Raw genomic sequence first — 122,262 nt, 5'->3', positions numbered from 1 at the left:
GCTTTTCTTTAGTATATTTAATTTGCTAGTTATCTGCTGGCATAAATTATACAACGGTGCAATCTAGTGTTTTATGTCTCGTAGATGATGTTATAACACAGTATAGTGCTTCCTCTTTTGTTTTCCCATGTACATTATCTCCTCCAAAGTTCATTTTTCTCAGGCTTTGTGTTTGCTATGTCACAGTAAATCCTTCCTTCTGTTGAAATTTCAGTGACTGTTGCAATGTTCGTAGGAATGTTCTGTTTACCAAAACCAAAAGGTGTCTTGTTCTGTTCTTGCTATCTGCTGCAATTATACAGTTTCAACTGGACAAACCATAAATTATAAGATTATTTCAGACTTAGTTCCAAAATATAGTGCCCATTTCTGCTATAAAGGAGCCAAGTGTTTATAGCTTTAAAAGTCAAAGACAAATAATAATAAAAAATGGTATGTGAAGGCTGGGAAGCCCTTGAGAGAGCCAGGTATCCCATTCCTCTTTTTCTACCCAGCTTTCCTGTCATGTACACACTGGCTATCACTTATAGCAAAAACTGTATTGAAGCTATTTTGGTCTTTCCTCTTGGGTACTGTCACTGTCTCTTTTATGTTTCCTAAATCAAACCATTTAAACCTCCATTTTGAGGAGTCGACTTCCCGCCGTGTCTCCAGCAGGTTTCTCTTGTCTCAGATGTCTTCCTGCGCCTGCTCTTGTAGTCCACACACATAGATTGCGTTTTGAATGTGAGAAGATAAAAGCTGAAATGGTGAGTGGCGTCAAACGCGTGTAGACATTGGGCCACTTCATCGGCACTATATTCTGTCAGCAAGATCTGAGCCTCAGGTTTAAAATTTCACTTGAAAAGTTGCTCAGTATTTTCTGTCTTGCATATGGTTTTCCCCAGTCTATAGTCGGCTTTCTCAATACAGAAAATTCCTCTTCTATTTATTCTTTTCTCTGATAAGTTGGTATTTTTGTACTTTTCCCCATGGTCTAGAACAGCTTTCTTGACTATTCACATCTGGCTGACTCTATCTACAGCTGGTTTCCCTGCCTACAAACACAGCAAAGAGCCACACAAGAATAAGAACCAAGGCATCACGGCTTCTCACAGCTCATTTGTGCTACTAAGCAGCAAAGCATTTGAACGCAAAGGCAGCGCTGCTGTACTGATTCCAGTATTTGAGTCACACGAGGACCTGGGTGTGCAGCCTGACCACAGACATCCCAGCAGGGTCAGCGCCTGTGCAGGGACCTGAGGAGATCTCGGAAGTTCAACAGCACCAAATTGAGAAGATGACCTGAGTAAGTCATTGCAGAACTACTCCGTGGACACCTTTACAGCAGTTTACATCACTTATCTAGCGATTTAGCTTGCATCAGCGAATCTCAAAGGTTTTACAGCTGAATCCTATGGAGAGGTCCTGAAAAAGGAAATGAATTCTTACGATGCAGTATCACAACATAAAAGTTGCATTAAACGCTTCCATTGATTTTTTCTTCCATTTTCCTGATTGCATAATAGAAGAATCCCTATTTCTATGTCCTATTGTCTTTGTGAAAATCAATGTATTTATAAAACGTAGCCTTGAAAGACAGCTTTTCCTCAGATCTAACAAAATTACTACCGAGGAGCCATTTTTCTTGCCACAGAGATGTCTTAAGACATTTTACAGCTGCAGATTTGGTGTCTCCTTGTAGCCTCTTCATGGGCTTAGCAGGGTGCAGGCAACTACTGCACCATAACAGATAACTGAGGCTTCACAGATCACCTCCTTTCTCTAGTGTCTGCTGTGTTCTATTCCCTAACATAACCACTTTTTTTTCCCAGTTTCTTTATACTTAGAAAAAACAAAACAAGCAATAACAACAAATAAAATAAAACAAAAAAAAACCCACAAGAGATTGCCAATTTATCCTTAATTATTGTGATTTTTACCTTGTTTGAATGTAGCACAAGTATTTTTTTTCTGAGATGAGAATGTTCTCCCTCTGACCTAAGCACTGATTCTGAAGTTTTAATTACAGATCAGGTGGAAACATCATTCTTCGTTTGCTTGTTTGTTTGCAGATGGAGAGAGTGTTTGAGAAAAGAGAGGCAGTAACTTGATGATGTTTCCCCCTGCAGAACATAAAGTGAGAAGGACAGTTCCCATTACAATCTGCCAGAGTTACTGTGCCCTGTTGCTCAGAGCAGGTTATGGCTCTTGCTTCCTTCTGGTGTAAAATGGGAAAATACTACAACCTTTTCCTAAGTTTGACCCCAATGCGACCTGGACAGCCTGGGTTCCTCGGTTTTATTTTCCTCCTCTGTGCCGCGCTACAAACAGGGTGAGGAGCAGCAAAGCTGGGAGCGGGAGGCAGGCGGTGCTTCCCCCTCCCGCAGGGCTCGCTCTGTGTCTTTAAGGGGCCGCCCCCCCGCGGGGAGCCGGTATAAAGCAGGTGAGCAGCAGCGCTCTCGCACAGGGCTGAGCGGAGCGGGCGCAGCTCTCGGTAATGACCGGCCAGCGCAGTTGGGGCTATGGGCGGGATGACGGTAGGTTATGGCATTTCTGCGCTGCATCTCTCGGTCCTCCCCCACTCATTTTCTTTCTAGAATTGTTTCCTGAGCCCTGCAGAGCTGCCTGCAAGCATCAAGTATACACAGCAGGTAATTAATTACTTTATTGATAATAAGTAGCACCCAGAAAGTGGCACAAACCTATGCCTGCTGCCTTTCATTGTTGTAATCAACGTTCCAAAACTGAGAGAAGCAATACTGAGGTTGTTTTTTTCCCCCCAGGCTGCAGATATTACAGATAGGTCCTGTTCCAAAAAGCTGTTATGAAAAGGGTTAATTCTTTTAAGTAAAGATTCAGCAGAGCAGTAATAGGTCTTCTGATCCCGTGCAGTTGCTAAAATGTGATATCTAGGCTTCCACAGAAGTGAATAAAATAAGGTACGTGTTGTATATTCCCACAACATCAATAAATTGTACAGATCAGTATCAGAAATCTCTTAAAGAACAAGTTATGCTTTCTGATTTGACAGCTTTTAATTTAGTCATCCTCCTTTGCTTCCCACCTCCAAGAATCTGTGTCACAGAGTGAGAGGATTTGTGATGCTACTGAAAGATTCCTACAACAATGTTTTATAGCACCTATATGCTTTACAGAGGAGGATGGATGAGTGACTGGTGTTGTCCAACAAGACAATGTTTTGCATAACCTTCAGGAGTCTCTCTCTTTTGGCAGCAACTATTCTAGCTGCTGAGTGTCCAACAAGAGTCTTTTGTATAACCTTCAGAAGCCAGTCTCCCTCTCTCAACAGCGGTTGTGTGAGGTTCACCAAGTCAAAAAGCACATTTAAATGCTAAGTGAAGCTGGTTAGTGCAAGTAGCTTGTGTTATGTGTTTGGCATATAGGTAGCAATAGCAAAGCCATGTTTCTTGCAGAGCTCGTAAGAAACAAATTATATTGCTTAGGCTTGTGTAACAGTGTTGAAATCCTAAATCTGCTTTACAGGCAAGCTGAGAAAATATGCTATTTTATAAGCTTAGCTTTTCAGAAAATGCTAAAGACAAATAAGAGTATAATGGATTGCTGTTTTTGTTACATAAACTCAAGGAGGGTAAATACCTGTGGTTGATTTAAAAAAGAAGAAAAGGTTTCTACTTGTGAAAGTATGTGAGAATGCTACAATTGAAAATGTGCTTATTGCGAACCTTAAAGTTGTTACTGTTAATGCTTTCTGAACATAAGCAGTAGAAGAATTTAATTGCTTCTTGCACTACCATACCAAAGTAGAGAAAGTAGTGTTAAGAGTAAGTAATTCTTTGATATAGATACAGTTGTGTTATCTCAAATAGCAGATGAATGTTCCGGCTCTGGCAGTAGAGCGCTGTGTTATTAAATTGCTCTTTCTCCCCACTTTATTGCAGTCAGAAAGTCCAAAAATACTAATCATCATACTGTACCCTTCACTCAGGGTAGAGAGATACCATAATGGGCATGAGTGAAGAATGGAGCTGCCTCAAAGATTTACTGCAGTCATAAAATGGTTTTAAAAATAACTGCATAGTCAGTAGCTAAGAGATTGAGTCATCTGCATCTAATTTGAATCACTGGAGCTTTTACACTGTCTTTCCTAGGAAGAATTAAATGCTGTTTCTTTGGGGGAGTGTGTATGTGCATATGCATGTGTTCACACCTGCACCCACCTTGGAAGGTCTTCAGATTCCTTAGCAATGAAATTACACACTCTGCAGAAAATTACTGTCACAAGTAACTGAAGATACAGCACTCTGATGTGCTATGATTTTCCAAGTGTCTTTTGTACAAGACATTTGACTTCCCCATCTTGTTGCAGTCTGTTTGTGCTCATAAAAATACACCAGCTTAGAATTGAAGTGAACCTCTTGGATACAAAATTTTCAAGTCACTCCTGCTCAGCAAGCTGTACTTCAAGGCTCATGAAAACCTGTAATGATTATTTTGTGTATAATAGGAAGAAAATAACGGTGCTTTCCTTTCTTTCCTTTTGAAGGACCTTCAGAGTGGCACAAGTCTTATCCTATTGCCCAAGGGAACCGCCAGTCACCTATTGATATAGTTTCTGCAAGAGCAGTTTATGACCCTAATCTGAAGCCACTTATTATCTCCTATGAATCATGTACATCTCTCAGCATCTCCAACAATGGCCATTCAGTTATGGTTGAGTTTGAAGATACTGATGACAAGACAGGTGAGACTAACACACAGCCAACTAACTCAGAATACAATTTGTTAGTGAGGGAAACAAGTACATCCTGTATAGTGTATTTCTTATGATTTATAATTTCAGTTTAGAACAAGGTGTATAACCAGGGCCCTTTATATTTTGTCTTCCTGAGCCCCACATTTGTCTTCACTTGAATCTCTCTAGCAATACATTTGTTAGTGGAATAGTGTTTCTACATTAGGAAAAGCTCTTGCATCAGGAGAATCAGAAGTTTGTTTGCAGGACATCCCTTTCAAATGGGAATTGTCAGTTTGCTAGCCAGGGAATCCTTGCATCTTTCCAGCAGTTCTAGACACACAGAGTAGGTATGTACACTCCTCACTGCCCCGTGTCCATGACCATCCAAATCAAAGGTACCAACACGCGTGCCAGCTCTGTGTGGCTCACTGCCCAGTTTCCATCACCAGGGGAAGGGAAGAGAAGAGGATTAGCAGAGATCAGGTGATACAGCGTAGTCATCATCACCATAATCCACTACATTTTTGTATCTGGACCAGTCACTAACTGTGACCCTGCACTATTTTCTTCTTTCCTCCCTGCATCATAGCAGTTCAGTTTCTTCAGAAATTATAAAATCTTCAGGTAATTCTGAGTTGGTAGCTGCTTGTGGATATTGGGCTATCTGCAGTTGCATGTTATATTCTCTGCCAAGAGCTAAGAGACAAGAATAAATGCTTTAAGTGATTGATTACTTCTGTTAATTCTACTGCCATGGTAAACCTTGCTTTTATATCTGAGGGGGGAGGGAAGAGTATCCAAATGGAGATGATGAAATAGCTGAGTGCATTTTAAAAAATTATAAACAATTTTTAAACATGTCAAACAGCTGATTTAATCTTCCATTTGGATGTGTTGTGTGGTTCTAGCTAAATAGGATACCTTGGATACTCAGAACAAGTTACTTTTTCTGTGGAGTTACTTGTCTGTGCTGGTAACCCTTTGAAATAGGGGCTGGGGGTTACAAGTCCAGCCATCTTGTTTTAGAACTTCCCTTCTGAAATGAAGCTAAGGAACTGCCCAGCTGAATGGTGAGGTTTTCAAGTGTCTTTACTGAATTTGAAGAGAAGACTGGACATGCGTTTACCAAAATCTTACTACACAGATGCATTAAGCATGTCACCCTACAAAGAGAATTTGTAAAATATATCTGATAGTGTTATCTTATCTTGCTAACTACGCTTGTGCTGTTCTAAGCTGAACTGCATATAACAGATAATGTTATCCAGCTTTAGAAGTTTAAAAGCATTGTCTATTACTCTGCATTTAGAAATACAGACTCAGAGCACGTAGAGGAATGAACACCTCTGCCCTTTCTACACTAAGCACAAGCCTTGCCTTAATAACATTTTCAAGGAAGAAGACTGTGAGGGGTGGAAGGCATGGTTTAAAGTGTTTTAGTTGTGTTGAAATAGATCTGGTGACTCATAATTCTGCATAAAGGGCACAACAGAATTTTGACAGTAAGCCATAATAGCTAGATTTGTTAAAATAATGGTTGAGACAGGTGATGCATTCCATTGCTAAGTTCAGAAAAACACACTAGGAGATAATTACACTCTTAATACTGAAACCTTTGCTCTGGTAAAGCCAGTTTCCTGCATAAAGGCCAGCTGGAACTATGCACATGTGGTAGCACTGTGAAAGTCCCAGCGTTATTTTTTTAGACAAAATGTTATGGACTACACTGAGGATGAGTGACTTACAGATACTAAACGTAATTTTAATTTTCTTCATATAAGACTTTGATCAAGTTTTCATGTCTGTTTGGCAAAATTTATTTGATTTAGTGCCATATAAAAGAACAGGAGGACTACTGATGCAGTTGATAAAGTATCTTCTATAGGTGGCAGCTTACACATTCACCTGCTCTTAAGTGTTATTTCTAAATGATGTATGAAGTTTCTCTGTAGCACTACCTCACATTTTTAAGGTGACTTGAGATTCTGAATGGTGTCATGTAAAGAACAAGCTATTGTATTACCTCGTTTTGTGGGATCAGGTATTCAAAGGAAACAGAACATAGATAACCCCCAGAGGAAGGGAAGACACTCTGAACAGGAAATTGTCTACCTGATGCTCAAGGTATCTACACTCTTTTGCATGAAATGTCAAGTAGCGCTGTCAAAAATATTTTAGATACATGAGTTTAAATTCTTATTTATTTTTTAACATTCAATTTGGATTTATTGTGTTGAATAAGAAAGGCATAATTATAAAGCTATCCCCTCTTTGGATGTCAAATATACTCTTTCAAAGAAGCCACAAAATTCCATACAAATAGCCACTCAAAGTTTTTAAATTTTTGTTTTTACATAAATTCAGGTGCTTCCTGTTAAGAAACCCAAGTCTTCTAAATATCAGGATGATGCATATATTTGATATTGGCAACTGGGAGATGCTGCTGGCTTTTATCCACTACATTAGTTTTTACTAACAGGAAGCTAAGAAGCTGGAATGCTTAAGCTTTTTCTCTCTTGTTTTTTTTCTGCTCAGCAATCAGTGGTGGTCCCTTTGAGAATCCATTTCGGCTAAAGCAGTTTCACTTTCACTGGGGGACAAAGCATGACCAAGGATCGGAGCACACAATTGATGGCAAACCTTTTCCATGTGAGGTAACATGTGTTTTTACAGATGGGATTAATCCATGCAAATGCTGTTGACAAATGACTTTGTGTGCAGTGGGGACTAGGTGTCCCTTAGGATTCCGATTGCTTACTCACCATGCTTAGGTCAGCACAAACTTTAATGAGAACTTTATTCCTTACACTGAAGTTATCTATTGATTACTCTGGTTTTTAGAGTGCAAACTTATCTCCCCCCGGTCCAGCCCTTTTCCCAAGATTCTCAGTCATCTTATTCTATTTAACAGGTCACAGCCCCACAGTTTAGTTGCTGTGCTCACACAGCATCTCTGAGAGTCCTTTGCTGTCTAGTTTAGCCTGCTGCACACCATTGATTGCATAGTTTCATTTACACAGGTGGAAGGCTATACTGACAAACATGACGCTGAGAAGCCATGTGTAGCTCCCCTACCTGGCACAGTTATCTTAGGCTTCAGCTGATGGTCACCACCTGTGAAATGCTGGTGCTGTCCATAGCTTAGAAGTGGCTTCATGTGGGGGCTTGAGACAGTTCTGCAAAGCCTAGGACAAGCACAGGCCTTCCCCAGTACAATCTTTCCCAAACACTACAGTAACATAGAATTCTGGAGTCTCCTAGTAAGTACCGGAGCATACTGCTTTGTGGGATGAGAGCCCATACCAGGGAAGTTAGGTCACAGGTTAATGCTTACTTTGTTTCAAATTAAAGCTGATCTATAGAAACTTTTAGTGTTTGTCCATGCTTATGGACTGGTCCAAAAGGCTGAACTTGCTCATATTTCCAAAGATGCTTTCAGACCAAAACCTACATTCTTTTATGAACAACCATTCATTAGTGCCTGTTAACACGAGACAACCTATGTTCACAGCTTCTATCACCAATTTGTTTAATTATTATTTATTTTTCTTTAAAGCTCCACTTGGTTCACTGGAATGCCAGAAAATATGCAACATTTGGAGAAGCAGCAGCAGCTCCAGATGGCTTGGCAGTAGTTGGTGTTTTCTTGGAGGTAAGAATAACAAAAATAGCACGTTTACATGATAAAAAGTATTATGCTGTCAAGTGTTTGAGAACCAAACCACATATTTCAGAAGTGCTTAAGGAAAACAGATGACTTATTGGAAGCAGTAACTCAATGCAAATTGCTGTTAAACTTACTTTAGTAGGAATGTTGAGATTCAGAGAAAAAAACACCACCTATTCAAAGCATAATTATAGTCATTCTTATTTAACCTGTCTATTCTGTTATTTTAGATTGGGAGAGAACATGCCAATATGAACAGACTCACTGATGCTTTGTACATGGTAAAATTTAAAGTAAGTTTTAATCTCTTTAAATTTTACTATTTCTGGAATATCCTTTACAAATCAAGCTCATGTACATGTTTAAGACAAAAACAGAAAATCACCCACCACAAATCCTCCCATCAATAGAACATCACTGTAGTTGTATTCTCCTCTTCCTCTCCAAAGCTCATCTTATTTGCTCAGTCTGAGATGCCTCCCAAGGCTATGCTGACCCCACCGGTCATTCAGAAGTTCTGCTTTTCCCAGAGTATCTAAAATCAAAAGCTCCGTGACCCTTCAGGCTCAGCTCTTACACTCAGCAAAATAAGACTTTTCCATTGTGCCTAGCCTTGAACAAGTCAAAGCTGGGTATCTGTCTTCTGCTGCAAAGCTCTGTTGGCAGCCAATCTTCATGAGGTCCTGAACTAGTCTGTTCTTACAGTGATACTTCAAGGTGGTCTTCACCCAGTTGTATTGTATCTGAGAGCTTTGAAGGTTGATACCTGCTGCACTTTCTCAGATGTGAACTGATTAGGCCACTACAAGTGTTTACCTTTCTGGATTTACATGAGGTTAATGCATTCTATAGCATGCATAAGTCCTAATACGCAAAATAAACTTGAGTAGGCATATTATTCTTGCTCCTCTATATAAGCTTGTGAAAGACAAGAAATGAAGGCAGTTATGCAGCAATATGTAGTCGGTAGACATGCTAAATGATATTTTTATGTTTAAGTAATTTCTTCCACTTGCAGCAAAGAAATAATTATCCCTCAGTAGTAGTGACTGAAGGTCTGCAGGTTTGCCACTGGGGGTAAACTACTCATTCTGTTCCTTATGAGCAATTTTACAGACAATTGAATGGTGCTTTTTGAGTGACTAAGTACCTTTCAATATTCCTACAAGCCCTAGACTGTGTTAGTTAAGGCAATCACTAGTTTAAATAGCACCTCCTGTTTCTACTGGTCTTTTGGCTGATCCATCTTAGTCTAAAATTAGACTTGAACATTTGATTTAAGTCAATATTTGTCTTAGCAGATGATGACTCTTTGGGGCCAAGTTTTTGAAGGTTTCAAATTTCCTACTGAAGTAGATGGGGAGCATAGAAAATAGCAAGTAATGAGACAAGGAATTCTGCCATTATCTGTAGCTCACACTGAACACTATATACAGAATATACTTCCTGCATTATTCTTGGACCTTCTGTGACAAGAGCTGAACTTTGGCAGAGGCAATGAGGCAAGAACTCAAAGTCCAGTAAACCAGCAGCAGGTGTCACTCTTGCCATGCTGCTCTTAGATAACAGTTGTTACAAAGGAGCCAAACCTTCATAGATTATTCCTTTCCCCTAATCTTTAATATTACTTCAGCATTTCTTTATCCTTCAAAAGGACTTCTTTAACCTGCACTTAAAAGTAAAAAGCTATACTTCAAGTATCAATTTTATTTTTTCCAGGGAACAAAAGCTCAATTTAGAAGCTTCAACCCCAAATGTCTCTTGCCTTTGAGTCTAGATTATTGGACGTACCTTGGTTCTTTGACAACACCACCCCTTAATGAGAGTGTAACATGGATAGTGCTGAAGGAACCCATCAGGATTTCTGAGAAGCAGGTAAGCTGTTGGTACTCTCACAGGTCTTGTAGGATTCAACACAGACAGTGACTGTTTTGATTTACAACAGGGCTAGGTTAAAAGACCATTACCCTGTTCAATAATTAGGGCTTCTGTTTATTCTGCTAATACTCTTTAAGAACTTTGCTTGAACCTCTTCCATTAACAGATTGTAATGTACTGTATACTTTGCTTTGGTCCTTTTAATAAAAGCTTTGATACTGGTTGCCATTTTAAGCAGTAAATTTTCACTGAATTTACAGCTGGAGAAGTTCCGCATGCTCCTCTTCACCTCTGAGGAAGACCAGAGGATCCAAATGGTGAATAATTTTCGACCCCCTCAGCCTCTTAAAGGGAGAGTAGTTCGAGCTTCCTTCAAGGCCTGAAGAAAACTGATAGTGGCCCTGAGAGAACAAAGAGCTTCCACATCTGAGCTACTATAGATAGAAACCCTGGTCTTCAGATCACTTGTGGAACACACCAGATACCCACTACTGTGAACACCCTACTTGGAGGGGAACAATCTTTTGATTTTATTTTATTTGAATTGCTCATTCTTTTGAGAAATAGGATCTTTTTAACTGGTACTTTTTAATGTAAGGGATAGCTGAGTAATCTAGAGTGTTCTTCAAGACCTGACACTCTAACACTTAAGATGAAATGAAAACCCTACTTAATATAAAATGGGAAATTATGTAGTGATGTACTAGTACTGGTGGCTACAATTTCTAGTTGTCTCATAATACATGATGAAACAGTAGTCAAAAATTTTGAACACATTGGACTTAAATTTTCTTTACCAATCTCTTGTTAGCATTTGCTGAGCTCTGTTTGATTTAAAGATTGCTTTCACTGTATTCTTGCTGTCTGTCGCATACCATGCACATGACTAGCACTAGGAAAGAGTTCTTATATCAGGTAGGCACTGGTATGAAAACTACATCTATATTAAATTACTGTTCTAAAATGCTGTTTTGTAATAAGTTGAAATAACAATGTAAATGCTGTGTTTAAAAGCTGGCCATTTTATTGCCCAGTGTTGTTCAGACACTAGTTCTTTTAGCCCATGTGGCATATATAACTGTAATGCCCTTGTCAATTTTGTTGAAAAGAACATCTGTAGCAACTCAGGTATGTGTTTTGTGATTCTCAGTTGTTCAAATTCTACCTCAGCTAAGCGATTTGCTCTGCAATACAACCTCTTTCATTGCTGCCCTATGTAAAGTAGCTATTTTGTTTATTTTGGGGAACTAATATGGGTAGACGTGGATTGCACTGAATGTGCACTGCTGCACGAATCATGCCTTCTCTCTGGCAGTCTATTAGGATACTCCCTGCAGATGAGAGGCTCATCAGTCCTGAGCCCTTTCACCTCTTCAAAAGAAAGCTGCTTTAGAAAAGCCATGTGGTAGTATTACTGCTTCTGCAGCTTGGTGACAAAATGCAGACTTGTGTCTTTGGCACCAAATTCAGTGATGCTATCTGTAAATACCCACAGTCTATTTTCAATTGCTTTAATTCTGGGCTTCAAATGTTCTACTTCATCTGTATAGTTCAGATAAAAGTTGCTGATGTTTATCAATTTTAATCAGCTTAGTTGAAGAAATCATCAAATATGTACAATGTAAAGGAAAGCAGGGGGAAAGGAGGATAACAGCTAGTATGGGCTGTTCTCAATTTTCAGAAAGGGCGAAAGGCACTAGATGTGAAGCCATGGAACACTAGAATTCTAGACCTAACTCTTCTACAGTTTTTCTGGTACATTGACCTGGAACTTCTACTTTCCCCTTACATAAAATGAGGGTAACGCTAACCTACCTCACAGGGATGTTGTGAGGGCTAATTCAGCATTGGTTTAGATGTGACATTCTTAATATAGCAGATGCTAAAGGAAGCAGAAAATCATTACAGAATACAATGTTTTTAGCTATTATGAATGCTAGTAATGCAAACTAGTATTGCAGAAAATCTATTTAATGTATATTTCTTTAACAAATTAAATGAGACTTTAAAATCAAGTGTGCACCTCTTTGTCCTTTGTTTGGAATAGACCTACCTCTCCCTACTTACAGCACTGTTTTTCTTGGACTTTTGTTAACAGAAATGCTGTTTGATACCTTTAACTGATGCATTTATTTTAGATCAAAGAATTATTTGATTATTTACCTTCAGCTTCATAGAAACCTTGATTGTTATAGTAGAATCTAAATGCAGGTAAGTTATCCCTTTGAAGTTTCTGGGCTGCTTCTTTTTAGAGGAAAAAAAATCTAGAAAGCTTACTCATGTTCAAGAGCTATTTTTAGCCTATACCACAATTCTTCCCATCAGTTTCTATTTCTTTTTAACCCTTCCACTCAAGAAAATTCTGATATTTTGTGCATTTTGGATGACTTTTTGCTCAGAGTTAAATTCTTATTGTCATGGATCTTATGTTCCTGTTAAAATGAGTCTCTTAATGTAGGTTTTAATCTTAAAATATTCAAAGTCTTTCAAAAGAACCTAATTTGCTAGCCCAAATACATTTTATTGGGGTAAATTAAAATACCTTCCTGATTTAAAATTTAATCTTTACTTACCATATGTATCTTAATTAAGCAACCAAAGTACTGCTGCCTTAGTACCAGCACGCACCTTCACAGAGAAGGTCATTGGTCAATATTTTCAGTGTTTTCTCTCATTCTAGGCATACAAGTTGGTTTCTGATCACTCAGTCTCTCATAAAAGGTAAGGATTGTATATCAAACTTTCTCCAGTTTTTTCCCCACCTACAACCACCCAGTCTAATAAAATCAATCTTATTGATCTACTGAATGTGTCCATTCTGTGACCTTGAACACAGTATTTAAGCTTCTTTAAGGGTGGTTTACTTGTGAACAGCACAGGGATAATGTTTAGGTTGTTGTAAAAGCTTAGCTACTCTAAAGAGCTTTAAATGCTGAATCCCCCAGGTGTTCAGTTTCCAGGAGAAACTGAATGTACACCTTCCTTCAAGAATAAATTTTGTCTAATTTTACAATTTCTTTCAGTTGCTGGATTAAAGAACATTATATCTTTTTACCACAGTGAAGCAAAACAGAAAAGGAAGCCTTTTATATTTGTTGTTGTTTCTTGAAACTCTGGTCATCCAATAAAAAAACATATTTCATTTTGTATGGTTTTAAAGCTATAAACTACATTCTACAGCTTAATGCACTTCATTTTGATATTATGAAAGCAAAGTGCAAGAAGAAATATCAAATATATTACATAAAGAATTTTATTGTATACTCAATGAACAATGCAATCAGAATGATGAAGGTATGGTATTTCATTAGATTAAGCTTTGCTGTACTGTCTTTTCCCTGTAACTGAAAATATAGTCTACCAGGAAAACGTAGCAAAACTAATAGCAATAAAACTTATTCCATGCTGAAAGACTTAAAATCAGCAATCTAAGTTACTTTTCAGAAGGGGTAGCATGAAGAGCTTCACTGATGATTCTTTCTCATTTAGCAAAGTTTCCCTAGTAAGACTATTCAGGGGTATAAGGGACCATATTAATTTGTTTTGTTTATATGGATTCTTGACTTGTTAATATGCTGGTTGAAATATAGTTAACAAGATAAAATAGTGTTGATAAAAGAAATAAAGTTTTTCTTGCTCTAAGGCTCTCAAGTCATCCATGAGATGAGGATAATGAAACAGAAGGACTGCGTACTGTATTTATAATGTGCTTTGAGACTTTCAGAGCTATGTTTTGGTGCTTGTATATATAGGCATGACCATCAATTTATGGAAGTGCTACATTTTGTCAGACCATGGGAATCAAGCCCCTGTTACTTATTTGCTTGTCTCAGCTCCTAGTGGTATTCTAGCTAGTGCCTCTAGAACAAATGTGCCCCTCAAAGGCAATTCATAGGGCCAAATACCAGCAGTACTTTTTAAGGATTTGCAGAAACTTCATTTTTTGTCTTCCTTCTAATTGGTCTTCTTCTGCATACAAACATTACTCAGCAAAACTCCTCAATCAGGGTCATTCAAATTCTAGAACATGTGCTATCCTTATCTCCTACCAACTATGTTGGAGGAAAAATAGCAGTTTAATATAACTAGTCCAGCAAGAATTAATAGGATCACAGTTCTCATAACTGAGAGAACATGAGGCCTTCTGTTTAGGACAGTGACTGACACAGCACAGCTACAGAAACTAGACTAAAAATGCCATCTACTGGCTGGCTGTTCCCACTTCTTAACACAACGCCTAAAACAACTGAACACTTAAACAACACTTTTTTTTTTTAAGGCAAATTCAGTCAAAATACAACACATGAAAGAATTTAACTTTAAGGATAATTATTTTCTTAAGGTATAGGTGAGCATAATTGGTATCCCTGTGCTGGTTCTACTTACACAGTCCTTGAAAATCCTTTATCAGATAAAAATCAATTTTACAAAACAAAGTCATTAAATCAGTTAGAATTTTTTGTTTCTCCTTTCACTAACAGAGTGGAGAGATCCTCCACCTGGTAAACTGCACACTGTGTTAACTTGAACTTTTTAGCTTTGATAGCTATAGTTAAGGTTCAGCTTAATTTTTTTTGTCCCATCCTCTGCAAACAGAAATATTTTTTAGGCAGTTTCAGGGATATAGTTGATATGATCTAGCAGTGATTTGTAATGATACATTTTTGTGATGACTGCAAATGAACTCAAATACAAGCATCATGGAAAAAGCATTGCAAGGTACCTTGTCACCAGATGGTGCTTTTGGTGGTGTTCAAAGGTCAAAAAGATAAAGAAGGGAGCATTTCGGGACAAAAAAAAAAAAAAAAAAAAAAAAAAGCAGAAATAAGCCTGAAAAAATGAGATATCTTATACCTCAGATTAGCTGTTTTCCTCTCTGAATTCCTTCTGTGTGCAAGACTGGCCATTTAGTAAAGACACCAAGTATTGAAACATGTTGCTCTATACTGCCTGTAAGAAGGGGAGTGTCAAGTTTTTCTCATCCTGAGAACTACAGCATACTGATGAAACCTGGCTGACTTTAACAGAACTATTTCCCATTTACATGGCTGTAAGGCAGAGAATGCTTATACCTCTGGTGTGCCATTTATAGTGCTACTTGCATTATATTTGAATTTTAGTAAAATTTAACCCGTCGCCTCAAGTTGTGAACAGCAACAAACTAATGCAAACCATCATTTAATTTCATTTTGCACTAATATAGTGGAATATTAAATGCATCAATTCAGGAGTAAACTCAGACCATTCATCTGTTGGAGGAGAAGAAGGTGGAAGGAGGAGAGAAGAAATGTGTATAATTACTTTTCTACACATGAGCACTTGATACTGAGCAAAAAGCCTACCTTGCACTTGTAAGGTGTCTGCAATAAATTCACTTTAACAGTGGTGCAGAATCTTAACTGAATAAGCATTTCAGTTTAACTTGAACCAGTTTTGTCAGCAACAACTGGTAAAACTTCTATTTGTGGAGTCTAGATCCAATTGCAGCAACTAGGCAGGCCTTTGCACCAGCCCAATTACATTAACCTAAACTGAATTTTCAGTTTAAGCCTGCATCTTCATATACAGAGACACTCTTAGAATGCTGTAACACCAGAGGTTAAATGAAGTTGGAGAACTGGAATGGCCTTTTTCCTACAGTTCATGGTGTTTACCTCTGTTCATTGACATTTATTGCAGCTTGTTTGCTTTCCTAGCATTTGAGTATTTGTTTTAGATTATATAGGAAGATCAAAGACTGGAATTTTCTGTAAACAAACTAGGAAAATGCAGTTGCTCTAACAGACCTAGAGGAAATTTATTTTTCCTAGTCTCATTCCTCTTTTCTGTTTGTTTGATCTCTGCATCCAATGTACTAATTTGCCTTTTGCGAAAATTCAAAATATGATATATGAGAACTGAAATGTATTTCACTATTTGCAGGCAAAATACATAGAGTAAACAGCTGACATTTTTAAGGGTCTGAGCAAGAAGGTATCCAAATATTTTTGTGAACTGGTGTTGTTCTTGTTTCCTTTGAAAAGCTGGTTAGCTTGATTGTTGTGCCTTTTTTTTTTTTTTTTGGTAAGAGAAGTCAGATAGAAATCTATTAAATTTCCTGTCCCGTTAGTCACAGTATTAGCCTTCTTTTCTAAAAGGACATGAAAGATTAGAAATGGCTGTTCTTTCACCTTTTAGGTACATTCTGCCTGTTTTTTAACTTCAGCTAAAAAGCTCATCATCCCAAACTGTCAGAGTTATACCAAGTATACCTTCATATGCCATTTCCAAGTCACACATATATATGACCTCTTTTGCCTCCTAAAATTTTCAGTTCTTCTAGACAGTCTCGGGTTGTCAGAGAGAAAGTGATACAGTGCAGTTAGGAGTCCAGTGTCTGTGGAATCACAATTACCTGAACTTCAGTTAACTAGAATTCTTTTAGCAACATAGAAGCTTTCGGAGTTGGGTTGGCTGCTGCGCTTTTCAGAGGAGAATACTAAGTGATAAAACCCTCAAGCAAGGTTTACGACTGGGGAGATGCCTCCCTGCACTCTCTGCCAATAACTCAGTTTTTCTTATCTTGTTTCATGCAATGGCCTTTCTCAAACCGACCTTATAGGCTCAAATAAACATTCCACTTTATCTGAAATCTATCAAAGCTTGTTGAAACTGTCATTGACTTTAACGGGAGCTGGATCATGGCCCAAACAAGCAACAGAACACAAAAATTCATTTGCAAAGAAAATAAAGAGTTGCTGACTGTACAAGTCAACAGATAAAATTATACCTTGAAAAAAATCTAAATATAGCATTTGCTATATTTTTAACCTGTCACTGCACCTTAGTACAATGCCCCTGGAATTACACTTGTTTTCTTCTAAATACTGATAAGAACTTTCTCCTGGCACATGACAATTGATACCGAGCTTTAGTTCACATATGAACAGGAGAGTCAAAAACAAATCTTAGTTTTATTTAAAGAAACCTGAACTAAATTTTTTTAAGACAGAGCACTATGGCAACCAAGCCACTGTTGCTGCAGAAATTTGCCATTTTAATTAGATATTCCTGAAGGCAAAAATACTGCGAGCCTGAGCAGTACTCCTTCTTTTCTCAAATCATAACAAGGAGTAGCATTTCTACTTCTTTAAACTTTAATTGTATATCACTCTGGTTCATCAGCATAGCCGAATACTCCAAAGCAGAATCTAAATTGCAATTCAACTTATTAACACTGAGAACTATTAAGTTTCTTGGAAGCCTTCATATGGTATTCATTCTTGTGTTTAGAAAATATGGAATGAAAGCAACACCTTCTTCTGCAGGTCAATTGTTTCACCTCCATTTTCATGCTTCCTAAATCACTTCAGCTTTTGCGTATGAGTTTATGAAATTACTACCTGTACATTTGAGCAATAAATACTAGCTTTCCATTGAAGAGAAGCATTTAAACATGCCAGGAGTACAGGAAAACCAGAACAGTCAAGTTAGCTTTCAGGCTGCTGGGTGAGGTTTCACCACTGTTGTAAATGGCACCGAGGATGAAAAAATTGGTAGGTCAGAACGAGGAGCACCTTGAGATCCAGAAGCTCCTGTCAGTATACCCCAGCAGCAGAGCAAAGCAGAGAGGTACAGGTAAGGTCTACTGTGGGGGATCTCTTTCTGTTCAGTAGATTTGTCAGACAAATAATTATGTGAAACTTAAAATAATCGTTTTCATGTGGGCTAAAATAATGTCCTGACATTTTTCTTTAAGGTGACGTTTTTCCCCCCGTGGCTCGGTCTTCCATTTAACATGAAACTATGTTTCATTGTATTAGCAAAAACAGGAAACAAATGAAAGCTCGGACTCACGAAGATGATCACAGATCCTTCCACTGGAGATAATCTGGGGAAACCTTTCTCTCATCTAGGATACCTGCAACACATTATTTAAATGAAAAAATGCTTCAGTACAAGAAGCCAGGAGAATAAAAAATGCTCTGCATTATCCTCTTGTGACTTGTGAGCCTCTGCTTTTACAAAATCACCATTACAGGTTAAAGCAAGGACTACTTAGTAACCAATCCATAATACACAATAACTACTTATTAACCACCATGCACTTTGGGCTCATTCCTTGTATTGATATGTGGTGTAAAACCACTCAGTAGAAATTTTAACTAAGGCAAGCAGACATGTGAAGCAAAAGAAATAAAAAAGGGAAGCCAGCAAAATAACTTTTAATATTTGCTCTCCATAATTTATATGGCCTAAAACTTTCAAAAGGACCTTGCAGTTTTGAGCCTCATCAGCTGGCAGCCTCAGCACTGAAGAGTGTAAAATTGTATTTAGAAAACAAAGAAAAATCCTAATGGCCCTCCGCAAAGAGAATAATGTTTTTTTTAACTTCATTAATGTGGAAAAGAAGATCTGCTGATGCTTTATTTTCTAACGCCATCACATTCTTCTTGCTTTTATTGTCTCACGTTACTTTCCTGTTTAAAAACGCGCAGGGCCGCACTCCCTGGCGGTCCCTCAGCCCCTCCCCAGCTGCGGGGCAGCCGCGGCTCTGGGGCCGGAGCGCGGGCAGCTGAGGTGACGGGAGGCTCTGAGGCCTTGCCCTCGGGGATCTCCCCTCAACGCCGGGCCTGGCGGCAGCACGCAGCGCGCTTCGCCTCGCCCGTCCGCAGCTGTGGCCGAGCGGAGCAGCTGCTGCGGTAAACCGGGCGCTGAGGAGAACATGGCGGGGGACCGGCTCGGCTCCGCGCGCTCCGCCCGTCCCGCCGTGTCCTGACAGGAACCCGCGCGCAGTTGCTCGGGGCGGGGCGCGGGGGGCGGTGCCGGCGTCGGAGGCGCGGATTGGGTGGCGGCGCTGTCAGTCAGCGCCCACCTCCCGCGCCGCGCCGGCGAGCTCGGAACCTGCGGGCGGCGGGGGTCGCGTGGCGGCTGCGGTGGGCGCGGCCGGGAGCGTCGCGCGGCGGGGGGAGGGCAATCGCCTCAGCGGGGCGGGCGGGAGGAACCGCGGCTGCCAGAGGCGCCTCAGCCGCTCTGGGTGAGTCGTGCGGGCGGCGCCGCGGGGGCTCGCCTGGGCGGTGGCCGTCGGCCCTTCCGCTGTGGCACCGGCTGAGGTGGGCTGGGGGCGATGCCGTGGGGCAGAGAGAACGCAGCTGGGCCTTGACGGGAGGACGGAGCCGTGGGGGCCGGAAGGCCGCGGGACTGCTCTGCGGGAAAGGCCCGCGGGGTGTGCGGGGTAGGGGCTGTGTGTGCGGTAGGGGCTGTGCGCGCTGGGGTGCGGGGTCAGTGAGGGGCGGGGCGGGGCGGGGGAGCTTGCGGGGTGTCGGCCGGTGTGTGCGGGTGAAGGGCTGGGGGTGCGAAGGGTGTGTGGGCAGTGCCGGGAGCGAGCGTGAGGGGAAAATGGGGTATGGGGGGGGGGGCTGTAAAACAAAATGTAACGGGTATCTGTTTTACTGGGCGTTCCTTTTCTGTGAGCTCCCAGTGAGCTCTGGCTGCCCAGCAGCGAGCAGCTGGGTTGTGGGGCAGTTTGTGTTTCAGTGATCACGCTGGTTCACCTGACAAGGAAGTGCCATGTTCAGTGCTGAAGTGATAGGTGTGCCGAGCAGGGCGCGTAAGATTTATGTAATTGGCTCTTACATAAAGATCTTTAGCGCACATTGCTTTTATTAGTACTGGTACTGTGTTCTAAGGAGCAGCTCATGGATGTGGGTGGCTACCCTGGGCAGAGCAGTGGAGTCTGCACTCTACAGCTAGGGGGGACCTGAGGATGTGAAAATCATATAGTTATGGACAGTGAGTAGGACTGGTTCAGAAATATGCTCTAGGATTGTTCAATGCTACCTGACCTTAGGCAAACACATCTAAATGGTATTTGGCCGTTCTGCTTCTAAAAATAAAAAAGAAATAAAAATCACCTTGCTGTGTCCTGTTAGCTAGCTGATGTGAACGGGTAAGTTTGTTTAAAATACCATTTCTGTTGAGTTTTGAGTCAATGACATTAAAGTTGTCATTGTTTTAATCTTATGTGGCTTAGAGAGATGAGAAGTGGAAAAAGAAATAACAGGATGGAGAATTGCCTGGGAAAGGCTGGCAAACATGATGCGTTGTCTTGCAGTGTTGGTGCTTTTTGGGTTTAACGGGAGCTGGAGTTAGCAGTATCAGCTGTCTTCCTATTAGCTTTATTTTGCTTGTATTCTCTCTGCAGTACAATAAAAGGTGTTGATTGTGTTGCCTGTGTCCCAGGAGACTGCAGGCCAGCCTTCAGCAATGAACTGGTATCGCCCTTTCCATCTGCTCTCCTATCATCAGCAGGAAAATTAATGCTGTGTCTTTGCCTGTCTTCACAGGACCCTCAGAATTACAGTAGTGGGGTCCTTGTTGGTGGGGGCTTGTCTACTCTTTTCTGTTGTTAAGCATGAGTGGTGCCCTTCAGAAATGTTTTGTGACACATTGCTTCTCTTTTCCAAATGGGATTTTGGTAAAGTCCTTGGGTTTTATCAGTAGGCCTTTTGTTTATAATAGTTCAAGTTTGGTTTTACCTCCTGCTGATTTCTTAAAACTATGTTTGTACAACTGGCTGGCTTCTTGTTATTTCTCACGAAGTGCCTTGCTAAAAAGACAATATTGCAGTATCATGCAGTGTCTTTGGCTTGAGACCTAGAGCATGTAGTTCAGAGCTCACATAAAACTGTATTGTTCTAACTGGCTGCTGGTATGATATTTTGGGAGTAATTGTACTTACAATGCTACTACACAGTTAGCTTTGAAATCCTGAAATACTGTTGTGGAGTAGGCATCTGGTAGTATGTAGCAATTACCCACAGCTCGAATGCCTTATTTAAAGTAGGAGACAATATGAGGGACCACCCCCATGGCACCTGAAGAACATCAGCTGTTCGGGTGCCCTAGGTTTTAGTGCTGTTGGCCGCAGAGCTCTTCACAGCTGCTTATTCTAATTGTCTAGATATAAACCTGTAAAAGTTGTCAATGCAACTGTGCTATAACTTTCACTTCATCAAAGTGCACAATGCTGTGATAAATGCATTAATTAAGCAGCAGTAGAATCTGTCTTCAACTGTGCAAAAAAATCCTGCCTGTGTGAAGGTTGGTTAAGACCTTGAAGATTAAAAAACAAACAAAAAAAAAAAAAACAAATAAAACCCAACAACCCCCCCAACAACAAAACCCAAACCCACTGACCTTATAAGCTTGAACAGAGTTGGAAAGGTAGGCTAACTTGTTCTAGATGTGAGGGTCATGGCAATTCACACAAATCATTAATTTGCCGTATCTTTCATATTTTCTATAGGGTTTGAGTAGTGATCTTCTCTTGTTTTTGCTATTTAGAGTGCATTAATAGAGTTTTACTCTAGCAGGCTTTTAGAAGTTGTGCATTGTCACTTAAACTATTTTCTAGCTTGTTGGATCTGTTTGTTGTGTGTCATGTTAGATGAGGCTTTTCACTGAACAGCTGATGATTACATTTCTTGTAATGTTGGAATTTCTTCTTAGCCTTGCCACAATGAAGGAAAACATGCTTAGAAAGTAAAATTTATGTTTTCTGATTAGTTAACTGAAGAATGGCAGTCATATCCTAAGCCAAATTCACCCGGGTTATAATTAAGTGATGGAAATTTTACCATTTTTAAGATGCCTGTATTTATAGTAGTCTTTTTTGGAGAAAGGTTCTGGATATTTCTGTAGGCTCTAGACTTCCTTTTGTATTACCGTCTATAAAGCTTCTTGTGAACCTTCTAAATTTTGTACCTTTCCTACTTTTATATTCCAGGCTGCAAGGACATCCTGTGTTACTGAAGGAAGGTGCTACTCTTTGTGGTGTGACTTATCATGTCAAGAACTGTATCATCCTGGATCTTAAGCTCAGCAAGAAACAGCATTGTTTTACAAGGAAAAGGACGTCTGTACTCCATCTGTGTCCCAAACAGAAACACGATAAAATGGAAGCTTGTTTTCTCCAAAACATATCTCTACCCTGCTGGGAACTGCAGTTTAGACAATACTTTCTCCTTAAAAAAAGCATTTCGACACACTTCCACTGAAGAAGAACAATTCTCTTTCCAGTTGTCTCCATCACAAATCAACGATATACTCAGAGCAGGTGAATTATCCCATAGAATACTGGATTTGAATGGTAAAAATGCAAATTCTGTATTGAGGTTTGAAAGTAACCAGTTGGCATCCAACACCCCTGTTGAAGACCGCAGAAGTGCAGCCACCTGCTTGCAGACCAAAGGGATGATGTTTGGAGTCTTCGATGGTCATGCAGGTTCTGCGTGTGCCCAGGCAGTGAGTGAGAGACTGCTTCATTATATAGCAGTTTCTCTCATGTCTCGGCAAACCTTGGAAGAGATGGAGCTTGCTGCGGAGTGCTTGAAACCAGTTCCACCTATTCTGCAGTGGCACAAGCATCTAAATGATACAGAATATCAAGAAATAACTTCACAGTATTTTGAAAACCTCCGCGTTTACTGGCAACATTTGCTGGACCTAGATGCTGAGCCAGCATTTAGTTTAGAAGAAGCCATGATATGTGCATTCAAAAGGTTAGACTCAGACATATCGTTGGAAGTTCAGGCTCCTCAGGAAAAGGAACTGATGAGAAATATTGCCCTTCAAGTAGCTTTTTCTGGTGCAACAGCCTGTGTAGCTCACATTGATGGTGTTCACTTACATGTTGCAAATACTGGTGATTGCAGAGCAATTTTAGGGGTTCATGAAGAAGATGGAACATGGTCTACTCTCCCTCTAACTCGAGACCACAATGCCTTCAATGAATTTGAAATCAGAAGACTGAAGAGAGAGCATCCTAGATCTGAGGAGAAAACACTATTTGTGAATGACAGATTACTTGGAATTCTCATACCATCTAGAGCTTTTGGAGATGTGCAATTAAAATGGAGTAAAGAGTTGCAACACAGCATTCTGGAGAATAGCTGTGATGTTGAGGCTTTAAATATTTATCAGTATGTTCCTCCAAGCTACTATACACCTCCTTATTTAACTGCAGAGCCTGAAGTCACATACCACAAATTAAGAGGCAAGGATAAATTTCTAGTTATTGCTTCGGATGGTCTATGGGAGATGCTAAGTAATGAGAAGGTTGTAGAACTTGTTGCTGGACACCTTACAGAGCTTAATGTGCAGAAACCACAACTGGCTTTTGAGAAACCAGTTAATTTGGGTTATATGCACAGCTTGTTACTTCAGAGGAAAAATAGAGGCGTTACCTCACTTGACCAAAATGTAGCTACTCATTTAATACGGCATGCAATTGGAAGTAACGAGTATGGGGAGGTGGATCAAGAGAAACTTACTGCGATGCTGACACTGCCTGAAGACCTTGCAAGAATGTACAGAGATGATATCACAGTTACTGTGATCTATTTTAATTCAGAAACAATTGAAAATTACCACAGAAACAATGAATAGAGACTTGCACTGCTGCTATTCTGTACCACTAGCCAGCTTTGATACTGAAACCATTATTGTTTTTTCTCTGATAGTCAAGCTGTTCCTAGTGTTATGGTCTGGAAGTTCCTAAATCGTTTGATTACTTACTAGTCTTGAAAATAACTTTATATAAGCAAGTTTGGTGAAAGTTGTCTGAGTTTCCAGGTCTGTACGCAACGAAGAATAATGTCTTGATAAATGTTCACTGAAATGTAACTGAACTAATGAACGCTGACCCAGTTCTGATTCTATGGGAACTACTGGTAAAACTTTCCAAATGAACAAACAGGACAAATTTCTCTGAGACTGGTGCAATTTAATAGAGAGATGGATAATACCTGTAGCTGCATGGAGTGTAGGAAAGGCTCCGCTCTTATGGAAAGTGAGTAGCACCCTATTGAAGCACTGGAATTGAATTAAATAAACAAACTACCAAACCTTTATTTGATGTAACAGTGTCAAATACTTTAACAAATTGCCTTGTATATGTGAAGATAGCACTTTAGAAAGCTGTTCAAACCCCTCTGGGGTTGTCAGATGTTTTTTTCTCAATACTTTTTTTTTAAGCTAGGAATCAAAGTAATATTTTCTTCTGAAATTATTTTCAAATGTGACTGCATGTTCTCTTAACTATGTGTGGGCTTGAGTGACAGCTTTCAGTTCAAACACACATGAGGGACTTCATGGTTCTCTATGCAGGAATTAACAATGCTATTAAGTATTTAAGCATCTAATTTGCTTAGAAATTATACCCTTTTATTAAGTATTTTTCTGTGAAGTGCTGTGCATCAAATCCACCAACAATAATTTAATGGAAGTTTGACAGATCCAGAAGTTCAAAAATTCATCTAAATGTAAATACAGGAAAAGAGGGCACATTTCAGATTTGACTTAGTAGAGAGAAATAACAGTGCTGATATTTCACCAAAATATGTTTAATCTTTATTTTACTCTTATTGTTGCCTATGGATGTCAGGTTTTACATTTATTAGAGAAAATAACTCCCCACCTATAAGTATGTTCTCATCTCTGAACATATACTTTTGTGTGTTTTAGAGTGGTTTTCCTTTATACTCTCTAAAGTGCCAATCTAAGCTTGCAAATTAGCTCTATTTTCTTAAATTTCACATATGGTGTTTTCTAGTGATTCTTTTCCTTGTTTAAGTACAGCAGTAACTGTTGCTTACATGAATGTGCGTACTGGGAATATAGGACTGTTTACTGCTGTTGCTACGAAGAACTTGTGTGGGTACAGCAGAGCAGATAAAAATATTGCTTTTCCTGAATTTCATTATCCATCTGCAGTTTAGTAGATGAAAAAGTATTTAATTTTTTTCTCAAGATCTTAAGTAGATGAGATCTTGAGGCATGAACCGATAGCAATTGTGGATTTGGGGCTTTTTTAAAATACTTTTCCTCCAGATAAAAATTCTCAGTGCTTTTTTCAGGCATTTAAATAACATGTCTTGAAGACTGATTAGAAGGAAATTGTTAATAGATATGTTAAAAAAATATTAATGCTTTTGAATATTCAGAATTGGCCTGTAATTCAGTGCTACAGTTGCAGTCACCAAATGCATCGTTAAGAACCCTCTGTTCTGGAAGACCACTTTACCCTGTAAGTTGTTTCATCTGGTACATAGTGCAGCACATCCAGCAACTCAACCTGGAGGCTGCTCGCCCTGTTTTTCAGATAAAATTAGTAGGTCTATTCCCCTTGATATCAACAAAATGGGATTAGCTCAGGAAATCTGACACTTAGATCTTGGTGACAGGGACTGCAGGAAGACTTCAGGTACATGCAAGATGTCACAGAGGTTGCTGCAGTCCTTGTTGCCTGGGTCCAATTTAAAGTGTGCCCTCATCCATGAGGCTGGTCCTGTGCAAACTGAGATTCCATCTGCCAGAAAAAGGCCGATGATGAAGGCTTGGCCCCTGTTAACGGCAGGAGGGGTGTGCTCTGCCTCCAAGGGTGAGGAGGGGAGAGCTCTTCAGCAGTGTTCCTGAGCCCTTTTGCCTTTGAGTGGGCTTTTACAAATCCTTTTGTGTGATTAGTTACATGCATCATTGCTTGAAATTTAGACATTTAGCAGTAAAAGAATGCATTTCTAGACTACCTCTTAATAGAGAAATTAGCTAGAGGAACAAAGGGGCTAAACCTTATTAGAGCTGATATGAAGTGATACATTTTATGAAGATAATCTAGAAAACCTTTGATATAGAGCAAACCTGCAACTGCAAAAGAAATATAGCAAACCAGCTAAGTACATAGTAATAAAATAAAAATAACTGTTTTGTCTTTTTCACCACCCGGTGATGAAATCTGGGTCATTTTTAAAAGAGTCGTTGTGGCACTACGTCATCTAAGTGTTACTTCTGGATACGATATTGTATGTAGGTTGTTGTAACTGCAAATCGATAGTGATTGTTTTGGGGAACGTGTTTGACAGTAAGAAAGGTACTCTTAGTAATTTAATGTTAGTTTTGCTCAGTTTAACATGTAATACTATAATTATCCTACAGTGGAAAAGGGTAACATTAAACTAGTTAGAGGTTTGTTGGGGTCATGGATTTCACTGCATGCTTCTTGGAATTGGTTACAGGCCAATGAAAGCAAACTATTCATACTTGTGGTAAGGAAAACAATGATTCTACCTGTTTGAATTGGATCATAGATGTTTTCCTCTCTGACTACAAACACAGCTAATAGGCATTAATTAAAGTAGTGTTTTGTGACTTGGAAAATCAATGCTTAAATGAGTGAATTAAATGCATTAGTCTGCTCCTGGAAGCACAGTGATGTAAAGATTTGACAGCACACTTACATGCAAGTTCTGCAATATTGCAAATACATTGGAACAAACATCTTTGCAGACAGTGTATCTGGTTTAGTTTAGATAGTTCTGCTTAGTAGTAGTTCTGGATTTGTGTTTTGTGTGTATTTTAATTTCCATAGCGGTTCAGAGAAGCAACAGTCAAAATCACAGTCACTCAAACTCTGTGTCTCAGAATGTGGTATTATGGGCATTATGACTTTTAAGTAAAATATCTGAGGTTAAGCACTAATTTAAATAATAGAAAAAAAAAATATTTTTTTTCCCTAAAACTTAAACTTTCAGTTGAAATACAACTTCGCCACTTCTTGTTGTGTTTTTTGTTTGTTGTTTTGGTTTTGTTTGATTCTTTTTTTTCCTCCAGAACTCTTTTTCCATGTTCCTAAATTACGATGCTTATTTAAATTTAAGTATTCAGGCCTCCATAATACATTTGGAGTCTGGGGGCAGGGGGATGGAGAGGTGTTTGCTTTTGGTGTTTTTTTGCTTGATTGTTTGGGGTTTTTTTTGTAACTTCATTCTAAACAGTGAGGGGGAATCACTGTAAGTAAAAATATTCATTTAACACTTAAACCCAGTCTTTATTAAGTGGATGAAAGATGTAATGTTTTGGTTGCCGTACTGGAATCTGACTGACATTCTTTCTGCTAAATACTCATATGAGAAGATGCTACATTCCAGGTCAGAAATCATAGATGTTCAAGCTGGTGTAAAAGTAAATAGTCTGAGTAGGTGTTGTAAGTTTTGTAAAGTGTTTGTCGCTTTGTGGTTTTCCCACAATGGAAATAACCATTAAGATGTAAAAGTAAGGACATCTTGATAGTAGTGAGGTTCCACTAAATTAACTGGTCAGCAGAGGGAGCACTAGTTCTCTGGCCAAAGTATCCAAAATGTGCTTTAGTTAATTTGAAAATCTACATGAAAATATTTTAATTTGGTAGGCTCACATGCACATATGTGTTCATTGTAACATTCACATCAAGTGTGTGTTGTAGCTGTCTTAAAATAATGCAAAAATCCCTACAAATGCAACATCTATAGAAATACTGATTAAATCCTTGAATTACAAGAGGCCAGTAGCAAGACAAGTGTTCATGTACTTAGGCTTAACTTTATCTGTATTAATTATAAGTGTTTGTATTTTTTTTGGGGGGGGAGGGTGTGATATTAAGATAAAAGATAATTATTTGGGACAGATTTATTTATTTATTTTAAAAGAAGGTATCTGTCTAAACTTTGAGGAAGAGTTTTTTGGTATTGTTTTAGTTGAACAGAGGCTCTGTTCAGAGATATAATTGTAGTAAGAACTGAAAGCAGAACTGTGCACACCTTGTGGGGTGCTGTGTGCTCTTCACTACCACAGGCTTAATGCTTCAGCAGAGAAGTAAGACTGTGAGGCATGTGTTCCCCATGGGGTTACAAAGCACAGGTGTGACGTGAAAAAGTTTTTCCTTCTTTATATCTGCTCGGAGAGGTTAACCATCAAAGAAGTATTATTGTCAAATAGAACATTTTGAATCTTACTATATCTTTGTCCTGAAGAACTGGTTCAAACTGCTACTGTCAGATCTCTCCCCAGTTGTCAGTCAGGTACAAGTAAGTCTTGTTTCTTATTGCATGGGGTTAAGTGCTGCTTAAAGATGTTACAGCCCATTGGCCTGCGCTGCAGCACCTGCTGACAAGTGGTGGATGTCTGCTGGAGTTGGGCTTTGAGCCTGTGCTCTCGAGACTCTTGGAATGCTTTGACTGAAGGTTGTTAACAGCTCAAAGGGAAGAGATGACTGGGAGCCAAGGAATTGCAGAAAGGAAGCAGAGTTATGGTTTCTATTTGGGTTAAGAAAACTTAACTGGGCAATTTTAATTTCTTAAAGAGAAAAAAAAAAAAAAGTACCTTTTTGCCTTATGGTGAGCTTTTTTGAATTAGAAACAATGCAGGGGGTAAAATGTGGTCAATGAGCAAGCAATGCTTAAAAAGGTACTGGAATCATAGGCAGCAGATAAGTGGGTCACAAAGTGTTCTTCTCCTGCCTCCCTGCTGAAAGTTTGGAGCCAGTCCTACAGCGTCTTGTTCCAGAGCGGGTTGGTTAGTTCAGACTGTACTTCTCTCAGATGGTGGTGGCAGGAGCTGTTCCTGGCTGTGGCTGCTGGAAGGGCACTTCATTGTCAGCTCAGGGCGGTTCTGGGCTCTGATGGTGAAGCCTTTGACATGCTCTTTTCTATTTTCGTTCAGTGTGCTTGCTTTGTGCTCTCTGAAATGGTCTTCATAACGCTGAGATGGCTCTTGCATTGCTACGTCATGTTCTGCAGTTCTGTGGCATTTTTCTTAACAGAAAGGATTTCAATTTTAGTGCTTTACTGAATAATCTTTGATTTTTGTACCTGCAGAGCTGAGGTTGGCCAGAAGATGTCATCTGGGTTTTGCAAAAGGAGATCGGTGTTAGGAATTCTGTCTCTCTTTTCTATTATAGATACGTGTTCATAACAGAAATTTCAGCTGCTATTGAAAAATGGAGGAAAAAACTCCCACCACCAATCACCTATACACATCCTTAAAATTGTATATGATTTATTAGTACTTCCAACTTATGAATTGTGTAATCGGAGCAAGAGTTTGATTCTTTGCCAAAACCAAGTTTTAATGGCCCATGTACCCTAAGTGGTAAATCTTTGTGGAAAAGTCTCCTTGTCCTGGCACTGCTGGGTTCACAGACATGAAAGTGAGGCCACGAGGCACTTGTCTGAATTTCCTGAAGAGTCTTCAATAGCACAAGAATTGCACAGTTGCTTTCTTAGCTGAGGAAGTCTTTTCTCAGCCATTACCTGTGTCTGGCTCCTGCTGTCGTGCAGCTCAGAAGCTGCAGGTGGTCACAGCTGCCCCATGGCTACACTGTGGCTTAGGTGAGGGTGTTTTGGTTTGGACAAACGTCTAGTCTGGAAATCACATTGAAATGTTCCTGGAGGAACTTGCTGCTGTGAGGAGCCTGAGATCTGCTGTTCAGTGTAGGTGTTCACAGAGATCTTGGTTCACATTTGTAGTTAGCTGGAATTCTTAAATGAGATGAGGGTCCAAGAAATAAATCAGTGTTTGGTTTGGTTTGCGGTTGAGAGGTTTTGCCTCTTTTCCTGTTTTTAAAATTCTTACGTTTATTTGCAGTTCTTTCTTCTGGACAAAGTTGCCTGCACTGGATGCTGCTTAACAAAACTTGCATCTATTGCGTATTCTTGCTGTTGCTCTTTTCGTGTCCCAACGCTCCTTAAGAAACGTACTGTTTGCCAGTGGTTTTCTTTGCTGTGGTATCCCCTGTGAATTCCTGAAGCATGTACATAGGACCCTGTGTGTGCATGATTGTTGTTTTCCTCTTCCAGTCAGGCTTTTAGAGGCATTCTAGTGTCATTTTCAGTGAATGCTGGTAATAAATATTTCTACCTTATTCACCTGCCAACTCATCTTTTATTCATCCTGCTGATGAAAACCATCTCCTGTGAAACCTCTGTTGCTGAAAGAGTTCAAAAACTTTCCCGTTACAGATGTAACAGATCCTTTTCACCTTAGTGTAAGAACTTTCTGTTACTTTGTTACACATTTTAAAAAACAAATTAGGAATTGTAAGGTTCTGTTGTTTAACTAGGGCAGCAGAAATAATACAACCCAGTAAACGTAGCAACAGGTGAACCTGAACGTTATATTCTTATTGCAACAAGCCAATGCTGTGCCAAAACAAAAACTGCCTGTGCTTATGTTCTCTTAAAGTTCCAGAGATGTAGACTGGTGCAGCTGAACCTCATGTCCTTATTCCCCAAACACCGGTGTGCTTGCGTTAGGGCAGCGGTAGCAAGCACAGAGGAGAATGCTTACTTGTAAAGTTGTGTGTCTTGGGAACTGGAGTTGAGAATAAAGTAATTGGCAATGTGTATTGATGGATAAAAGGAAGCACCCATGCTATGGACTTCCCTTCTTTCCATGTTGGGTAAGAGTGTGTTTGTGTAGGAATTCTGGGATATACCACTGAATGAAATCCAACTGAGAATTCGTTTTTCTTAGTAGAGCTGAAATTGCTAATTTATGCAAACTATTGGTAGCAGAATCCCAGCTTAATTGCTGATACCTCTCTGTTAAAAACTAGCAAATGACAAGCTGTAATCAAACAGCTATTGTAAAAACTGTGAATTATTGCAGGAGTTTACATATCTAGACAAAAATGTAACAATTACTAAATGCATTTGAAACAGGCTGTAGTATTCACCAGTCCAACTGATTTATGCAGCTCTATATATTACATATATGTGTATCTAAACCCCATTTGATCTACAGATGAAAAGCGAGAACTGTAGGCAAGCTAGTATCCTAGACAGTCATGAGTACAAGGATTTTACTACTTTAAATGTATCTTCGTAATAGGAAAACATGATTTTTATACTTTGTGAAGAGAAAGGAGAGGTGTGAATGTACACCCAATTAAACTATTATTTTTTTCTAAAGAGGTTTTCTGTGCTTGACTAGGTGAAATCTTAGCCACTTCAAGCCTATCACCCTAGAGGCATAACTGCGTGTTTCTGCCACGTTCTTCAGGAGCATGCCAAAGCTTGGCTCTGATTTTCAAGATGGTGTTGAATTAAAACATGCCAGTGATGTGGGCGTTGCCTCTGAAGTCAGGGCTCTTGAGGCACTGGTCAATGGGAGCTTCGCCCTCTGAGCTGCGGCAGTGGATGAAACCGGTAGAGTAGAAAATAAACAAATGTCCACCTCTAAAAAAAGCGTGAGATTTTTTGATTCCCTGGCCTGGAGTAGAAAATGAACTGTTGTGCTCTCCCTTGAGACCACGTAAGATTTCACTGCCACAACATCCTGCGACTCTGTTCAGAGCCAATTGACCTCTACTTGAAAAACCTGGAAGAAGACCGTGAAACTCCTGGATGTGTACATTCAAACTGCAAAAGAGATGGTTTAGATGTGCAATACCCATGACTCTGGTTATAGGTCTGTATGCTTATGGCCATACAAAAATATTTTAGCTATTGTGTATTTTTGTTTATTGCTGACCAGTACTCTTGAACTTTCTTTTTTTTTCTTTTGGTAGCAGAAATAGCTTAGATCAATAATCTATTAATAACCTATTCAAGCCCAAATTTCTATTCATCCTCACTCTCCAAATGAGGTATTTCCATTGTTCATTATTATGTGTCACTTCCATTTCAACCCTGAACTCATAAATCATAAATGAGCTTGAAGTATTCATTTCCCTCTTTCAGCAGTACCTTTATCTAGTATTTGCTGACATGGCTCATTATAACTTATTTTTGAGCACAGTCGGACCTTGTTTTCTGAACAAATGAATTCATTGTTGGAAAGGACTCTATAAATAGAATTTACGGGCCACCAAAATGAGAAATTCTATCTCGTTAGTATCTCAGCTGGAACAATGTGATCTGGTATACAGAAGTTTTGAGCTGATGAAATGCAAGCGAAGACTGAGATAATTGGTTCTAAACCTTTAAATTACAAATGGGCTATTTTTGTGTTACTGTTGAGAGTGATAGAAACCATCTGGAAAATAGGTTTGAGGCAGCATATATTGTAAGGAGAGAAAGGAGAAAAGACTAGGGCAGTTAAGAAAATGTATGGAATGTTTACAGTGGGATAGAAAATGACTTCTGGTATTCTGAGCTGTCTTCTTCAGGTGAGACTTGTACAGAATTACAGTCCTGTTAACCTCTGCCTGTCTTCCTCATGTGTAAGAGGCAGATAAGTCTCCTCTATCAACACTTGGTGCTGAAGTAGTGAAGTAAATTCATGGATATGTGACTCTATTTCAATATCTCAAGTAGGATTACTAATGGAAAATGCATGAATCCTCTAAGCTATCTGGTCTCATGGAAGACAAAGGCTTACTGCATCAGCCCAGAAATATGTCCTGTGGGAACAGCCTGGGTAACTGTGTGCCCATTCTGCTCTCAATAAGTGTCTGGCATAAGGTGCCTTCTAGAAGTTGAAATTCTGGTGTTGGGGCACGCATGAAGACTTTGCCCTAATTCTTCCCTTACTGACAGGCTTCAAACATGTCAGGATGCCAAACTAAGTCAGTTTTATTATCATGAAATAATAACCTAACTAATGTCTTTACTTCCTCTTTCCTTACTGAGAAACAAAGCACAGTGTGCAGGGTGAAGGCCCTGTAATCTTAAGGCACAGCAAGTCACTGAGGAGGAGCTGTAGACCATTTTTCCAGGGTATGTACATTTGCTTTTTAAGAATTACATTAGCTCACTGTTTTCTACTGCCTTCCTAAGACATCTTAACTTTAGCTTTTTTACTGTGTCCTGAAACCAGGTGAGTTCATGTGTTGCCTGTCGGGGATTGGCTCAAGGAGCACAGACATGAGTCCACCAAGCAACTGTACGAGCAGAGCCCATTTTAGTTGACATAAGTAGGCCTTAGTTAGCTTGTCTATTAGGCCGTGGGAAAGGGGGGAACGGAAAAGTACTAACTAAGGCAGGGTTAGGATATTTTTGAAGAGATAAGAGTCAGAAGAATGTGGGATGCGCATAGCTAGCTAAACCCAAGTAGGTGGAGTAAGTAAATGTGCTTAGCCTATTAGATAGAGACAAGTATGCATAATTATGGTATTTGGTATAAATGCACGCTATCTCGGGCAATAAAGTTGAAGTATGCTTTATCACTCATATTGGGTCGGCCGCATTTCTTCCTCCGTCCGCTCGGGTCTGGAACTCTGATGGGATTTTTCTCTGCAGTTGCCTCTAGAACCAACAGCTTACAGGAGAAGCTGATGACATGAAATTCTTTATAACTCTTATAGTTAAAATTATTGTGCTTTAAATAATGGTCTGTGAAATCTGAGTGAGATAAAACCCATGCAGGTAAGGGATGGGTTCTTTGAGTGGCAGCTTTGGTAATCCAAAAGTCAGGGAAAATCAGCTGTTAAGAACCATTTCACTGTTATGGAAGTGTGCAGCTTGGAAACTCTTGTCACGGTTGTCCTGCTGTCCCCTGTATGCAATGTGCAAGAAAGTACAGGCACTGTACATACCTAAAAAGGAGTAAAGGGTAGAAAGGGAAACTGAAGAAGTAAGAAAATTTGCTGAAATCAGGTCATCCTATGTTGGAGAAGTTCCTTTTCCCTAGGTTTTCTGTAACAGACTCAGACGTGAAATTCTTCTAAAATCAGTAATTTATTTGCAAGATATAGTGTAGAGCAGCGTGAGGTTGGTGCCTTCTGAAGAGGGACCCCTCTTCAGTGGAAAAAAACTTGGATAATTATAGCCTCACAATCCAAGCCCCCACTCCCTGTGAGTCACTCTGGGCCAACTGCAAGATTAGAGTCTGAGGTCTCCCTTTTTCTTCATTGGATCTCTTCATTTTCATCAGGTGAGCTGTCAAAGTTCTGACCTTCAGTTGCTATTTTGCACTCGCAGCTGGAGAAAATAAGTTATCGATAACAGCCAAAACATTTTTCTGTTAGACACTGTTCTGTTCCTTCACTTGTCTCCAGGGATGCAGATCCTCTTATCTTCCAGCTTGAAGACTCTGAAGCCTTTTTTGCTTAACAAAACAGAAAGAACACGGTTCACAGCTTGCAGAAGTTATGCTAGGAAAATTCTCTATAAGCAGTTTCTAAACAAGTTCTGTAAGAAGCAGTATACCAATAATTCAATAAGCTAAGGCAGTCTATTCCCTAACGTCTTACAGGCGTACAAAATGTGGGAGGACTGACAGTGGGCTGTCCCCTGCTGCTCCGTCACAGCTCTGAGCTCAGACTCTGCCGCATGGCACGGACAGGCCTTACCAAGGTCTTGCTTTATTTTCCTAAGTATGGAATAATGACATTTCTTTGACATAAGGTATTTTCTTGTTCACATCCGGAACTGCAAAATTAATCTAGTTATACCAAGAATTTGATCTTTTGAGAGGACCATTTAGAGAGATAGTTTTAACTTTGAAAAATTGTATTGACTACAAATACTTTATTGAAATAAAACAACACCTGACATTTGTATCCGAAAGATTAAGACTGCTGTGTTGAGAGTAATGCGTTAAGAAGTGGTGATAATGGCAGGACATGTGATTAATTTTTCCAATGCTTTTTTTCATGTCTTTTGGGTGATCAGGGTGATCACTGAACTTATGGAAAGAACTATGAGTGTTTTTGTAGACTCACTCACACAAACCTAATGGGAAGGACATATGAAGTGTCTGAAATTACAGCTGGATTTTGTGTTTGTGACTTGACAAGCTGCCTTTTCTTACACAATGCTGAGTTATTAGAGAAGCACAAAGTATTGTCTGTCACAGTATTCATAGCCTGCATGGCTTATAGGATTTAATGGAATATGGAATGCTCTCTAACCAGCAATTTAAATCCCTGACCACACTCAGCAATGCTGGAGAGCATGCAGTACAGCACAGAGCTACCTGAGCTGACTCCGGAGCTAGATAGTAGTAATTTGGCACTTTGCAGGATTAATTTGCCTCACTAAAAGAGGCAAATTCGCTTGGATAGTCGGAGTCGACTGCAGCTGCACAATGTGTAGTATATGTTTGTACATCCTCTCCTCTGCTTGCTAAGCTGTAGATGCACGTTGTTGCTCTGGAGCTGCTATTGATAGCACAGTGCTGCTGTCATGTATGGGACTGGAACGTGGAGCTGTGGTTTAGATGGAAGCCAGTTCTTAGACCTAAAGGCAAGGCTGACACTTAACTCACTCTATTTAAAGTCTCTGCAAGTGCTTCTATATAACTGACAGATAACTATAAGAAGTCTCTTTTCCAGTAAGCGAGAACAGGGATTAGAGAAAAAAAAAAAATTAGGAAGTCATATTCTTATTCTATTTAATCTTAATTTAAATGACAAGAAGAATGAATGCATTAAACCTGTCGTCTCTTCTTGTTTTTGTCATTTCTGTTGGTAATACATGTAACCTCAAAGTGATGTCTCCTCCTGCGTTTTAAAAATCATTCACTTCCCTACAAAAGGAAATGTCTGATGTAGCTGTGTAGATATATTTCTTTGACTAAACATTTTGTGGCAAAATTAGAGCTATTAGACAAGGTAACCAGTGCATTCAGAAGCCAGAAGAAGGAAAACTAAGGCTCAAAGATTGCTGTATCCTCCTTTAAGTTGTGTCTTGTTACAAGTGTTTGTCTCTTTTCCAAAAACTAAAAAAACACCCAAGCCCCATGAAAGGAAATACTGTCCTCTCAAAAAATGGGCAGTCTGTCTATGCAGATTTTTAGTGCTGGTGAAGCTCAGAGGACTCAGACTGTAGCAAAAACCTGCATAGTTCAGGACTACCATGCTCACATTTAGCTGGTTTGCTGTAGTATCTGAGCTGAAAGCATAAGCTAAATTTTAAAAATCTGTTTTGTTTTTAGATTAAATTAGTGATCTTAATTATACTAGGGGTAGGAAAAGCCAGGATGGATTAAGGAAAACAAAGTAACAGAAAATTGTGTGCTGATCTGAAAAAAAATCTCTGTGGATTTGTAAACCTTACGTTGCTTCTTGCAAAGGGTGTGTTGATTTACATTGTATACGATGCTTATGAAAGCATCAGGTTAAAAATAATGTATTGCCTAATTTTTTTTAAGGTATATGCTCTAGATACTAATTTATTAAGACTTGCCCTTATGTGAAGAAAGGGTTTATTTGATAGAGTGCGAAAAAAATCACAAAGTACAAAACTTTAGCAAGCAATGCTAAATTTGGATTATTAAATATGAGAGTCTTAATGGTGTATCTTGCCTTCTTATGTTAACGAATTAAATATAATAATGCACATCCTTAAAATAGATATACTGTGCTCATGGTCACTGTTTCTGATCAGAGCTGCCCATCACCATTACTTCACTAAGCAGTTCTATGAATAGATGTTGACCTGCCCTTTTAGTCAGCAGCAGCCAATACAGGATGGCACCATCAACTCATACCACGTTTAACTGGATACTGACAGACGAGCAAATAAAAATTCAGATAAAATAAAAAACTGTTTACAAATGTTGTAGTTTTAAACTAGGCCCTTTTGCTTTGGGAAAATGCCTTGTTAACAGGTGTGATCTTGTGTAGTCCAGGTGAGAGCTCAGTACTCTCCCAATGTACAAGGAGCACCGTGTCCTTGGAGTTGGCTGATTTCAAAAGCCTGGATTTCCAAGCCGTACCAAAACCACGGCGGTGCACATCAGGCAGATACTGAGGTTGGGTCACTGAACCCAAACTCCAGTTATTTCTTAACCATATCCGGCCAGGCAATTGTTAACACAGACAAGCTAGGGAGCCAGTTTTAAGAAGGTGTTACATTTCATGGTCTTAAATCTTTCAAAGATGATGATTCACAACCTTTATTCATTAATGGGCATCCGATTCATCACTGGTTATAGTGGAAATAGATTTTTATATTGCAGTATAATTGTTCATACTGCTTTATAAAGACTGCAATTATTTCTATTATTGGTGTCTATTTGGAGGATTTATAGCTTGTCTGTAAAACTTCCAACCTGCCAAGCTATAGCATTAGAACAATCTCTAGCTGGAAGTGATTTGAAGTGGTCATTTTTAAATTATGAAAAGGTTTTTCTTTAAAAAAAGTTTCAAAGCATTCGCAGCCTTTTCAGTAGCACATAGAACTCTAATTTTCATGTAAAGATGAAGAAATGCAGTAATTTTCTGTTAGTTTAGCTAAAAGGAAATGTTTTATAGTCACAGGTTTCACAGGCTCACATGCTGATTTTCACAGGATAAAAACTGCAATATTTACAAGTAATCAACAAAATATTACAGGGAAATAAACCCTGCAGTTATTTTCTTTTTTTCCTTAAGGAAAGGATGAAAAATGTTAATTTTTTAGGAAATGGTGAGTCAGAACATTTGTCAGCACTTTTTAAAGTTACATGGCTTTTGTCAGGAACAGCTTAGGTGAAATGAAGTATTAATTTTTAAAGCCTCAGTATCTGTAACTTGAGCAGACTGGTTCCGATTGAATCATGACAATACAGTGCCATTAGACTTTAAGGCCACGTTTGTTTCATCTGACCTTGTGAAGAAACTTGATACTTGTGTCCTTATGGGATTTGAAACATGCTGCTTCCTACACAGCAGAAATTTGGCTTATTCCTTGTTGACAGCTTGCTTGTTTCATTCTCTTTATGAATGGTCACTAGCTGGAGGCTGACTTGTATTGCAATCGTATAGCGCGGTGTTTTGTGTTGTGGGTTGTTTTTTGGTGTGTGGGTGGTGCTTGTTTGTTTTATTTTTTTTTTAATTATTTTTACTGTTGGTGCACGTTTTACCGAATTGCCTGGGATTTCCAGGGGTCCAGCGCACTGCCAGGAGAGCTGGGCTGACTAATGGCACCAGATTGTGAATGTTCTTTGGTATCTCACACAATCCCAGAATGTCAGGGATTGGAAGGGCCCTGGAAAGCTCATCCAGCGCAATCCGCCCATGGAGCAGGAACACCCAGATGAGGTTACACAGGAAGGTGTCCAGGCGGGTTGGAATGTCTGCAGAGGAGACTCCACAACCCCCCTGGGCAGCCTGGGCCAGGCTCTGCCACCCTCACTGGGAAGAAGTTTCTTCTCAAATTTAAGTGGAACCTCTTGTGTTCCAGTTTGAACCCATTACCCCTTGTCCTATCACTGGTTATCACTGAGAAGAGCCTGGCTCTATCCTCCTGTCTTAAGAAATAGTAATTGCTGTCAAGATGAAAGTAGGGAGGGTGGGAATGAAACAGGCTGTTTATATATAAAAATATATTTTAAGCTCTCTTTTTATTGTTGTATTTCTTTGCATTGAGGAAAAAAATGCTCTCTTTTGGCACTGTTTCCTCTGAGGACTGTGAAATTTTTACAGACAAAGTTAGAGAGTAACTGCAGCAGTGAATGAAACATGACTCTTTTCTACCACACTTGGGGCAAACAGAACTGATTTTATGTTTGTGTCTAGCTGGGGAATACAGAATGTGAAGATCTCAAATTTTAAATTGTACTTCTTGAGATGATTTCGCAGTTTGCATCGCTTTGCTCTGATACTCTAGTATCAGATACCGCTTATCAACTGCTTTCTTTCTGTGTTCCTTTACCTAGTGTTTCACCTCTGTAGAGGGAGCACAGCAGGATTAATGAGATTATCTTTTACAAGGCACTGGAAATGGCAAAGTAATAAGATGTACTAATACTGCCTTTAACCTAATGTACAAAGGATTTTAAACCTTAATTCTGTGATAGGTTTTGTTGTCATTATATTTCACTCAAAACTCAGTTTCAATCCAACAGTTGTCCAGAAAAAGACAGGGAAACGGAACAAATAGAATATAATTTGTTTACAGTTTAGAAGGCATGTTTTCAGTTAAAAACAAAACTGGGTTTATAGAAACTTGTATTAACGCACACTTGTCAAATAACTACACTGTACCTCTTACTCTGCCTCAGCAATTCCACTTGGTACTTTGGGTCTGCCAGAAGAGGGCTATAGTCTCAGCCAAAGACATGGGTTTAAGCATTTTACTTACTTGCTCAAAAGGTCTTTTCTCTGGTATCCGAGATTACCTCTGCTCTTCTGGTGAACTGAGGAGTATTGTCTGTGGCTGCTATTTTGAGTTTACTTGCACATCTTTCTGAAAAGACCAATGACGACATGCTTTTTGACACTTTGGAAATCTCTGTTGCTAATGGCTATGCATCCGTGTCACTTGGAATTTTTCTTTATTGTAGCTGCATCTAAGTATTTCTATTCTGGAAGTTGTTGGTGGTGGGGGAGTCTTTGCATGGAAAAGTACCAGTTAAAGTTCTATCTACTTCAGACAATAGTAGAAAGATACATTTGTCAATGAACAATTTTCATAATGATTTCCTTGCATATGTTTTCAAAATTGTAACTGAAAACCACTGAGATAGTATAAAACCTACAATGACTCTGAGCAGAACGCATACTTTCATTTCAGTGTGAATTTCCTCTTAGCCATATTTGCATTGACTTCACCATTTGAAGAAAAAAGCCAAATTCTCTACCATCATAAGTGTCTGAAATTCTATGTAAGTCCATAAATCCTCTTATAGAAGGTCACCTTGTCCTCTTAAAGCAAGGATGACTTGAATAGACTCTATGCCTAATGTAGACTATTTTTTAAACAAATTTTATGTTAAAAGGTTCCCATGTTTTTGAAAAACAAAGATATTTTTCTGCTTTCAGTCTTGAGGATTGAAAGGGTTTTTTGATCTGTAGATAGTCTGGAAGTATCTACTTCTGAGTATAAAAGTAGAAGTGCTTCAGTACTCTGAAACTGTTAACCAAGATTCCCAAAGAGTTCTTTAAAGACTCACATTCATGAAGTCATATCCATAGTATGAAACAGCACTTGTTGTATGAAGTTTTAAGGTAGCTAACATCTGGGCTATGGGATATGTCCAAAGAGAATTCTGGTTCTGGATTTACTTTCTGCACAGCACGTTTTGCCATCTCTACAGTAGAAGCAAAACTACGTCTTGCGTTACAAGACCAGGTTGTGGTGGTGTAACATAAAGGCACATTTCTGACTAACCATATCCAAAACTTGTCTGGTAAAGAGCAAGCATTGCAGTTCCTTCTAGACACGGAAATGGGGTATTAATGAGACTGATCCACCCCAGAGAGCAGTGTTGGAACTGGAGGTGTATAAACACACAAGCAGTTTGTTCAGGTGGTGGAAAACAAGTTACAGAAACAGCATTCGGCTGTGTCCCCTTGGGCCACCTCTGTCACCCACTGCAAGAACAGGCGATAGCGTAACCCAGACACCGGGCAGAAAAGAGTAGAAGTAGTAGCTGTTCAGATTTAAGACTCTCAAAATGTGGCTAGAATGCTCAAGCAACTGATCTAAATAGAACAATTCTGTTTTAGTGATATGGTTGTGTATGAAAGCAAAGTAGGCAGCTTATTTCATTACAATCAAAATGAAATGCAGTACCAACATTTATGTATCTGTTTTGGCTAATTTTTTGTGCCTGTTCTGCATTGAATAGGCTGACAGCCTATGTTTCAACAAATGTGTTTTAGAAGCAGGAATGTATTCCATTTTACAGTTCTGCTTAGGCAAAAGACAGATTGGCATCAGTCACCTTACAGTATTTTTTTCCCCCAAGTATACGTAGGAAACAGAAGAGTTGAACTAAATACAAGAAGGATCCATGTCCATTGTGAGCACCATTTCTAGACTCTTGTTAATCAAAAGAAGAAAATAATATAAAAGTCTCGGTGTCTGGGAACAAAGGCTTCTCTCCAGATTATTGCTTTAGGAGACAAACAGGTTGCTTTGCTGATGCCTGACAGCTCAGAGCATGTGGGCAAGAGAACTGGTTTGAAATATGATGCTCAGCATTGTCTGCTTTACAGTAAAAATATCACAGCTCTTCCAGAAAAGAGGCGGGAAATCTGCTGTGGAAATCTGGAGTTGAGAGGAGCAGAGGTACTGTACTCAGAGATACTTGTCTTCAAGAAGAGGTTAAAATGGTCTGGTTTCGCAGTCTTTGCTGTAGTGGATAGGGCTTTACCTGCAGGACTCCTCTTGATTTCCAGCAGTGGAAAACAAGGAGGGAGCCTTAATGAGAACTTGTACCAAAAATGTGTTTCTAGTGCATCTGGTTTTTAGTACATATTCTTTAGACTTCTACAGCTCTTATTATGGAAATACCTTAGGTAATCTCCTGTGATTCCAACCCTTGTTCTGTGCATTTAGAAATGTGCTAATCTACACTGCATTCACATCTGCTGAAAAGTCTATTTATGTCTGTTTCTGGAAAGGGAGCTAAGAAAAGGTGAATACAAATGACACTGTCAGCCTAGAGAAAACCCCCAGCTCTGACTGACAGCTGGTGCACGTATTACACAGATGACTAGAACTATTCAGTTCTTGGTAAACACCTACTGACTACTTATCTGCCTCTTGCTTGCCAAATGTTAATTACACAAATGTCTGTCTCTCTGTCAAGTGTGTATGTTTGGATTGTGGAGCATTTGACTCAATGCTAGATGTGTACTTTATTAGTTATCTGGCCTGCTGTCAGCACAGTCCTCGTTTCCACCTAGCACATCAGACTGGGGATGAGAAAAGCCTCCCTCAAGATAATGTGCTTGACAATTTGCATGGGATGTACTCAAATGATGATGCTCGCATTTGACACCAATTTTAAAACAAAACAAAAAAGCCAAAAGCAAACCAACGCATTGTACACCAGCTTTTAGAAATAAAAAGAGTCTTTTTTCTACTTTTCATTTTAGTGTTTACAAGAAAAGCTTTCTATGGAAGGTTATAGTCAGCATTGGAAATGGTCGAATGCTAAAGGAGAGGAAGATTATATACAGAGAGAGGAACAATTTACTAGTTGGATTAACATCCGCAAATAAATTCATTAGCATGCCTTAGGGGGAAAGTCTAAAGGACTGAATTTTTACTTAATGACCAGTGGATATTAACATTAGTGAACAGCTAAAATGAATAGGTATACGAAGCTCTGTATTCAGCTGTAGCAATTGCTGCCCAGGCTTTGAATCTAATCTGCTCAGATTTTCAATCCTTTCAAAGTAATTGTGAAATTAATTGCATTCAGTAGTCTTAAAAAGTATACCTTGAGTTTACCCTGCTAAAATAGGACAAGTTGGAATCATCCTACGTTCAGGCTTAAGCAGCCTTAATGCACTGGTATTTAGGACCATATTTACTTACAGAAGAAATAAGGTCCTAGTCACAGATTTATTGTGAAACTATTTCCAATATTGGTAAAATGTCTATAACACTTTTTATTTCCTTGTACTTTTATTACCTAGATGGGTTTTTTAAGTCGCATTGATCAGAAAGGGAGCATGAGCAAGAAACTTCAATGAAAAAAAGCATTAAAGTGAGAGCTGGAAAATTAAATTACCTTACAGATTCTGTATGTACTATGGTAAACTAGGTCTAATCTGGCAAGCATTTCTTAAGCCACAGGACATTTAGTTGCAATACGCATTTCCTCAAGATTTGGCTCTGACTACAATAGTAAATATCAGAAATATAATTCTCTAGAATGTCGATAGCAATGACTAAATCAGGTGGTGCTGCCAAAATTTTACTGTCCTGTTATCCAGTTGAACTGAACAGATGTAAAAGAACAGGAGCTCTGCCTACACAGTGGCTTCTGGTGCTGTTTAGGGTTGGTAGAGTTGTATTAGAGGTATATTATGACTTAAAAGTCTGGATAAGGACATCTTCAGTCTGCACTGTGCATAAATAGTGAACTTCTATCTGCTAGAGGGTGAATTTGGCATCTGCCATTTGTACCACAATCTCCTATTTAAATAAGTAAATATATAGATATCCTCTCCAGGTTATTAAATGAGGAAATACATCAAAGTAATCCCGTGGTTACACTTGACTTCTAGTTAACTCAATTCAAAGTTATTCTTTTCAGTTACATTAAGTAGGAAACCTTAGAACTTCTTGAAGTGACAAGTTTTTAATATCCCGGCAACAATTTGGAAAACCTCATGTGATAGCACAATCTCAGTTTTCTAGGTCAGCTGTTTCTCTAGTGAGTACAAATATCCAACAGAATAAACGTATTTCGCTATCTTTAAGAAAAGCCACCAATACTCTGACAGCACCTGAGCTGTGTGCAAAAGTAGTCATGTAGGCTAAAGATCATGAACGTTTCTCCAAGCCTCTGTGCCAAAAATAGCAAAAGTTTGGTATCTGAAATCAAAGGGTTGCTATAAAAAGATGCCTCTAGGCCTGCGGAGTATCCATGTCATTCATCAGGAGGCTTTATTTTTGGCATGAGTGTTGACACTGCCACTTACAATCAAGGCAGATAGAAAGTTACTGAACCGTAAGCTGCAGGAGCAATGTTGCACAAAGAGCACTATGACTCTCACGTGAGGAAAGCCAGGGAACGCTACTGTCTGAGAGCTTTGTATCTTAGAGAAGAAATGATAATTATATAACACAGAACTATATCATTCTTGGTGAAGTCTTCCAAGATCTGCATTTCCCAGAACAGCTCAAAGGCCCTACATGTGGTACCCCTTTCTGCAAGCCAGAAGGGCAAGATGCTGCATTGTTTATCAGTCAGTAGTGGTTGTTTAAGTGTTGGAAGACACGTTCATTACCCAAGAGCGGAGTTTGAAGGCTCTCTGCTATCACAGCCTTTTTTGACCTCCATACTTGAACTTTGGTACAGCTGAGGCTTTTCGATAGTTGAAGTAGAACGCTGTGTTTCCAAAAAAAGTTTGTATCTGTCTACTTTTCTGGACCTCAGTATCATTGGATTTGAGGGCTTTGCAATCTTACCCTCAAGAACCCCTGCAAATATTTTCAGAGAGCAAACCCAAGCATAGACAAGACAATGGTTTGTTCAAGGTCACAGAAGAAATCTCTGCTGGAGAAGAATGTGAAAGCAAGTTTCCTCTGCAGGACTGCCAGCTCCTGACAAAGGGTATCCTTTGGTAGAAGACCTTATTCTGACAGATAGGCTGAGTCAATTTATTTTCCTGGACTTCTGGAGTGCGGTTGTATCCAAATGCCGTCTTCTGGCCGGAACGTGCTGCAGATGGCAAGCTGCCATCCCAGTGTGCTGGAGAAGAAGACACAACACAGAGAGCAGAGAGCGGGCTGGCAGCTCAGCCAGCTGCTCCTCCTGAGCGCCGCTGCCCGCTGTAAAGCGCCCGCTGCCCGACAGCGTGTGCCTGGGCAGGAAAGGACGTGTGGTGACCCCTCGTTTCTCATTTGCACCGCTATAGGACAAAGAAGGAACTGGGCCTTAGTCCTTTTCCTATTAAGTGAAACTAATGAATTATCCAGTTTGTCACTGAGACTGAGAAAGTTGGGTAGGCCTCAATGCATAGCAGGTAGGGAAAGACAGCTGATGCCACAGCAAATATTTTGTATCGCATGTTATTATTATTATCTGTATAGATTTGCTTTCAGGATACATAGTTGAATATTATATTTGCTAAGTTTCATAACTTAGTTTTATAGACATTCTTAGATTCTCAGAGGGATCCAAGTCCCCTCATTAATTTATTCAGGCTATTTTCAGCTTTTGCAGATGGTAATAACTAACTCTGCTCCTATGCTTTTTTTTCCCCTTAATAAGCTTTTTTAAAAAGACTTTTTCCTAAAATAAGGCCTTCCCTGCTCACCATTCTTTTCTGATCCCCATGAGCACAGCAGATCACATCTTTTCCCATTGGAGATACTGTGATGTGTTATTTAATAAATCTTTTCAGGATATATAGTTTGGTCTGGCTTGACAGCAGAATGTGAAGAGCCTCCTGCCTAGAAGTTCTGTAAAGATCTTCAATGGTTGGTTGCGTTCAATTTCCACCTCGCTGTTTCTGGCAACATTCTTACCATGCACAGATACTTTTTACAGCATAGAAACTTAGGAAAATGTCAGAAAAATGTCAAGAAACAAAGAGTGTGGGGTCTTGCCACTTGCCCGCAGATTATGAGAAGTAGAAACATAGCACTCTGACCCAGTCCCTCTTTTCTGCAGGGTTCTGTTTCCCTTTAGAACCACACTGCTCTTGCTTCTGTTTCTCTGGCTTACATAAAATCCTTTTTAAACATGCAAAATGTTTGCATCCAGTCCTTGCATATATTACTCTGTGTTTGCCTCTGGCCTTGATGTTATCTTTAAAATTATGTAAAAAGCTCAGTTTTCTTCCTTATAAAATGATTAAATAGACTAAAATTAATCTTAGTAGTGTAAATACAGCCTGCTTCTACCGCAAACATGAAGCAAGTCTACAAAAGTTAGTGAATTAAATGAATTCAGAATCGATTTACTCAAAGCAAAATTAGACTTTGAGTATCACTGACAACAAATTTTCTGTTACAGGTTGGTAATAAAATTCTCTTTCTGTACAAACACTGAAAAATTTAGATAAGTCGAAACCCAATACCATTAATTTGCCCCTGAATTCTTGTAAAGCTAAACCCCTGCCAAGTTTCCAGGGAATGTGTTTGATAAGGACCGGGCATCCTTGTGACCTTACTGAATACTCTCCTAGTGTGGGAATACATCTTACACACTGTGCCCAGTAAGAATAGTAACATTGCTAACTTCGTAACAGATAGCTAAAAACAGACTACTTCACACCTTGTGTAAATTATTCCAGTATCTATGGATGATGTGCGAGAAGTAACGTGTGAGATGTGAGGTTTGATTTAAAAATGAAAGAGTATGAGAAGAGAGAGCTCAAATGATGACTCTTGGGTAATTAAAACTGTCTAATCTGGCTCTTTTCTGACTCTAAAGTTACGCATGAAGGTTTACATTGCGACTCAGCTCATTAATGATGAATAATTGGATAGATAACTGAGGAGCTCACAGCACTTTTTTCCATAGTTAGTTGATGGAAAAATAGCACCTCAGAGATTAAAACTAGAGTGACACGAAAATTATAGGTGATATCACTAAATAAAAATACCACAAAAATGCCCTTCCACCTTATGTTGGCATCTAGAAATAGCCCCCTTTCTTCTGTCCCCTCTTCCCATTTATTTTATATTTGTAATGGACTGAAACACTGCAGAATCTGATATGTGGGCACAGAGGCCTGAATGCTTTGTTAACAGTGGGAACAGCAGTATTCGTTTGTTAAGAAAATTTGTCAACCCCCGGTTTCTAAATCCAGCACAAAAGGTGGTTTTGTGAGTAAACTATTTAAATCTAGTTGTATAAATTCTGCTGTGTGACACGTTAAACGCACTCAATAAAATTTTACAGGTAAGCCCAGGTATATTGCTAATTTAATCTGTTCTTGAAGATAACTTTGCAGGCTTTCTCTGTAGGTGTAATTTATTATTAGACTGCAAAGTTCACTTCATAACAGGGCTTGGCAATTGTATAGTAAACTGAGAAATATATCAAAAGAGTACAGTTTATTCTTAGATTGATTAGCTAGCTAGCAAACTGTTAACAGAGTTTAGAGTGAATCTGCTGACTAAAATAGACTGGGCCATCCGATGAGTACATCCATTTTAAAAAATAAGTCAAGAATGTGAAGTCTGACAGAATGCACTGGCATGAAAATGGTCGTCGTTGTTCATATTTTTGAATAGGCTTGACCCAAAGCTGTGTCTATATTTGATGTTTCAGTAAGAACCTGTGATGACTCAGTGATAATAAGCTTTGTACTAGAATTACAAATGTTCTTTGTTTTTGACTAAACTCAGCCAGACTTTCAAAAAGGCTGTTATTGAGGCTGACTTTCAGAAACTCCCGCTTCACACTTAAGGAGTGATAAGTCATTTGAAAATTCAGAATAAGCTTGCGCCAACTGGCCTGTTTCAAAGCATAAGAGTAGTTTGAGTTTACACAACGCAAGAGTTGGGGGAAATGCAGTAGATGCAGGTATGTTTGGTGATATATGTACTTGACTTTTATATCTGCATGGCTCTCCTGCCATGTTGTTTTCCTTGAGGGTTTAGAAGTTCTTGAATGTCACTGAAATATTTTAAGCTTTATTATTTGGTATTCTCAACATGAAAATGTAAGAAATTTGTAATGTTTGCATCACAAAACAAACCTTCACTGACATTTCCTATCCCATGGCTGAATGGATAGCAAGATACTGCATTTTGTCACAACTTTGAGAGGAAATTTACATTAAAGTGGTAGAATTTAGATATTATTGTCCTCAGTCATTCACATTCTAAAACAATCCCTCGTATTTTCTAAAGTCCATACTCTCTTAAAGATCAGGAAAAATATAATTTTTCAATCAAGTAAGCTTTTCACCTCGGCTTTTACTGGTTTGCAGTTGCTGGTTTGCTTTTTTAAAAGATACAACTTACCAAATGATTTGGCAAACAAAATAAAACGAACCATAACTGCTCTTCATTACTGCACAGTATCTTTCCAAATTTACCCCAGCTTTTCTGTAGATATAACTGCAAGATGCTCATTCTGCTAACAAAGGGATTTAAAAAATATTGCTTGATATACTACATGCTATGCAGATATAATTTTCAACTAGAGTCTGCAGTGTTCTGGGAATCCTTGCATAATCTGGAGTGTGCTATAAATAGAACATGCACTCAACGGAAGGAAAGCGTGACTTATTTTCTAACTATATGCTTCCCACAGATCCAGCTTCATCCAAAGTCAGATTGCTCTTGTCAGGGCTGCCAAGTCGTCAGTTGGGCAGAGAAAGCTCTTGCAATGTGCAAGGTGACTTTTCAGACTGAAGGCAGCGGGGGAGGAAGGAGGTTTCCCTTCTGCTGAGTAACTGCTTTCAGTCCTTTTGCTGGGCTTTTTATATCTTCAGTTTGAGATACTCTTCCACAGCAAGACCAGATTTACTGTTCAAGAACGTCTGTGAGACACTGTCTGGAGTTATGGGCTCTATTGGGTTCCTGTTGGTACCAACAGGGCTACCACTGAAAAGAGCCGAACCTTTGCAACACATTGAGTAACGAGGACATAACAAGTGAGCAGCTGCACCTTCATCCTGGTTCTGTCTGCCATTGCTTGCTTGTTTACTTTTTTATCTTTTACGTGCCAATGTTTGAAGGGCATTTTGGAGGAAGAAGGTGGCTCCTTTTCACTTTCTCAGACCTGTGATCTCACCATGTTTTGTGTATTCCTTAGGTCTGTTCTTTTGAATCTTTCTGAATCCGCATGAAGAACTTGCTTTTGCTGTCGCTGTGGAAAGCTCTGAAAGACAAATCTGTTCTGTGGCTTTCTACTCACCTTGTCTGTGAAAGTCAATTCCTTCTTCTCATTCTCTTCTGTGAATGCTCATCGGTCAGACCATCAAATAATTGCAAAGCCTTCACTCCCAACAAGCTGAAATGAAAAAAATCAATCTTTCTTATCTAATTTCTCCAAAACTCCAATGCATCAAAAGGCCTAAGCTTAAACATTGCTGAAGTATAAATCAAATTGGAGGATGACAGGGAGGTAGACAAACAGAAACTCATGCCCATATCCTGGCTTTCTGAATGTGTCACTGAAATGACCGAATTTTGAAACTAAGAAAAGAGCAGAAGGTCATTTTGGGTTTTTGTTATCCTCACTGAACCAGGTAAAATGGTACTTTGTAGCTATACCGTTACTACAAAGCAGCTCTTCTTGATGACTTATGGTGAGATCATCACGGCAGAAGGAATCCCTATGAGCCTGAAATTTATGTCACAGCTCCATTGCACCCGTTTTCCTTCCTGCCAGGAAAATTTTGTGTGGCTATGCCGCTCGTCTTCACTATTTCTATTTTTAACAGGCCTCTGGAGTTTACTGGCAGTTGGTATTGCCGAAAGCAGAGCTTATCCTACAGCACCCTCTGCTTGGGTGCATTTGGGCACACGTCCAACTCAAGAGGGAACATGGGACCTCTTCTGCAAAACTGCTCAGATGTGAGCTAGACTACAACGGCATTCTCCAACAATGGTACAGGGTACGTGGAAACTCCAGCAATATGTTTGGAAACAGTTTCCAGACACGTGGTTGTGACTGGGAGGAATTTTGGTGTTTTTCACAGCTCAGTGTTGTTTTGATCACAAAGAGAATCAATCACCAATTTTAAATGAGTCCTGTAAAAATCCCACCTCTAGAAAGGAGAGCTTGTATGTAAAACACAATTCGAAGCTACCAGGAAACAGTTATTAGAGTAAAAGAAGTGTAAAATTTGCCTCTTAAGTGAATATGATTTACAATTTTTAAAAATAAATAAAAGAAATACTTCACTACTTGGAAAGTTTGTAAGCCCCAAGAAACGTTTGTAGAGCCATTATTAGCACAGGTCAAGTGTCCTGAGCCCTTCAGCCTCAACTGTCAGCTCTAATCTTTAGGTCTTTAGGGAGGAATCAGCTGAAGTTCTGGGAGAACTCCACTGAGCTCAGAGAAGTTATTAGCACAGCAGGTTGGGTCCATAGAGAAAATAGTCTCCATAATCAAATACCCAATCAATCAATCAAATGGTGATAACTACTGCCTTTGCCTGCTTCCTATGTGCTTTACCCGCACCCCTGTTTTCTCCTTCTTGTCACAGGAACTCTGTGATTGCGTATTTTCTGTTTATTTACTTAGAGCTCCATGCTAAAGCAGATTCTTACTTTTTGATAGTACGGAAGGTCTGTGCTTGCAGGTCATTGGTATAAGCATTGCTAACTTCTGAAATGCAGTCTCAGATTTTTTCTGGGAAAGGACTTTCTCCTAAAAGCTCATTTCTTTAATGCCGATAGTAATTTTCTTTACAGCTTAGCTTCTTATGAAAATGAGATTTATACTATCATATTATTATCAATAACATAGTCCCATCTCCCTGAAGACATTTTATACCCACAGTATCATTTTAGTCAAATTTGACAAAATATATGGAAGTCTAATACATAATTAAGTTTCAATAAAACTGAAGGCTGTTCGGAAGAGAAAGTCTGTGCTGGTGTCATCACTGAAGGAAGCAGAGGTACAGCCTGAGTGTCACACGCTCCGTTCAGCAGAGGCCAGCTGGGCAATCTACAGGCACGTGCTGGCTGAGGACGCTTTAGAACAGACGGCGAGAGAAAATGTGTTAATACAACGGTGTAGGTGAGCATTTGCGGAGATAAAGAGTACAAAGTGATAGAAAGCAGGCCTCTCATTATTCCCAGTACCTACCGAAGACCTTTTCCAGCAGCAGAGTCTTTAGAAATTCAGAGACCTGCAAAGATGCTGGAATTCTTCCAAAGTGTTATGCTTTGACTCTCAGCAATAAGCAAATTTGGTCCAGCAATAAAATCAAAGGCTGCTTCTGAAAATTTGACCCAGAGGTTTATCCTCAGCAATTTATGTTTTACTTCAGCAAGGCGCATATATATATGTCCTGACGTATATGCTAGCAGTAAACAATTGTTTAAGTGCCTTGCTGAATTACATCCAAATACTATTAAAAGGTGCATGTAATATTCTTCACTACAGAATAATTAATCCCCCAAATTACTATAATCTTAATTCAAGTTCCTTTAAAGTAATAGCTTTTTTAAGATCTTGGTAGAAAACCTGAAGTCCTTATAAACTCATATAAAGCTGTATCCTTGACAGAAGCCAATATCTTGGCTTGACTTTCAGTATTGGAAGTGCGATTCCCAAAATAGCATATGGCTGACAACAGGCTGGTATCTAACTAGAGCATATCGTTTTCTATTTTATCATGCATATGGTTTTTCAAAGAAGGTCAGTTGGTTGCGGTAACTATGAGAGAGATTTACCACATGAAGCAGGAACAATTTCTTGCATAGAAATTAAAAGATCCCTCATATAGCCCTCCTCTGAATTTTCTTAATCTCAGCAACAGCTTTCTTGAAGAATGGCCCCTAAAACTGGGGCCCAAAATGTATTCCAAAGCTGCACCATTGCAATGTAGAGTACAAGGTTACTTCACATGTCTTCTAGATTACACTTCCATTTAAACCTCTCAGCATGCCGGCTTCCATTTTTTGTGACTGCATTAACAGTGCTGACTCATGTCCGTCTTGTGAGTCACTGAGACTCCCAGGTTCACCATTATCATTTGGCTTGTCATTTATTTCCCATCTTTTATTTTCATAATTGACCATTTCTGTTTGGAAGAGTACAGCACTTACCTGCATTTCTTTTCAGATCACTTTCCAAATTCATACTACGCACTTGCAGTCTCTCCCAGCTTGCTAGAATTTGCAGATTTAATAAGCGCAGTCTCCGTTTCCATCTTCCGAGTCCCTGCTGAGAACAGTGAGCAGTGTTTGTCTGAGACAGACTGCTGCAGAATCCAGCGTGGTAAGCCCTTCAGTTTCACCAGAAATCATTGAAGATTGCAATCTCAACCTAGTTTTCAAACAGTCCTGCGCTCATCCTACAGCAGCTTCAGCTGGAGGACACTTCCTTCTGCATAAGTTGTTGTAGGAAACAATAGTGAAAGTTTTCCTTTGACTCCTGCTGCTGCTTCTCCATTCACAGGACCAGTTACCTTTGATGGAAGGAAATTAGATTGCCTTGCCAGAATTTGTTCTCAATAAATTCATGGTGTCTGTGAATCTTTGGGTTTTCCCATGTGCTTGTATATAATGGGTTTGAAAATACTCAGTATTTTTCCAGGACTTTTAATTAGCATGCGTGATTTATAATTACCCAGCTGCTAACTGCTTCACTTTTTCTTAGAATAGGAACTAAGTTTCTTTTTTCTCTTAGCACCCTTGTGTACCAGTTTTTAAAGCAAACTATTATGACTTGTGGAACTACTTCTGTTACTTCTTTAAATATCCTAGGATGACAAAGTTCATCAGACCCAGCTGATATGAAAACTCCCTAATATGTATTTTTCTTCTTCTAGATTAAGGTCTTATCACTCCCTTACTGGTACTAATTATGCTAGACTCATGCTATTGCAACTGATCTTTTTTTAAAGGGGTGATGAAAATAGCTAGTAAACACTTCAGGCTTGCAGGGCTACCATTTGTTTCGAGTACTGAGACTTTCCTTCGGTGTTTTTTACAAGCAGTGTGTGGGTATACTGCCGCACAGCCATAGAAAGAACAGATCCTATTCCAGGAGATGCTGTTCTGAAAAGCGTTTTTAATGCTCAGTTTGGCTACTATTGTTTGGATTTCTTACAATGCAGATACACAAAGCATTTTCTTTTGTCCTACAGAGCCCAGAGCAATAACATTTTGAAAACCTCTTTGGCCCATCCTAAGAAAGATCTTTATCTTGAACTGAGAACATCATTCAATAACTACGATTTATGTAATTTTGAAAAAGTGGCTTTACTTTAAGCTACATACACTTAATTGTATGGCCTTCAGGTTACAGACAAACATAATTTTTCAGAGAAAATAAGCGAGTAGAAATGGGGAGATTATCTTTACAGAGATCACGAATTTAATCACAGCATTGCTCACAAGAACACAGATGCTCAAGTAAGAGTCACGTGGAGGATGGAAACATACTCATCAGTAGGCTAATGGTATTTTTAATTGCTGTCCTTACTTACAAACAAAATTGAATCAGTGGAGAGGATTACCATTTGGTTTATAGCACGAACAAATCTTGGTCATATTTTAGTTATTTAAAACAAGATAAATTCCTAGGACATATATCCTATATTCACTTACATATTGCAGAGTGTAAACTACAATTATATTCTACCTGGGACAGGGAAAGTCTCGTTTGGTTCTATGACCTTCGCCTTCTACATACATGCAGCATTATGGGTTTAGCACATGAGCGATGAAAGAAACATTAACTTTGCTCCAACAACTCCATTTCTACCTGACGTCTGCACACCAGGAGCAGCAGAAATGGTGGGGTTATAACACAACCTGAGCCACTGCTTGTTTCTACCAAGACTTATCCAGCTCGTTATCAAGTCTTATGCAAACATGTGAGCAAGTTATCGAATGATACTATGTTATCAGATATTCCACCAGATCTTCAGCCTGTGTGGAAATGACTGGCCTTCAAGGCCAGATTAACAGATCTATTCCTAAAGTTTAGGCACTTGATCTCAGGAGCAGACTTCATAATCCAGTGGTACCGGAGATTTTGGAAGATCAAGCGGAAGGGATCTGGAGAGTGCGTGCTGAGCAGCAAGCTGTGTGCTGTTTTCTAGGGAAGCAGTGGAGATAAGCTGGATCTTACACCCTGCATTGCAAACAGTTTTATTCTCTGCAGTCAGGGAGAATCTTCTGTCCATTCAGACCCCACAGCTCTGATTCCCCCTTGGAATGACACCACTCCTGCCCATTCACTCACAGAACAGAGCAGGGCTTCCTTTTTTCTCCTAAAATGTATTGGTGCTATCTCCTTTTCTGGTAAAGGCGGTTGCTCAGAAAGGAGGTGTGGAAATGTGTGTTATTCATGCTTTTTCTTAAAATATGTCAGAGTGAAAGAGCTCAAGACTGATTTCCATATTCCCTATACTACAGAGTTGTTCTATCTTTGTGCCCCTGTCAGAAAAGCAGGGAAAATTACAACTAGAAATGTCAGGCCTCACCAGATGGTTAAAAAAAAATTCAAACTCACTGTTTTGGTGCTGGGTTTCAAATTAAGCTCAAGTTTTATTTTAGGTATCAAAGGCCTGGATCCTCAGAGATTTATCTTCCTAAAACCCATTTGACTTCTGTGGGAGTTCAATGAGAGTTAAGTGCCAAGACAGTCTCATAAAACCGGGCAAGTGAAGTCTTTGATTTGCTCTGACCCTCAGTTTCAAGCAAAAGACACTTGGCTTTTTGCAAGGTCACTCCTGGAGTGGCAAAGTAGGGACAGAAAGAGGTGTTTTGTCTTCCCAATTTGATTGCCCATTACAATTTTTCTTCAATTAAATGAGTTACATGTTCTTCAGTTATATGAGAACAGCCTGCATCTGAAACTTGACTGTTTCGATGTGCCCTGGATTAGCCTAGGTTACTTGTTCCCTTCTGAGTTGTTTATGTACTGTTCCCTTGTCTTTGCTGTCGGGCAAATGCTAAAAATAAGAACTTGCTTATCTAATTTGTATGGATCTTCACAGTGTATGTGATTTCACTGTCTCCTTTCCCCTCGAGCAGTGGACAGATTTTCCAGACCTTATGACTATGGACTATGCATTCATTGCTGTCATAAGTCTGAGGATTTTTCCTTTCAATACTGACACGTCAAATTAAGACACCCCAAATTTTTCCATAGGGAATCGTTAGAGATTGCAGTATCTGTTCTGACTGGGGTCTGGACCTACAAACTCTGATCTGATTATATTTACTTCAAGTCTGGAAATCCAATTAACACCTTGTAGAACTGTTTACTGTAAGCATGCCTAAAAATTTGCTGATATCCATGAACTGATTTTTTGTTTTTCCTTCGTTTAGATGGGTAAATGGTATTTGGTGTCAGATTAATAACTTGTCTGGCAGAAGAAGAATCAGGGTAAGCTTCCCTTTGTTGTCAGCCCCTATGCGAAAAGCTTTGCTAGAGATGCCATGTCAGAGAAAGATCAGGTTATTCTGCCTTCAAGCCTATCCTGTCACTGCCCATTCTACCAAAATAGCTCAATATAAGTTCCTGTTTGTCAACTGCAACATTGTTTTTGGAAAAAGGAACTGCAGTATGGAGTATGGTTTGGATTTCATCAGAATAGACACATATTTCAATTATCTCTATCACGAATCAGTGGAAAGTTCTAAAACGTAAACTCCGCATGACAGTTTGAGACACAGAGACAGTTGTTTGAAGTTGTGCAGATACAGTTCTTCGTGTACTCTTGCACACACCCAACACAGGCAGCCAGTTTAATTCCTGTTTTAAAAGGTCTAATACAAAATATATTTTTCACAGCAGGAAGTCTGAAAGTAGATCCTGGTGTTTAAAATACTGAGTATAGGACTAGCTTATCTGTATATCTTCTCTTATAAAAAAAAGCAAAAGAAGTTAATATATCCTTAGAAGCCTACAGATGGTACGGAGAATTAAAAATGCACTTTATTTTCTTTCTGTGTGCATCATTCTTTTTTTGAGTTGACATGAGGAAAAATACTGAAAACCATCAGAGCAGTAAGTTATATTGGGACAGTCTGAAACTTCTTTGTATACTGTCTCCAGCTGTAGAATTGTTTTATCACTGAGCTGCGCAGCATGTGTGGAGGCAGCAGACACAGCAAAGCAGAGCAAAGGCATGTTGGAGACGTCCCTGGGATGGTCAGGAATGACTGAGACCTTCATCAGGGCCTAGTGGACCCTAACCTAAACCCAAAGAGCATGCAAGAATCAGTGATTCTGCAGGTATTCTGGGCTTTTTAGAACTGTATTGTTCAGTGATTTAACAAGCATATGTGTGGACCTATTTACTTCCGTGATTATGTTCTCTCATGGTTGGAATTTTGCCTCTAGTAGAGCAGAACTGACACAATGTTTGAATAACAAGCTTTTGTTCACCAAATGCTCTAGAGATGTCATGAACAGACATATCTGGAGCCTACCTGGACCAAAAAGCACCTTAAGAGCATAGGAGCTTAACATACAGGGTCATAGTTTAGTAACCAGCTGGCAAAGCTTCTAGTTTGAGATCTTTAGCCAGATTCTAACACCATCTCCACCACTATGAATATAGATGAGTTTCCAAGACCTTGAATGGTTATGTCCAGTAAATTAATTGTCCCTGAAATCAGAATTTGGTCCTTCCTGTGCAATCTCAGTTTTATTCTAGGGTAGGTCAGATTCCTTGAGAGAATAATGAAACATCTAAGTCATCTGACAAATCTCCTCTCTGATAGGGATACAGTGGTAAAATAGGTCAGTGCAATTCATGGGTGCTTTTGAATCTATGAGGTAGGAGACACAGGAGACTTTTCTAACATAGGAGACTGAATCCTGGAGACAGCAAGATCAGTTATTACAGGGAAGATGCAGAGAGATATGAGAGCTCTAGAAAACCAGACAAGATTAAATGAATGAAATACTTCTAAGTAATTCAATATAGTGTTGGCTGCTATTTACAAGTGCTTGCAGGGCAGGACAATTCCAGTGAAATAGTATAGTACAGTATATAACGTATATGATAGCATAGTATACAGCACACTGACCACTAGCTTACACACTTCTTCTGGACACATTAGTATTCTAAATAGGAACAACCAAAGAAAAGTTAAAAAAGGAAGAAAGCAAAGGAAGTAATTTTTTAAGATTAAAACTAAGAATCATGTCCTAAGAGTAACATTTGGAGTTGTTTGCAAGCAGATATAACTTGTAGTATTTAAAACATGGTAGATAAAATGTTATTCTTAGCAACACGAGTTTTCCTCTTTTGATAGACAATTAAATTCTGGTTCCAGCAAAATCAGTGGCAACTTTTGAGGCCATCTGAAATGATCCATAACTTGCAAGAATAATTTCTGAAGGTATATGTGTCTAAAAGAAGTATATAGCCTATTAATATGGCAGATCCAGAGATTATACAAAATCTGTTTAATGAAAAAGTAAGAGAAAAATAATGAGTAGCTGGAATTAGGTCAAGGCCTACAACAGAATATGTAATTTGGCTTCAATGAAGGAGCCTGGATTTATCATTGGTTGGTAATCTAGGCACTCAGCTTGTCCTCATTTATCTTCCCTTCAGAGCTACTGAGGAGAGCTTCAGAAACACATTTCAGCACGTTGTGGAAACATCTGTGCTCACAGCTAGTAATGAAGAAATAATGTAACTAATTGGTGTTATGTAATGGCACTTGGCAAATTAATGTGACCTGTAACAGAGTAAATAAAAGCTAGTGCTATTTCTGGAATACTGCTTAGAAACATCTTGACCAAAGTCCTGGAGCATCCAAACATTTGACTGAGGTGTTTTTACGCAGAAAACACTGACATGAATGGCTTTTGGTTAAAGGTGTTGTAAGGGGGGCTCTGGAGATTAAGAGCTCCTGTGTCGCTGCTAAGGGCGGCGCAGCCCGTGTACTGTACCCTGCTGCCTCTGCCACAGTCCTGCAGCTCCTTAGTTGCTGCCATCTCTGCTAAAATGGCAAAGGCCATTCTGCTAATCCCACCAGCTCCTGGGGATGGGCTGATGTGGTCTGGAATGAGGTGCCTGGTGCAAGTACAAAATACTGCTTTCCACTGAGATGCATTCCCAGCTGGAGCCACAAAGCTCTTGTGTGTGGATATTAAGAGTTGTCTTTTGAAGTTTGTAGCCTGGGATTTTTTACTGTGTACTCCTTTCCTCCACAGTAGGGGAAGTTTAACCATAGCTACTGTCCATAAATCTATATAATCTGTAAGGGCCTTGCGAGGACAGCTGAACAACTGCAGGCAGTCAGACACTAGAGCATCTCCTGCGCAAGGCCTTACACCCGGGGAGGGACGGCGCGTCGGCAGCAGAGCTGTGTCTGTGCTCGGTGAAGAGGCTGCTCGGGAGCGCTCACTTGGAGCGGAGCTGCGGGTGGGATGAAATCGGGAAGGCTGCCAGGGCACCCTGTGACTCACAGGGGAACTCCCACCTACACGGGGGAATTCAGAGCCAACAGGCAGAAAAGCTGAGGCACAAGTTGTGGGCGGCTCAACTGGCTTCTGTCACACCCTTTGCAGATTTGATCCCGTACTAGCAGAGCCTGATGACATTAACCAGCCTTTGCTTGTTATCATCCCATCTTTGTCCTGAAATCTAAACCAAAATTAATCTTTTTATTTTTGTGGATGGGTCAACAAAACAATATCTCTCTATCCTAATGACTAAGAGATGTGGGTAACCTCTTTGCCTTGGTTTGGGATATTTTAGAGTAGATTAAATAATTTGTTGTGATTACTGCAGGCTTGCATCATAAACTAAATAGATGAAGGTATTTTGAAGTGATGGCTGCTTTATTTTATTTGACTTTTTAAATTAAGGCTTATATAACATTTCCAAAGTACTATCTTTAAATTTTTCATCTGCCCATTTACATTGGTTTTTAAAGTCCTTCTTCCTTTCCCATTTGAATAACAAATCCCAAATAACAAATTTAAACTGCTATTTATAGAATCCAATGGGTGAGTTGGGGATTTTACTGATTACAATTTAAAGTTTACTCAGTTTTGAACCTTCATGTTTAACCAAATCATTTCCTTCTTGTTAATCCTATTGTGAAAAAAAACCAGCTGCATTGATAAGAAAAGCAATCAGGTAAACCTGATTTTACACTGGGGATCCATGTATCTGTAATTTGATGTCTGATTATTTGCTTTTGACTGCTTTTTTCTTTTGTTGCTGGGATTTCCTTCCGTTCAGGTCTCTTAGTTTGAAGCTGCTCACTAGAAATCCCATGGAATAGCTTATAAAGCCCCGATACCTGAACATTAACTGGCACTGCAGCTCAGCTGCTGTGATGCTGGAAGTCCTCCCAGGCTCAACACCGCTGAGGGGACGGCCACGTGGAGCTGAGCTGGGCACAGGGACGGCCACCTCTGCCCCGCCATGGGCCACTGTCCTCATCTCTGTGCCCTGAAGGAAGAGGGCTGAGGGATGCTCAGGACAACAGCGGGGAGGAAGACAGCTGTCTCCTCTCCCTCCCCTGGTTTAAACCAGCCTCACCCTTAGTAGTCACCATGCCTCTGTTTTTCTGTAGTTCTGGTGCCCTGTCTGAGTGACAGAGAGCCCTGGCCAGCAGGGAATGGAATCTCACAGTTACCTTTTCAATGCCTTCCCAATTTAGCTTTCTTTTTAAAATGTATGCTCTATACATACTTGGCCAAAGGACAGGACAAAGAAAATGAATAAGGGTAGTTTTTCCTACTCAGGGTTTGCTAACTGCATTATCTGTGAGGCTGCTCTTTTTATTAAAAAAAAGGAGGCTACTCAAGCTAGTGATTTCCCAGTTTTAGAGACAGCCCTCAGTTGCTAACTTCAAACACAGATGCAGATTTCTCCTTAATCTTTGAAACTGAGGATTTTTTCTAAGTTTGAATACATAAGGCAATTCAGCTTTCAGTTCCTGTGGCAGTGGTCCTAGGACTTGTATGTAAACAGTTGAAAGCACACAATGTAGACACTGCCTTTTTGTTTAAATTGAACTGTCATGCAGATGATATGCAAAGATATCAATGGTCTATCTTAGGGATTGCTTGCATGGGCTTCTATACTAATTCTGCCTCTCCTTTGGTGTCTTGCACATAATATTTATATAACTATTTTTCCTGCTAAGCATTTGGACTATTCCCCATAGCAGTGTCTGCTTCTTAAGGCTTCTTCAGATGAATTCCAAAATAAAAAGCTCAGTGGCCCGAACAAAGGAAAGGACAAATTTCACCAGTTAGGTTTGTAGTTGCAAAGTGCTGTGAAACTAATACTTTGCCTGAGGATGTGTTTCAATGTGGCGGTTTGTTTGGTTGTGTGTGGTGGTGGTGTGTGTGTTGTGATTTTCTTTCAAAAAGGTGACTTTGTTCTTGTGAGGATGTAGTGTTATTGGGGATGTAAGGGGAGGCGTCACTTTTTATTCCTATGCTATTTCCATTTGTGTTGTACCAGTTAGGACCACATTTATGATCCAGAATTCCCACTGTGCCAGGCACAGCATTAAAATATATTCCCAGCCTCAAAGTGCAAGGTGTCTTATTGACTTTGCTGTTTCACTTTACTGGATTCCTTTTTATTACTATTTTTGTATATTCTTACTCTTTCTACTTCTACTTTGGTTACTAAACATGGGCTTTTTACTAAGCTTTTTAGTCAAGAATTCCTGAGCTCTGATCCCATGTGCGATATTCACTTAGTGCAAGTAGAGCTACTGACTCATGCATCACGCTTAATCTAGGGAAATGTTTCATCTCTTAAAACCTGTTAATTGTCACCACCTTATGTGGACAGCAGTGAAGGACTCCTTTGGAATAAACTGTGACCATCTAAAACACTTAAGCATGTATTTTTAATGTTATTTTAAGATGAATTGGTTCCCTGATCTTTTTCACCACGCATTTGGCACATCAGCTGTGCTGGCACAGTGGAAGGAGCGATGTGGACCCAGCTGAGAATAGGAACTGTTTGAGTTGGCAGTCTTTGCAAGAAAAGAGCATGAGGAACCCAATTAGGATATGTGGGCCCTATCTGGATGCTTGAAACAGTTGGCTGTGTCTAGTAAGGCAAGCAGGGGATGGGAAGCAGTCAAAGGGTGGGATGTCTGGTTGACAGAGACTGTCGGGCCTCAGGAAACAGAGGAAGGTCAAGTCTAGGTGGCAAAGATCCTTTTCCTGAAGCAGACTCACCAGCAGCGCTGCGAATCTTGCTCACTGCTTGTCTGTGAATGCTCGCTCCGCACTAGAAAGGGGAGATGTTCGGAAGATCTGCTCTTTCAGTGACAATGTGATTTTATTGAAATCTGAAATGACCGTGAACCTACAGCTTTAGGATGCACATAATGAATGTAATTTTTTTCATTGAAATCAATAGTGAGTGCTCTTTGTTTTCAGATAAACTAGGTATTTGCAAAATGTTCATCTTCCCAGGCACAAGATATGCAGACAAGATTGTAACAAATGCACTTTGTACTTGAAAGATAATATTGGACTGAATAAAAAGTAATGCAGATCATCTAAAAGACCTTCAAGAGAAAAATGTAGTGCCGCTCTCGCTGGCAGACATTAATGTAACTTGGTTGTCTAAGGATTTTCTTCCTGTGGTTGATGGACTTTTGAAGTGAATTATAGAAGGCTGAAACTTGCATCTGTATTACATGGTAGGGGAATGACTTGGGAATGTGCACTTAGAAAAGCTGCATTTGGAGCGTGTACTTATTAGACACAAGCAGATGGACACAGGAGATTAACCTAGACTAGGGTTTATTTGGTGCTGAAAAAAAGAGTGAGTTTTAACTGATGCTTGTAGTTGCTCATCAATCCCTCCTCCATAGGCTTTTTTTTATTTTAAAAAATTAAAAAAAAAGAGAGTGGCAGTCTCTTCAGTCTCTTCCATCCTTTCTCTACTTCTCTGCTCTCTGTTCTCTGTTCTCATGAAACCTGCAGGACATGTGCTGAATTACACTTGGGGAGGCCAAAAAGGCATCAGTTTATAAACACAAAGCCGAGTCGTCTCACCACATCATCTCCAGCTCTCCCCCATCTCCCACAACCTGCACTGCAATTCCGCAGATCATTCCTGTATTTCCTAGGGCTCTCTGCTCCCCTTCACTAGCTTTTCATTGCAGTGCACTCAGCCATCCCAAGTTTTCCACCTGTCTTTCTTTGGCCAGCGGGCAGTGTTACACACAGTATGTACTGTAGCTGATCCGAAGCCATTCACATGGTGCCTGAACAGTCTGCTGCCCAGGGGTTGCATGTTTTTTATTCTGTTGGACACAGGCCTCATAAATTTAGCTTATTAATAGTATCACGTTTCTGTAACAACCCTGCAAATTATGTGAAATTATCCACTGGATTAAAAATTTGTTTTGAAACTTACAGATGCACAAGTGATTATACATAAAAACGTAAGTGCATAGATGCATAAGCTTCAGTTCTTCAAGAAACCAGTCTATATATTACTTCAAATAAGCTGTTTCTTTTTACCAAAGAGCAAGGTCTGATGTTACGTGGTGGTTCTACAGGTTAAGTTATGCCTTCAATCCTTATGCTGTTTCTCAAGCCTCAACAGTTCACACCCCATTTGTGGTCATTTGTACACGGGTAACCTCAGACTCAAGTCCTTAATCTCTTTCTCACTGTGTCTTCCACTGTTTGAAGCCCTTCTGCAGTGTTATGGCTCACATGAACAATCAGGTAACTGCAGCATAACAGCTCCCACACTGCAGCAAAGCAGCAAATACTAAGCAGCAAATCAGATACTAATGGATCATTACTGCTTTACTGAGCAGATTAGGCCAGCAGAACTTTGTCAATATAAATGCATTTGTGCATCAATTGAAAAGATCAAGATGGTTCTTACAAACCTCTGTTTCAATTCTGGAGCAAACATTTGCCTTATTTAAGGTGTTGCACCAGTCTCAGGATGGAAAAAAGTTTAAAAATATACTTAATGTTTACATTCCTTGTACACTAGTGGCTCTATTCTCATTTTTGGTTCGTTTGTTTAATCATTCATTGCTCCTTTTTAAGCTGCTTTTGGACTGGAAACTTGTCTCATTTGGTCTCTTTTTAGCTGGTGTTATTTCTGGGTCTGAGTAAGTATTGCACATTTCCATCATGAAAGCAAAAATTATGTATCAGAGATTGAGGACTTGTCAAAATCATCAGCCTGTCACTATAAACATCTGACATTTGAACTGTCAGGCTTTAGAGTTTTAACAAATGCAATTTCAGCTCCCTTAACTGCTTGCTGCTTGAATGTAAAGGCAACTCTGGCAGAATATGCTTTCTGGGCTGCTAAAAATAGCAAGTTCGTCTAATGACTTCAGTAGAATGCCAATGTCCTGGAGACAGGTTGGTAAAGCAGTCTACACAACTTTTGTTACATTTGAATAAAAACACCTGGCTGCCCAAAGCAAATGTCATAGGATTAATTGGTGTACTTAAATCTAGAGCCATGGGATTATCTATCATTAGATAATATCATCTCTGTTTCATCAAATTCATCAATTGAGGACCCCTGTGGTACGGTCCCGTACATCTTGTCTAGAAAGGATCTTGACCTGACTTCACAACCAAATAGCGACCTGGTAAAAAGAAGCTGAAGTTTCATTCCACTAGTCTTAAGTGCCACTGTAAGCATAGACAGTTATTTAAAGTAATTTCCATCAGGCAGTAAAGCTAACTTTTCTGCTGATCAAATCTATAGATCACAGTTTTACAGAAAGCTGTGGATAGTGTTCAGCTTCAGGATTAGCTAATGACTCACTATGACCAGGGAGGGGAAAAAAAGGTGTTTGAATTGCTGCTGCTTGACTCAAGATGAGTTCTCAGTGTTCACTTCCTTCATACTGTGAGTATGTAGTTACTGGTTTGTGGCACAGAAACAGCTTCACTCTAAATGGTCATACAAAATATTTCCTACCTTGAACTAGTAAGATAACAGGTTCTTATTTGATTAATAACGTCCTAAGTACCATGTGATAAAAGCACTCTATTTTCAGTGGATCCAAGATGTGGTTGACAGAGTATAGCTGAACAAAACAGTTCACAGTTGTTCAGAGTGGAAGGAAACAGGAAGACTGACAGGTAAACCAGTTCACCTCTTCCCTTCACAATAGAAAGTATATAAGGATCTCTAGGTGTGACTCTTAAAGGAAGAGTGTTAATTCTTGCTGTTTTAGGAAACTGTCCCCTTTGAAAAGCCTGGTTCCTGTACATGTAGCTGTACTTGTTCGAGCTGTTTCAGAAACAGATACACTTACCTTTCCCACCAAAACATGAGTTTTCCTTGGATCCAGAGATCCTTAGGATCCTTTGGCACCTGCAGTGTGAGTAACAGTGAAATCACACTTTGTTAAACGCACTTATAAAACTTTGGAGGAGAATTCCTCCCTTCTGATAGCTTAGGTGTATAGGATTCAGTTAAACAGTTGCAGATGAAGTTAAACAGATGAAGTGTGAACAAACCTGTAGAAGTCTGGCACCAACACGCCGATTTCAATTACAGAAGAGATTCCTTGGCCATTTAAATATTTGGATGAGTATATGGCCCCAGTAAATTCGCATTTTCATTCTTATTGGTGTTTTGTTGATGTTATATAGCTGTAGAGAACAATATAGAACAGTAGTACTTTATTCATACTGAATTTCATTATGAAGAATGGGGATATGAAATGAGTGCTAATGCTACTGCCTTAATCTATTATGATGCTTATTCATAGTCTGAAATGCCATGGGTACAGTTTAGGAATAACTAGGGAAATTCTTTAGTGCACAGTTTAGCTCACAGATCACCTAGCTTATCAGATCAAACCAAAGGGTTATTTAATTGCAATATTGCATGAACTTTGATTTATGCAGCTGATAGAACAATAAAACTCATGAGCTCTCATCACGAGTTACTGTTGAATTCCTTTGTGTCCCATAAATTCACGGTGGGTGCAAACTTGCTAAAAAGCTCCCCAGACAAATCTGTAGCACTTTAATGTAGTTCTTTAATAAAGCAAATGTCCTCATTTCCCACATGTACTGGAGTATGGAGCATAAAGAGCAGAACGGTATTTTTTTAAGCTTTTGATCTTGGCAGTGGATAACTAGGAGCAAGAAGCTGGAGCACGGAGGAGAAATTCCTGTTTGAAGAAACAGAGATGAAAACTTTTTTTTAGCAGTAATGGTTGTTTAAAAATACAGCCAGTCATACAATGGAGAAATACAGTGAATTATCCATAGACAATGTGATCAGGATGTTCTATTGTACTACCACACACAGTAATGCTGCTTTTCTCATCGGGACACAAAGCTATTTTCTAATAATAGGCACCTTATGTGGGAAAAGGGGGAACAAATTCTACCTAATTAGCTGCTATGGAGACCAGACTAACTTCTACTGTGTGCTGCTTCTCTCTGGCCTGACTATTCTTTCATCCAGCTTGAGAGGAGTCAGGAGTCTTACCTTTTACTTAAATGTGAGCAGAGTGAAACGTTACTCTAGCTTTTTTGAGCTCTTACCTTAATTTTAAAACTAACCCAAACTTTCAGGCTGGGATGACAAGTAATTACAGTTCTAATCACTGTTCTACTAGCTTAAAGAAATTTCCTGATGATATCTAACTTTGAGTTTGGCTTTTCAGTTTTGCATGTCCCAATAATACATGCACTTAAGTCAATATAGCACAGTTTTGCTGGTCCATCCATTCACATGCATTCTTGTAACACAAACGATCTCATTCTGTCAAAGGATACTCCGGACTATGACAGTGTTGTCTCATGAGCTTTTAGATTTACTCCCAAGAAAACCAAATGGACAAAGATAATTAGCACAAGGAAAACCTGCTGGAGCAAAAAAATGGAAAGAAAAAGTATTTAAAGACACTTACAAATTTTAACCAGAATAATTTGTAAAAGTCCTTGTTGTTTTTGATCTAAATATTTTTTTTTAATTAAGGAAGTAAAGGGGAAATAAACAGAACTTGATGTAGGGATTATCAGCAGTGAAATGTTATTAGCTGTAAAATAAGGGATGTAGGTTTTCTGATGGAAAAATAGATTCAGTTTTCTGGCTTTATGGACAGTTACAGACCTGTAGTTCCAATGGTACCAAAAATGATGCTAAAATTACTGCAGGAATCACTATAGGCTTGCCTTCTGTCATCCTAGTTGTTCTTTTTGCTCACTATTAACGTGCAGCAAGATAGCTATTTATACCTCCTTCACCAGTTTTGGAAAAAGAGTGGAAGAAAATGTGTGGAAGTGTTTCTGAATATTCAGAGAGTAAGAAATCCTGAGGTGGCAGATAAATTCAGCTTTGCTTTCTTTGAATTTTGGAAATGCATGGGAAGGCTAACCAAGCACAAGTGAAGATGTGAGTAGTGACAGCTGGAGATGGATTGAACTCAAGGGCAGGTGAGGCTGGATCAAGTTCCATCCTAGTGCAGGATGAGGAAAGCCGTTGCCATATGACTGAGTCTCACACCAGGTGATGTGGGTGCATCTCCCTCTTTTGGAAGTACATACAGTCTTCTCAGTGCTCTAAGAGTCCTTTATTAGCAATTTAAGAGTTTGTTTTACCTTTAGCTTAATATTTGTGGATTATTTTTGCCCGTGTTTCTTTACCCAACCTTGTTCCTAGCTGAATATGTGGATGGACATACAGAATGTCAACTATGAAAACCCGTGAACATTTCACTGCTCTCACCTACCACTCTGGGGTGAAAGGAAAAAAAATATTTCATGTATTTTTAGCTATGACCAGCAATGTGACTATAAGAGGTACAGCAAAGAAATAGCTGGCAAAGTTGCTTTAAAATAGTAAGGAACTTCTTCAGCAACAAAAACTTTCCACCCCCACTTAGCACAGTCAGCTGTACAAAGTAACATTTTTGAAGTAAGAGCTTAGATTAGGCTCAAGTTTATATTCAGCAGCCAAGTTTCAGTTCTGAGAATGAAGGTTTAACCCTAATATGGGACACAACTAGACACTGCTAGAAGCAGGTGAATGACTTGAAACAATCAAATGGTGAATTTTGACTTGTATATTGTCAGCAAAAGTCTGCACTTATACAAACTTGCTGTCAGTCAAAGCAGCTTGGCAAATGTTCTGTAGGAGGAAAAAATTGCTCTGTTACTCTCCTCAAAACCTATAAGGAAATTATTAATATCTGTTAACTTCAATTCTAAGCATACAAGTAGTCTTTATGAATTCAGAGAGCCAAGTTATGCCAGAAGTTGAACACTTATTATAAATTTTACAAATGCACTGATCAGTCTGAGTGAACCACATCTGAAATACCACTAACAAAGAATCCCTTTAGCCAGCTAGCACAGTGGATCCTGATCCTTGAAATTTAAGGATTGAGAACTTAGATTAGAAAAGGGACTAGACTCTATATGGGCAAGAAGATTTAAGTTTAAGTGTTGACACCAAGACAGTTTCAATTAGAGTGTTCAGTCTCATAGTTCAAGGCTCGCGGAAGTCTCTACCAGGGATAATGACATCTACCATGAGGCTGTGATTACCATACAGGGTTGCTGTTGTAGGGTCTTTATACTACTGTGCATGGACCCCATGGACAGCAGTACCAGTCAGTTCCTGAGTTGGTACTGGATGAAGTACAACTCTGATTTGGTAAAATATGCATATTCATGTCTATGATTTTCTGCTGTATTTCACTATCCCCTTATGTTAACACCAGGATCAATGATTGGGTTTGTCCTGTAACTCCACAAGCAGTTGTGTAGGCATAATATTGGGGGAAGCAAGACTTAGGGTAACTCTGTAATGTCACTGCCAGAACATATGAACTACGCCTTTAGGATGTACTAGAAACAGGAGCAAGAAGCAACCCAAAATCACTTTAGATGCAGCTATGGCTGAAGCAAACACACTCTAAATAGTTGTCTGAAGATAGAATAATATTTTCTTTTGTATTCCTCTATTTCGGCATTGTTTCAGCAGACTTTCAACATTGTAAGTGTGCTACAATTGTGCCTCTGAATTTTTTATCTTTAAATTATTACCTGTGTTAACAAGTCGGTTATTGCTACCTTTTATTACTTTTAGCACTTTCTTTTTAAAATGAGCTGTAGGCTATTGATCGGATTTTATGTGACTGAAACACAGTAATATAGCATAGCATAAATATTACATGTTTCCATTTATCTTTTCAGCGTGTTCACAGTTAGGATGTTCCACTTAACAACCCTTAAAATAGCCACTCTATTACCTTGCAAGCAGAGGAGAAATACATGCAAATGAATCATTGTAGCAATTTTTATAACAAACATTAAAACATTACAGGGAGCATCGAACCCAAGCATATACTGAATCATGGGTTCTTAAAAATAAGTGCCTATTGACCTTATATAATTGGACTTTTGAAATGTCTTGGGGACTTGGCCAAAATACGCAGCAGTGCATTAGCAATTGAAAAAACCCCACTCATTAAACTAGCACATTGTGTATTAGACCATCATTCAACTTCATCTGTTTCCAGTTCATGTAGAATCTGGGAACAGGGTTAGGACTCTAATGCGGTAGAAATATCATTACATAAAGGCATTTCGTGAGAAATACTGTCACAAGAGCTAATGTGTCTTTACTGTGGCTTCGAGTAATTACTGGGCCTTCTGTAAGTGTTTTGCACTCACTTTAATGTCTTTGTCCATTGACATCCACACCAATACTGTCTGATCATTCCATAGCTCTGTCAGCCAAGACCTGGTACATAAATTGCCTTCTCATGTTCAGGTTTGCCAACAAACAGTTGACATCTGATGCAGTGTCCCACTTAATAAAAAGAGATGTGCTCCTGAAGGCACATATTACTTGGTCATGCTTATTTACATCTTGTCATATTTGCTGTTTAATATTATTGGGCTGATTTTCAAGGAGGTATTGAAAGCTCAGGCACTTGAGAGAACCCACTATTCAAACGATGTACAATTAGTCTGATGCAAGCATGGGAGTTGAAGAGAAGCTTTGTTTTTGGCATGTTACATACTCACTGAGTAAAGGTACCAGACTGTGCCCAATCTGAAGCGGGAATTTGATATAACCTAAAAGGCACCAGTTCTGGTTACTGCAGTTAAGAACACTGGCTATAACACCTTATCTGAACAGGAAAACCATGAAGCACTAATAAGCAATATTTTGGAAATAAGGCGAACATGGAAATAATGTAGGAAATTACATTTTTCAGTTTTCAGGGCAGACTGAGTACTGTCAGTTGTCATGGCTAGGTAGTATCCTGTTCTCCAGCTTCAAAGTGAAATGGACTTCTCTGGCAGTGTTGCTTAATTTTACACTTTAATCTTACCTTTAATAGAAGCAGATCTGAGGTCTTAATCAAGGACAGTCAAGGAAGCTCTGTGCAGATGCCAGCTGGCTAATATAGGAGCAAAGCAGGTCACTGCCCTCTTCTCTGGGTGGAAATAATTGTCTTCAGCTGTGCTGCAGCAGTAACAGTCCTTGGCCTTTCCGCACTGGTGAGTAAGGGCCTGGAGAAACCTGTGAGCAATATTTATAAATGGATCTTGTAGGTCACTGACAACAGCAGGAAAAAAAACATGTTGGCAATCTGTTTTTAATTCTATTTTAAAATGCCATGACTTCTTCAATAGCAGGTACAACAACTTAGTCCTTCAAGGCCAGAGGCAAAGACCAGTATACAGTATAAAATGAAAGCTGTTTTCCTCAGACTCATATGATACAAATGCTGAAAAGCATTGTGGTGCAGGTCCAGATGATGACCCATTCCATACTCCTCCTACGACTCCTTTTTCATATTTTAGTGTTATTTGCTTTGTATTGTCACTGTTGCTGCCTTCACTGAGCAGCCCACTGGGCTGCAAGGCAGCAGGTTTCTTTTTGTGAAGGTACATTATGTTATTTCCTGCCTTGTTTGGCCTCCTATGTCCTCTGCATTATCCCTTAGATAAATTTCACTAAGTCTGTCAAACAAGATTAACTATTTACATAGACTTGTTTTTAACAGCTGATATTTCTGAGGTCTGTGATTTCATCTCTTATTGACACGTCAAGGATCTAGACAACAACAGAAAGCAAACTCTTAACTACTCCTTCTCTGCTGCTTTAGTCACTCCCTTTTCTTCTATAGTCCCTCTCTGAAAGTGAGTGCCACTGTTGGCAACCCTTGCCATTATGCCAGCAATTTCTTCCAAATGTACTTGAGCTGTTTTTCAACTCAGTTATCACCATATGTACCTGAGTCTATAGTACGGAAAAAATTTTAGGATACTGCTTGCTAACAGACTGATTGAGCAGATAAATACCATAGATGGCCTTCATTGTTAAAATGTTTTTCAATTAAAATACAGTATCTGAACAGTTGATTAGAATGGTGTACTGTTGGGACATTCAGATTGAAGGTGCAAGGGAAAATCATCTTGGGCAATCTTTCTTCTCTTCAGTTGTTTTGTGCATTACAGGTAATAAGACAGAAATGAGGACAAAAACATAATTTACTGTCTATATCCTGCTGAAGTTGCAGGTAACTTACCAAATGTAGAGGCAACTGTTCAGCAGCAAGACAGGATCTTAAGTGCTTTTGTTGTTGGCACAAGGCAAAAGATAGCTTTCACGTACATGGTGTGAGATCAACAAAGCTCCTTTTCCTAAAACTGTATGTTGGCATGACGAACTGTTTAGAGTTGTAGCAAAAACAGCATCAGTGAGAATGCATGGAGCAACCTTAACATAAGGCTGCTAGGGATTCAGTACAATAGCATGAAGTTCTCTGAAAAATGTAGTGATTTATTTTTTCCTAAATATATAAGCATATACCTAAATATTCCTTGGCTTTTTGGGAATTAAGTTGGAAACTGTGTTTTACTTGCATTGAGGTCGTGGGGTGCTGGAATCTTCTGCCCCATTTTGGTCTGCAACCAGTGATAAACTCTAACGTGATAAAGTGGCATAGTTTAAAGTAATGGGCAGACATGCAATGATGTGGAAGAAAGTAGGTTCATAGGGAACATGTCTACTATAATGTTTCACACTAGAAGCCAATAGGTGTTATAAGAAGTCTTTGGTCCACATAAAACTGCCATAAAGTTGGAAAACAATTCAAGTCATTCTGCCTCAAAGGATCCTAGTAATGGTAGGAAACAGTGTATCTTTATTATACAGAGTACATGGAACTTTGTAGCGTCTCCATTCCTGAAGATATTCAGAACTGAAACAGATAAGGCCCTAAGAAACTGGATTCAACTTTGGAATTAGCCTTGCATTGAGCAGGTATTGGACCCAACCAGGAGATGATCTCCTGAGAACCCTTCCAACCTCAATTATTCTACGAATTTGAAGTTCTGAATTCAAAAAGTCTTAATCCCTTTCCTTACGTGGAATCAGTGAAGACTTCCCAGAGTGAGATTTTCAACTGTTCTCTAATTACTTTAAACTGTGGATCATGTGCATGCAAGCAAAATACTGAGGTGGTCTTTTACAGGACACCAAGCTTGCAAGAAAGCATGCTTACTTGCATGCACAAATGCCTGATGCTTTGTAAGCACAGATATAGAGGCAGCAGCTGAAAATGCAGTCTCTGCTGTGTCATTACAACATTGCTAAAAAGAAATCTTACAATGTCTATATGACTCATGTCTCAGGTGATATCACGTGATGTCTGGAAAACAGAGATTTTTGAAGCAGAAGCAATGCAATTCCTTTTTGTGTCGCATTGATTCGACTTCATTTAAAGAAATATGCATCATTTTGGCCTCCCACCAAAAAAACCCAAAGGAAACAAACAAACAAAACAGCTTTATTAAATTGGAATTTAGAAATAAAGGCATGGAAAGGATGATCAGAGGATTACAAGAGACACGTCAGTCCATGAATTCCAAGTGATTCAGTCAGCGTGTGTGAATCATGTTAGTATTTCTCAAATTGCAAATATAAATTATGGAGCTAGAAAATCAAGCTGTGAATTCTTCTTACTTGACAACATGAACAAACGCTGGAAGGAGTAATGTACTGCTTACCATTGAATCTCAGATTGCAGTTCATCTTTCAAGTAAACAGTTGCGGATTAGTAAAAGTAACAAGCTAATACCTATTAGGCACGTGTGTCTAATCTTGCTCCCAGCACCCAAAATTGTGAGTGAGTTCTTGGAGCCAGGCTGGGAATGCAGCCTCCCTGACAGCACTGAGCCTGAAGCTAAGACATGAAAGCCTAATAGTAGAAGCTATTCAGTTTGTCTTATGAGAGGCTAAGCTCCTTCCAGTCCTGATTTTGAAACTGTTCAGGATTGGGCTTTTGGAGTGCTCGATACTATTTATATTTAGGAATGAATCATCCCATTTGCTTCTCACTGTAATTGTCTATAAAGAGATGTGATCACAGTTATCTTGTTGACCTTGCCCTCTTTGATACATTTGGTGATTTACCATCCAGCAGTTGTCGCTGGCTCAAGGCGATGGGAATGCCAACCTTTATCCACTACAGCCTGGTGTGACACAGATGAATGTTTAAATTACAGCACTTGCTTTCACATATGGTTCTTTCATTCACAATGACAAAAGTAGATTTCCCCATCTGCTGTCACAGTTAGGTGTGATTCAGACAGAGGCTGGAAAAGAAACATTCATGTCGAACTTACTTGAAGGGTTTTTTTGGGTAAATTGGTTGGTGACGTCGCCGAAGTGTGAATCACTGCAGAAAAGTAACTTCTGGAGCAATAAACGGCTGATGCCTCTGCTGCTTGTTCTTGAGTTAACAGCTCCGGTCATTAGAAATAACCTTCTATTTTTTACAATTAGATTGCTTTCCAGTGTCTGCTGATTTCAAAGTAGTTTTGAGGAAGAAAAGTCACAGTGAAGTTTTAATATTTATGACTCTCGGTGTAAACTGGATTATCTGGTTGCCATCCCCCTTGACGCATACAGAACTGAGATAATTTTTAAGGCTAGCTGGTCCAAAAAAGCCACCACATATGCATTTTGAAAGCAGGGTGTATTGCTATTAAGACATTAAGCCCAGCAAGAACTGTTTAGCTTTTCTTTAGGTGCATTCACATTGTTTTATTTATATGATATTGTGACAATAAGGGATACTTTCTCAATATTTTTATGAAACAGCTGACTTTATTTTTAGAACAAAGGAAAAGACTTGCAGGAAGATACTTGTTTTGTGTGAAAGAAAATGATTTTTGTTCTATTGCTGTAATAGGTTGCAGTAAACTGTTGAAATCAGCAAAAGAATTTTGCAGGAATAAACCACTATTTCATAGGTTTCTAATAATCCTCACAGTGTCCACTCCATGCCGCAGAATCGCCTCCACAGGTCCAAGTGTGCGGAGAATCTGCCTTTCCAGTAATAAATGACCCACAAAGGAAAGAGTTATATTGATAGAGTGTTTCATATTAGGGAACTACCAGTTTTGACAATTGAGTCTAAAGACAGGAATTTGAGGCCAGAAATCTCTATCTTCATGTTGCCTTCAAAGCTAACAGAATGATGGGAGTTTCATAGCTGCACTCTCTTCTAATGTAAACAGTTTCCATGGGCAAGCGTGGGAGTGGAGATTACCTTAAATACGGCAAGTATGTGTTCTGCCAGTCCTTTATCCTTTGTGCTCATTTACCAATGTACAACGGATATTCAGGTGTGCTACCTCAGAATTTGGTGTGCAGTATTCTCTGCTGGTCCTAAAGAGAAACGGATGGGAAGATGCTGTATTCTGTTGCAAACCCCAAATCCATTCTCCTCTCGATCGTGAGCAGTGACCTGTGTTGTGGAGCTGCCCTGTCCGGGCCCTTGGTGACTCAAACTGTCCACAGTGCCCATCAGTGGCAAACCGCTCCAGCAACTCCCGTCTGCTGCCAAGTGAAATGTAGTGGTGAATTATACTGAACTTCATTTAGCATTTTCGGAAATTAAAAATAAAAGGACCTGCCATTCAGATTTGCTTCTGTACTATCTTTTAGAGGTTCATAATGGGCAAGGCCAAGTTTAATTCCCCTGTAGGATAATGATCAGGTGAATGAAAGAGTCAAGTTAGGCTACTTTCAAGTCATCGGTTGTCATCAAGCACTAATGGTCACTGTATATGCTTTTATTCCACAATGGTTGCAAAGTGATTCAAGACTGATCACTCCTCAGTGAAATGTAATGATTTTATTGACAGGAATGTAGGGATATGACCCACCTAGGGCTGACATGCCAAAGAGAAATAGTAAAAAAGTCATAAAGGGATGTGCCTGTTAGGGCTTCCTGATGTTTTCCACTTGTAAGAGGTGATTTTTCAGCTACTAATTATTTTGCCTTAATTTTAAGAAAAACTCCATCTTCATTGTCTACATGAAAGCAGTTAATATCTTGGTTTTGTTTTAATCTTTATAATCATGTCCAGGTACACATCTAGCCAATGACAATGTTTGGGCCTTGTTTAAGAAATTCCAGTTACCTTTTGCTTGAATTATATTTGGGCTTTTGTACTTTGAAGCCATGTCTGCTGCAATGGAGCGAGAGCTTGGGAACAGGGCACACTGGGAGAGGACTTGGGCAGTGTTGTACTGTCAGGGCAGAATAACATTCTCGGCTGTTGGTTTTTAGTATTTTGTTTTAATGTCCTAGCTCTTGAAATACTTTTCCACTCTGAATATTGTGATGTTGAAAGCTGGATGGTTGTGTGTAGTACATGCTTTTAAACAATCTTACAATTTGATGGTTTGCAGATTTAATAACTTTTACAATTCTTGGGATTTTTTGCACTGGGAAATGACCGTAAAGGACTACAGCAGTTCCATTGTAGCAGATAGCTGTGCTGTGTTGGAGGGATTCTGGGGTTCTATGATACCCACCCCTTCACCTGGAACTCAGATGCCCAGGATGTCTGAAATGGTAGAGAAAAGTAAATAAGTGCCTTAGGCAGGAGGAAGTTGAATTAGGAGGCTTGAAAAGGAAGGAGCTGTACTAACCAGTCCAGGAAACGAGACATCGATGCTAACAAACTTTGAGTCTGAGATAGGTTACAGACATGGCAAAACCCACATGAAAAGATGTACTGGGAGTGTTGGCAGAAAACAGAAGTATCCCATGTATTCGGTCTTATTAACCAGTGGTTGATCTACTTTGAAAGGAACCTATGCTCTTGTGTTAATCTTGTTTGGATACACTTTACTGAAGCAAACAAAAAATAATTTGAATTGCAGACTGTGCTTTGAAAGGAGTTGTGAATTAGCTCATTAGTGCTTGTTGTGCTTGCTGGTGGGGTGCCAAAGCATCTAGAACTTATTTACTGCCTTGGTTTTAGTCCATTTACAATATGGGCAATATTTTCATCTTACTCTGGATGTTCCTTAAACAGTTGCAATGTCCATTTTAGGTTCTAAATGAAAAAGCGAAATACCGATCTGCTGTGCTATCAAAAAACCTGCAGGTCTTAAGGCTGACCACAAATGACTTAAGCATTTCCAAAGCATCCACATCTTTTTCATCATCTTTCCTCAAATGGTAGCATTCAGATGCTATTATATGCAATTTGTTGTCTTGTGTTAATTTGGCAACCTCTCCAGCATCATTAAGGAAACAAAGTCCACATGTCCTTCTGAACAAAATTATCTCTCAATTAGTGTTCCTTATAAATTTTGGCTATTCTATTTATTTGACAGTGAAGCATGTAAATATGGGTATAATTAAGAAAGAGTAAATAATACATCAATGATACCAGCTGCAATTTATGAATATGAGAATTTTATTACAATTCTTGCCAGGACAAACTTTATGAAGAATATTTTAAATTTTACTGTATTTTTTTTTTACTTCTCTACTTGATACAATGCTGAAACTTTCCAAGAGTTATAGATATGCAGCTTTGACTAGAAATATTAATAGACAAGTAACATCAAGCTGACAAATTTCAGCCAGCACCCACTTCAGTTATAAGATGTGTTTGAGAATGAACTTGCACAAAAACTGACAACAGCTGTCAGTTTTCTTTGAATTTTCTAAGGGAATAATTTGAGGTTTCACATTCAAAACCCTTAGGGTTTTTGCTTTAGGCTTCATCTAGAATTTACAAATATTTTTCTTTGATTAAATTTGATGTTCTCTCATTAAAGCTCTCAGAAATAGATGTTCTCATGAAGATTTAGTGAGATTCCTGCTTTCTTGGCCAAATCCAAATCCTGCCTTAAATCCATCTGGGCACAAGCCCATTTCTTGGTGCCTTTTTTTCTTTTGCCTCTTGATGTTTGTGGTTCTTGGTATTGTAGATTACACTTTCAATAACTCAATGTTTTTAGATAATGTATCACAATGAAGGATTCAGAACTTCAGACTAAGTTAAATACCTTAATTCCCTCCATCTAGCCTGTGTCCCCCCTGGATAAATATTCCTATGAAGAAGAAAAAAAGAAAAGTAAAGCAATGGTATTAGTATCTCCCACCTAAGCAAAAGTTTGGCTACAAATGAAAGATCCAGATCACTAACAGTAAGGACGACTCCTCTGACCACTGCTACAATTTGATGGACACTTACATTTCTGACTGTCTCGAGTGGGTGATTTACTTCCAGACATGTCTGGCTTGCATCAAGACAACACACAAACCACGGTAAATTGTGGAGACACAGTAGAGTTATTAGTAAGTTTGATCGCTTACCAAGAACCAAAGCAAAGTCAGCATTTATCTCAATGATTTTAAATGAGATTATAATAACGTAATCACCATCACTCTTTAAGGACTGCTATATAAACACAGATCAAGCAAACACATGTATGTTCTGAAGAAGCACCCTCTGCTACACTTAGTATCTGTGGTCTGTCCTGATTGATTGCATTTGTGATTACCTGCACTCACCTCTGGTTTTGTATCTCTCTGCAAAATAGATTTATAAGAAGTAGAAAACAATTACTTATTTACTTCCCTATTTAGTTTGGCCATAGTTTTAATAGCAGTTACACGAGCACTTGTGATTTCTGTGTGCCTCTTTATTTTAAGTTCTGCAGTCTCGCAAGGTAACAGTGATGGGTGCACAGACTTGAGGAGAACAGACAGCGCGGTGCTGGGAATCCCTGTTGCAGCCAGTGTGAGAACTTGCGTCATCCTTGTTTACAACACTCCACCTCATGTCCAGAGATACAGGAATTAATTTTCGTAGCATTCAGTGGCAGGATGAGCTGAATGCATTTCCCCTATGGAACTTCTTTCCAGAAATGTGACTGATGTGTTGAACCAGAGGGAGGGAAGTGGCTGTTTCTTTCTTAGGAAGTTAAGGGTTTGCCTTTCAAATATTACACTTAAGAAATCTGAGCCAGGCTTATGGAAATTGGAGGAATTAAGCACTCCGGAGAGCAAGACGAAATTAGTTTAGTTTGGGAGAGGGCTATGGATTTGCTCCTCAGACTTTGGGTTCTAACTATCTAAATTCCATTCAGGAATTTGCCTACTTCAAAGCCAGCATTTTCTGTATCATTGTTACATTATAAATGTTTTGTTGGTTTTAAAACCAGGTTATTCTTTTCCCTTTTTTTCCAGGTTTCCAGAATCTGGCCACACGCGTACCTTTCAGACTCAATGTGTCCAGACACCATCTGCCAGTGTGATCTCTGCTCTGTTTTCTCTAGATGCTTTTGAGTGGGGTGGAACTGAGCCATGCTGCTCACTGCTCCTGGATGTGCTCACCGAGTGAAAGGGAGAGGACCCCCAAAGGAAGATGGCAGCCAGGAGTGGCACCTGTACTCAAGCTGGACAGAGAGATTAAAGCCTGGAAAGCCCTACAAAGTACAGGTAACTCCTATTTCTAAGGACTCTGAAGAGTACCAGCTTCTGAGGAAGCAGAACCACAGAGTAAAAACAGATTTGCACTTTTTCCCCACAAGGTTTTCAGAGTTCAACATGTGTTTCTCAAATATAACATTGCCATTTTCCTCTTGTTTCACGTCAGAGTATTTTTTCAAGTCTGTGCTGGGATGCAATAGGTTGTATTATGTGTTAAGGACAAAACGTCTTTTTAGATGGCAACACCATACTGTCATCTTCTGAAAATTGGATAAAACACTGAACCTTTCACATTTCGACAAATCATTTAAAAACCCAGTTCTGAGTTAACATCTTCCACTTCTGTTTTGGACAGAGTGTGAACTGAAATGGATGTTTGCTGGTTGTGGCCAGCATTGTCCATGTCTATACATATATTAGCTTATTGACTGAGAGCTCGCTGGGTACCTAGTTTTGAATATTCCGTTTTGCCTTTTGCCACTTTTGTCAGAAGCTAAAATTTCCTTGTAAGTGACATGCAGTGACTAAAACCTTACTGTTCCAGCTGACCTCACTGAAAGGATATTGTCACTTACATGGCTGTCTGCTTAAGAGCATTAGCACTTTCATTGATGACACTAAAAAGCCCAGGTTTTACTGTTTCATTGACGTCAGTAGAAAGGTAAGGCTGGTTTACACACAAGTAAACCAATAAGGATGTACTGCATTATACAATTACTAAAAGATAATATCTTTTTTTTCCCATTGCCTTTATTTATTAGTGACTCATATGGTCCCAGCACAAAATTCACACTGTGTTTTAATGACTTCTATTGTTGCCTCTTCAACCTGAGGAAAAATGGATCCCTATAGCTCATGTCATAGCCCTTACCAAGCAGGATTTGCACCAGAGTGGGGAAAGTGTAAGACCAGGTATTGACAGCCCTGTCTTCTACTAATGGAGATGACCATAGAAATCATTCATATTCTTTTTTACAAGTGCAATGACTTAATTGTTTACTTATTCCATAGTGTCACTTGCCACGTCAATTACAGCAAAATTGCTTAGGTAAAGTCAAGGAAAAACAAAACACCAATTTCCAGGAGCTTAAGGCTATATTTTAGGAAGGAGATAATTTAATTCTAATTAAAAAAAAAAGAAAAGTTTGTATCTACTTTTTTCTTCTGCAGCTTTATATTGCATTATGCTGAGCTTTTCCAGACAGGAAAAGAGGGAAATGCGTGTTTTTCATAGAAAACTGGAGTTAGCTGGAAACTAGATTACAGCAAACTGAAGGGGTTTTTCATTTTAATACTGTTTCAGTTCCATGGAAAGTGATAATGGTTGCCTGTGATGGCAATAAACACTGCTGTGGCATGGTAGGCATGGTGTAAGGACTGGTAGTCAATGCAGAGCTCCAACCTGGAGTTTCACCCAGCTCTTATCTCCATGTTGTAGGAATCTATTTACCCTGGTAGACTAAGTTGTGTGGAACAGGGAGATTTTGTCCCATTCTGTCTTTGCAGAGTATTGGCATAATAATGTCTTGTGTGAGGAGCACATTTCTAGGTGGTACTACGTTAAAAATAATTAGTGAAACTGGTACTTGCACTGTGATAAGAGGAGGGAAATACTCCAGTAAATAGTTAATTGCAGAAGAATCTATAGGAAAAGTTTGAGTAGAGTTCTTCTACCTGCCTTTCTTTTTTGGTCTGTGGGTCATTTAGACTTATGAAGGTTACATATTCAGAGAAGTGAATGAACTTGAATATCACAGTTTTATCTATTCCAGTCATAGCTGTTATCACTATCCCTACTTCTGTATTCTCATGAAAAATGAGTTGTCTGTTTCACATTGAAAAAGATTATCAAAATAGTAGTGTTGACTGTGCTTCTGGTTTATAACTTGAAATATGTTACTTTTAGATATAGTAACAGGAAAGAAGTTGGTACAATCTATTATAATTGCTATAGTGTTTATATATGGTGCCTGATAGACATTTCCCCCCAACACTTTTTGGTTTAGAATTAGTTAATTTAGTATTGTATTATTTTGGCAGCATTATTGTAACATCTAGGAGCTCAAGTAGTCAAAGTCCAGCTGTGCTCTGAGCTGTATTTGTGTGTATATTATGCATGTCTTAGTAATCTCTGAATCTTAGTTTTGGGTGAATTGACCATGTGAATTAAGGAGAAAAAAAAAGCACAGTAGAGAGTAATGGTGACAAAACTATTTTATGTGGAGAAACTAATGTTCTGTATCTGAGGTTAATAAATAAACTGTGCAATACATCACTTTTTCCCTTCCAGCACTATTTATGCAAGTGTAGTTACATTTCAAAACAATGATCTGATCTTTGTGACAGAATATGAGACTACAATTAGCCCTATTCTTCTCCTAGTGAAATTAGTGAAAACGTTATCACTGACTGTAGTGGGGACAAAGTTAGGTCCACCCTTAACCTTTGTCATAGCTGTCTACATATGGAAGTGATTCAGCTGCCGAGTAACTGAACATTATTCAATACTCCAGAGAGCAATTCTCTAAGGTGTCAGCACTCCTTGGACAGCTAGCTATTCGAGTAAAGTTTCCAAGGCTGGTGTGTTAATCTGTCCCTGCTGAGATCAAACATTGCACCTTCTATAATAAGAACGACAACATCTTAACAGGCCAGATAGTTATCAAAGATGTTTGGAATCACTTCCATGTTTTGTGCTGTGTTTATCTCAGCTTTAAGCCTTCACGTGCTGCTCTAAAAACAACAAAGAAATATTGAGATTGGGAGAAAAAATATCCTATTGAAGTTTGTCTCCATTTATCGGAGCATTTTTCTAACCTAAGGCCTCAAAAAACAACGTTACACCAAGGAAAGGAGATCGTGTCAAACCTAGAAGAGTAGGTCAAAACTCTGACCCGCTGTAGAAATTTCAAGAGGCTTTTGGTATTTTGAAGAGTTCCCGCAGGTGTGTAGACATCCAAGTCGGGATGCCCAATGCTCATACTCCTATTGCAAGTCTTCTGAGAACTGGTACTTTGATTATGGCTTTAGATCCTGGCATAAAAAGTTACTCTTACGCTACTTCATGCAGCATGTGGACTGTGCTGGTAGATACCCTAAATATTTGAACTGCTACCCTATCTAATTTGGAAGAGATGCATCACCAAAACAAGCTAAGTAGTCAGTCTTATCCAGAAGCTGAGAATTTATGCCATGAGCTGGACTACAAAGAACTAAAATTACTTTATATTTTTAATTTTTTTTCTGACAAGTATTGATCACATTTCAAATGACAGTATTCCAAATAAGAGTTTGTCTACAGAGATCTGCAAACAGGACTTCATTGTATGCACTGTTCTCAGCTTTATATTTTCCAGAGAAAAATCTAAAACCTAAAGGTAAAATGTGTTATTACTGACAGAAAATAGACTTCAGAATCCCAGATGGCAGCTTGCAGGCTTTCCTACTACATGGAAGTCCCAAGGCTCTTTCTATAAATATGTAGGTCCATATGTTCCTACATTACTGAAACATCAGTAATCTCTTTTCTATTACATCCCTTTGGAAAAGTGGGACAGTAGCATGATAATAGGGACATCTGAAATATCCAAGACAAGAGAGCGTAGACATCAAGATCTATACTGTATGTCTTCACAGCTCAACCTTTGGCACAGTATTCCTTCTTAATAATGTTTTTATGGGTTGATGGATTCTGGGATCAAGTTTAGATGGACATGAAACAGTATTTAAGGCACAGATGTGGTTAATAACAGTGCTGCTGCCAGATCTGCCTTGCTGTTGGGATGCTCAACTGCTTTCTGTGCTCGTCATTCCTTTGGAGGGCCCTGTGCAGCACCTTTAGCCCATCATCTGCTTGTCCTCATTGGGCCACATGCTGGGATTTTCCTTCTAAATGTTTTCAGGTAAATTACAGTTTGTTTCCTTCCTATTTTGCGGGAATTATGACTAATTACATAGCAAAAGATCATGAGATTTACTCCCATGAAAATAACTGTGGAGGAAGTACAAAGGAATGCAATACTAGTGTAAAAATCCAAACAGAGCTAATACTTCAAATCAAATAAGAATGAAAGTCCAAGTTAATTCTATTTTGGAAAGCATTGTTTTTATAGTCAAGGGTCAAATCCTTCTCCTAATCCACTCCAGTCTTTCTGTACTGGAAAACAGAACTGCATTCTGCAATTGCTATCAGCAGCTTATTCCTCAAGGGAGGAGCTTAATGGATAAGGCACTGAACAGAGCATCATTCCTGGGTTAGTCACAGGCTGCGTCTATGCGTTTGGGCAAATGACTCTACCTTGTGTCTTGTCTTCTGCAGGAGGAGATAATAGCATTTTCCACTGCTGGGAAATGCTGAAGTGCTATCCGTTAAGAGTGGCAAGGTGGCATGCAGGGACATAAATCCTAGTGTTGTGAGACAGGGAGTTCTTAGCAGGCAGATGATTGTTCCCCTGGCTTTATCTTAAACAATCCTATTGTTTCACATAGGTGAAGTTTCCTTAATCCATATTAACAAAGCCCGCTGTGTACTTGAATCTTCTGAGCACTAGTTGAAGAAGTTGTACTACAACATCAGGCTGATTGCTCCTTATATTTATACTTACTGCTGCTTGACTTTCTCTGTTAAGCTCTAATGTTGGATGAATGTTTCTGCCTGGATCAATTGGAAAAAAAAAAAGCCCTGAGGGGAGCTCTTCTTCAAAGAGTAAAGGACCTCTCTACTTTGCCACTGAACCTGGAATCATGGGTGAAATATTAATGCAAATTGAAATATTCCAAGTTTAAAAAAACCCCACTAACAACAACCCCAAACAAACAAAAACCCCCAAAACATTGGGATGGTTCAGTCTCAAGGACACAGGGTCCCTCAAAAACACCATTAATTTTTTGCTGGCAACTACAGAAGATGGCTATTAAAATAAACAGGCATAGAAATGAAACTGCCCTGTAAAAATCATCTACTCAGGGCACAGTCCAGGCACTTTGAGTGGATATTAACAAGTTCTTGTGTTATCGTTCCATCTCCATACTATCCTGAGTATGAACCAAGAAGCTTGTCTCTGGTGCTGGAATTTGCTCTTATCAAAAGAACTTAATCCTTTTTATCAGTTATTCTTTTTAGAGAGGTAGCACACCTCAGGATGAAGCTGGAGACAACATTGCTTTTGCATCTACCTGCAGTACAGTTTCTGCTGTTAAAGCAGCTAAGGTTGAAGACTCTGCCATTGTGTTTTGCCATAAGAGGTTTCTTCAACAATTTATATTATCAAAAAATGTTGAGATGTGGTCTACTAACTATATAAGGTATCTGGGCATCCAGAAATGCTGGGCTTGGATCTTCATTTCTGCCAGACTCATTCTGTGTTTGAGTAGGCAAGCTATTTGTGACTCTGAAGATAACCAGTTTCTCTTGAGTTCAACTGGATTTACGAATGAATGTCTAAATACCCAGCCGTTACTAATCTCTGCATCAGTTATTGTAAAATATAATAATTTATGCCTGCCTCCTGCAATATTGTAGAACTTGTATACCTTATTTTTTTAATCTGCTTTGAGATCCTTTGAATATATAATTGTCATGATTCAGACTTCTGATGAGATAGTGCAAACCTCTGCAGCTCCACAAGTAGCAGCATTTTATATCAAATACATTCAAAAGGGTAATAAGGAAATTGAAACTGAATAATGAGATAATTAATTTCTTCTAGAACTTTGGGACTCATTTCCTTGTTGTTATATGGTGTAATCTTTCCATCATCACAAACCAAAGCAAAATCAAATCAGTGAAAGCTTTGCCTGACATCCTTTGGCAGACTGAAAGTTAACTCATTTTCAGATTGATTTAAATATGAAATTGAATTAGCAGAGCTAAAAATATTTCTTCAGTACTGCACTGGTGAAAAACAAAGAACACTTTTATGCTAGATTGTCTAAGGAAGAGTGGACAGCAAACTCTGAGAAAATTATAACCTTTTTTTTTGCTGTTACCATGGAAATGTAGCTACAAACACTTGTGTTTAGACTGTACAGTCCTCATGAAATACAGCTTGTCAGTTGTTTTTATAAGACATAAACCCTTTCAACTCCATGGATGCAGAACAGTTCCTAACAAGGAGAAATGAGAAGGTGACTGTTATAAATGGGATGTGTGCAGTGCCTCATCAGTCCTCAAAATAATAAGGCAAAGCCATTATGGAGGCCTCATTCTAATTTAAACATCCATTTGTTTATGCTAGAATTAATGTGTTTCTTGGGTGATTTTGTTTAGATTTTGTGCCTCTTAGCCCATATGACTGTATTCCCAAAGTATGTGGATACAGTCCTGCGACTCGGTTCCTTCACTGCATTACTTGCTTTGCTATGAGGAAAGACAGTGCAATCTCTAATCCGTGTTTAAAATAAGATTGTTATTTTAAGCGACCATTTGCATCTTTGTGTGCCTGAGGGATTCCCTTTGGAGTTCCAATAAACAGAACAACAGCAGGCTTCACTCTGTGTATTAGACAGCGTTTCTGTTATTGCTCAGACAATGGGAGCTGAACAGGCAGTTAGGGTTGTAGGAAGAAGTGGGAAAATGCAGCACTGATTTCAGGTATTTCCCAGAATGTAGGGGTAAGAATGCAAAAGCGTGGAGTTTAGCCTTTTGGGGAGAGAACCGAGACTTTCAGTACAAAACACAGGCATATAAATTATTTTAAACACCTTCATGCGTATGAAACACATTTTCGTCAGTTGCCACTTGAAGATCATATACCTGAGATCCGTTTCCTAATCTAATTGAAACTGGCCTGTTGCCATACACGTTTCCCTTTTGCTTTCCAATGCGCAACATACAGCAAATCTGCCGTTCAAAATGAACCTGTGCACGTGGCAGCATTTCTGTAAATGCACAAGAGAAGGCTGAATTTAATTGGATTATTCATAAACCTAAATTAATCAGGGGTTTGCAGTAGCAAAGCCAATGTTCCTAATCCAAAGGGATTACCCAGAGTAGATAGAAGATTGCAGGAGAATCCCATCTCATCTGAGTTGAATTATTTTGAAAATCGGGATCTCCTGAGTTACCTGGGAAATGACCTGAGGATAATTCGCATTCAGGAGTTCTGGAAGGAAAATGGTACCTGGGAGCTACCTGGGTGGTTCCCACAATTGCAATTTCTACTGTTGCTAAGGCACAATATCCTAGAGACCGATTCCCCAAATCTTCGGCTTGCACAACTAGATGATCAGCACTGACCTGGGATGTGTCTAGCACAGAGCTGTCTACAAATAAGAGAAACTTATTAAAGACATTTATAATTATTTTGCAAAAGCATGACAGCTGGTATAGGAACATGAAATTAAGCTCCCTTTCTTGTTAACTGCTGCTAAATAAGTAGAGCAAATACTTTGCTACACGGATATTTCTGTGGTTTTGATTTTGTGTATTTTCCTATAGTTATTTACTGATGGTTCAAATCGGTTTTGTTACTGCCAACTGTAGTAAGGTGGTGGATGTGAGACTTTTGCTGAGCCTGCTAGAAGGGAAGAGTTTGGGGTGCTCATGGGACAGTTCTTTACCATATTTTCCATGATACCGATGTGTCTTTCAGAGGCTTGTAATGATTGTATTGATCACTTGCTGCTGGTAATCCTGGGTTACTGGCTGCTAAATCTTCTCTTTAAGGTGACTGCAGCATCTACCACTGGAAAGGGAGTGAAGTGTTGCTAGGAAAAGGTCTTTAAGTAACCCTGAATGAGAGATGCCGGGAGAGAGGAGCGCAGCTTTGGGGCTCTGAGAGAGCTGCGCTGCTGCGGGCAAATGTGGGCAAATGAGAGACAGCCACTTACTGATCTTATTCTAGGCAATGCTGTGACCTGTGTTCACTATCACTTGTCTGAGGTGATGTTTGTTTTCATGACAATATGACTGCTCAGCATACACCACGACACGCTCCTTTGCTACTGCAGGCAGTTGGGGGAAGAGCTTTCAGAACTCGGATTTAGGCAAGTCCTCCTTCCCTTTTCCAGTGGAGGGGGCCATTCAGACAAGTTAACATAGCTACACCAGCTCCTAAATCCTTAGGCACTGGGCATCCCTATCTGCCTGGTACGCCAATGTGATGGGCATTACTGTCTAAAGCGGGACAGAGATGATGTCAAGCTGACTCCTGATGACCAGTGTTTCCTTGGTGAGGACAGTCTTAGAGCCCTGAGAACTCCAGCAACTCATCACTGAGTTACAGGCTGTGTGTTACCTTTCGCCCTGCCTGGCCTCTCTGTGAGCAGAAGGCAGCCCTTCCAAACTGCCCTGTAGGGACCTTTCCTCTCATTCCAGACCTTTGCTGGGTTACCTTCCTGCTGCTTCTGTATGAATAACCTCATTGACTGGAGTCGGGACTGTCAGGAGAGGGAGGGGATGTAGGGCTTAAGCTTGTGTTAAAGGAGCCTGTCAGCGGGGTGTAGATTTATCTTTGAATGTTCTTCCCTCCTACATTTCTGTTGAGCTGGTGATGCAGCTTTCTGTAATGATTTTGTAGTGACTAATACCTAAAAGCCATAGAAATTTCTCTGAACTCTTGAATGAGGGAAGGCGTGCTCTTCTGTTATCTTGAGGGAGACAGAGGATGTTTTTGCTTTTGTATCAGAGGGTGAGATTCACATCAGGTTGCTGTGTCAGTACAAAAGCAGTAGCAGCCAGCAGAGAGAAGTTAGGAAAGCCTGGTATTTTCCAATCATCTGTTCACCCAAAACACAGTTATGTGGACAATGCATTTCAATGTTAAACTGTTCCTGGAGAAAAAGAAATCAAGTGGGTGAGAGCTGTATTTTAGATAAAAGAGGTGCAATGCTAGACTAGAAGACTGGAAAAAAAACAATTTATCTGAACCTTTTTTTTTTTTGTAGTTTGTTGTTTAATCTGACACACATTTTCAGTGATAACTCAGTTAAAATAACCTTCATATAATCCTAGAAACTAGCTGTCTAGGTTGGTCGTTGTTCCAGACTGTTATCCTGACCTTAGCCTTATCTAAAACATGAACAAGGATCTTCAGTGATGGCCAGCAGCTGTTTTTCCAGGGGAAAACATTCTTTTCCCAGTTTCATGAAAACAGTTAAAATTACTGTTTCAGCCTTGGGTTTGTTTTTAAGTGCCCTTCCCATTATGGTGGTCAGCCTTACATAATATTTAGAAATGTAAAAATAAGTGAAAAAATATCTTGAGGAACAGTTTTGAATTTTTTATTTTGTAATCAAATAATAGGTGTTTTCCATATTATTGCATGAAGAATATCAAGAGGTGACCAGGAATGCACCTCTGTGAGCTGTTGTAACACAACGCAGCAATGTACATTTCAACAGAGTATTGTAACCTGTGTTCGCTTCTTGAAAGATGAGATCCCTCTATCTTTCCAATTTGTTCCGTTATTGCTTTTGAGTTGTCATGTTCTACTGTTATATCTCCAGGAGGTTTTTCTCTGTACAAAATGCCATTTGCAGAATGTCTGTGGCAGGAGACTGCTACAGAGCCAGCCCATTGAAGCCTAAGCCAAGACATTCATTCTTCAGTCAATAGAGCATGTGATTAAAAACCTCTCAGGCTGGATATTTTGTTTGAGGGGAGCAGACATATAGTGTTTGTAGTTCTCTTTCGCAACATTTGACATTATTATTTTTTTGGTAGTTATTTAAAGGAAAGTACTTTTTCCCAAAGTCTTTTTTGCTCCCTTTGCCTTCCTCTTTTCTTTCCTACTGATGCAAAATAATGCACAAAGTTTGACACAATTCCAAGTTATGGGTTTAAAAAATCTTTATGGATTTATTTAAACTCCTACCCATATGCATTGACTACTTTTAGCTGCACTTCCCAAAATTTTTGAAGGCGGTTACGTTAGTATGGACTTGGTCTTTTGAGAATCTTTCATCCAGTACACAATGGCTGCAGGCACACAAAATGAACTGCAAAAAGACCTTTCACTGCACTTCAAAACACCTAATCCAACCTGTCATTATTGGTGATGCATTGTGTGGGTGTGCACAAAGCATCAGGCAGTGTTTTTCAAAGACAGCAATTTTCATGTTCTCAGCTGTACTTTATAATCTGCAGATTCAGAAAAAAAATCTGCTATAAAATATGCATGTTGGATTTTATTCACAAAACGTGAGGATAGGAGTCATGAGGGGCAGCATCCTCTGGTGGTAGGTGCATTGGGATACAAGCTCATTGAAAGCTTTCTGCCTGGCTTCACAGAAAATCTCAGCATTGCTGAGATCACGATGAAGTGCTACTCAGAATGACTAATGCCAAGGTATTGCATTTCTACTGCTTAGGTAACTTAAATCAGAACTGTAAACCTGATAGAAAGTCTTACATCAGGTATTACTGAAGGGCCTTTTTTTTCATATAGAAACAAGGAATTCCAGGATATGACAGCTGCTGTGTTTTGTTTCTCTGCTATGTATTCATTTGGTTATTCAGAATTTTACCACTGGAATTGTGTAGGGAGTTGAAGACTTCTTGTGGTAACAGCGCCTAAACAGCTCTCCAGACCCAGAGCTTATTCCTAGCTCTAAAAAACACAGTACATCTATGAACCTCTGAAAACCTTCCTTGGTTTAGTTCACATGCTTGTCTGCATGGTCTCAAAATAGATAACTGACTTCTGTTTCCTAAGGCTTAAGGTCTGTAGTTGTTCAAACACTTCAACACAAAACAAGGGAGAACCACCCGGTTGTATCTTACTTTCTACAGGTAAAGAAATAGCCCATGTCCTTGAATCCACCTGGAACACATGCTCCAAGGTTGACTTGGAGCCTGTCTGAGGATTTTATATTGTAACCCAGCATTTGGTGTGGAAGAGTCATCCGAGTCAGTGACACAGCCAGGCACAAACGATACTCCGGGTTTAAAGACTGCCAAGTAGTTTTAGTGGCACATTAATTAATCTAAAATACAGTGGAGCTCAACATGACAAATACCTTTTATAGACATGTTTGTTTTCCTAGTGAACACCCACCTATCCTGAAAACGTTAAATACATCGTACTTATAGGCATCATGTATGAGTCTGGTGTTTTATCGGGTGGAAAATACAGCAGTGTGTACCTTCCAATCACGACTGTGTTCAAGCTGATGCTGCGTTTGCTGCCTGTTTAATAGTTTATTTTTTAAAGTTGTATCCTGTAAGTTTTTAAATGTTAGGGCTGCTTCAAATACCAACTGTAAATGAGATACACTAGCAAGACTAAATTTATAGCAACTTTTCTCTGAGGCATTCAAGGGCCTTACAGTATTTCTTATCAGCCCAGTTTTGTAGGCTCAAACTTGCCAGCTCTCATAACATTTGTGTCTCTTACTAACCCATCTGCTGACAGTTTTGATTAGGCTAGTAGTGGAAAAATGCATTTTTTTGATTGCACAGAAAATGTTCAAAGTAGATGTGAGGCTTCAGGCACAGGTGGTTCTTTCTACTTGTTTTTACAGACTGTATGTGTCTTGCATTACGTCTCACTCAGAAACATGTGGAGACAGCACAGACAGGTCCTTGCTGGTTTTGTTCTAAAACCATCAGAAAGAAAGCTTGACCTGAGAATTTGGGGTAAGAGAACTTAATAGGGTGTATGTTACGTTTGTTTGTGCAATGTGTGGAAGTCAACAGTAAGAACATACGCTGAGTGAGAGGTGCTTGGCACTGCCATGTCAGCTAAATCTCCTGGTGATAGTCTTGCTAAGGTTACAAAACTGAAACAAAAGATAATACAATGTTTTGTACATATGGTAGAAATGCAGGGCCCAGATACTGGTTGCCTGGTCTTCTGTGGTCATCTGTACCACTCCAAAAGGGGTGAGTTCTTCCTCCTGGATTGATGGTGTTTCCTTTTACTTTGCATTGAGATTAGTTACGGCCCAAGAGATGCAGCAATAGATCAAACGTGAGTTGAGGCCTAAGCCTCTCTCTAGGGTTTTACTCAGGGGTGGCAGTATTTCTGAAATATTATTTTAACACCTGGTGTGAATGAAACCAAATTCTCTTGTCTCTTTAGCAAGAGTGTGAAGTAGGCAATAAAGTGATATATTGCTTAGAGTGATTATGGCCTTGTTGGTCTAACTCAGCAAGTTTCCATGATGGGAACAATGTCCATTCTTTTTCTATATTTTAATGCAGTGTTGCTTTGTTTCATTTGGAAAACAAAACAAAACACAAACACAAAAACCTTACTTTGAAGTAAATAGTCCAGTTTTTACATTTGCATGCACATTAAACAGCGGTTAAATAGCTTTTGTATTCCACACTAGAGGTAGCTATCTTATGGTCAAAACATAGTCAAACTCTAGCTTTGCTTATATGACAATATTAGTGGGATTTTCTAGATGTGGTAGATAATTGCTGTGTGTTTGTAGTTTATGCAACCAGGTGGCATTTGCTAAATGCAGACTGAATGGTGTTGTCAAGATCAAATGGTTTGACATGCATGGGAAATCCCAAAGGGTCTGCTAATTACCTGGTCAAAAATGTGTCTCTTTTCATGGGGATAGTAGAGGTCCAACAATGGTTTGCAAGATTGTTCTGAGGAGTAAGCGTTAAGAAAGCATCTAATCAGTACGATGTATTCCCATTAATATGAAAGCAGAGACAGGCCATGTAGAGGTTAGTATTTGGAACAGTAGTAGTATTTAGGAAATAACATTAGGAAAGCACTGCTACATTAAATGCCATTAATGTAGCACTATAAATTGTAGCACTACATTTCTCCACCCATTTTTTCCTTTGTTCTCAAGAGACTTTGTTATAGGTTAGAGAAAATGACAAGTACCCATTAAAACTCATTTAGCCTTCACGCTGTGAATCCTTCTACTGCTGTGACTTGAAGTGACTTTTGCCTCTCTTACAAACATATGGAAATGCATGACAAACCTTTTATAACGTCTACAATATAACGAATATTGCTGTTAAAAGCCGCCTTCTGAGACGTGACGCAAAACGGCATGACCAATGCAAGTCAAATGAATGCATTGAGGAAACCACCATGCTGAAGACAAGTAAGTATTTCAGATGGAAAAAACTTCTTGTGATTAATCAAGGATCTTATTCTCTGGCTTACACCTCATTTTCATCAGTATAATAAGCCTGAGTTCAGTGCAAATACCCCTGATTTATAACAATAAGAGAGGAACACAATACCACATAGGTCATATTCTCTGCTGATTTTTTGCTCTGCATCATGACTGTCTGACATCTGTGCCGGCTTAAAAATGCTTCCTGTTTCATGTTGGAGCTTTTTATACCATTTGTACTTGCTCTGTAGGGGAGAGGAAAATTAATCGCAATCTAAATTAAATCCCTTTGGGATGCATTTAAATATGACTAAAAGGACTTCTAAAAATATGTTAACTAACATGCTTTAAAAGTATATTGTGAACAAAGAACATTTTAATATATGTTTGCAGGTAAAGGTGATCTATAGATTGAGTGTGCCTTTACAGGATCGCCTCTGGAAAACAGTATTATCTTGCCTGTCACCACTCCAGTCTTTGGCCATTTCCATAATGTGTTTGTAGGTGGTCTAAGCACTCTTCTTTTCCTTTGTGGTCCACACACATTCTTCTGCATTGTAAACCCTGTTGACAAGTAAAACATGATGCGCCCGATTTTGTTCCTTTTTGGCATCAGTAGACGACAAGCAAATAAAGAGTTAATTTAATAGACGCTTTTGGTGGGAAGCTGGGTAGATGCCTTCAGTTTAAGTTTCCAGAATGTTTCCAAAAGATGATTGACAAACACTTTGCTTACTGTTTGAAACATTAGAGCTTGTGTGTTGGAAAGGTGATCACGAAGTGCCTCACCAGATATCACGAGTCTCAGTTATGAGGTATTGCAGAACAATGCACAAGCTCGAGAAGTGGGCCCACATGAACCCAGTGGAAGGTCCTGCACCTGGGTTGGGGAAACCCCAGTACCAATACAGGCTGGGGGATGAAGGCATTGAGAGCAGCCCTGAAGAGAAAGACTTGGGGGTGCTGGGGGATGAAAGATTGGACATGAGCCCGCAATGTGGGCTTGCAGCCCAGAAAGCCAATTGTATCCTGGGACAGGACAAGACAAAGGGTAATGGTTTTACGCAAAATGAGGGTAGATTTAGAGTAGATATAAGGAAATGTTTTATGATGAGGGTGGTGAAACACTGGCCCAGGTTGCCCAGAGAGGTGGTGGATGCCCCATCCCTGGAAACATTCAAGGCCAGGCTGGACGGGGCTCTGAGCAACCTGATCTGGGTGAAGGTGTCCCTGCTGATGGCAGCGGGGTTGGACTGGATGACCTTTGAAGGTCCCTCCCAACACAAACTGTTCTATGATTCTATGAATTCCTTCTATCGCAAAACTGAGATTTATCAAGAATTTGGCCCTTATTTACTGTTCCGTGACAACTTAATGATCACCTGAAGACAGGTAATTTTCTTTCTATTTCTGGCTTGCATCCTGAAGATTTACACTTATGTTTTCCCCATTTTTCTGTCAAGAAGAATCATTTTAACATAAAGACTTCAGTACACTAGCAGCCTTAAACAACAGCCTAACAAGGTTAAACTATCTCACCCTGTATGAAGCTCCTGAAATAAGCCCGAGCTCCATATTAAAATATTAAAATACTGTCTCCTCCTGACTTTATGTCTGGCTAAGCAATAACATTTGCTGTTCAAAAATATGTTGCGAAGTTTATCTGTAGAACTAATGATAGAACAGTCCATGTTTCTAAAATAGTCTCTGTTTAGCCTGCTTATCTCTTCCCTGACATTTCTTACTGAGCATCAGTGAGCAGGCAGCTTTGTACTGACATCTGAAAGCAAGTCTGCGGCAGCAGTGTGCAAAAGGCTATGGAACAAGCAGTCACATGGTTTCTATATTTTCTCTCTTTGTTTACTGTGTTCATAATGCCAAATGGCAAATTAAAAGAATGCCCTAATCCCAAAGAGTAAGGCATGGTATTTCTCCTCCCCACATGGATAGCTGTGATTATCTTTGGGGAGGGAAGGTATTTTATACTTGTTCTTTTTATATTCAGTTCTAGTCTTCTCTCTGGGAGAGCAAATAACTTCTGAACTTTTTCATATGAAAACTATATAAGTTATATAAATGTATAATTTATATAAATTGGATTATTTTAACAAAATGTTTTACTAAATTTACAGATATTGGTATATGTGATCTGTTTGGCTTTGAATGTACGAGGAGACAAAGAAATGTGCACTTTTAGAAAGGAGCTGGGGAGGTTGATGTTACCTTGCTATGTTTGCTAAGAACTGCAGAGAAGACATATTCAGCCAACACTGGTATAATGCCTTGTGTTCATCTTTACCTGCTGTGATTGTGGTCATGGAATTCAGTTCTGGCTGCTCACCTTCATCTTTTACAAATGCGATTTTCCAAAGCGTGTTTTATAGCACACGTGATACTACTGAAGCTACATGGTTTCTGATTATTTTTTGTTAGTTACAATTTCAAATAAAATGTTGTTTCTTTTAAGACCCCACATTCATGTTTTAGAGCAGTCAAGCCTTCAGTAGCCTTAAACAGAGATATCTGAAAGGTGTAGACATTTATAAGGAATCTCAGCTAACACGTACTCATTAAATAGGAGAATGTGCTCGCTAATGTCATTTGTGCTGTAGCGAATAGTCCTTGTAACATTTCAGTCATAAACTAGACTGATGATAGTTCTGTAGGCACAACCTAGATAATTGAAGCCTGATATTTAAATATCTGTGTGAAAGGTAAAAGGATTTCGGGGTGAAAGAGAAGTTCATTTATTTATACTAGAAAACTGGAAGTAGCAATTTTATCAAAACAGAACATTAAAGAAGAAAAAACATTGTAAATACTGGTTTTTGAAAATATAAATCTAATTGTTAGGGCTGTATGGAAATGCCTGTTTACTGAAAGGTGAATGATGAAAGAACAACATGTGGAAAGATAATTTTAAAGCCAGCTATGCCTGCTGTCTGGTTAAGTGTTGGAAAATGGGCTTATTGCATCCCTCATGTAAAGTAAATTAAAACAATTGACTAAATTTAATTGCCCATTCCCATGATATAAAGCAACAAAATCAAACAGTGGATGAATGTTTTTGATTTCTCCTGTTTTTGTGCAAGTACTGGACACTATTTTAATCTATCAGTATTACCCTGATGTCTTTTGAATAAGTTATTCTGAGGAAAAAAGCATTGGTTTACACAAAAAGAAGCGTAATACTGCAATGGATGTCCCGGTAGCACAGTTACTCATTAGAGAAGTAGGTCTGCAAATACATGTGAATTTTTATTCAAGTAGCATCAATCAAATGTTTAAATGTCAGCAGATCAGGGAAGTAGCAATATTAAAGTTGCCTTCATTAAAGCAGTCAATCAGCTTGAGTTCTAGCAGATCCGTTCTTTAATACACATCAGCTTGTGCAGGAAGGCTGTAATAATTCGGAGCTGTGACGGAAGAGCTTTGCTAAATTCTGCTGTGGATCTTTAAAATGCTGTTCTAGATATGGATGGGACCTGTCGGGTGAGGAGTGACCAGGTCTGGCCACAGCCCTGCCCTGAGCCCGCCCAGCCGGGTGGGCTGCGGGACACGCACTCGCTGCCAAACACGGGTGGAGAGCGGGCAGGGGAGAGGCAGCTCTCCAAACCCCCCAGCAGATGTTGAATTCCTCACATTAAAGTTGTCCCTTTGAACTCAAGAAAGCTCTTCTGTAGCTCAGAGCGTGGCAGGAGCATATGCATTTGTAGGAGCCTGACCTTCGCTTTATTTTTAATCCAATAAAATGAAAGACTTTTCTGCAGTTTTGTTGTGAATTGCCTCCCAGACATAGAAACATAGTTTTGCATTTAGTCATTCAAATATTTGAGATGTTGGAAACAAAAACAATCAGGAAACCTTTACTGGGTTCATTTTCTTAATTTCTCTGTCTGAATGCATCCATCTGTCAAAACATTCTTGTGCAAAACACATGAGGTACGGGTTTTGAATTCGTTCTGTGCGTATCTTGCTAATTTGTACAAAATCCACTTAAAAACAGAACTAATTTTCCTTTTTGTGCTTTTTCAAGTTACTACATCTTTAATGACAGAGGAAATACAGCTCTTGGCTATAGCTGGGTCTCAGGGAAAACTTACTGGCTTCATCAGGGTTAACATTTAACCTGCTGTATTTGCCAGCAGGGCTGGGAAGGAAACCATTTTCCTACCACAAGATTCTTGGAAGCATTCAATTATTTTCTTATTCTCAGCCTCAGGACAAACCCCAAAGTACTCTCTGTTTTCATTAGGGAGGGGGGCAGTGAAAAGGAATCTCCCCAGGCATTGATTCTGGAAGCTAGAGCAACTGGATCCTGATCCATCTGTGTGCCAAGATACACGTGTGCAACTAAACTGGAATGGGTCTGAATTAGGAAAGACAAACGCAAAAACATAATGCTCACATTTAAGCTCAGTACTCCAACCATCCAAGTAGTGGGCACTGTAGGATGACTTGCTTTTAGGCCTTAACAATTCCTGAGATGTACTTGGGTCTCTTCTCCTGTGTTACAGAGGTACAGGAATGGTACCTGATGTTTCAGCACTCAAAGAAAGAGCGTATGTGGGCACAGAGAAGACAAAGAAACTCCAGATAAGGTGGGATTACGTTACACTGTAAATCTGTCTATTCAGCTTTTTAAGAATTCAGCATCTAAGACAGCAAACAAGGTTTAAATTAAAACAAATTTTAAAAAAGCTAGTTACTATAGGCAGAGCTTGACATAGGGGAAGAGTGTGCTGTGCTGCAAATGTATAGAATCTTTTCTTTTTTTTAAATAATCATACTTCTAATGACAATATTAAAGATGTCACACAGTTAAACTTAGGTCTAAAATGAGTTGCTGTTTCTCCAAGTAAGAGCCAGTGGATGGATATGAAATGAATGGTTCATTTCACAAGATATTCTTATGGAAGAGAAAATGAAGAGTGGCTAAAAAAACCAAAACGAAAGCCAAACAAACACAAATGAAACAGAAACAAACAAACCAAAACCAAAACAAAAACCACCAACTGCAAAACCCCCTAAATCCAGTTCTCTTCCAAAATCCATGTAACTATTTTTTCATTTCTTCTGCTGTAATTCAGAAGCCTTATTGGCTCAGAAGTTCATAGTGGTTCTCTAAATTGCAAATGGATGTTTTCCACAGCGGACAGAGATCCATGGTACTGCCAGTCTGAAATTTTATCACAAATTCATAAGACGGGATTTGAAATTATATGAAATATAATAAATAGCTAGATCTTTAACTTCTAAACAAAGTGAGATTCCAACATAATTACTCTCCAAAAGGTAGAATGGGTAGTATGTTAAGCAAAATTTCAGCTATCCCTTTGATAAATTTGCAGGACTTAGAATTAGAATAATAAGTTAGAATTATATCCTTTTCTTTGGAAAACTAATTCTTAGCTCTATTCTGCTCTGTGAAAGTTCTATGTCTATGTGACATTAAGTTTATTATTTTTAATTTCTTAACCGATGAACTGTAAGTGCTGAGATCATTCCAAAGTAGGGTTGAATTTATTAGTAATTAATGTAATCCCTCATTCTTATTCTAGCAGTGAATACCTGATCTATCTTATTGTTATGGCTCCTGAAATTTAGTAAAACAAATCAGTGCAGGAATGGTTTGCTTTTGTTTTCCTTTGTTTCAAAGAACCTATTGGGTGCTTGTTCATGTTTTTGCCGCAGTGTGATTGTGTCTCTCAGAAATTGCCCTGCAATTATATTGTTTTCAGTACGTAGTCCTGATCCTACAAATGTGCCAGTACATTTTCCTGACATCACGTAGATGCTCTCACAACGCCAAATTCTATTTTTGTTTTCCACATAGTGTAGTGAGAACACAATTCCAAACTAACAGCCTTTTACATATTCATTTTTACACGCTCAGTGCACCCTGCTGACATTAAGTATGTGGTAGTGTTTCCAAAAACAGGGCCTAAATCTGCTGACTCTCCAGAAATGAGCAGGATTTGTCCTGTGGTCTTAATAACATTATTTGCATGAATAGTATTCAGTTGAATAAGGAATTATAAAGCTGGGTGTACATTTAGCAATGAAGGTGCTGTGCATTCTCTGCCATATATATAGGGATGCAAGAAACGTATATTGGAAATTTCAGCTGTGTTGAGTGGTTTGTGTGTGTCCATTGTTGTTTGTTTGTTTTCCTATTAATCCTTCTGGAAATTACAAAGGATAAGTGAAACACAGATATTGAAATGCAGCTAGTTTTCTTCATCCATTTTTCACCAAGTGGCCTTAATAAGCCATTTTCAATGTCATGTAAAAGGTGATGTTTTAGAGATTTGAATGGTTTTGGCAGGTTTTACCACAGAAATATGGTTAAGTTCAAGGAAGAGAACAGAAAACTGCTTAAAATATATCACTTTGGTTAACCAACCTCAGCAAGGATTTATTTCCTGAAATGGATAGGATTTTGCTGGATTACGTTAGTACCAGGTGGAGTTTTAATTAAACCTCTATCCTGCTGTTGGGAAAGCAAGCTTTACAATCAGAGAATTGAAAACAGCCTTTCCTTTGGTGGGGCAGGAGTGTGTGTGTGTGAAGGAGCCAGGGAGGAGGTGATGCTCTGATGTGCAGGAAGTTTCCCACCCAGCCCAGCATAGAAGAACAAACTCCGGCTTGAGCAGCTGAGAGACTTCTCACCCAGTCTGCCTCAGGCACAGCTCCTTGCTGAGCTCTGCAATCCCCACGCTGCCCTCTCTTCTCGAAGCATCTCAGAGCCAAGAAGTTAGTACAAGTGATGTTTCTGTTCCTCTGCTTCAGCCCAAGAACGCCTGCATTTGGCTGTAGAGTTTGGGAAGAGAACAGCTGGCAGCAGGAGGTAATCAAAAAGTTCATTCTACATTTGGACCTACAGGTCCTCTCTGGCCTGTTGATCCTCTCCATCCCCCATCTGCAATTTCGGCAGTGAAGTCAGAAGCGGTTTGCTTCAGAAATATTTCCCTTGAATAGAAATCTAAAGTTGCGTATAGATTTCTTGTCAATGTTTCCCTTCTTGCTCAGTCTTTTAGGTAACATCTGCAGGTGCCAGTGTAGAGCCAGTCTTTCTGTGATACCCAGAGTAAAAAATGCTAGAAAACTCAGTGTAGAACAAATATCATTTATAGACATAATTTCCTCTTTCATACTTTCCACCAAATATACCCCATCCAGTATGTAACTGAAAGTTTAGAGTGCATGAATGCTTCAAAAAGTCTTAAAAACAAGCCTACAAAATACTGACATTTGTTAATAAGCAGAATATTAAAAATCTTTGTCCAGCCAAAAAAACCTGGAATTACCACCTGGAATACTAATTTGCCTTTACGATATTCACGACATCCAAACTCCTATCAAAATTTGTCTGTGGTTTGTTCTTTAGGGCTTGTCATCTGCTCTACATCATACTCCTCGAATGAATAGTGTATTAGCAGATATTTGAGTATAGTCGTTCAAAAGAGGTTGAAAAGCAGGTGAAATGCTCACGACTGCAGGGCTCAGTTCCAAGGCTGGAGAACTCCTCACGTTGGTGGGAGGGACAGGTGAGAGCAGCCCCCGTTTAAAGGGGTCACAGTCCAAGCCAGCAGAAAAGTCAACCAGCTCCCCATTTCTCTGGTTAAAATGAAAACGCTCCTTAATCCATCTTGCTCTTGAACGGCAAAATGTAACTTTGGGGGTGAAATAATAAAGACATGTTAGTTAATTATGTACCTGGTAATTAAAAATGAACCAGTTACTAACCAAGTCAGGATCTGTAGAATTTAACTAAGAATTTAATTTACAACTCATTTTCTGAAGGCTGGGTATGAAATTGTTCATTAAAAAGCCCTTAGCACTTTTTTGGTTTTGAATATGTTTTTAGAAAAGAACATGTGCTGTTTCCTAGAACCCTTGAAACTGTTCTAGAAAGACTTGGACATTCTGCTAATGAAACCTCTGGGAAGGCAGAAGGTACATTGGTGCATATTTGCATCCTAAATCTTTGTTCTTGAGGACCTGGCCATTCAGAGCTTTGCTCCAATACTTTAATAGCTCAGCTTCAGAATAAATGTTGTGCAGACATGCACGGATACTTCAGCTCTCCAGTAGCTTAAAAAAATAAAAGATGAATAAGAGACAGATCTGCAGGAAGCATTATTTGCTTACTCAGTGCTGTCTACTGCTTTATTGGTAGGCTTATATCCCCTCTATGCTGTAACTCAGATTTTTAGTATTATCTTTTGAATTACTGTGTAAGGGAAAAAACATTCTGCAGGTAATGGATGCATGTAGGTGCATTCATGGTGTATTTATCATACTTACGAATTGAGTGTCTTTACTTACACAAATGAAAGCTTATTATTGGTAACGATAAAAACGTACAGTAAAAACAGCCTGGTCTCGTAGTTTCTGTTTTGTCTGCTTCTTTGCAGTTTGTTACAGTGACTTCAGATCTGCTCCAAAGTATCAAGATAAATGCAGAAATACTTATTATTGAAAAAGACTAAAGAGTTCTGTGTTTTCTTTGTTTCTCTAGCCAGTTTTTTCTTCTTGAATGTAATGGACCACCACAGTGCCGTGGACTGTCAGCTGTAAACCCTGCACAGAAATGTTAATTTGAATAAAATGTTTCCATTTCAAAATCATGGGAACTTTTCCATTGCTCTTGTGTGTCAGATTCTAAGAGGGTTTTCCATATGAGACTTGGATAGAGATATAGTGAATGATCAGATGGCAGAAGAGCATATGGAACAATACTCCACGGCTGAAAAGATTTCCATTGAAAAAATTACTTTAGAGTGAAAATTAGAAGTGGATGATCGATGGCATAAGTTTTTTTTTGTTTTCTCCATGCTTAGTTAGCTAAAAATCTTCCATTCCCTTTTGTCTTGCAAATGCAACAGTACCCCCTTGCATTCAAGGAGAAAGTAATTTAATTTGCTATGCTGTCTTAATCAGAGACTTATGTGCAGCAAAATCTGACATTTTTATCTAGACTATATTATGTAAAGCAACGAGCTGGGGGACCAGGTTCACGTTACGACTGTTGACAGCTGCTGTTTCTCAGTAAGTCCCGCAGCAGCAGAGCGGGGCCGCTTTCCCACCCCCGGCACACCGCTGAGCCACTGCAAGGGTGACAATGTGTAACGATGGAGGGTGGAAAGATAAAAGTGAAGTTGACATGAAAAGCGTGTGACTGAGATACCCATAGATTAAAAATCTGTGAGAAAGTTGTTTGGCACCCGGCTGATACCCAAAGAGCGCTACTTTATTCTTTTCATTGAAGAGCATTGGTGAACACTCAATAAATTCCAAAGGCAGGCCTGTAATGAAGTGAAGCAGATGCAAGTTGGCAGAGTTTTAAAATTCACCATATATTCTAGTTCAGATAAGACGCATTTCTATTGCTTTATGCTTTTTGCATCCTCGATCTGCAAGAGTAATAAATAGGGCATGATCTCTTGTAGTTACCATTGCAGTATCAAATGCACTGAACTGTTCTGGCCTCGATACCTGTAATGAGGTACCTGAAAACCTGCAATTAGAAATGCAAAGATTGTTCTTGTTGGGCAGCCCAAAATCAAGCAATGTTGCTGACTTTGTACTGAGTTCAACAAGCTTTGTAGCCAGCCAAGAAACATGCAACAAAGTGAAGCAGTTTCAGCATTAACCACGTCCAATGCTATTTACAGCTTCTCTAGATCATCACTTCACCTAAAAACGTATGGGAACCCAGACCTGACCACACAAGTTATGTGCTTGTTTTGACCTAGCCAGCTTAACTAATGTGGCTGCATTTCCTACCACATGAAGCTCCCCAAAGCTCTTTGTTAAGCATAATGCATTACAATAATCCAATTTAGACATGACAAAAATGACTGTTCTTCTGCCAAGGCATCTACTGAACTGAAACTGTCATTCCCAAAGTAAGGGTCACAACCTTTAGGGCGACTGCAAGCCTAACAGTCGTGTAATTATTTATCCTAGTGTAATGACACTGATGAAAGTGGGACTTACTGCCAGAAACAAGCTGAGGAGGTTTTTATGGGTCTGACTAGACTACTCTGAGCAGGAACACTTGCTCTCCAAATCCCGTCCTTTGTCCAGCCCCTGTTTTGGACCTTAGAGAAGATATTTTTAGGAAGGTAAAAAAAAATAGTATTTTCAAATGTAGTCTATTTCTCTCAGTCTCTGAACCTGCTAAATTATAGTTCAGATTAATATTTTCTTCAGCTCCTGTGATAAATATGGGAAGAACTAGAAAAAAATCTGTAGGCTCTTAATTGGTTTCCAATGATTCATTCAGACAGCACATTTATAAATGGGGGGGGCAGCAAAACAAAAGGAGGAGAAGAGAGAGGACAATCTTTAGAATGTACACTGTCCATTTTACCCAGTTGCCAGAACATTTTTGTGACATATAATTCATATTATTTCGTTGGTGAAGAACTTGGTGTTGAAGTAAATTTCTTAGTCTCCTTCCTACCTTCTAGTGCTAGAATCCTTAGTGTATTTTTAAGTTAAACAATGTTGTTTCCCTTTGGATTCTAAACAGTGGGTTAGAGAAATCTTATTTGGAGATAAGCAATGCGCATTTGTTCTCTCTTTTTATATTTTACTTCTCTGTTCAACGTCCAAGCCATAGAGCGCAAGGGCAGTTGACATAATTTACTGTTTCAATTTTTAGAAATTAATAACTTCAATAGTACTGGCATTCAGATGTTCCCTTATGCAAAGAGGGAGTCAAATTGTTAGAATGCTAGATACCATCTGTTAAAATATAAATTAGATGGTGGTCCCGGAATGCACAGAGATCACCTTGGAGTGCAACTGCAGATTCAGTGAGGTCTCTGTCATGTACATGCAGTTGAACCTGAACTTTGAATAAAATTAAGAGTATTAAAGCAAATTTCAACATAAATATTACTCCACTTATTGTAGACTACGTCTTAGCAGTCTTTTATCATACACTGGATTATTAATCACTGTCAACTCGCTATACTTTCCTTTTCAGTAAAGAAAAGTGAAGTTATGCAATGTTACTATGTAGATCATGCCCTGTTTTTTCTAGTCGTACTTTGAGAAAATGCATCTGAGTAAAACCACATTTTTAGTGATGCTGAGTCTTCCCCCAGCAGTTAACATTTCGTCTATATTTATGTGACATGACTTTATGCTTTGTGGTTTGGGCAGATGGAGGCATGATTTTCTTCACATTTTTCATATGGTAAAGAATTTACAGGAGCTAGTTTAGCAGTAGCAAGCAGAGGAGGCTTGGATTTGTTTGCCTAACATGTGTATCACATATAAAAGGCAATGTCCTTCCGCTGTAGTTGTTAATAACTAGCTGTTCCAAATGGATTTGTGCCAACACAAAATCCACCACCACAATTAGCAGTAGTAGGAACTTCAGCTGGCAGCAGCAGCAAAGGCAGTAAAGATTAAATGACTGTGTGAACTGTCCCTCCAAATTAAAACAGATGTACGTTGGCATAAAATAAGAAAACTCACACAACTGTTACCCCTTACACTAATTTCTGCTTTGGTAATACTTAGAGAAAATATTGGAACACACTAATTTTAACATTACATAGATACATCCTATTAATGACAAGAATCTCAGCATCCATACCAGTCAAACACCTCAAATTACAAAAACGTATAGATGACTTTTGAATGCTTGAGGGTACAAATAATGTTTTGAAGAAGGTTGATTTTTAGAGGCATTTGTCAGTCAGGTACCTGTTACTGACTTCTAGCTGATGTTGCACATGTACTTCCAAAAATTCCACTAAATGACACCCAAGAATTTTTATCAAGTAGAAAATCTTGCAGGAGCTAAAAGTCTCTGCTATAGAAGTATTGCCACAAAATCTCAGCTATAGAAATATTACTACAAAACAAACCCTCCTCCTTTTCATGAACCATGGCTGAATTATGCTAAACCCTGGACAAATGAATGAAAAAATATAGTGTAATGAGGATTTGAATCAATATTTTATTGTACAATATTAACTGATAGAATACATCCTAGATTAGCCCAAGCTTCTTTAGAGTGACTCGCAGTTTGTTGTCTCACGGTGTCCTGTATGATATGCTTTAAAAATATATATTGTTTTCCACCTCTAGCATTGCGGAACACCAGGGAACACCGTGTAGTTTTGTCAGTAACTTCAGCGTGTGCATGAACAGGCATTTATGCACATGAATCTGGATGCTCTTGCTGTAGAATTTTCAGGACTAGAGCAATTGCTTTGGTGTTGACAGCTAAAAGCTTCCATGTAAACAGACCCCTGGTGTCGTACTCTGACAGTGGTTGGACATCCCAGAGAGAACAGTTTGCCAGGAAGCAAGGCTAGTGAAAAAAAGCCAAATTCAATTAAAATGTATCATCAGATAAACGTGAGTTTTGGCAGCAGCACAGAATTACACATTTTAGGCTTCACTCAGGACACAAAGTAAGCACCTCTTTTCATAAAAATGAATGTTCTGTTTCCAGCGACATATGCTAAACCGTGCATCTAACCACTTAGACCCAGCATCAGCAGCACCAGGCAATGCTCATTCTACAGAGCATTACCTACGCAAATCAGATGCCATTTCCTCCAGTACTAACTGTTCTCTGACAAGTGCCCAAGCACTGGGCTAACCCAAGGGAGAGCTGCTAGTTTGAGCTCAGGGAAGCTCAGTGTGAGGTGTAACAGCAGATGCAATTTGCCTGCTGCATGGAGAGGTCAGCCCCTATAAAATCACAGACAAACAGCTCCCAGGCAGCGGGAACAACCTCTCTGCGGAACTGGACTTGGGCAGCACAGTAGAAAGAAACAGAAGAGTGTATGTTTTACTGTTTTTAAGAAGTGAGGGAGTTTATGGCCAAATTTAAACGGAATGTGTCCTATGAAAAGGAATGTATAAAGCAAATGCAGCAAGTCCAAGTTTTTCACTGAGACATGACTGCTTCTTAACTTCATGAATAGCAAATAGGGAAAAATAATAGAAACACATTAATTATAATACAGTGAAATTAAGACTTTAGCAGCACTGAAGGCCACCATATACCACAGCTGAAACCCACAATTCTTTCAAATGGCCTTGCCAGCCTGCTTTGAGCTTCTTGAAACCATGGGGAGGTATCTACAGGCTTGTGAGTAGGTTAGAAAGTCACACTGCTCCCACAAAAGAAGAAGAAAAAACAAAATCAAAACCAAACTCACACATTTGCTTACCGGCTGTAACACAAGGCCTTCAACCCAGGAGAGGACTTACAAAGTAGAACATTGCAGGCTTCAATTTATCTAACGGATGGCATTATAAAGAGGCCTGTTCCAGCCAGAGCTTACAGGAGAACCAGGTTGAAGATGAACAAAACTACAAAGGGTCAAGGCACGTCTTTCCAATAGGAACTGTAGAAACAGTGTTCATAAAAGCAGGTTTGACTTCTTAAAGAAAAAGTCTGTTGAAGAACACAGGATATTCCTGACTCATCTTGTTCCAGGTCTTCAGCATGTGCTAATCTGCATAGTTTGTGTGTAACGTTTTGCACAGTGAAAAAAGTCAGTATAAAAATACTGCTCTCCCATTCTTTATCCATAGTGTGATAAAAGCACAGTTGATTATAACAGGAAATAATACTTTATTATAAAATCTGCATGTAAACAAGTAACAAATTAATTGAATAATGGTTAATGCAAGTGCAAATTAACTTCATAAAATGATATCTGTTTTGTATTTAAGTATATATTTATATGTAATTTGTTTTCTCCCATTTTAACATAGTTCTAATCCCCTCTCCCCACATTTGTTTAAAAAGATTTATCATTGCTTGCTTTATACTAGAAAGAGTGTACGAGCCTGCGTACAAGTTTAAGTTTTGCTCTGCAAACGAGACAAGTCTATGGTGATACTCATCATATCTTTGCATCTCTGGTATCCACAGGACAAGAGGATATTTAACATATGTACACAGTGAAAATGTGGCCATGGCAAGCCACTATTTACAGTTAGTTCATTTACTTGCACACATTGAAACTTAAACCATTTATCAATGAAGCAGACATTGTCGTGTAACTTCTGGACTTCCTTGTGCACCTTAAGGCACTAACAAGAGTCTCAACTGACAAGTCATTCTTCTTATCACCATGAGGATCATCCGTATGCTTCTCATAACAGTCAGATGCTTGTTCATCACACACACAACACATCTGGCCTTGCTGAAGCTCCTAAAGCACAGATAAGTCATGGCAAGACTTGGATTTTGCTTTGAAAGCCATCTTCTTATTGTTCTTTGCCACAATTCTCCCAAGGAATCGCTTTGCCTTTTTGCCTATGCTTTCTCTTCTCTTTGTGTTAGCCATTCTCCTGGCATTGTCTTCTTTACTGTCTTTTCGAAGTCTGATTTGCCGAACAATACCTTCAAACAAGTCCTTGACATTATGATGAAGAGCAGCTGATGTCTCGATAAATTTGCAGTCAAACACAACGGCACAGGCCCGTCCCTCTGGATGGAAAGAGAAAAAAGGAGATGAGTGGAGATGTACATTTTCTCTCCATATATACTGTCAGAAAAACAAAACAAAAGTTGACTTTAAGTGAGGGAGTGCCTTCACTGCCATGAAGAACCTTACTGCATAGTGGGAAAGTGCAAATTTGAGCTCGTGGTTTTGTCCCCTTACTTGTCTTGGTTTTGTCGTGATATAGTCAGAAATCTCATTTGGCCAATGGTACTGAATGTAAGACAACAGTAGTCCTATAGGCAGACAGACCATCCCAGTATTGTTTAAGAGCTAAAGATGAGACAGGAGTGGCACCTGGATGCATGCTTGGTGCTTGATAGGAAAGTGAGGTACAGAAATAGTTCTTATTTCTTCTGAAAGCTGTTGAGCAATTACGCATCTCTGCCTTGCTGCAGTAAGTGAGAATTTTCCATATTAGTTATAAATGAAGGTCAAGTCATTGAACAGATCAGTAGAGGTCATGAAGACGCACACCACTGGATTTGACTAGGACTACATTCAAAATACAAGATGCTCAGTGTTCCAGACATAAGCACATAACTCTGGAACATTGCTGCAGTGTAAATTTCCATGCTCAATTTGTGGTAAATAATGGCAAAGTTGTAAAACCTGAGCAAAGTATTGATGTTACCACTAGGACAGGTCAACCATGCACTGCCACTAGCCTGAAAACTGATAATCTCCTGGTGAACAGTCAATTCCCTGTGCAGGCATTTAATACAGGGAACGTGGCAAGAGCAGATAGCAAGAGATGGCTCATCTTCACCAGGGCACCAATATTTCAGAGTATTCTTCCCAATGAAAAAACACACCACCACCACCACCACACCACACACCACAAAATGTTTACTTAAGTGAAATTAATATTGTGGTGTTGGCAGTGGTCACTGTTACCAGAAATGCTAGTTACAGAAATGCTAGCTGGAACTGAGAAAATTCTCACTTATCACAACGGCAGAATATACAAAAAGACCAAGTTGTGTGAGCCTGGTCCCACCAGCTCAACTCAAATGTGATGGAATCACTTCCAGAAGAAAAGAGGATTGTACAGGCTGTATGTTATCACCCTTTTCAAAGGCTGCCTGAGTTCTACGACATGGCACTCCTGTCCCTTAAAAAGCATAGCTCGGGCTATCAAATCTTGAGATGAGCAAGTGCTGTTGCACATGTAACATACAATTGAACTCCTTCAGTTAATATGGACCAAACCTGAATGCTACACAAAACAATCTGCTAAACTGCAGCTCTGAAGCATTTATTTCTCTTGTACTGCAGTTGAGAGCATTGCTCTGTGCAGTCACAAATCTTCCTCCCCCACCATCTCCACCAGTTTCCACGGTACCAAGTCCCTCAGCATGAACCAGCTGGCTTGATTTCTCTGGTGTGCCTCAAATATGTTTTTCCTACATCAAACCCAGACCATTTCTATTGACTATGATCATCCATAGCCTTTGCTACTGATTTAGACGTTATTGTATAAATTAATAGTGTCTCTTACCATCAACTGAGACTTCCCGGGACCTGACCAGGTCGCTTTTATTGCCCACAAGAATAATAGGAATGTCTTCTGTTTGCCTTGCTCTTCTTAGCTGGATTCTTAGCTCAGAGGCCTTTTCAAAACTAACTTTGTCTGTCACTGAATAGACAATAATATAGGCATCTCCCATTTTCATACAGTGGTTCTGAAGCCATTGGCTGTCATCCTAAAACAAAAGCAAGAAATAGATTTATTGCACTGAAAAATCTATTCAACACCAATCAATTATTTAATTATTGTAACCACCTTAAAGATATTTTTGATAGCTTTATTAAAGAGTCAGTAAAAGTAAGCCAACCTCCCTTTTTAAAAATGATTTTGTTGTTTAAAAAAAAAAAATCACATAACAAAATGATCTGTTTTTGAGAAATAATATCAGGTCTGCACTGATCAGATCATGAATGTCTAATTTCACAGTAACACCCTGGGCTGCTCATTCAAAACATTAAGGGATTTGCACTCCAGTCCTATTCAAGTTTTTTAATTGCCTGCCTAATTACAAGAAATTAATTGCAGGAGAGAACAAAGGCAGTATGAATTTAATTTTTAATGCCACTTTTTAAATATTACTGATAGAATAAACAGACATAGTTGTGCCGTTTCTACTTTTTAGGATGAACCACTGACCACGCCATAAAGAAAAAATATCATAAATCTGTAAGTACCTGCTCCCATATATCAAACACCACGAGAGATGCTTCTTCTCCGTCAACTATAATAGATCTGTCATATGTATTTCCTACGGAAAAAAAAAAAAAAACAAAACAAAAAAAAGTTCAGAAAAAGATTAGTTCTTCTCCCTCTTCTCCCTGGGAGGGGTGGCCGGAGGGGATGCCCGGGGAGCCGGGGCCGGCGGCGGTATCGCTGCCCTCTGCCGCTCGGAGCGGCGGGTCTCCGGCACCGGGATTCCGCCTCCTTCCGCCCGGGGGCTGCCCTGGGGGCCCCGCGCCCTCACCGGCCTCTTCCGCGTCCGCGCAGTCCTCCACGCCGCCGAAGATGCGGGCCAGGCTGGTCTTGCCGACGCCGTGCTCGCCCAGCAGGATCACCTTGTAGAGGTTGCTGTCGGAGTCGCTGCCCGAGGAGATGATGGAGTCGGAGGAGTCGGAGGCCCAGCTCTCCCGGTGCTCCTCGCCGGGGCTGTACGAGGTGCAGCGCACCAGGTCGGAGAGCTCGCCCTGCGGCAGGGCGGCCCGCAGGTCCCGCTCGTCCACCGGCATGCTGCGCCGGTGCAGGTGCTGGTGCACGGAGAAGGGCATACTGCCGCGCCGCTTGTCCAGGTAGCGCAGCTTGTCGCCGCGGTTCAGAGTCATGGAGCTACGGGCAGAGGGGAGAGCAGAGCTGTCAGCACCCGCCGCCCCCGCAGTGCCCCAGCCGCTACAGCACGGGCCAGTCCCGCCGCGCCGCCCGCGGAGCAGCGCTTACCTCGGGGCGCCCCGCGGAGGGAGGGAAGCAGAAAGGGATTCCCCGCCGTTAATCGCTTGCGCTGCTGCAGGAGCTCCCTCAGCGACTGCTGCCGCCACCCCGCTCCTCGCCCCTATTTATGGCTCCGCCAGCTCGGCCCTCCCCGCCGTGACGCGCACTGCACGGCTCTCTGCCAGCGCGGCCGTGGGCAGAGCTGTCCGCCCACGGCACCGCTCCGCTCCGATCCGCTGCGCTCTGCTGCGCTCTGCGCGGCGGGGGCGGGGAGTCGGGCGCGGGGAGTCCCACCGGGGGTGGCACGGCTCGCTCTGCTGGCGGCAGCGAAGGGGGCGGCCGCGGGGCTCCCCTCCTGCCGGCCGCGGGGCTCCCCTCCTGCCGGCCGCGGGGCTCCCCTCCTGCCGGGGCCGCGGCACGGCGGCGCATGGCGAGCACTGTGAGGAGGCGAGGGCTGGAAGCAGAGCGTTTCAGTGGGAAATACCGTCATGTGTAGCGAGTGACAGGCTGTGCAATCAAGCTAACGGGGTCTGCCCCGCGTCCCTCTTTCTGCCAGGGCCGGAGTACTTTCCTGATGCTCCCCCGGGTGGAAATGGAAGACAGCATTTGCTATCTGTGTCACCTGGTTCCACTCGCAGCCCAGTGCGAGAGGGCGTGTGTCGTAACCAAACAGGTTTCCTCTGTTTGTTAGGCTCCGTGTTATTGTTCAGGAGTTTAGGTGATGTCTACAGTAGTGTTAGGAAAAACAGTTGCAAATCTGCAGTATTTGCAATCTTTGCATTACTTTGTGCTTGCTTGACCTAACGTTCAGGACTGGGTTATGAGAAAAGCACCTCTGCGAGGTGTTGCACTTACATAGTAAGCTTGCCAGCGTGTCCACATGCAGTGTTAACGGTTTAAGAGGAAAATATAAAACATAAAGGTCAAATTCTTCTCTTGATTTCACCTGAGCAGCAAAGTGCGACAGTGAAAGGCTTATCTCATAAGTGGCACAGTCATGACCGTGTGATCGGGTGAAGAAACGACTAACCAGATAACTATACTTGTATTCTGAATGGCTCACCCAAGCATCGTGTATACAGTTTATTGTTTACCTAGCAACCGAAACGCTAGACATTTTACAGCCAAAATAACTCTGGCTCCTGCTCCCGAAAGGTTACAGCCCGATCAGTAGGGGAAAATCCCTGTGACTCTGTATAGGGATAGTTGCCATCAAATCCGTGAAAGTTTAAGGGTTTACACATCAGCTACAGAAACAAGGCTAAAGAAGGTAAGAGATAGGGAGGTAATGGAAATGAAATTATAGATGTAGGGAACAAAGAAAGGGAAGGAAAAGAATCTGTGGGATTTGGCTATGGGGTTGCATAGCAAATAAAACACTGCATACCGGCTCAGAAATATCTTTTTTCTTACATATTAAACTCCTCACGCTACTTTACTACAGCAAAGACAGACATAAAAATACTTTGAGGGACTGACCACAAGGAGTGGATATTTTTTTCCCTGTGAAATTAAGTAAGTGAATGTTCTCTTATTTTCAGGAGCTAATTATAATTCTCCAGTCCATGCTCTTGGGGTGGTTTTGGCCCCTCCACCCTGATAACTACAGTTTGAAGTGTTAATGTGGCAGTTAAAGATCATCAAGTGCTTGCAGCAAGTTCTCTCTGCCTGTCTCACAAAACAGCAACCAAAATAGCCTTGTCAGTTTAAATAGTCAGAGTTTGGTGGTGAAATGAAGTGAGTGCTTCACTTAAATGAACCGAATTAGAAACCTCTGGTTAGCATTTTAAGTCACATTTAAATAAATTATGGTTAGCATTTGAAGTACACCTTGGTTACTTAACTTGGATGGACTGGAATCTGCCAAACAATCTTAATCTGTATTTATTTACAGTTAATGATATAAATACACTCCCAGAAATTGAAGTTCTTCGTTAACTTTTTAAAAATTTGCATGTTTCTGAGTGGGTTTGTAAGTCTTTTGGATCAGTGTTTCTTGCATGCCTTTACCGTGTTTCAGGGTCAGACTTTAGAAGTTGACATATAAAGTGGGGGTATTTCTAATTATTTTCTCTGTGAAAGAAGGGAAATCTGAGAAGCACCAGAATAAAAGATACCGTGCCACATTTGTGCCACATATAGCACTACTGACTGGAACCAAACTAAAAATGGGAGTTTCACTGACACGAAAGAAGCCATATTTTATTCTAGGCCTTTTGCTCATGAGAATTATAAATATTTTAGTGATGTAAATGCAGGATAGACCCATTGCTAGCCAGAAAGTAACAGGAAAGGCATATGCAATAGTGTTAAATTAAGAATTTGAGACAGCAGTGTTTCTGCAGGAAAAATGACTGAAAATAAAATAATGCCTAATAGAAATCATGCAAAAAATTCGGGACTCTGTGGCAAATACTTGTTTTGTGCCAGCACCCAGGTACAATTAATGGATTAATGGATATGGAATTCCACCAGGGTTACAGGATACGACTTGGGATCTGGCCCTGGGTTCTGTGAGTTGTCCTTTAACGGAAAGTGAGGTGTCCTTGGATCGGGTCCCCGGAGCTTCGCTTGTTCCTGGAGGGATGAGGACCAGCTGCAGAGAGGAGCGCTGTGCCAAGGCAGTCGGGTCTGTTCCCACCCGCCGCAGGATTTGTGCCTGGAACCAGAGAGAGGGGGAATTCACAGGGGTCATGTAGCTGGTTTATCTCCTTTGATCTCAGTAGGTCCAGCTATTTTGTGAAGTTCGGAGGAATTAACAGATAATTCAGTTTAATCACTTAAGACATATAACATGCTTCTTCGCATAGCATGTAATTCTGTTTGCTGTTAATTCTTGCTATGTATTCTTGTACACATTACCGTGGCACCTGCTGATTTCAGTGGGGTGCATATGAGACCACAGGCTTGAAATGCTGATCTTCTAGTTTCTTTGAAGGTTTTTCAGACCATCTATTTCTATTTAAAAGTGATTTGCATGTCTTGCTTTTCTACTCTTATTTTCTATTTTCCTAGCCTCTACTGGTCTAGGGTGTGTTTTAATTAAATGAGTGCTTCAAACACATACTGTAGACTTGATATTTTTAGTAAGCCTAATATACTATTCCTTACATATAAAAATGGAAACAAAAGATTTTATCATTCTGTTGGATTTTACATGGAGCCAGACCTGGCGTCTGTCAGTGGTGAAGGTGCAAGTCCACTCCAGCCTGCACAACAGCTTATAAGTGCATTGGCCCGGGGGTGTCACAGTAGCTGGTACCATCTGTGGTTCTTGAGTCACGAGTGGCTCTGCAGCAATCCAGGTGTGTGTCCCCTGCAATGGCCGTGTCACATCACCCGCAGCACAGCTGCAGTCCAGGGGCTGCTGTCTTAACTACACAAGGAGGTACGGCTTAAGAAAAGGAACAAGCAAATTCTGCCAAGGCCAGAAGCACTGGGTCATTTTTTGTCTCAGGGACCTCAGTCAGCTACATCCAAATTACCAGAGTATTCTGGGATCCCGGAGGAACCACTGTAACCTCCTGTGTGAGAGTCAATCCAAAAGCTTCACTTTTGCTTGGCTGCCCACCATCTGTGGTGTGTGTTCTGTGGTGCTCATCGAAGTTTGATCAGAGACTTAGAAAGAAAGATGCATATAGGATGTCCTGTATTCTGTGGAACTGAGCACGAAGCTCTCTAAAAATGGATTACTTTATCACCTTTTTTTTTTTCCCCAGTTTTATTTCATATGACTTTCATTTTCCTTATTTCATATGCTTTCTCTTAAGGTCCCTTCTTTGTATTTTACTGTTGTTTCTTTTTTCTGTTATCTCATTCCTTCCTTACTCTCCTCATTTTCCCTTTCAGTTTTTCTCCAGCTTTGGAGAAGTATCAGTGTTCTCTTCTAGTGCACTCTCTTGGCCTGAGTACTTTTCATCATATGGAAAATGAAAAACATGCACACCAATCCTGGTTTTCCAGTGATTTATTCCATAAAGTTTGTGTCTGGAGTTTCTTTATGCTATATTAGGTATAGAATGCTTTTTGCGGTGTAAATGACAAGCACAGACGTCGCAGGGAGTGCAGTGATAACTGACATGTATAACCTAACACCTGACCTTCTCCCCTCTGAATTTTCAGATAAAAAAGCAGAATTTGGGGGGCCAAATTAGCTATATGTGATTCTGTCCCATCCGTGTTTGTTCAAGGTCAAATGACATGTTATGAACAGCATTTATATTTTTACATCAAAATAACAGTATTACTGAATTCCAGTGTTTACTTTTGCTGCTGTCTCACATTGTTTCATGTTTCATTAGGAGTAATACAAATAATTTTAACAGCCCAAAGACTGGATTAGCAGCAGTCAGGTTTGGGAGAAAATGTTGTTCTCAGTGTGACTCTATGCTGGAAGTCATTGGTTTCTCCTCTTCTTACTTCTCGACTTATCTGCACTGTCTCACATCTAATTAATCAGCCATTACATGGGTGAAGTTATTTCTATGCGAGCTACAGAGATATCCAAAAAGGTCTGTTCATGCCAAGTTATATGAAGCATTACTATTGCAGAAGCATGGGTCTGGCTACCCCCCAAATACCTGGATTAACAAACAAATAGCAGCATTTATTATTATTTTAATTAGAGGACTGACAGACTCAGGCCAGTGGAAGAAGAGACAGAGGCAGCAAAATGAAATGTGCTGGGCTTTTTAACCTAAGCAAGAGAGATGGAGGTACAGGGAAATTAAGAAAAAAACACCAACATTTTGTCCTTATCACACAAAAAGCAGGATACAGTGCACACGTGGTTTCAAGTTTTCCTCACCGTCACCCTTCAAACCACAGAGTAGTGTGTGGAGAGCAGATACAGGCTAATTGGTTCAGTTTGTGAGCTGCATGCAAATGCACATTAGACCTTTCCATGTGTAGCACATGGTATGTTGCAGTGTCTTGCAGTTAATGTATAGGGAGGTAAAAGCGGGCTACAGTTTGAACTGTGTGAGTAACTCTAGCAATGGTGAAGCTTTCAGTCTTAGCACCAACTCCTTGGTGGGAAAGCCTGATAAATGTCACATCCACCTGCATTTGGACACTGCCAAGGGAGGGCGGCACATCCCCTTGGCCAAGGAGCCATGCCTTTGCTTATAACTACACTTGCATTTAATGTCAGGGAATATTTTTGGTTGAATAGTGGTAGTCATGAACTGAGGTTGCAACAATAACATGTGAGAAGTATGAGCTTTGGAGTCAATAGGAACCCACATAGTTTAGAAAGCTAATGTAGAGTGCCAGGGGGGAAATGCAAGCAGAAACCTAACTAAATCCATTATTAGACCTACAAAATTAATCACACGTTTGTTCCTCTCACAGCTACTGTGCTTCCTCTCAGTTCCAGACCAGAAATTCTAAAGGATAGACACCACAAAAGAATGTAGTGCTGTTTGTGTTTTTCAGGTAGAAAATGATAAAATAGGTATGGTTTAAGTCCATTGCTTCTAACATAAAGCAAAGGCTTCTGTCTTTCTGAAACTCATGCAAGAGTGCAAAAAATAACTTGGGATAAGAATAACTGGAAATGTGGTTCATCTTCCTGCTGCTCTGAATTTCTCACTGCTGTGAGTAAACTAAAAACATTCCCCCACTAGATAACCCTATGAGCAACTGCACCAGGTGAATCATTGCTCCGAAAAAAAAGAACTTGCACAAGTGGCATATCTAATTTCATTTTTGCCTGTGCAGTTCCCACACTTCTTTTTCACAGAGCACACCACACAGTTAGCAAACTATCCCGTTCAAATATACTTGGGAAAACCATTCTTTCTCAGTCTAACTTTGAATTTGCACTGACTTTTAGTTTTTCAGATTCAAGTTTACTTCTTAGTGACATGGTAACCACTTGTGCTATACCCTGCTACAAGAGCCTGAGTTTGGATACCCCCTTAGTTTCTTCAGTCACCGCGGAACGGACTCATTAGCACGTACCATATGTGATCAGCTGTTTGGTCCTATTGCATTTCAAGTTTGGAGTAAAATCAGAACATGACCTAAGATATTTCCATAATTATTTTCTTTCATCACCCCCAATTCCTCTTTTTCAGCATGAAACCTGTCATGGCCAATGTGCATGACATACCTCTTCTGTCCATGAGTGGAATGCTAGATATCCTCTTACAATTCCTGTGGGATGTATACTCCTTAGTGTGGATGTCAGAGGCCCTCTAAAAGAAATATCTAGAAGTCTGATACCATTAAAAAGTTTCTGAATTTACAGTTTGCAACAGACAGTTGGTTTAAGGAGTGGGCAAGTAAATGGCTGACTGGCTGTCTTACTAACAAGTTCATAGTGGTAAGGAAGAAAATTGCAAATGGAAGATTTATTGGTTACCAGCAGTAGCTCTTGGCAAGAGGAATGAATCTATTTACAATAACAAATTAAAGGAGCTGTACTGGGTCAGACTCAACTTACAGCCAGTTTCCAGTAGCTGTCAGTAGTAGGTATCTAAAGAAGAATGGACAACAAGGACACGATAAACACAATTAAAACTCCCCCTGTACAACTGCCAGGCTAAAATATTCCTTTTGTTCAGAGGCACTTGATGTGGTTTTTCTGCATATTTTTCTAATTGCTTTTTAACCCACGTAGATTTTCAATGTCATGCAACACCTGCATTTACCATACTGTGAAGCAGAGAATAAGGTTTCCCTCATCTTTTTCATACATGAAATCATTTTATTGCTTTCTGTAGTAATTATCTCTCTTGGCTGAAGAACCCAGAGTATTCAATCCCTGCTTGTATAAACATGATCCCTACTTGTCCTTCCCCATATCTTTTCTAATACATCTTTTTAGAAGTTAGGGTACAAGAAGCACACAGGTTAGAAACACAGATTGTTCAAACTGCATGTGTCCATGGACTTCCCCAGTAGGCGGTGATGCTTTCTGCTTTCTTTGTTAATCCTGAGAATTAGTAGCATCTGTTTACACTGTCAACTGAGCACTGAGTAATGTTTTCATGGGGCTACTGTAACTCTCTTTTGAGAAACAAATGGTTTAATGAGGCAGGAAATTGGGTAGAAAACAGCCTAAAGCTGCCCTTGCTAACCCACAGACCCATTTCTTCTGTACACCTACTGGACAATGTCTTCAAAAGCTGCCTGTTAACAGCCATCTTCCACATAGTACTACAGAAAAAAAACCCACAGAAACTTGCAGAATGAAAGTCTAGTTAAAAGGGAAAACTTCTCTGTAGCAAGAGATTACAGTGAGGGTGCTGGGAGTACAGCACATGGCGCCAGTGACAAAGCATTGCTTACATTTCAACACATTAGGGAGATACCAAATGAAAGAAGGCCTGAGAATGTGGGGTCTGAAAATCCGGGTAAAGTCGTCATATTGTAGATGCTTCCACTAATACGATAGGCCAATAAGGAAAAGTGTCCTTGCAGTGGAAACCCATCAGCAGGAGCAGACCCGTGGGCTGAGGAGACGACCAACAGCTTCCAGCGTGCAGAGTCGCATTGATCCATCACCGAGGGAAGGACGTAAGACAGAAATATAACTTGTTATGTTTGTGGCAATCTAAACTAAAGCTTTAACTATGCTGCCCTCTTCTGTGTGCTTCTTATCTATGAAGAAAGGACAAGGATCTTTAAATCTATCTTTTCTAACACAGAACCTTCAGTTTTGTGTCCAGATGTGCATTTACAATGTTTAGAATAGCTGCACCTTATATAAGGCTCATGATGGGGACTGGTGGTGACCAGAATTAGAACATAGCTGCTGTTTTGCTATAGGTGATAAAGTCTGATCTTGTTTTCCTTGTGGGCAAAAGTCCATTTCTCTTTCATTTCAGCAAATGAAAGCTTGAAACAGGGACAAAAACTCACAGTTACATGGGAGACTTATGAATTTGAATCAGAAAGGCATCACACTTCTCTATAACTCAGTGGAGAATTTGTGGTGTCTTTTGCTGTGGTGAGTGATGTCATGGAGTTGTTCATGTGAAGTGTGTAGGAATTTGGATGCGAGAGATGTTATCATCTGTTCCAGGAGAAACTCAGAATTTGTCCAGTTGGAATGTGCTGAGTTTGGCAAATCCCACGTTTGCATCACAGCAGTAACAGGCATCGCTGCTTCTTTTAAATGTCTCATTTCCTGCTTTGCTTCTGCCGCTATGCAAGAAGACTTAAAATTCTTATAGTAGAATTATACTAGAATCAAATAAAATCTATTATTTTCACTTTAAACTGTCAAAGTTCTTTCTGATTTTATTCTTGAGAAAGAATGTAATAGTAATTATGCTAACCATTATATGCTTCATTATCTAGCACTTTCTCTCCAAAACATATGAAATGATCAGGATCTAGGCTTATGATAAAGTACAGAGAACAAACATAAGCATAGATGGATATAATAGAATGATATGAAGTGTGTACTTATATAAAGAGAGTTATAGACAGTAGACTTGAAATATATTATTTTATGAAAGCAAATGCAGATCTTAATTTCAAAGCCAACCCTAAATAAAAAAACCCGCATCAGAACTCCAGTGCTAGAAGTCTCTCAGTCCCAAAGATAAAACCACAAAATCTTGACGTGGCTCAAGGACATTCTACACCCAAAACAGTTACAGTGAAGCAGGTAAGAAATAACTTCATTTCCCTATTCACCTATTCCTTGCACAAGCAACTTGCCCACCTTTCCTGAAGGCCAGAGTACTGAACTGGTGAGGCAGCAGCACGCTGAGCTGCTGATCATGGTGGGGAAGTGCCAGGGAAATGTTGCTTGGCTCTCAAACATCACAATATAAGTCTTTGGGCCTTCCGCATTTTAAGTGGACTTTCTTAACTTTCCAAATCATCAAAGCTACTTATATTCAAAGAAGGACTGAGTGATCATCCCGTTCTCTGGTGGTAACAAAATTCAGCAAGTTATTTGCCTTTCATGGCATTTTTCCCTGTTTACAGTTTGGAAATGAGATGAGAATCAGGCCTTGACAGACTTTCCCCTTTTCTACACTTACATCAGTAATTAACATGAACCAAGCAAACGCTTCCTTGGCATCAGACTCTCGCGTCAAAAGCATCAAGTCTGTGATTTCACTGCCTGCTCATGTACCCAGGGCCGTGCGGGGAAATGGTCTTTATTAATGTCAAATAGAATATGATGAATACAGTGAATTGCTTTTCTGTAAAGAGACTTTCTGTTCACACTGACCACTTTATTCCATAATCTTTACCAAAGAGAGGGTTATATATTTTCATTACTCCTCTGCTGAAGCACATCAGCACCACCAGAATCATTCAAATGAATCTACAGCCTTCTAAGGTAACAGCAGCACGTAGCTAGGCAACAAAAAAGAATATAGGATTTTTCAGGAAGGAGGACTTTTCTAGATGATGTCATGCAGATGCAGTGCTTTTTTTTGCCTTATAAGAAGAAAACAGTTCATTGGAGAAATGAGTCTGTCATCCTGTCACCATCAAGTCATATCGATAAATAGACTTCCCTTGATTAACTGTGAAAGAAAATAACAATACATTGTGTACTGTGCCTATTTATTTCTCTATATCTAGTACGTATTCGTAAGGTTTTTTGCAAAGACTAAAACCCACAAATGCTCTTATGGCACATTTCATTAACTATCATCCTAATTAAAACTGACTGCTTCAATAATTACCAAGACAGCTGAAATAAACTGAATCTCAGTTCAGCTGAAACCACGTCAGCTTTAAAAAAGAGATTTTATGAGTGGAAAAGGCATCTTGTTGTATGTACTGTCCCTCACTATATGTAGGGACAGAGCTGTTGTGAATGGTGAAGCTGATTTTATGGGTGTGAAGGGATTTGGTTAAGTGTAAGCTGAAAAGCTGATGTGGACTAGCAGGTACAGCATAGGCATTGATGCCTTGGTGTCCTGGACGAGCAAGCTGAGGATGATGGAGGTGCCAAGCCAGCTTCTGGGCTTTGGCAGGATTCTTTCCAGTCTTGAAGGGCAGCAGGAGCTCTGAGATGCTGGATGAAGACATCTTCCCTTCTTTCTCACCTGGTTTTGTGCTGGCCAGGTCTCAGGACAGCTGCTGACCTGCATGAAATTGTAGCACCATCTGCCAGGGTGCAGCTACCAGCCCTAAGCCACACCGCGATTCACGATCTCAGCTCATTATCTCAGCTATCCCACCTCCATGTCGCTAACTCGACAATTTGTCCATGCATGCAAAAACGTGTTTAACTTGCAGAGCTTTCACATTTTGTTTCCCAGTCAGGGCGCAGCCTGCGTGGCTGGGACAGACTGTGCAGGGCGCTGGCCGGAGAGAACATCTGCGGGCGCGGGGAGAACATCTGTCCTGGAGCAGGGCAGTCCCTCGCCAGTTGTCCGTGTCTGCGAGAGGACATGCTCTGTACATTGCAGTTTCTGTGGCATATGTTTTTTCTGGTACAGACCTGAACCTAGCTAATCAGAGACATTACATCACAGTCTTGGAAGCTTTCGTGTATGTATTTCCTCTCTTTGGCATGTTATTTTTATTTGTGTATTCCAGAGCCTGTTCCATGGGATGTCTTCCATTCTTCCCAGCTGGACCAAAGCACGATTCATACATTTTCTCTTTCATCTTGTCATTCTTTGTGGCGAAGCAGGGATTGCCCAGATTGGTATGCAGGCCAAAAAAAGACACAATTTATTTGTAGTCAGTGAAAGCAACTTTTAAGAGCATGAAGACTGGATAACAAGAACATGTCAGAGGTAGGTACACTGTCTTCATATCATTCATAGCAAAGTTCCTGCAGTTTTAAGGATTAGTAGAATATGTTGCAAGTGCTAAACTAGTATGATACATTAACTGATGTATATACAATTTGCTTCTAAGCTATAGTGCTTACTTATTGAGCCATAAAATGCAGAAAGCTGTTTATTATATCACTTGGTAACTGCATAAGTACATTTCCTGTGGACTTAAGCACTCAGACTACAGATTAACTGAAGTGTGTATGTGCAAATGGCATATGCATTTAAAGTAAGGTAGTTATGACTGAAGTTAAAGCTGATACAATGCTTACTTTGTGTTTCAAAGAATAAATTAACTCTCAGTTGTTTTACTAGGAATGGCCCAGTATTCTTCTTACCAACAAAAATAAACGTGACAAGACTTCGTCACTTCCATACTAAAAATAAAATCCAGAGTATAATCTCAGTTAAAGCTCTGAGTTTGTAGGAACAGACCCAAAATGGTGAGTTTGAAGGGGAAAAGGAAGAAAGTGTTTAAATAACAGCTCCTGTTTCAAGCTCCTGGTCAATTTTGCCATTAGTAAGAATCGATAATGACACAGAATTTGACAGGCTCTTTACATTATTGACTTATGTTTCAAAAAACAATGTCTAAAATGCATCGTTGTGAAAATAAGTCAGTGCCAATTTGAAGAGAAGCAATTTATGTGACTCATTCCTAATAATTTTCTGTCTACCTCAAAAGTATTTGTGTTTTTCAAAAAGTTGGCCACAGTGTTAATGAAACTATTTTCTGATTTTCAGTTATAAAACTAATTTTGTTCTATTAAAACTTCGGGGGGAAAAATGGAATCTATTGGCATTTCTTGTTTTTCTCTGCAAGCATTTCAGACTATGTGGATGATTTATTTGTTGCTTTGCATGGGAAATAGAAATTATTGCTGCTTAGATACCTTCTTAATCCTTAGACCACGTGCCAGCTCTTCCATTAGCAAAAGTGTAGAGAAATCAAGCTGCCAGGCATCCTGGGGTTAAGCAAGCTTCTCGCAATCTACTGAGGTTATTTTAGTCAAAGCCATGTGTGACACATCTGATGGGAACTCAGATGAAACTATTTGGGGTAGATTAGGAAACAAAAATGCTATGATAAACCATAATCTCAAAGTTACATCAAAATAATGGGATCTGGTCCAGCAGAGAGAGTTTGGCAGCAATGACTTGCCAGTCACTCAGGTCTTCCTGCTCGGCTCAGGGTGGACACAGCTGCTGCCCACGCTCAGTGCCCGCTGCACTTCCAATCTGGCAAAGTGTGTGTCGCCCTGTGTCAACTTAAAGCATTGGGTTTATGAAGATATTGTCCTCCTGATCCTCCTGTCTCCTCCTGCTGTTTGTGACTCACCTGCAGTGGGACAGCAAGGGCTTTTTGTCACCTGTGGGGCAGGGGGCGGCTGTGGCCAGCATTGTTCCTGGACTTGAATGAGGCTGCTTGTATCCAAGACGGCTGCTCTAAAGGCTCATCCTTTCTGATGGAATGTGTCCTGTTACAAAGCATTCCAGAGGCTACGTTTAGGAGTAGCTTTTTTTTGAAAGAGTCTGACAAGAAATATTTGTAACAAATTAATGTTTCCTTCTCCCACTTTATCTCTATAGAGCAGGAGCCAGCAAACAATCATTAAAACCAGGGAACAGAGGATTTTGCTAGAACTGGCCGTACGGTACCTCTCAGCGAGTATCCAAGCTGAGGGAGCCTGGACAAGAGGACCCGTGGGCTTCAGCAAACTCACTGCGGTTGGTCCTCACTTTTTTTTCTACTCTCTCACCAGTATCACACCCATCTATGCAATGACTAGTAAAATGTAAAAGTAAATGTTCATTATGTTTTTGTAGCTGTCTGTAAGCTGATTTCCCAAATACTAGTTTTTGTAGGAGTAATGAAACATTTTTTTAGAAAATCCAAGTGATTTTATTTTGCTCATAGGTATATGTGTAGAGTAACATTAGCATCACCACTATATATATATATAAAAAAATTACATTTAACAGAGCAGAATACCGATAATTTCCTCATCGGGCAATTATGATCTGGCAGACAAACACTGATTCACCACTTCCAGTAAGTGAGAGTTCTCCAAAGCAGCTGCTACACGTTCTTTATCAGCAAGCTGTTTATTAACTGTGCAGAAAAAAACACAACACAAGAAACCGGTCAAAACCTTGCTATGCAGGGTCTTTGTTAAAGCATTTTACATGGAGACACATAATCACTGTTGCTATGGCACCCAGGTAGACCTGTAATTCTGCAGCTGCCAGGGATGCTGCAGAGTTGCAGTCTCCAGTCACAGCTGGCACATTATCACAGGTTAAACCACAAAGCTGTTTGTGGTCCAGCAGCACCTGTAGCTGTAATGCAAGAGGAAATTTCCCCCCAGCCCCTCCCCATTTTCTGAGTCCTCCAGAACCCAGGCAGATCCATGACCAGCTGAGAGCACAGGCTGCCTGAGGAGATGGTAACAGTACAGTACAGAACATCCCAGCGTCATCATTACACGTTTCTGTTCCGCTACATCCCCAGAAGCTGATGCATGTAAAGTCCCAGAGAGTAAACAGCTGCTCTGCAGGTCTGGGAGTCTCTCTCCCCTCTAACTTTCAAAATTAAAAAACCCAAAGAAAACCACAAGCCAGATCATTAAACACCTTACCTGCATGCTCAGAGGCATGTGTTCCTGGTGTTATGTGAACATCCAGCTTAACAAAAAGAAGGAGAGGACAAAATCAGCACTACATTGGAAGCTCAAGTTCAAACTATTTGATATTTGATGATAAAAATAAGACAGTAATAAAAAGAGGGCAAAAAGAGTATTCTTGCCAATAGCAGCTACTGCATGGAGCAGAATAAAGTCTAAACTCGCAGACTGTTGTGCATTCCCATCTGCTTAAGCCTCTCTGGGACAGGGCAGCAGCCTCCCCTCCTCCCGTGCTGCAGAGCACTGCAGGTCACTGCCCCCGCGACCCCACTCGCCCTGACACCACTGTCACGGAACCGCGACTCTGCATCCGCATTTCAGCGCACGGCCCTCTCTGCTTCCACTCCAGTCAGTTTTCAACACGAGTTAGGTAGCGCTTTTTTCTTTGTAATTTTCAAATACAATCCCTTTTCTTGGCTGTTGGAGCAATTTGATTACTCACCTTAAACCTCTCGGGCAGAGATCTGATCAGTTTTACTTTTATGGAGAGGCCGATTAAGGTCGCCATGCTGCAGTGAGGAATGGTGGGAGTGAACTCCACCGCCACCGTGCTCTCCGCGTCATTCACCTGAGGAAACCGAACACTCATGGACGAACCGCCCCGGCCGCACCCCAGCCCAGCTGCAGGCATCTACGGGAAACGCAACTCGGAGCTGCGCCTTGCCGCTCATCGTCTCCTTCACTGACACTGTAAAATACCATGTTTAGCTGCAGCGCTAGAAAGCAGCAGCTGAGTCAATCAGTGCGGGCTGTGCCCGCGGCCCCGCTCGCGTTTAACCCCCGCGGCCCCGCCCGCGTTTAGCCCCCGCGGCCCCGGCGGCTCGATGGGCGCCCCGGGCTCTCACTTTCACTCGCACTTGCTCCACGACGTTCAGCTCCTCCAGGGTGAGCGGGTGCTCGGGGTCGTTAATGGAGCGGATGAGATGTGCCGCGTTAAGGAAAGCGGAGCGGAGCTGCACGGCCCGGCCCGGCCCGGCCCTGCCCTGCCCTGCGCCGCCGGCCCAGCGGCCCCGGCCCTCCCCTCCCGGCAGGATATCGAAGATCTCCCGGTCGTCGATGGAGTCGGGCAGCTCCTCGTCCTCCTCCCGCGCCGTCACCGGCCGCTCCCCCGAGCGGCGGTAGATGAGCGGGTTGGCGTTCTCCAGCGGCGCCCCGCCGCCCGGGCCCGGGCCCACCATGGCTGCGGCGGCGCTGCCGGGCGGAAGGAGCCCGGACGCCGTTCGGGGCCGCACCGGGAGCGGAGGCGGGTGCTGGGCGGTGCTGGGCCGGCCGGCGCTTCCCCGTGCGACAGCGCGCTCCTGCGGGCGCGGGGCCGCCGGCGGGGCGGGACGCGGGGAGCGCGGGTTGGCTGGTCGGGAGCTCCGAGGAGCGGGTGGGAGGCGGCGTGGAGCGGGTCGGGTCTTGCACAGCTTAAACTGAAACTTCGCTGCGGTCAGCGACGCTGCAAAGCGTCTGTGAGGGACCTACGAAGTGACCTTAGTGTTACGGAGGATAGGTAAATTAAATTGCACGTTAAATACAATATGTTATTGATTAAAATTATTTCCTTCCTCTT

At 40.0% G+C, this 122,262-nt stretch overlaps 4 protein-coding genes and 1 long non-coding RNA gene across 13 annotated transcripts; 2 read left to right on the top strand and 3 right to left on the bottom strand.

Moving 5' to 3' along the window:
* Positions 1–2,404: 2,404 nt before the first annotated feature.
* CA7 (carbonic anhydrase 7) lies at positions 2,405–12,259 on the top strand. 2 transcript variants are annotated; one of them, XM_005514447.3, is made up of 7 exons: positions 2,405–2,519; positions 4,508–4,705; positions 7,235–7,353; positions 8,256–8,351; positions 8,597–8,659; positions 10,086–10,241; positions 10,505–12,259. In XM_005514447.3, exons 1-7 carry the CDS (start codon positions 2,480–2,482, stop codon positions 10,625–10,627), a joined length of 795 nt encoding a protein of 264 aa, XP_005514504.1. In that variant the 5' UTR covers positions 2,405–2,479; the 3' UTR covers positions 10,628–12,259. The 2 variants fall into 2 exon arrangements, with proteins under 2 accessions (XP_005514504.1, XP_064884531.1); XM_065028459.1 differs by having other exon boundaries at positions 2,434–2,633.
* Positions 12,260–19,114: 6,855 nt separating this feature from the next.
* PDP2 (pyruvate dehydrogenase phosphatase catalytic subunit 2) lies at positions 19,115–119,754 on the top strand. Of its 8 annotated transcripts, none has more exons than XR_010465827.1 (5): positions 19,115–19,260; positions 22,012–24,075; positions 76,615–76,777; positions 117,779–117,981; positions 119,614–119,754. XR_010465827.1 is itself a non-coding variant. In XM_065028452.1 (2 exons), exon 2 carries the CDS (start codon positions 22,071–22,073, stop codon positions 23,670–23,672), a length of 1,602 nt encoding a protein of 533 aa, XP_064884524.1. In that variant the 5' UTR covers positions 19,115–19,260; positions 22,012–22,070; the 3' UTR covers positions 23,673–24,136. The 8 variants fall into 8 exon arrangements, 4 of the variants coding, with proteins under 4 accessions (XP_064884524.1, XP_064884525.1, XP_064884526.1 ...); XR_010465825.1 differs by having other exon boundaries at positions 117,779–118,466; XR_010465826.1 differs by lacking the exon at positions 119,614–119,754 and adding an exon at positions 118,339–118,933.
* LOC110355907 (uncharacterized) lies at positions 33,751–51,401 on the bottom strand. The gene is made up of 3 exons (XR_002408912.2): positions 51,119–51,401; positions 48,249–48,344; positions 33,751–34,085 (listed from the first exon to the last, which is right to left on the bottom strand). It is a non-coding gene; the product is annotated as an uncharacterized LOC110355907 (long non-coding RNA).
* Positions 103,405–107,421, bottom strand: RRAD (RRAD, Ras related glycolysis inhibitor and calcium channel regulator). Its single transcript, XM_065028458.1, has 5 exons — positions 107,264–107,421; positions 106,797–107,155; positions 106,507–106,580; positions 105,803–106,007; positions 103,405–104,288 (listed from the first exon to the last, which is right to left on the bottom strand). The coding sequence occupies exons 2-5, from the start codon at positions 107,149–107,151 to the stop codon at positions 104,011–104,013; spliced, it is 912 nt and encodes a 303-aa protein (XP_064884530.1). The 5' UTR covers positions 107,152–107,155; positions 107,264–107,421; the 3' UTR covers positions 103,405–104,010.
* A 148-nt stretch (positions 119,755–119,902) lies between the features above and the next one.
* CIAO2B (cytosolic iron-sulfur assembly component 2B) lies at positions 119,903–121,995 on the bottom strand. Its single transcript, XM_021282077.2, has 5 exons — positions 121,744–121,995; positions 121,553–121,632; positions 121,150–121,275; positions 120,663–120,708; positions 119,903–120,136 (listed from the first exon to the last, which is right to left on the bottom strand). The coding sequence occupies exons 1-5, from the start codon at positions 121,883–121,885 to the stop codon at positions 120,039–120,041; spliced, it is 492 nt and encodes a 163-aa protein (XP_021137752.2). The 5' UTR covers positions 121,886–121,995; the 3' UTR covers positions 119,903–120,038.
* Between the last annotated feature and the right edge of the window lie 267 nt (positions 121,996–122,262).

The sequence above is a fragment of the Columba livia genome, chromosome 13 (genome assembly GCF_036013475.1).
Source record: "Columba livia isolate bColLiv1 breed racing homer chromosome 13, bColLiv1.pat.W.v2, whole genome shotgun sequence".
In the NCBI taxonomy this organism is placed as follows: Eukaryota; Metazoa; Chordata; class Aves; order Columbiformes; family Columbidae; genus Columba; species Columba livia.
This window is presented reverse-complemented; position numbering and strand designations above follow the sequence as displayed.

Bases quoted from the DNA above. Each gene is read 5' to 3' on its own strand.
- CIAO2B (XM_021282077.2), bottom strand. From the start codon at position 121,885: ATGGTGGGCCCGGGCCCGGGCGGCGGGGCGCCGCTGGAGAACGCCAAC. The intron at 120,709-121,149 runs GTGAGTAATCAA...CTTTTTGTTAAG, and splicing joins CTCTGCCCGAGAGGTTTAAG to CTGGATGTTCACATAACACC. The intron at 120,137-120,662 runs GTAAGGTGTTTA...TTTTCTGCACAG, and splicing joins ACATGCCTCTGAGCATGCAG to TTAATAAACAGCTTGCTGAT.
- PDP2 (XM_065028452.1), top strand. From the start codon at position 22,071: ATGTCAAGAACTGTATCATCCTGGATCTTAAGCTCAGCAAGAAACAGC.
- CA7 (XM_065028459.1), top strand. From the start codon at position 2,480: ATGACCGGCCAGCGCAGTTGGGGCTATGGGCGGGATGACGGTAGGTTA. The intron at 8,352-8,596 runs GTAAGAATAACA...CTGTTATTTTAG, and splicing joins TAGTTGGTGTTTTCTTGGAG to ATTGGGAGAGAACATGCCAA. The intron at 8,660-10,085 runs GTAAGTTTTAAT...TATTTTTTCCAG, and splicing joins TGTACATGGTAAAATTTAAA to GGAACAAAAGCTCAATTTAG.
- RRAD (XM_065028458.1), bottom strand. From the start codon at position 107,151: ATGACTCTGAACCGCGGCGACAAGCTGCGCTACCTGGACAAGCGGCGC. The intron at 106,581-106,796 runs GTGAGGGCGCGG...TTTTTTCCGTAG, and splicing joins CGCGGACGCGGAAGAGGCCG to GAAATACATATGACAGATCT. The intron at 106,008-106,506 runs GTACTTACAGAT...CTTTTGTTTTAG, and splicing joins TGTTTGATATATGGGAGCAG to GATGACAGCCAATGGCTTCA.